At 43.4% G+C, this 144,179-nt stretch overlaps 1 protein-coding gene across 1 annotated transcript; it reads left to right on the top strand.

Annotated features, from left to right (window-relative positions):
* The first annotated feature begins 58,928 nt into the window (after nt 1-58,928).
* On the top strand, nt 58,929-119,961 carry RSPO3 (R-spondin 3). The gene is made up of 5 exons (XM_063331074.1): nt 58,929-59,719; nt 94,067-94,258; nt 95,746-95,892; nt 98,279-98,476; nt 118,930-119,961. Exons 1-5 carry the CDS (start codon nt 59,623-59,625, stop codon nt 119,121-119,123), a joined length of 828 nt encoding a protein of 275 aa, XP_063187144.1. The 5' UTR covers nt 58,929-59,622; the 3' UTR covers nt 119,124-119,961.
* Nucleotides 119,962-144,179: the final 24,218 nt, after the last annotated feature.

The raw sequence follows: 144,179 nt of genomic DNA, 5'->3' as shown, positions 1-144,179 counted from the left end.
GCTCTGTGGCACAGAGGGCTGGCATGGTGCCTGGTGCCAGCAGTGCCTCGATGCTCCTCCCTGCTTTCCCCTGGTGCTATTGCCCAGTTCTCTGGCTAATGTACAGCGCGCGGGCATGGCAGCTGCAGTACTGCATGCATCCATTGGCCCTCATGGAGGGTATTGTGGAGGGGACTGCCTAAAACTGGTCCTCACCACTTATATTCCCAAATACCCATCTTACCAGGATCCTTATGACCTACCATCTGTTTTGGGGAGCCATGAGAAGGGAAAGCTTCAAGAGCAGCTCACAGACAAGACATAGCATAGGTCAGAAAGCCAACTGTATCCGGGGCTGCATCTAAAGAAGCGTGGCCAGCAGGTCCAGGGAGGTGGTTCTGCCCCTCTACTCCGCTCTTGTGAAACCCCACCTGGAGGACTGTGTCCAGCTCTGGAGCCCCCAGCATGAGAAGGACATCGACCTGTTAGAGTGAGTCCGGCGAAGGGCCATGAAGATGATCAGAGGGCTGGAGCCCTCTCCTATGAAGACAGGCTTGGAGAGTTGGGGTTGTTCAGCCTGGAGAAGAGAAGGCTCCGGAGACACCTTATTGCAGCCTTCTATTACTTAAAGGGGGCCTACAGGAAAGATGGGGACAGACTCTTTATCAGGGAGTTTAGCAATAGGATGAGGGGCGATGGTTTTAAACTGAAAGAGGGGAGATTTAGAGTAGATATTAGGGAGAAGTTCTTTACTGTGAGGGTGGTGAGACACTGGAACAGGCTGCCCAGAGAAGTTGTGGTTACCCCATCCCTGGAGGTGTCCAAGGCCAGGTTGGATGAGGCTTTGAGCAGCCTGGTCTAGTGGGAGGTGTCCCTGCCCATGGCAGGGGGGTTGGAACGAGATGATCTTTAAAGTCCCTTCTAAATCTAATCATTCTATGATTCTACGATGATACGACATTCTACGATGTTATGAACACATGAAGTGATAGCATTGCTTCACTATATGACTAGGCTGGGCTGGATGGAGAACTGGTTCCCAAACAGAACTGAGAATGTCAGTTTCAGCTGCTGTGACAAGGAATTTTCCACCCTTGCTGGAGGACTCAGCATACCCGGCACACCCAGGATAACAGAGTCAAACTTAAAGTCACATTTCACATTTGGGAGTTCCCCTCAAACTGCCTGTGAGCCTGTCATAGCTCACAGTCGCTGGATCTCTTCAGGCCCTGCCATAGCCATGTACTAGCTTGCTGACAAACCGATGCTATCAACAGTCTCTACCTACCTTTTCGCTTTTTACCTGAAATAAATCAGTCTCTATTTACACAGCAGTATGCTGTATGTCCAATTGGAAGGTTGTGGGGCTGTTTATCTGCCTCACTGTAGCTTTCCAAAATCCCTGCTGACACCAGTGTTCTCATGTCCATACAGTCACATACAAAAGCTGTATTCCTTCTTCAAGGAAATGCTGCCTATTGCATTGTTCTGCTCTTATACAAACAAAATCACCATCCATCTAAAGACCTTCTGATAATTCTCACAAAATGGACTTAACTGACTGTCCCCTGCCCTCCTGGGCTTTGACACTCTTGCTGCTACCGATTTCCAGTAACTTAATGTGGATTAGTTCACCCCCAGAAAAATTACCAGCATTGCTAAAGATGTTCTCATTAAACACTAATCAATATGAGGCTGTTTCTGCAGTCATTTTCCATTGAACTGTCTTATTGCCCCTATTAGTCTTGTTCGCTCCTTGCCACAAACTGAGGGGTTTGATTAAAGGCTTCATTATCTTTTGACCTGTCATGGAGACAAAACCACACTGGAAACGTCTTCCTTGTCCACCAAGAGTAATCTAGCAGAGGTCGAGCTCCCTCCTGGGTGCCAGGGATGGTGCTGTATGCCCCCAGGGGCTTCATCTCATAGAGAATGCCAGATATCATGCAGCAATATGGAGAGGTTGAGGAGGAGCTGCTTCATGGGAGAGCAGGGTCTGTGACTACAGCCCTTCTCTGCCTCGCGGAGCAATTCACTCCATTTCCGCTGAGGTTTGCTTTTGCCACTTTGCTGAGTACGGGCGCCTTCTCTCACCTTTAGGCATCAGGGTAAAGTGGAGTTTGCTTGGATTACATTTGATGCATATTTTAAATGATGGGTTTTGTAAGTCATTAGAAAATTGGCTTCAGTGAAAAGGAAAAGATCAAAAAACAGTAATTTCACCCTCCGGTCACCTTACTAGAACTATTTTTAGAAGTTAGACAGGCTGTGGTGGGGAGGAGAAGGATGCAGAGAGAAGAGGAGGGGGGGACTCCATCTCCTATCAGAGGACACTGGACTGCCACTTATATCCTGCCCCTGTTCAGGTCATGAAATGCAAAGGGGCCCTTCAGAGCTGAACCCAGTTTGTCCGTGTCCTTCCCGTGTCCCAAGTTGTTGTGACTCACTGAAAACAGGTGGGGAGCGGGCTGCTGCGCAGGGCTAAGCAACCCCCTGGTGCTGCTAACGATCTGCCAACCATGCGGCGGCATCCACCGAGCAGGGGACAGGAGAGGCAAGCAGAATAAGCCCCCATGTGAGAGCTACATGCAGCCACCACTGTTAATCAATGCCTTTCACTGGATAGCGAGATTCTTCTTACCTTGCTCCATCCAGCTTATGAGGCTGGATATCAAATCTTTGCTGGTGGACAAAGGAAGATGGGCTATAAGATTGTTAGGGAGGTTTCTTTGGGATGTCTGCCCAGCAACTGAGTTGTACTGGATATTTCAGCAAATACCACATAGTCATGGTTCAATAAATTCACACAGTGCTATAGACATCTCTGTTAAACATAAAAAGTATTAATTTCACTTTTTTCACTCCAGAAACTGGAGGGCTATGTGTAGACCTGAATGAATGTAGCTTTGGCAATTATAAAATACAAATATAAAAATTATCTGCTTTAAAATGCACCTAGGAACTGAAAGATTTACTTAAATCAAAAAGATGAGGGGAAGAGGTGGGCATTTCTGAAGTCCAAATGTTTTGTTTCAGTGGCCTTAAGACAAGAGAGTTTAATTCATCATTTCGGAATAACAATTTTATTTTGATGCTGGCTGCAATTTTAAGTAAAAGAGACAAGAGTTCAATTGCCTGAAAACAAGGTGGGGTTTTTTTTGGGTTTCCACAGAATCATTTCTTTGAGGTATTTAGGGGCTGGTTGGCTTTGGCCAGTGACCATAACCTTGCTGTGCGTCCTGTGAGTCAAGTTCTGGGGAACTGGAGTTGCCTTCCCCATACCCTGGCTCTGCAGGTGACCTGCACAGCGACTTTTCTTCTGTTTCTCCTCCATTTTCTGCTTGCCTGGCTGGGCTGAGAGCTCCCTAGGGACAGGCACTCTTGTCAGACACCTACTCGTGCAGCTCCTGGCATGCTGGTCTTTCTGTTTACATAGGTGCTGCTGCAGTGGGAGTCCTTTAATAAATGTCTCCCCTCTCACATAAATGTTATTATAAGTGCTGAGCATTGTAGAAAGTCCCACACCTGTCCTCTCCCAAGACTTTGAGAAAGAGAAGGGAACACAAACCAGCTGCAACTGGAAACCACAAAAGGTTTGATCAAAGTTCATCTCTGAGGTAGCCATACCGACCGTGCTATTATAACCAACATTTGAACCTACATTTGTAAACAGAGCTGACATTTGTTCCCAGGGGAGGCTGCTGATATGTCAGGCACACATGAGCTGTATGGGTGTTTCTTCTGATTCTCACACGTTGGTTACAAAAGGCAAGTAACAAATCCAGACGGATACCACCTCCCGGCTTCTGTCATGTAGATGTAGCAGGTGGCTGGCGCAGTTGGGTACGTAACGTTTGGATGTCTTCAGTCCTCCAGAATTAGCCATGAGGCTTCACTAAAAGACTCCCTGAACTGTAACATAAAAATAAAATGTCAAACATATGCTATACAAAAAAGGAAACAAAAGAAAGGCTGTAGTTAAAAATGTAATATGAGCTTACCGAGGCCTGAGCTGCCACGAACATCGCTGTTGTAGGTTTTAATGTGCTTTGAAATAGAAACCATTAGCATCTCATATATAATTATTCTAAATATACAGTAATTTACAATCTTAACCTAGAGTCTATTGCATAAATCATTAATGTATTTTACTACTTTCTGGAGACAGTGGAAGAAGAAATGGGATGCTCCTGCTCTCTGCTACAGTCACTACCACCACCCCCATGAACACCATTCGACAGAAAGGAACATAAATGGGGCAGAAGAATCCAGTCTAAGGAGTTTTCACTCTCTGGGGTTTTTTATTTTCACAGCCTGTGACCCTTCTGCTCCTCCCAGACCACAAGCACTGGCAATGGCACCACTAAGCAAGGTGCAAGCACGTGAGGGGGCCCTTTCTCCTTGAGATCTCTTGCAACAGCCTTTACTATTTCATCAAGCTGGAAAGTCTGCAGGCACAGGGCTGTGTTTCAATGCACACACAGGAGGTTTGATCACTGTGGTTCCCGATGTCGGTTATGACAGAAAAAGAAACTAACAGAACGATCTGTCAAGCAGATCCAAAAATGTCCCAGGTCTGGTCTAAACCCAAAACCTCACAACTAAGGATCAAACTTTAAATCTGGTACAGAACTGTAGACTATGAAAAATGTGGTGTGATTGTTGGGAGGAATGTCTGTGCAACCCTTGGTAGAATTCTCCTGAATCCACAAATCCCACTCAAATCCCACCTAGATGATAAGAACTCCAGAACATGGAGCGTGTCTTTTATTTGACTGCAGGACCCCAGGCAAGCATATGAAAAATCCTGGAAAAAGAATAATCAGCTGTGGGCTCTGCCATACTTATTTGTCGAAGCTTGAAACTAGAACCTTCGTCAAGGAAAGCCAGGCCAGTGTGTAATATTAAATATCCTACATGCTGAAAAGCAGTGAAATGAGGAAATCTCATTGGCTTAGCGAGGGACAGCTCTCACAAGAAAGAGGAGAGATACTGTTCTTCCATGTTTTTCCTGTGCCAGACCTAAACATCCTTCCTTCCCCTTCCTAACAGGGTGGCACAACACAATGAGCTCCCTCTGCAAAAACTCATTGAGTTTTTAGATACAGCTTTTTTCAGAAAGTTTTCCCATTTACTACTCGTAAGGTCCACCACTGCCACCACCCTTCCCCATGACTCATAACCATGCTGCCATCAGGTTGTTATCCACCAAGCCTCCTTCCCTCTCCCCAGCACAATTGTAGACCTCATTTCACAGGGCGCTTTGTCACCTCCTCCAAACACAGCTGCCAATTCGTTTGTTTTCTGTCCTGTCCACCCCCCACACCTGCCCTTCTGGCGCTTTGCCTCTCCTGCTGTGCTCTGAATTTTGATTCCTCCCTTCAGCTGCTGTCTGCAACTCCTACGTCCTCTCCAAAATGATTTCAGAGAACCAGGACTACTTTATGCTGTCCTCTCCCTAGACTATGTCCTGTGGATAACTGTATTCCTCTCTCTGCCTGCCTGTATCCCTTTCCCCACCTCTCATCAGGACAGACACAGTGGGCATCTTCTCTCCTATATGCAAAGTGTCCCTGCGCTTTATCCTCCACACAGCAGAGCTTTGGGCTCTTCCCTGGCTACAGCTTCTTTCCATCTGCCCTTCTTCCAGGTACCCACTTCCTTCCCACCTTCTGGCTTCTCGTTGTCCTCCCTCCTCTCCAGCCCTCCCATTAAAGACCCAAACAGGATCCTAGAGGATCATTTCCTTCTTTATTTTCCTATAGCCCTCCGGCCGTGGTTTAAGTTCCTCACTCACCAAGAGTAGCTGACCTACAAATTCTGCTACGTCTTACCAACCAAGACGCAAGCTTGGGTGCCTTCTGAATAGCGTCTAGCTTGCTACATCGATGATTTCTAAAAGAAATTGCTGTTCAGCTCTAAAATTCAGTGCTGTTTGTTTTGGTAAGTGATAGCTAAAGATTATTTGGTACTAGTCCATTACAACTGACTTTTATTTTGGTTTGTGATGATGCAATGCCTGTAGTCACGTAGTAACACAGAGAGAAACAGCATGGCACACAGTGCATTTAACATTCGCACAGGTAAGTAGGGGGTCAGACAGCAATACATTGCATTAATTGTGCTTGTCTGACAACTCTGAGGCATAAGTCAAAAATATACTCTAACTCTTCCCAGATAAATTATTTCTGTAATTCGTTAAACTGCATGTACATGTAACTCTGGAGAAGCAAGAATTTCTGAATTTAAAGACTTCAAGAGAAGACTGCAGGGCAAACAAGTAAAGTTGTCATGTGTAATGAAGATAAAGGACTTTTACTATAAATTTAATTATGCAATAAAGTGCCAGTGTGGTGTGCAAGGAATTTGCTTAAGGTTCCCAAGGTAGGCTTTCATTCATTTTATCCTGCATTCTTGAGCACTATCAGTCAGACTTCCGAGAGAATAGATTAAAGTACATATATTACCTCCCCTCACTATTTGTCTTTTTAAAATGTAACAGAGATGACGTGTACAAGTTGGTTAATGCAAACTCTTCAGTTTAAGAAAGTAGAAGCTGAGAAGGATTCATGTAAAGGTAATTAATTATTTATTTGGTTTCTGGATAACATTTTCAAATATAACATCTCAGTTTCTTTGAATAAAAGTATCAGTGGTTTATTTCACTTTTTACTCACTTTTCCACAAATACATTGCCCCACCTCTTTGGCACTCTGCTTTAGTTATACAGATCTCTCAGATACTTTATCTGCATGGTGAATAAGATCGTAAAGTCAGTGATAATTCTTTGGTTTCTTGTGTATTCACAGTCAGTTGCTATGAATAGAGGATCTGGGGAATGGCCATGCAGCATTTACAGAAACAAGATCATAACTGAAATGGATGTGATTTTCCCTATTCGTGTCATTTTTAACCACAAAACAATGAATAGGCTTGTGTATATTTTTGGGTACAATGACCCACATTTTACGCTGATATATCCTGGCAGAGCCTCACTGACTTCAGTAGAGCTCAAATTAATTTGAACTCCCAGGAAATTCAGACCACTTTTGGTTAGGAGCATTTGTAAATATTTTCCTGAGAAGGCAAAAGTAATCTCAGCTTTTTCCTTGAACACAGTCCCGTGTGCTGCAGCCCCTTCTGTTGCCTGTCACGTTGGTCATTCCAGGAGGTAATCAGGTGGTCTATGGGCATCCCACATTTTGTTCTGCCTTTGGCCTGCAAGTTGGTGGTGTTCTGCTGTGCAATCTTGTGGCTTGCTGTATACGGATTTGGGCTTGGCTTGTGCTCACTGTGGTATAAAGTCATGTAGGAAGGATTAGAATCGGAGTCCCAAGAAAGAAGATGGTTTAGAGGCCTATGGAGGTTTTCTGATGGAAGGGGAAAAAAACCCTCCCACACAACCATCTCTAAAGAAGGGATTACCTGTTGTCATTTACCACTGAAACAAACCCAAGCATCTCTGAGTTGGTTTTGTGGCTAATGCACAGCTGGTATTGTGAGAAGTACTGTAAGTTGCAGCTGAATCCTCTTCTCAGCGATGCCCAAGTAAGGCCAAAATGACTGTTTGCTGAAGGAGTAACCAGTTTTACACTGCCACAATTGAGGGCAGATTTTACCCAAACAGTTGAATGTCTTTGTCCCAATGAAGAGACTAAACATAGTGAAATCTAAGCAGCAAATGAACACTACTCAGAGGTGCACTAATTTATATCAGCTAAAATGGTCCTTCATATTAGGCCATGGTTCTGGAAAGCATTTGGGCCTGTGCTTATCTTATGCCAGCTGAAGGCAGTAAAGTGGTTAAATACACGCTGAATTTCGAGTTGATGCCCCTGAGACTGTAGTGCAGTGAAGACTTTTGATGAGCTTCTACCTCTGCTGCAGAGCAACAGAAATTAGGTGAATGTGTTGGGTCACTGCTGCAAAGCAACCTCTGGACTGAGCACCAGGGGCCAAAGGGACGGCATGCCGGTGGGAGCCAGCCAAGTCCGCAAGCATGGCTGGATCAGCAGAAGATCCTGGAAGCTGCGGGCAGGGCGGAGTCAGGAACCAGTTCTGGCTCACATCTTTAACTGGGACTGATTTGGTTAGGGTCATGGTATGCTCGGCACGGCATTACTCTGCCCCCTCCGTATGCTCTGTAGTCTCTTTCCAAGACCCCATTTGCTGGAAAACTGGGAAAGTGGTTGCTGCAAAAATGCGGCAAAAGCCATGTCCTTTTTTTTTTTTTATTACAGGACATGGTATTTGGCTATGTAATATGGAAAACTCTACGTCACACAGGATATTTGGCAGCTCTTGCAATGGTGTGTGGGAGTTGGGAGCTGTATTAAACTGAACGTCCAGTCTCCATGGGACCGTGTTTTAACGAACAGCTGGGACAGGGTTCTCCCAAGCCCATATGAAAAGGAATTATTCCTCTACGCTTTCCATTTGGTTGTACGCAGTAAATATCCTTCCCTGGAGGTATACTGCTGAATGGGTTCAGAAAGGAGTTGCATCTAGAACTAGCATCAGAGTAGGATTTTGGCAATGTTACATTCCCTGCAGAGCCTAACTCACAGCATGGGGACCATTCAGCTTTCAGTATCCAGACCCTGAAATACATTGACACAGATTTTTGAACCATGGATATCTGTATAGTTCGGGAGATGTGTCTGTTTATAGAGTCATAGACTGAACTCTTGAATGGCTGTGTATCAACAGCTGAAAAAGACTTTGCAGTCAGTAATATCATGGTTCCCATCTTCCTCCATCACCAAAAGCTCTTAATGGGAGATATGACTGAGGAGTTTTATGTTCCACAGTGGAAGAAAACTCAGGTATTATGGAAACTAGGGATTGGAGTGGTTAGTTTATACAACTTTCAAGAGTCCATAAAAATAGGTAAAGCAATTTTCTATGCTTTACATCTAAAAAATAAATTATAATAAAGGTCTCCATTCTTATTTGTGTGCTTTTCAGGTTCCAGATCTCATATACCTCTCTTTTTTCAGCTGAAAACATACAGTGATTTTTAGATAAATTTAATGGTCTTTTTGCATGTCTGCTTCTTTCCCAAAGTTGGACTTGACCCTTGTGTAGATGAGCACAGCACTATAGTGCTGTGCAGACATGCTTGCTGTGTAAGCAACATATTTACTTGAGACAATGTATATTTTAAGTTTCATAACAGGACTGCTAAGGTCAGAGATAAAGCTTGAGCACCACGCTGTTTGCAAAACATCTCAGGGTGACTAGAAATGTGCTGGAACAGCCATATCATATGCCCTATGGAGCGACAAAGTTTTGCTTCTAGGAAGTGAGTCCTGCTTGGAACAAGAATTTGCACTAACTATTGTGTAGTAAATTGCACATTTTTTCCTCAAACTTTGGTTTTCCCTTGGTACCTCTGATATTTTCACAGGCCTTGACCTGTTTGTGTATCTCATGTAGAGGACTAGTTTTATTACAGATGTTAAAATGGCATCATACTGACAAGGAAGTTTTGACACGTGCTCTGAAATCAGCCTTTGTAACATATCGCCATACCTTCCTTTTTCAGCATGCATGTCATAGCAGTGTATGGCTATACATACCAGGGACGTTCCTGGGGCAACACACCGCTATGCTGTGCGGTACGGTGGCTGTGCTGAAATTCTACCACTTTACTAGAGCATCCTTTCAAAAAACCTTCATTGCCTGACCCAAAGTCTGCTTCAGGGAATGGGAATCTTTTCAGGGTTTTGCATCAGGACACCTTGGTATGATTGTGAATCAAGTATGTTTGGGTGAATGTCCAGTACATGACCTTTGAGAAAAGTCAAGGTACCAAAAAAGAACAGGCATATCTATTAGGCAGTAGGCAGGATCAGTGAACTAGTGGAACTTTAAGGAGCTAGAGTAAAGCATGATTATTTTCACTTGCATGTTTCAAGGTAAGAAACTGGTGCTGTATTTCCATACTAGGTTCAAATATATCTCTTTTCAAAATTCCCTGTCAGAAAATTGGCAAAATTCTGTCTGTATGTATGTGTGTACCCTTAGCAAGTTTGCTGATGACACAAAGCTGAGGGGGGGTGGCTGACACACCAGAAAGCTGTGCCACCATACAGCAAGACCTGGACAAGCTGGAGAGTTGGGCGGAGAGAAACCTTGTGAAATTCAACAAGGGCAAGTGTAGGGTGCTGCACCTGGGGAGGAATAACCCCATGCACCAGTACAGGTTGGGGGCTGACCTGCTGGAGAGCAGCTCGGTGGAAAGAGACCTGGGAGTCCTGGTGGACAACAGGATGACCACGGGCCAGCGATGTGCCCTTGTGGCCAAGAAGGCCAATGGCATCCTGGGGGGCATCAAGAAGAGTGTTGCCAGCAGGTTGAGGGAGGTCATCCTCCCCCTCTACTCTGCCCTGGTGAGCCTGCACCTGGAGTACTGTGTCCAGTTCTGGGCTCCCCGGTTCAAGAAGGGCAGGGAACTGCTGGAGAAGGTGCAGCAAAGGGCTACCAAGATGATTAGGGGACTGGAACACCTCTTTCATGAAGAAAGGCTGAGGGACTTGGCTCTTTTTAGTCTGTAAAAAAGACGACTGAGAGGGGATCTTACCAACACGTATACATTCTTAAAGGGTGGGTGTCAGGAGGATGGGGCCAGGCTCTTTTCAGTGGTGCCCAGCAACAGGACAAGAGGTAATGGGCACAAACTTGAACATGGGAAGTTCCATCTCAACATGAGGAGGAGATTTTACCCTTTACTTTGAGGGTGCAGAGCATGGGAACAGGCTGCCCAGAGAGGTGGTGAAGTCTCCATCTCTGGAGACATTCAAAATCCACCTGGAAGCGTTCCTGTGCAACCTGCTCTAGGTGACCCTGCTCTGACAGGGGGGTTGGACTAGATGATCTCTAGAGGTACGATAAGATGAAATTGTACTTTAGGAACAGAGAGACAGATTCCATGAAATCTCTCTGCAGAAATAGATGTATTTGCTTAGAAATAGACATATTGGCTTAGAAATCCATGGAATAGATCACTTTGGAGCTTTTGTCTTTTTCTTTTTGTCCTACTTGGCTTTGGCACGTACTCCCAGGCACTCTGAGAGTGTCATCGTATTGCTTTTGCACTAAGTTACATCATGAAAAAAAGGGAAGGTAGTGTTGATGAATCCAGAACACATTTTGTGCAGAAAATTCCTCTCTTTCCCCTTCATGGTGAAGCAGCATGTTGAATTTCAAGGGTGTTTGAATGGCTTTAATAGAGCTGGTGTGAAGGCAGAAGTAGAATTTATATATAGTAACTTAGGGCAGGGAGGGAAAGCAGCACGTGTGCACTGGAGGGACAAGGACAGAGCTACTCAGAAACATCGTAAATTAACATAGTGTGATGACAAATGAAAAAAAGGGACCTTGTTAACGAACCAAATTGTTATTACAATGAATGTTTATTTTTAGAGTTACAGGAGGTATGTTTTAGAGGCTATTAGCCAAAAAAAAAAAAAAAAAAAAAAAAAAGAAGTGAGAGGGGGATTTCGTTCTACATCTAACCACATGCTTCTGCCCTGCAATGCAGGGAAACAAGGAGAGCATTGGATTTCACAGATAGCCCCACAGACAGCTATTAAGGCCTAATCCAGTGTCACATTTCTGCCCAGTGCTGGCTAACTACCAGCCCAATTTGCTGGCTTTTCTCTCTCTGTGTTTCTTCGTTGTTTCAAGCCATGCAGAGACTTATCCTAATAATGGGTCAACCCTCAGCCAAATGTGTTCAATTGAAGGCCACCATGGGAGAATGGCAGGATATTGTCTTTCCAACAGCAAGTGAATTTCAGGCAGCTTAAGGCAGTATCCATTTCACTATAATGCTGGTTTATGTTACAGCCCTTTTCAAACTTCTAATTGCCCTGTACTGCTGACATTTATAGACATCCCCGACTTTAAATGAAAACACAACACTGAGGTCAGGAGGAGGTTCTGGGACAGCAGTGATCCCAGGTGAGACCAATGGAGGAAATTACTTCAAAACTTCCAAATGCCAAACATGTTGGAGTGGGGGGAGGAGAAGAGACAAGAATAAAATCCAGAGGTGAGGGAGACCCTGTTCACAGCCCCAAAGGTATGGATGCTTAGTAGCAACTCTTACTTATCCCCACATTCGAGGCCTGGAGCACAGCTAGTCCTCTCTCTCCTCAGTTTCTCCCCCTTAGGTATAAACATTTTAAAATATTTATTCATCTGAATGTGTGACTCTATTTTGGCCCAGTTCATCAGCTGTGCTAAATTGGTGGAGCTCCAGCGAAGTCAGCCGGGAATCTGGTCTCACTGGAATGAGAAAGTGCTCTGCCTATTACAGAGGAGAAAACTACCAGATTTTCTTTCTTCTGTCCAGGCATCTTCATCAGAGGGAAACTGATTTAGCGAGGCCGATGTTAGGAGATGTTGTCACATAGGCTGGCTCTTGCATTCCAACGTGCTGCACAACCTGTCAGCCACATGGTGAGGTGAGTTAAAGGGCCAAAGTGAAGAAACAAGACATGTCTCCCATTCACGCAGGGATCTGTTAGAGTTGTAGACTTTGTCTGCTCACTTCACATTACCACTGTAGTGTAAATGGCTGTTAGTCCAGGGGAAAAATACCTTGCAAGAACAAAAGTGAGGGGATGCTACCATGTTTTTGTGGAGGGTCACTTGTTCCCTTGTATCTACAACTATTCTTACACATTTCCAGGGAGCCAAAGCCTGGCCCTTGCTCCCCGGACACTTGGCACCCCTGGAGCTGAGCTGGGCACAGCAGGGCAGGGTAGCGGAAAGCAGGGACTGTACTGAGGAATGCACTTTCTTCATTCAGCCTGTTCAAAGGGTGCCTAAACCTTCAAGGCATTATATCCCATCCTATGCAAGGGAAACTTGCATCAACCACAAATGATTGAGAAGAAACTTTGCAGAGCCACAGCCCCGGGAGAAAGGCTGCAGCTTCCCGCTGGGGCACAGAAGCAATGCATGATTCCAAGATAACTCACAGATCTGTGGAGCACACGCAAATGGAGAAATCAAGGCAGCTGTAGGAACCCTTTGACTTTCTATCATGAGTGCCTTGGCTCCTCAAGAATTACAAACAGATCATAATTTTGTTCCTACTGAAGGATTTCCTACTGCACCAACAGCTAATTATCTCTTCCTGCTACTGAATGGAGGGAAATTCAGGGCGAAAAGGGATGGGGAAGGGACTGCAGAGACCTTCTTGCTCTGTTCAATGCCACCAAGTAAAGCTAATGCCAGTAAGTGACGGGACCCCTGGAATTTATTCTTTCTCTCTCTTTGATTTGTCAAACGTAAACAGGCAAGGAATAAGACTGCAATCCACAGTTAGATTGGGAGGAGAGTTTGGGATGTGAGAAATTCCTATGCTGTTTGATCTGCTGCTTCGTGTTGTGCTTTATTTCTTACCTTGTGTCACTATTACCTTTTGAAAAACGGGATTATGAACTATGAGACTGTGATGGAGGATATATGATATTGAACTAGAGCTTGGACAATAAACCCAGATTACTGTTCTAGAACCAGACAAAATTAAGATAATTGTATATCAATTTTGTGAAAAAGGTGCTAAATGCCAAAGTAGACAGATGAAAACCACAGAAAGTATGGCTTCTGTTTCAAATACATTGTTGAAAATATGTTTAAAACTTTCAGGTACATAATATTTTTATACTTGAAATACAGTCATTTTTATATATAACTATTTCTGTGATTACAGATTGATATTACTAACAAATATTTATAATGCTTTTATGTAGCAATTAAAAAAAAATCTTCTAAACACTGTCAACTGTGTGCTGATTTTAAATTCCTGTGTTTTATTCTGCCCATAGACACACTTCTACACTTTTCCTGGTGTCTTGCAAATTATCCAGTAGAAACACACCAGCTATTATGCAAGATATTCAATAGCTGCACGGTGATAGGTTAGAGCACTTCGGGCCAGTTATTTAGGTTGTTAATAAAGCTAATGATTCAAGTGCACCTCCAGTGACTTTCAGTGGGAGAAAAGCAACAAAACATTTAAAAATCCTATGGCAAATGTCATAATGGGTTTGATTCAGTTGCTCGTACACAGGTACTGAGTCACTGCAGAGATCTTACAGTATCTGAGGGAGGGTATCTGCCACACAGGACTGGCAGATATAAATAAGGACCTCCAAGAGAATCATACATTTCAACAGCTTGAATATCTTCATGATAAGGGCAGGGGGTGAGGGTGGGGGTGATACTCTCCTATGTTTAAGAGAACTGAGCCCTGGGTGTCTGAAAACGCTTATAGATCTGACCTCTCCTGGTTGTAGAAAGTTTAGATTCAAAATTATCAACCCAAAAGCAATTTCTGATAAATAAATGAGGTTTTCATCATGCAGGAAGAAGTTCATGTACTTTGCTTCCTTGTGGAAAAGAAGCATGGGTGCCACATAGCCAGCCAGTAAAATTCAGAGGAGATCCACTCACTTTAGTGGGGAGTTGTTAATCTACCACAAATGGCCTGGCAAGATTCCTCTTCTTGGGATTTTTGCAATTACATAGAATCATAGAACGGAACATCACTTGACCTGTAACAGGGATAGACAATGAGGAGAAACACAAATTCCTTTGATGCGGTGTTTTGCCCCAGTTTTGAAAATACAGTTCAGGTTTTAAATAACGTCTTATTAATATGGTGAAGTTTGAGACCTAAGTGAAGTTTAGGACCTTATAAAGCACATCTGAACTTACAGTAGCTGTTTCTCCCTATGTTTGGACCTGTTCCTATCTCCAGGCATCAGCAGAAGATACCAAAGTTCCTCCTTATAGAGAGGACAGTGAAGTCTCACAGGACTGATGCGGTACTTTGCAAGCTGGGACGTAGGCATGGAAGTGGCTGCTGAGCAGAGTGCACAGGACGGTCCTCCTTCAATTGCTCTCCACGGTTTTGCTCCTCACTTACAGAATCTTAAAAACCTTGCCTTTCTTTCAGCATCCCACTCTTGTGTCAGGGTTAGTCAAGTGACATTTGTGCTGTGTTAAGCCTTCAGTGGCTTTTCTGCTTATACCTTGGAAGGCCTGGGCCACAGCAATCTCGTTCAGCTTCACTTTCTGCCTGATCCATCCTTGTCCCACACTGTGCAGGAAACTCTAGAGTTGGAGAGAAGGAAAGGAGAGGGAGATCTCTTGCAAATGTATTCATGCAATATCCCATCTTTGGCTTTTTTTCCAGAGTGGTGACAACCTTAGTCTGTGTTATTAATAGATCCAATGACTGCAAATAAACTCACCCGTTATTTTATTTGAGAGCCATATTTCCATTTAAAAATCTCCAACTCAAATTTATTGCTGGAGTATAAATTACAGTTTCTATTTCCTCTCTCTCTGTTCTTAATTTCTGCCAAGGGACAACACTGTCTGAGGAGGAAAAATGTCATTCTCCTAATGGGATATGTCCATTCCCTTAAGCCCTGGTAGGGTTTTATTTGATGCTTTTGTTCCTTTCTGATTTTAGCTGTTCATGAGAAAAAAGGTCTCTTCAAAACAATGCTTAGCATAAAGACATTTATGCATGGGAAACCTATTTCTAATGCAGCTCCTTGTTCTTGCACTATCATTTCTGAGCAGAAACTCTGACCTATGTTTCCACTGTTTTCAGATTTCAGCTTGTTAAAGGGAGTATTCAGTATGCAGCACAACACTCAGCCAACATTTCATTACATTTTGGGATCCAATTACTCATGCTGAGGGTTTTTTTTGTAACTTGGTGTAAGTTTCCTTTTCCTGGGGAGGTTTTATTTTAATTCCCTTCAGTCTGCAATCTCCTACAAGTATTTAGTGATATTTTTTAAATCGTGGCAGAGCTACAAAATAAATAACTTTTTTTTTTCCTTCCCTCTTTTTTTTTTTTTAACAAATCTGGAAAAGAACCAAATCCAGATGAAACGCATCTCCAAGATTTTTGAGTGAAAGCAACATTAAAGGATATCTAATTAGACCTACAGTAATAACATCACCGTCCCCGTTATGGGACATATATATATATAAAGGCTTGTGATCTGCTGAGTTAGGAAGTTAGCAAGCTGGAGGGTCTACCACAATTTCTGAGCACCCAATCAGCTACACCACATATTACACACACCATGGAAATTATAACTTACTCTATAGCTTTTGTGTAATCAATTTGGAATGACCAGATTTGCTCTCAAAACAAGACTTCCAGGATGCAAAACCCACAGATCTGAACAAAACCACAACTCCCTATATGCAAACTATCACATTTTTATACAGTATGGTGAATCTAAAGAATTTAAAACAAGATGCAGAAAATCTGAAATGCCAGCAAACTAGTTGTGCTGTTTGCCTATGACCACAGAAAATGACTCTGGATGTCCTATACAGCCTTTAACTTTTTAAGGAACATTTAATGAGTATATAGGAATTGCCATCTATGAATCCAGGCATACAGCCTCACCAAATCCTAATATAGCGTCTCTTCTGCTTGCTGTTGCTTGGGTCCTGAATGCCAACACGATCTTTAAATGGTAAACTTCCTTACTGTCCGAAATGCTGATCCGTGCTTGTGAATTTTAAGTAATATCTGTTCTTAAGAATTTCAATTACTTCGCTCAACATTGATGTAAATTGTTTGGGGGTTTTGGTTTTTTGGGTTTTTTTTTTTGGTTTTGGGGTGGGTTTTTTTTCAGTTTTCCCCTTCTACTGCATCTATTTGCCATTTTCTGCAACATTGAGTCTTAATGCTTTTATTGATCTTGGCAAAAGCGAGGAAATAGAATAGCATAAATAAGTAAGTCTGGTTAATTTGGAATAGCCCATGGCTGCCATGCATTGAAGGAGGCATTATAGACGAGTTCTGTTCAAACAAAGGTTCAAGTCAGCATCTTAACCTTGTAAAAGCCCCATCTATTTTGCCACATTTCTGTTACCTCGTCACATATGTTGTGGATACAGTGAAGTTAGTGAAGAACACTAGAGGATAAATTTATCCCAGACATTTCAGACTCTGCGTTCAACCTATATTCTGGACTAAATCTTTTTCTAGACAATATGTTTAATACTCTTTCTTTGCTGAGGTTTTAATGAGGAATGTTATCAGTTTTCACATCCAACAAGGTATTTTTACTGCTTAATTCCTCCATAAAACATCTTCTTTCTTTTCCTTTATTTTTGCTTGAGGGATCCAGATTTGAAGCCATCAACCTAAAGCTCAAGACACGTAGACCTAACTCCCAGACTCTTAAATAGATAATTTGCATAGCCTGGGGAAAATCCCTCCATTTTTACAGACATGGTCAGAGACAGGGGGAGAATGGAGAGTGTTGCCCTTCTCTCTTACACCACACAGTCCTCCTGGCATTATGTGAGGTGAACTCATATGGCCTCTCTATTTTAACGATGCAGCCACTGCTGCTGCCTCAGAGGATAGACAGACTTTGCAGCACTTGCGAGTGGGGATTGAAAACTGCAAAGAAGGTGTAAGTTACCAGCGCTGAGCAGGCTCTGGGACAAACTAAGAGAGCTCATAGGGATGGTCATGTCATCCCGGTGAGGGATGTGGCAATAAGCTCTGGTGGACTTGTGGTAACAAATTGACAGGGCAGCCAACTAATATGCTACTCTGGCTAGTTAAGTAAAAGTACCATATCCTGCCCATATCCTTGGTTCTTCCAGCATAAATAGGAATTATGTCATTTTTTCCCTGTAACACACATTAAGGATAGAAACATTGATGCCCGTGGCAGTTCTCTACTACAGGAATAGGGACCATATTAACTTTTGAGGAGGTACATTTCTTCACATCAACTGGCCCCCACATTTTTGAGGCCAAATATTCAGTATTCTAAATTCAACCAGTTCACATCACACTATTAGGACCTGTGAGAAAAGACCCTCATTCACAAGACGTTTTATGCTGCCATAAATATTAGAAGCTTCTTAGGGTCATGAAACTCTAAAGTCATTTGACTACAGATACCTACACAGTAGATATCAGCCCTGTGAGCTGCCTGTTCTTGCCTCCCTCCCTTGGGAGAAAAAAAGTATGTTTACAATGAATATTTTTATGGAATTTTTAATGAAATACTTTAAAATTGCCCAAATCCCTTCAGCAAGGAGGCATAAGAGAGTGTACAGAAACTAGCTGGCAGTGGTCTTTGTTTTATTAGCTGAATCTTACCCACAGAGACAGCTGGAGTGAGGCTCTTGGAGGGCAATGTTTTTAAGAGAGTCATCTACTAAGGCCTGAGAGCAGTGGTAGCCCTGATCTGACTGGAGGGGCTGCACGGCCATGTGGCCACAACTGCCACACATGATACAGGAGCACACATTGCTCTGGCTGATGGGCCAGGGAACCAAAGCTCTCTCCTCTCACCTTTGTGATAAATCCAGGCTTGCAAAGTTATTGCTGCTTAGGATCAGAGAAAGAAAAAATAGGGAGCAACAAGTGTCTGGTTAGAGAAATAGCCAAGTAACCCGAATCAACTTGCACCACAGAGGTGTCTATTTTGACACATAATAGCACAGTATGCATAGAGCTTTTCTGGGCTCCAGGAAAATGTTCTGACTTCTGTTGTGCTCAGGGAAATAGATCTGGATGCCATGACCCCCTCCTGTTATCACTAAAATATTTAAACACCTAACCCCTTATCTCCATCATGCTGTGGATCAAAATGACTGAGTGAATGTTTTGAAACTTTAAGCCATCAGTCTGGAGTTATTCCAAAAAAATATTTGCAGAGAGAGCCAATAAGGAAACAGATATAGCGCATTTTAGGAAAACATGATGGGGTAGAAAGAGACAAGATTTCCTTTTGTGTTTGGTCCATACTGGGACAAATAACGGTTAAGCCCAATTCATCTCTTCTTCTATCCTGCAGCTATTTAGACAAATCAACACTTTTTCTGAGCACTAACAGGAGATTCTGATGGTTCGCTGTTCTCAGACAAAACCGATTGCCCAAGGCTGGGGATCCCATGGTCCTGTCCTTGGGGCAGAGCTGTCAAGAATGAAGAGAATTTGCAGAACACTTTTTTGTTTTGCTGAAAGTGTCTCGAATTCATTACATTTTCAAGAAAACAAATGCACACAATACACAGGGATCCTCCTGCCATCAGGAAAATGTTGATGGGATGTATTCACAGTAAAGAACAAAAGCATAAAGATAAACCAGACCCCAACAAAGAAAAGTATTTAAACATTTTGAAGTACATGTTCAGAGTAAAATATCTCCGTAATCACTTTGTTGAAGTGTATCCAAAATACAAAACCAACCTACTTTTTTTTCTAGAAGTGAAGTTGGACAATGTGGTCCTGGTTTTCTTGCATGTCCTGTTGTGTCACAGACATAGCTCAATACAGTACAAAACCTCTGTCAGATGAGAACAGTTGCATTTAACACACAGTTTCAACCCAGAGAAATTATCAAGCCCTGCAAAGAGTTTTTGCATGCATATACGTCTACAGACTCATTTACATGTATACAGTCTAAATGTGTTTGCATTACTTCCTAAGCTGTTGCAAGGCATAAAAAGACAACACAGTCAAGTAGCCCACCCTAGCACATTCCCCATCAAAGAGAATGTGACTTAATTACAAACTGCAGCGTAGCTTCGCAGAGTTTAAGCAAATGCATTATTTAGTGGTGAATTTCCTGGGAGGGCTGGTGGGGAGCTAAGGAGGCCCTAAAGTTCCTCTTGCACTAGCACAGAGTGGTGTTTCCCAGGCTAGCAGCCACGGCACTCATCAGCTTACTTGCTCCCATCATATCTCACCCAGCACTGTCATGTCTCCTCTATGTCCAGACAACTCCTTTTGCCATGTTATAATGTATGAAGAACACTCTAGTATGATTTTCAGCCTACAAAGGCCAGTACTTTAAGGAGATGGGCCTCATGTAACCCATAAACCCTGGAGTTTTCCTACCATGGGTAGCATCTACTCATTGTGAGCAGGGGGGAAGTCTGAATTGCAGCAGCCACAGCTCAGTTACACCTTATGTAAACTAATCTTCTCTAGGACTATATGTGGAAAGATGTGAAGGCAGTACGTGCCACCTTCCCTACGCCTGGAAACAGCTGCGCTTTCACTCATCCCCCCTAACTTTAGACATCTGCCTCTGGCAGTGGTCCTCTCTCTCTCCACCGACAGGAAAAGAAATTTAGCAAGTCTCTGCCCATAACTTAAGCACCATTACCAAGGATCTGAAAGTAGGTGGGATGATTCCAGGTTTCTGTGACGACCTGCCATAGTCCAACTCCACCTAAATTTGTAGACGCAGCTTCAGTAATGAGCCATTTTAATCGTTAAAACTGTCCTTGCCCTGCCTGAGATTACACACTGCTGCATACCTATTTGTTCACAACAGTCATTGCTGTAAATGAGCCTAGCAGGTAGTCTTGCACGGCACTTCATGATTATGTACCTTGGCCACGTATCCTAAGACTTTTGCCTAGCTTTCACGCTGACACAGTAGCTAATTATAAAAACAAACTGTAAGCCTATCTGTTTGCCCTTGCCTGTTGCCAAGTAATGTTTGGTTTGACATGCGACAATAGTATCGAGATGCTTGAACCAAGGTTGATATATAGTAAGAGAATGATGTTCAGAGGAAACAATTGCAATAAGTAATTTTCCTCATAAGGAAAAGAATCAGAAAACTATACACAGTCTTAATATTTTAAATGCTTTTTCACTTTAGCAATAGTTTGTATGTTAGAGGATAGATTTCACTTACTGTATCAAAATTACAACTATCATTTAATTTTCTTTGATATTTATAACAAACAAAGAACTATGTAGCTCTCTTTATAGACTTACAAAAACCCAATAATTTCTTGAGGGCTAGATGTCCAGCTCTGAAAGATCAGCTGAACCTTTTTTTTATATAAAAGAGAAGGAAAAGAAGAAGAAGATAATATACTTATAAGCTATCCAAGTAAAGTTTGGGATCCATGATTCCAGAGCTGTCTGGTTATTTTGTCTGTGACTTTGATCCAGCCTATGTCTACAGTTATGCATAATTTTATATATTCTGACCTTTGTGCAGCCAATGGAGAAAAAGAGGTAGCTAATGCATAACGAATTGCAGATTCACGTCCTAATCAGTATCACAGTGGAGCACAGATCATCCTTTTCACCTTCGTACATCTTTTCAAGTTGTGATAACTTGATTAAAATTAATATACTTTCTAAGGCACCAGAAAGCAAACAAAAATGAAGCTTTGCTCAGAATATGTATTAATTTTTTGTCTTCAGGTTTTCTGGAGAAAAGCTGAATCCAGCAATACCAAAATTTCTGAAATCTTTTCATAGTTTAACCATTTATTTTTATATGTGTTATGTTCATTTTTATATCCTAAACTCACAGGTTTTTAAATTGAGCCACTTAGAAGCATATGGGAGAGTTGAGCTGGCATTCCTATTAATGCTGTTCCAGTACTGACAAGTTCCTGACATGCAATCTTTTGCTTTTTAAATTCTATTTGGTCATCAAACCCAGGCATAGATTGGAACAGTCTGTTCATACATACGCTTCCTAAATTCCTATTGACATCATAACATCATATTCTTTTGGAAGTCCTAGGAATTGAGAATAATTATGATTTTCCTTGCTCAGTAGTGAAAGGAAATCCCCGTGGCTTCTACTCAAGTCACTGAAACACAGAGGAGAAGAAGCTGTGTCTGCCCAATATTCACATGCCTTTAATGTTAAGTGATACAAGTCGATCTGGTTTGATGTAAGAGTGGTATCAATATCAAGGTGGTGAGTGCCTATTAATTTCTAACAGAGATGCCCCGTGTCTTCAAAAAAAAAATTAGGAAAGCAGACCTCTTCTTCATTCTTTCTAATTCAGAACGGTTCTAGCTATTTATGGCTTGCTCTTTCCACCCAACTTTCTGGAGACATTTTTGTTCCTCATGACCCTTCAGCACTTTCTCTGGATGCCCCAGCGAGTAGAGAAAGATAGGATTGGCTTTTGATTTATCAGCTAAGTCCCTGATGAGAATGGAAATACTTTTCCTGTAGTAGGTGGAGAAGGAGTGCTTGCAATGGCTTGACCTGCCCTGACAGCTCTCTGTGTTTAGTAACTTGTCTGAAACATTTATTTTGGGATGTCAGCCATTTATCTCAATCAGTGTTGAAATTTTTAATAGGAGACTACTGGAAAACAACTTTTTGTTAGCACCATTCTACCTTTACATAACAAGCAACAAAATACTTAACATTCATACGGAAAAAATCTGAAGCAGAATGGATTATATATTTTAATATTTTACTAACTTCATGTATTATTGGGCCTTGTTTAATCACATTTCTAATTTAAATGAACATCTGGCTCCTCACTGCATCCAGAAGAAAAAATACTTTCACCTCCACCCTGTTGTGTGCAAAGACACAAAGGCAGGTTCAAGAGACAGAATAGTCTGTTTCTGGATGGCAGATGCTCTGTAGTGTAATCATTATTCATTGGCTGCAGGGATTTTCAGGCAGGCTGCCAAACAGCCCATGTGCCTCTGCTTATTGCCACATTTCTTAAAGGTAAGCTTTTTAATTGGAAACGGGAGAGATCATGTGTGATTTGCTATGCAGTTCTTGACAAGTAGTTTTTAAAATTAAATGCTATGCTATTTTTTCACATGCAGGAAACTTTGGAGAATGTGATCTGCCTCTCCGACAATCACACATTAAATTATAAAGCTTCATAGAACACAAATGTTAATAAGAAGAGAGGAAAACTGGGAAATTTTTTAAACTGGGCTGCAGTTCGGTCCCTTAGATAAGTGCATGCAAAATGTAATGCATTTATCCACCATAAAGAACAAGCGATATATTCACTAATGCATTCCTTCTCCAATGCAAAGTGCTCTTGCCGTGTATTCTTCACCTCTACCAAGACCTGTACCTTCATCTATCCTTTGTACAGTATACCCCTCCCATATGGCAGTGGATAAAACACTACAGATGATTCTAATTCCAGGATTTGATGGGCCTGACAAACACATAGTTTGCATCTTCTAGACCTTATCTAAGATTTTACAGTTGTTCAGATCCAGGTCTTGATCTGCAGATATAGGATGTAGCCCTATAGAGATAAAACTATAGGATTTTGTCTTAGTGGAACTAGAATATGGTGAAAAGATGAATACATTTCTTCACTGCAAACTTGAAAGGTCCAATTTTCATATTTGAATGTCTAGAACCCATAAATCCATGTCTAGATTTTAGCTTATTTCAGGTTTGTAAGACTTGATTCAGCACCCCCAAATGAAAATATCGTCCAAATATATAGATGTCTTAATAGGTACCTAGTTGGGCTTCCTCTTACTGTAGATGTGTGTCAGCATTGTAAATGTGTACATCTGAGCTCGTCATCTCAGCGCTTCTTTCAGACAGTCAGAAGAAGAGGCTCCTGTAAGGCAGTGCTCATCTCTTCCTGCAGTAGATCTGTTACCACACCTTAACAGTGCTTTTTTTTTTTTTTTTAATTGATAGTGAAGAGAAGCTAGGGAACTAGACCTCATGTACACATCTCCATTGTAGATATTGCACAAACCTTGCAGAGTAACCCACAGGGCTAATGAAACACAACTAAGTTTGAAAACTGGAAGCCAGAGGGACAACCTATGAGGAAAGAATAGAAATGTTAACATATTCATACAGCCTGGTTAAGCTGCGACACAAGCCCTCCTTCATGTTCCTCAGCACCACATATACCAAGAAAGAAAAATAAATTTTCCCAATGTGCTGGGATTGCTCAACTTTATCTGTGCCAGCTGACTGACAGTAAGACTGAGCTTGCCTGTAGACCCCTGGGGCAACCCGATCTCTGAAAGTGGGAGGAAGGATTCCAGAGGGTACCAGTATCCCACCTGCACTGTAATGCAGCCATGAGGCCCTGTAGGAGCCACTGCCACCTCCTGTGCTTGCACTCACTCCTGGAAGCCCCCTGTATCTATCTTGTGTTTCAGCACCTTATGAAGATTTTGTGATGTATCACCAGGGGTCGAGAAGACAGTGCTAAGACATATAGCTAGAAATAGTGAAATAGAAATAGAACAAGCAGAATAAGTATAAGGAAAAAAAAGTTTCCTAAATCTTCCTAACAGCAAACTCTCATTAGGCCTAAAAGAGAAGCAGCTCATTCCTTACAGACACTTTCCTCAGTGTCTTCAAACCTGACCATTGAAGGCATCATGCAGCAGATAGACGTACAGTGCTCCCACAGATTCCCAGACCTGGTTGTGATCGGAAGGTGTGAGGTCCCCTGACACTGCTGAAAATATGCCTGCAGGTAATCTGCTGCTTCAGCTTCTTTAATAACTTTTGATATCTGGCACTTTTCTCCCTCTTCTTTAACCATACTAGTGCACCTGCTCAGCTCCCTTCTCAAGATCTCCTATGAAACTCCATTAGATTACAGCTTTCCACAAAGTTACCAAGATATGAATAAAGATGTCCTGACTCTCATGCTCGCCCCCTCTCTGACTTGTCTTCTCCTTTAGGAAAGCTGCCTGACTGAAGCTGTCGGTTTAAATTATGTAGAGCAAACCTGCTAAGCTTTCAAACAGTATTTTATGAGTAGGTGTTGTCTTCCTCACACTTGGAGAACACCACGTTGGTTTTCCTCTTGCATTTGCATGATGATTATTAAGGCAAGGGTATTTCTTAACGGAGATTTTTTTAGACTATGTAAAAAATTAGGCGTGTAAAGCCTACAAGGATGGAGAATCTCTATTGTAGGGTATGATGCTGAACTGGCACAGGATAGATTAAAGTCATCATGGCCAAAGCTGGGCTTCTGGGGCTGCTGTGGGTTATTCAGTTGGGAGGGTTTTTCATGTATACATTATGGCAGGAAAGTATCCTACAGGTGAAACGGGTGACAGGAGCTCTTTCCCATCCTTCTGAGAGCACAAGGGGGTATTGGAACTGGTGAGGTACGGAAGGGAGAAGAGGGATGAACCTGTCAGTTAGGAACATCAGGAGCTCCAGGCTGCTAGCCTTGCTCCTCAGCTCCCCAGCTAAATAAGGGGTTTGAGATGTTTAGGAAAGAGGGAAAGGAGCATCTCAGAACAAAAGTCTGTGAAATGTTCTCAGATGCCAAAGAAGTCCTTGGGGAAAACAATAAAAATTTTAAAAAAAGGCTTGGGGTCTGGTCTGAATGATTAAGCAGCTTTTTCCGTCTCTAATTTCTATGACTTCATACAGTGTGTTGAAATCCAGACTCCACTGAAAGTGATGATGAAACTCCCACTGAATTCCAGGAGCCAGGCTTTTATCTGTAGTGTCTAAAGAGAACTTTTGCTAATTCTAAAAGTCCCGAGTACTGTTTGAGGAATTTCCAGCTGTCATAAAAGCTATTGTTGTCTTCCTAGTACTGTAAGCACTGTTCCATTTGAAAAGAGATTTGTACAAATATAATTATTTGTGTAAGTGTAAGGCTGCCTTTCTGTTTCTCATTGTCTTTAACAAGAGATGTTTCCACTGATCAGTCTGAGATTTAAAAACTTACAGATGAGTAAATAAACCTTAATGAGATCAAAGATTGGCTCTCCAAGTCTATATGGTCTGTATGCTGCCTATCAGCTTTTTTTTGTGCTGACAATTCCTGCTACTCACAGTTGACAGCCTGAAGTGAAGCTCCCAGTCTCCACTGGTCTACAAAGGGAATTCCTACAAAGGGAAAAAGGGAGATCTTCAGGGAATTTGGAGAAGCCAGTTTGTTCCTCACAGACATCCCCATTGCAACTACTATGAAATGTGGAAATCAGAATACTTTAAATGATCCTTCTCTCTTCATGCTAGACTCTCTTCTCAGCACCACTGCAGCACAGGTGTCCTTCTGGGTTTGTTTTTTTTTTCCCAGCTGAAAAAAGGTCACACCACATCTCCCAGGCTCCTGCAACTCTTTCATTTTTTAGGAACTAGTGAGGGGAATGCAACATATCACTTCCCTCTAGCTGCAGCGGTTTAACTTTTCGTTTTAAGAATGAAATATTCATGAACACGGTAAGAAGGAACGAGTGTGAGTGCATCTCTGCGGTTTAGTGCCTCTCCTTTGACGGTGGAAAGGAGAGTGAGAACCTTCTCAGGAGCAGGAAGGTATTCAATACTGCTCTCACTTCTTGAATGTTGTCAGCCACAGCATGTTCTCTGAAAAGGGTGAGAAGGACTGTTACCTCTTCCAGTAGTCGTGGGGGGGAATGGCTAATGACACTGCTTTGCACAGACCTGATTTGTGAAGGCATTTTCTTACTTTTAGGTGAAGAAGGCAAAAAAATGTCCAGCCTGTGGACCTCAGGATCACCCAGAACATCAGTCACTTGGGTTTTCTGGGCTTTCTGATTTTCTTAGGACACATATCCTTCTCATAGTGTTTCCCTTTTCACAAAGGCAGCAGGCACTGGAGTATTTCCAGTCCATCCTCTGATGCTGGAAATGCTCAAGCTTCCAGTTCTGTAATGACCCAGCTGTTGCATGGACCAGCCTCAGTCCTGCAAGGGAGGGCAGGCCCAAGTTTACTCATCTGTGCCCAGGTTTCCCATTCCTCCCATGCCACCTGGGTAGCTTTAGACAAATGGTCAATCTCAAATCCCAAGAAGCAGCAAATGCCCAAAGCAAATCAGAAAAGTTACGTGTTCTGAGTCATCCTAGTTTGTAATTAAAGGGATTGAAAAATATACGCATAACAAGGGTGACAGGTTGCCACGCCTCAGCCCAGCATTGCATGGTTGTGCTTACTGTTGGCTTTATCCAGGAATCATCATTTGACGGGACTCCTTTCCACATCATCTGTATGGCAGTGTCCGTGTCACTTACAGTCCTTTCTCACTGTGGTGGTTTGGATAATATCTGCATAGTTTCATTCCTACAAAATTCTGGTGGCTCTTGACATTGATTCTTTGCAAGACGCTTTTCCAGGTTCTTTCATTTTTAATTCATTGTCTTCCTTCACTGCCTTGAATGTTCCCATGTGGTTATAATTGCTTTTAGCGAATCCATACACCTTAAAAGAAGCATACAAGTCAGTACGTTGGCACGGCCCACAACAGACAGATTGCAAAGTTGTGTTCAAGTTTGTTGACCTACCTTTCTTCACTGATAAAACTGGACAAGGATGTATGGAAAGAGCAAAGCTAACTTCAGAAAATCCTGGTGACAATTGTTCCATCCTACGAATGCCAATTTAATGTGCTATTTTGTTCATCTGATGTGCAAAATGGTAAAAAAAAATGGATTTGATCAAAACCATGTGCAAAGAAATATGAATAACAGATTATATGAATATCATTAATAATCTTTCTATCAAAGGGTTGGGGGGCTTTTTTCTTTAGTTTTCCATTTTATATAAATTTCCATTATTGCCTGTTTTTTTCAGACATCAAGGCCTTCTAAAAAATCCTTAGATAAGGATTGAATTTAGCAACCATAAAGCAAAGCAGATACCTGTTGAGGGCGAGGTAGAAGAAACACTGCTGTGCAGAAAAGAATCTTATATGGCAACCAGCCTTCCATCCACATTTCCCAAGATAAATAACGGTAAGGCTACAGTTTTTTGACACCTCTAAATTTATTCCTGGGTCCCTCTTCTTCAGGTATATAACATAAGACATATGAATTGATCAAAATGATACGTGCACACCAACCTTCCACATGTTGTGAAATAATTAAACTGAAATGCATTAGATTATCACCATATAAATTAGTAATAAGTTGTTGTCTTGAATGAATTTATATCAATTTGGATGCGCTGCAAGTCTGGCCAAAGAGGCAAAAATTCCCTGCTCTGGGGAAGTTCCTCGGCATCAGCTCTATCCATATTCTAAGAATAAGCAATTAGTTGCCTGTGTTTCAAACAGCAAAGAAAAAAAATCATGGAAGAAAATAGCTCTTCCCCACAAATCCTTACAGACTGAATATTCTAAGAGAGGATCTTTGAGATGCTAACAGTAAAATAGCATGAGACAGAAGAAATATTTTTGACGAGAAAAATCAGTAAGGAAACAACCAAAATGATCCCTTGCATGTAACAGAAGGCAGAAGTGCCAGGGAAGTTTTTTGCCATATAACATACTGATTTCTAGCAAGAAGAAAGAGCTGAAGAATGATAGTTTATGTAAGTAAGTAAAGAAAATAGAGACTAATAAATTAACTTGCGTTAACACAAAGTATAAATAAATCCCATGTTTATATTTGGATGCTGAAAAAAGTACTGACACTTAAATGAAAAAGGAAGAGATTTTCCATTGCTATCAATACTGCAGTACCTTAGCAGATTGCCTAGAAAATCATTCAAACGGGACAGCAAAGCCTGCCTGTGCTTACTGGAATCATATTTGCTGGAGAGAACTGGAGTCACACTACTAAACAGAATTAAAACTGCTATGGCGGGTTTAGTAGCCAAACAGCAGAGAATATGTTGGAAATGTATAGTGTATTTGTCAGCTAGACTGTGGCTTTCTGAATACTTCCAAACTATAGACATGGAAAAAAGCTTCCAGGAAATAAGATCTCACTATACTTCCCAAAAAACCCAGACAAAATATGGAAAGATATTTATGAAAGGCTTAGATTCCCCTCTTTTATATATTAGTGTTTGGACTCCAGACCCATGAGAAGCCCCAAAGAATGTATAGCTTACAAGCTAATATGCCATCTTCGTATGCAATGAATTATGATATGGATAAGTTTTGCAAATCTCTGTACAAGAAAGTGTGCTGTGATGGAATCAAGGTTGTCTGGGAGAGCACTTGGCTTCTTTTCCTGTGAGATTGTCCCTTCCCTGCGATATCCTGCCTTGTTCACTACAAACTTGTCAAAGTCCGTAGCAAAGGAGCCAGGAACCCCAATAGATAAAAACTGTATTCTTACCATATGATTCTGTTTCTCTCTCAGCATATGTATTAGGGCGAGTTCAATCTCTTGATCTGGTTTAGCAAAAAGAGGAGGCAAGGAAAGAGGAAAAATGAAAGAGTCAAATAATAAAATGAAGTGAAGTGAATTCAATTGAAATGAAATGAAATTAAATGAAATGAAATTAAATTAAATTAAATTAAAGGGAAAGTGAAAAATTGTAGCTTTAGGTAGATTTCCCAGTGTCTTCTTTAACAAGCATCTTATGGCAGAAAGCAGCAACATGTCTGTAAGAATTTTGATTTTTTCTTTCCTTGTTAAGCAATTTTTTTTATTTTTTTTAATTGGGATAACTTCACAGTAGCTTGATTTATAGTGTGCACCCACAAGCGGCTTTCCCTGGCCTACCTGAAAGAGTCAAGAGAATGAGAAAGTGTAATGAGGTAATGAGTGTGGGGAAAGGAAGTAGAGAGTATGCGAACACTGACTTTGCTGTCAAAGTTGTTGTTCATGTACCTATCCTGAGGATATACAATATTCTAACTATACATTTCAGAGATCCTTACAAATTTTATAAAGAAGCTGTTGTTTGTGTTGGTATTTTCAGTTCCTTTCTCTTGGAGATTTCCAGAGCTACAAGTAAATCCACACGCAACCTTCTGGAAAAGTTGGAATCACCTATTCTAAATTATCCCCATTCTTCCCTTAATAAATAAAGCTGAGAGAAAAGCCTCATATTTCTGCTTTATAAGAAATGTAGAAGTTCTCTTATTAGCTTTAATTTAGAATTGCAACAAATTTTTTTTTCAATTTCTTATGAAATTAAATTTCTAAAAAATATAATACTTATTTTGTCAGTATGGCAAAATATGGTATTGGAAGTGCAAGAAGTTTTGAAATCTTTACTAAAACTTGGGTTTAGGCAACACATGACAAAGCTCAGTGGCATCTGCAATTTATGTAAACCTAATAAATCAGTTGTGCCATGCACGACAAATAGATACTTCGTCAGCTTCAGTAAGACTTCCTATAAGAGTGGGAGCTACTTCACTGATTAAAGGAAAGATAAATACTGAATTCTGCTTTTAGATATATTAACACAAATCTGGAATGTTTCCAGTTAAAGTCAATCAAATTACTTTAGCTTCCCAAAGAAGTTGCACTGTGATGCAATTGATATCATCACTCAGTTTTCACTCATGTGGAACATAAGAATACTGTCTACAATCTGCAGGTCTCTTCTAAAAAATCTATTCATAAAAATCTATACGCAAGTGGAAAGATTTTTGAGGCTTGCATTTAATCATTTTGCTCTCTGAATTGTGAAGTTTTCCTGCACTGTATCATGACCATGCTTTGCATACCAAGAGATATTAGTAATGGTCGTTGAAGTATCCTGTCATTTAAAAAAAAACAAAACAAAACAAAATTACAAAACCATCATGACATTTGACAGGATTACCATATGCAAGAAGAGAATTACACAAATGCAAGAAGCTGAAAGGGTGATCACTTTCTTTATTTCTTCATATTAACTTCATCAGATATTAATCTTCCTACGGTGTTTCTAACACAGGGAATTATGTGGGGGAGACTGTCAAAAGTGTTTTCTGCCTGCTATTAATTGGCTTCTGTTGGTGCCCATGAATTTAGACATTCACTTTAATAGCAGACTTTGTCCAACATGAAGCATATTTGAAAATTGCTTCTGCAAGTTACTAGTGACCGGGAAAAATGTTTTCCTCAGGCTGAGCTCTTCTTTGGTTAAGTATTGTCTCAAAATAGATCCCACAGTGGGACGAATGTGTTTGTTGCTTAGATATGGTCTGCCAGATTTTCATGTGGAATATTTCAAACCGAGGAGAGAGAATGACCTGTACCGTGCAAGTTCTTCATGGGCGTTTAACACCCACAGTTTGAAACTCTAGCTCTGTTTATTTTCTCAAATAAAAACCAAGCGCTTGTTTCTGGGTCCTAGGTTTGGACCAGACCTCCCTGCCAGTGAGGCCTGGCAGGAATGACTGAATAAGCAACCGCTTTGGGTCATGCTAATGTAACCCGGGGTTACTGGCTGGAGAGAGAGTGGCCAGAACTTGCAGTTTCTCCTGGGCTGGCTGACAACTGAAGCCTGTTGTTGCTAGCCCTTCCCCTGACCTTCGGCTTGGCTTTTGGCTACTGACTTTGTTTTGGTCCCTGAATCCAGATCTTCATCCTAAACACTGTCTTGGACCATGTATGTCCTATTGCTTAAACAAAGGTCACGTGATGGGTTTTTCAAGTGTGGTGTGGAGAATAAATCTTAAGAGTCTTATGTCTTCACAGAGTGTTTCAGAATATGCCACCCCGGTGAATTTATTTCAGGTGCTCCCTGGCATCTGGGTTAGCTGAGTGTGGATGTGAGCAGCTACAGCAGAAAGCCATCCTCTCATTACTGCATCCAGATGTGCACACCTCTCGTATGAGGTGCTAGGACTCATAAGGACGTATCCTGTGACTCACAGTGCTGTATGAAGTGGCACTACTCTGAATTGTTTTCATTATGTGTTAGGAGAGACCCTGTTCCTTTCCAGATGCCTACGCTGAAGCGCTCACAGCCCACCAGCTCAGCAACATTTCCTTCCGATTTGTTATGCTCCATATTTCTGTGCAGCATTTTTGTTCTAACAGATGGCAAGATGTTCTAGCTGTTGACATTAATCCAGCTTTGATTTTGTAGCCCTCGAGCAGATTTCATGGCGTGAGGTGTACAGTCGAGCAACCTGGCATCTGAGGAAGGCAGCTTGGCTTTGTTAAGAAGATCACACAGATTACAAGTGGATACAGCAGGTTTTAATAACTACACCATTTCCTCGTGCTGATTGTCAATATTGGAACAGAGTGCCAGGACGATACAACCATTCTTTCTGGGGTAGCCTTTAAGAGGTTGCATGAGGGACATGCTCCAACCCAGGTAAGGAGGCACAAATCAAAAAGACCCCATCAAACCAGAAAAGGGTTGTCATTAACATCATTAACTGTCCTTTAAATTGCCAAAGGTTTGTGGTTTAATGCTGACAATTGCAGGGTTTATAAGGAAAGGTGAGCTATTGCTGCGGTAATGGTACTATTAAAGATGTCTAAAATTCCTGACATTTTCAACGAAATCAAATATTGGGGCTTCTACCTAGTTTTTTAAGCTGGACATTGTGAGGAAGAGAGACATTGTTGGCTACAGTGCTAATGTATTTAGAGGGTGAGGTGGTGCTGGAAGAGCTGAACTTAGCTATAGAGTAGGACTTTGGTAGGAGTATACCTGCCTGTGCTTATGGACCTCTTTTGAGCTTTGGTGACAGAGTGCATTGAAGACTGAGGAAATTTGTGTGTTACATAAAAGTGCTGGGAGTTCATTTTCCAACACACTGCCTTGAAATTTCCGCTACAAAGGAAATTGCCCTGCACCGCTGTGCAGGCAGGGACTGAAATTTGTGCTAATAGGAACTGGATAATAAGTGAGGTTGCAGGACCCCTGTTCATGGCAAGCTGTTGTGGGATCTGTACACTTTGCAAGTGCTTGGGGCTGAAAATTATCTCAGAGCAGCCAGTAGACTGAAGTTACACGCTGGGCTTCCCACCCAAATTTCTCTGAAAACTCAAGGTAGGTAAAAATCCTACCAATTTAATCAGCAATTTAATCACGGGTTACTTTTACTACTGAGGCAAACTGTTATGTGAGGTTTGGGTGCAGATAGGATTATTCGATTCGAATGTCCAAAATATGTTTGCTGCAGGCTGGGTTTGCTGCTAAGTAGATAAACCTATGGCCCAATATACCTATGCTTGTGCATCCTGCATTTTCATCCACAAGAATTGCTGGATTTGCAATTTGATTGCATTTGATACTGTAAACCACTTTTTACATATTTGAAAATGGGTTTCCTCTGCTTAGAGGATGTTCTGAGTCACACCTGCTAGGGACCAAAAGTGAAATAAAGAAAACGCAGGTCCTGCCCTCAGCTAAAGCTTTATGTGAAAAATCCCACTTTAGCTCAGGGAGTATTTTACACTCCAGTAAGCGATTTGTCAATGCTAGGCAAAAGCTGGACCAGTAAATGGCCCCACAGTAAGAGTAAAGACAGCGCTGCCTGGGTTGCTGTGTGGCTGGCTTTTCTCTGTTGTGCTCTCCAGTATGGTCTTCCTTCTTGTCCTTACAGAGGTCAAAAGAATCCCAGTTTGGGATGTCTTGACTGAAAGCTGCTTACTTCCCTCTGGTCTCAAATCTTCTAGTGACTGTTTCCCCTCTTTTTGTCTTTCTGTTCCTAGATGAGTTTTAGTAGCTCTCATTTTTGAGCAGGACAACGGGCTTTCTTCTTGGGGAAGCGGTAAGCAATCAGTCCAGCTCATCATGGTGTAGGTGAGATCTTAGTTATCTACCAGACAAAACCACTGGTCCAGCTTGTGGACACCAAGAGTGTCAGGTGCAACAGATTTGCAGGGATGTACTGGGGCAACTCCAAGTGCAAGACGGTGCAGACAGACTATTAGGAACAGTTCTGAGAAAGTTGGATGAAGTTCAAGTCACTGGAATGACTAATGCGTTTCAGATTTGGCCAAGAAGCGGCATTAAGCCTTCATTTGCAACAGAAGGGCACCTACCATTAAACTACATGTTGTCTCCGACACATCACTTTTTACCAAGTTCACTGTTGCAGCAATTTAATCACTGGTTACTTTTACTACCGAGGCAAACTGTTATGTGAAGTTTGTGTGCAGATAGGATTATTCGATTCAAATGTCCAAAATATGTTTGCTGCAGGCTGGGTTTGCTGCTAAGTAGATAAACCACATCTGAAGCACTAATGCTCTCATAAACTGGCTTGTGCTTTCTGATCATTTCTTTTAAACGCAGCTTCTACTCAGAATCAAAAAACATTAGCACTTTTCAGAGAAACCAGATCCCTCAGCTTTGACACATGATTTAGCACCCTGATCATTACACAACACATGGTTTCAAAGTGTCTGTTGCAATTTTAAACATGTGTGATGCTACTTGAACTACACTGTCTTTTTCACAAACTGCCCTGGGGAGTTTATTGAACATATTTTCAATCAGGTTTCCTGGCACTTTAAGTGTAGTTTTCTCAAATAGCAGGGACTGTTGAAGCACTACGTGAAACAAAATAATACAGTGTGGACTAAGCAGGTGCAACTTTCATGGCCTGTACTGAGAGGTGTTGTGAATTTAACAGTGTTTTGAGTTATTCCAAGTTAGTTTTGATCTGTCTTATCCCATTTTGGCATTTGGAGAGAGTCTAAAAACAAGTATAACACAAATACCACGACTGCTGGAAAGCAACGAGAAGTTGCTTCCTGACACTTTAATTTCCTCTTTTGGTATCCTGAGCCATTTATGGGAGGCAAGCTCCCAGCAGAGGCAGATCGAGCACTTCCGAGGTAGCACTTGCTTATACCAATATGGAGTTTTTCATGGTCAAAGGAGTGGGTGAGAGAGTTTAGTTTGCAGTGGGATGCCCTCTTTGATCCAGCTCACCACAGGCCCACATAAGTGCTAGTGACAGCACTAGGGAGGGATGTGGGAGTGAAAGACTGAGCCCACAGGACAGCATGAGACCACCGCTTTCAGCAGCAGATTAGATTTATACCAGATTCAAATGATCCTGGAGGTGTGGCATGAGTAATACCCATTGCTCGCAGCCACTGAAAAAACAAATCAGCCCAGGCTATGCTTATTGCTGAATCAACTCCTTTCTTACAGCTTCAGAAGCACAAAGCTGTGCTGGCTGCCAGCAACAGGAAAGAGCAAAATGTGGATCAGAAGCTCCAGCCTGCGAGAGGACGAGGCAACTGAAGCTCTCCGCTCTCCTCCGAGCATCACTGACTGCGGCGCACCGGGAAGGGGAGGCTGGCGGGAGCAGAGCCACTTTGTTGACGGGCAAGTGCTGGCAAGGCTTTCTCCTTGACAGCAGCTTTCTGTGCTGGCTGTCCCGACTGCTCGTACTTCCCAGTGACAGGTTTTTGTGGATCCACAGCACTGGGCAACAGCTTCCACGCTGCAAGCAGCCGAGGCGACAGCCTCGCATCCCTGCTGCAGCCAGGGCGGCTGAGTGGGCGAAAGGGATGCCGGCACTATGCCTCGTGCCTACCCCACAGCACCGCCTGGCTGGGGCTATCTGAAAGCCAGCTGGGTACTTCACAGCGGTGACTGGGGCTTTTCCAGCAACAGCTCTGTTCTGTGAAGCACCTTGACCATGTCAGCCTCGCTCGCTTCAGCCAGACAAAGGAAATGATGGAGCTTCTGTAAAAAACCCTTTTCCTCGGCGCACGTTTAGTTCCCACCAACTTCAGTACCACAGCCTGTGCTAAATAAAGAATTTAGTCCTACCTATGTTAATTTGGGCAGGTACTATTTCCAGGGCCATTCCAAAGTAAATGGCGCACCTGCCAAAATATCAACGCCCTTCACCTTGTGATTGCTCCCTAGTGTGCCCCTGTTTCAGGAGGAGCAGGTTAATAAGGAAAGCCCCCGCTGCATTACCTTAACCAGCTGAAAGGGGGATATGGTGCCCTGGGGGCTGGCTCCAGTCATCCAAGTTTTCCTGCAGACACTAATGCTAATTGGCCATGAAACCGAAAGATATACCTATTCTGAAATGTAGCTTAGTGAGGTCAGCAAATCGCCGTGGGCTGCTTCAAACCCCCTGTTTCAGATCTATAGACTGATGAAGAAATACCTCTCCCCCCGAAGAACAAAATCAAATCTCACCTCGTCGGTGAAAGGATGAAATGGGATCTTTGTCAGTAGTATTTTACTAGGCTGAGAGTTCTGTGTGGTGGGGGCTCAGCTGGAATACACACACTTGTTTTTTTGGAGACTAAAAAGATCCGGTTTAAAATCACACAATAATCAAAAGTTGCAGAAAGCTGCACAATTAATTAAATCCAGAATTCTCAAATGTAGAAAAGAGAGTTGTTAGGTTGCATACACAAGTATAACATGAAGGTCTAATCTCAACTGATTTTACCTTTTCTTGGCAAGACACCAGGGATCTGCCACTGTGAAACTTTGACAAAAATCGTATTTTGAGTCATGACGGTAAAGGTTATTGATCAAGATCAGCTCCGACATTTTTGAAACATGGTTGCCTGACCCTTGGAAACCCTTCTTGTCACTCTAAAACTTATTATCCTGCTCACACTGTTTTATTCTCTTCCGCTATTTGTCAATAAGGCACATATCACTGTCACCAGTACGCATGCAAGTTGACCTGGCACTTTGTTTCTCACGTGGCAGAGCTGTTCCGTTGTAGGCAGCCATGGTGGTATAAGATGCCATGGGGTTCATAAGATAGCAATCAAATCAATGAAATCATCATCTGGTTAAAGCAGAAAGCAAAACACATGTGAAATAAATTTTAAGCCAGCAGAAAGAGAATCCAGTGCTGTCATCACCCCAGTGCTCTATCACCTGTACAGAAACAGTGCACGTGTGCTGGGTGTTCTTGCCACCCACCTCCTAAAATCGTGTGTGTGCTGACCGGTCCTATCATTCTATCATAAAGCAGAATTTCTGCATGCTACAGCAACTGTGGCAAGAGTGCAAACCATCCTCGTCCAACACGCTTTCAGAGAATGCGCAGAGAAAACAATCAAAGGCTTTGGAAGGTTTTGGATGGGATTTCTGAGCAAGCAAGAAGCCTTCGTTCATGGAGGAAGTGTTCTTTGATATAAATAGCTTTATATCTCTGGAGTCTTCTTCCTACCTTCATAACCACTTCTCTGCTGTTGACGACTGTTACTGTTCTATGGGGAATCCAACATCTGGGTTTTAATTATGGGAGAACTACCACAAAATACAGAAGCAGCTATTTTTGGTGTCAGGTTTTTTTCACAAGGGGTGTCACAGGATGATTGTGAGGTGGAATTTCCCCAGCTAACATAAAAGCCCTGACTGAGGCAGAGGAACAACGGATCGAGCTGCACTGAGACACTGACCACTGTGCCTGCGTGGAACTGGAGCCAGCTCCTGCTCCTCCACTCCCACCCTAGCTCCTGCTGTGCCCAGCCATGGGTCCACAAAGATAACACCACATCTGAGCCCTCCCAGCTGACCCAGATGCAAATGTTTGATATGGATATAAGGTGGACGTGCAACCCTTCTTCCAACACATGAACTAGAGCACATTATTTAAAATTTGTTAATTTGATGCTTCGAAGGTGGCAATCACAGGACAGACAATGCCTGAGCCACATAAACCTAACTGATGGAAAGATAAGTCAGTGCAATCAACTCAACAAATTGGTACTAGCAAAATGAGTTTATTCACTAGCAAAGTAGATCAGTACTTTGCATCATGTTTTTGTGGTACTTCTTGATCTGGTAGGAAGAGCCCTTAGGGTGGAGTTGCTATATTGGTGAACCCCAGCCTCAAGCAAACTACTGCAGTGCCCAAGCCATAATAAACCCTCTGGACCGCAGTATGCCAGAAGTGCAGAGCACAGACATTTGTTTTGCCCCTGCATGGAATCAGAATAAGCTTGTCAGGGTTTATTAGGCTGGACAACATTGGAAAGTGGCTGAATGGCCTTGGAAGTAGCACAGCTGACTTACATATTGCAAAGCCTGACTTGATAAATCCTGCTAAATTGGAATTAGTGATGCGTGGTTCTGTTCTGGGGTTTCTGCGCCCATGGCATGGCTAATTAATAGCCTAGAGGGACCATACATAGATAAAGACTGGCGAGGTCAGAAGTACCCACTTCAAACACCTGCTACCTTTACCGTCTCATCCATCAGTTTCTTGATATTTCCTCTGCCTTTCCCAGTCTCCCACATTTCTAGCGCAGGCATGTGCAGCATGCAGTGCAGTGCCTTTGGCATACTGGAGAAAGAGGCTGAGCGGGAAAAGACAGCCGGGCAGCACATGCTTCCTCTCCAGCCACAGGTGTCCCCTGAGAAAAAGGAAAGGATTGCTTTGGTACATGCTGTGTTGGCCCTGTCTGCGCTCTTCTGGGAGGCGAGGTCAAACCTGCAGGCCAGTTTCTGCCTGCAAGCCTCTAGCTGAGCATCCCCCTACGTGTTAGAGCAGCGCTGAAAAGCAGAAGCTTACTAAATAAAGATTTGGGTTGTGTCTAATGAAAGCGAATACAGGAAGAGAAAGGAAACAAATCCCTCTGCATCCTACAGCAACCACTGTTTAAAGTCCCCCATTGATTTTGCACTGGCAGCAATGAGGAGGGCTCTTTCCTCTACGGTTCTGCCCTGGAAAGGCAACTTCCAGCCAGACTTTATGTCCTTACATTACTTCAGAGCACACTCCCATTGCTACATGGCACCGTGCAGCACCGTGCAAAGGGATGAGCGGTGATGCCAGAAACGAGATAACCAGCACACTGCAGCACTGCATGGAGCAGCTTCGCCGAGCACGGCTCATTTTCCTGGGTCCCGTGCCATACCGATGTGGTGACGCTGCTTCTGTTCCTGGAGCAACCTCATCCAGTGCCAGCCCAGACATCTGGCACCGAATCTCATCGCATAGGCTTGTGTTAACTGTGAAGTTTATGAATGGTAATTACCAGTCCACATTTCTAATTCACTTTACTACTTATGTGTCCGCTAAAAACTAGGAAGGCTTAACCATAGGCCCCCACGGAAGGGCTGTAGTTGGACTTATGCCTCTGAACCTGGAATTTGATGCACACCATAAAGGGTCATGTCTGTTAATATCTCTTACATTTCTTCTTCGCCCCTTCTTCCTTCTCCCAGCGTATGCTGGCCAGATCTTCTCATATAGGCACAGAACAACCTGCAAGAAGCACCGATGTCATTTGTTCATGGAGTTTGCAAGGCTGACTGTTTGGTCTGCTTCTAGACACAACAGCACCAGCCACCAATATGGTCACTGAAAACCTGTAGCAGCCTGGTATACCTCAGCAGCTCCTATTTCTTATCTCTGGGGTTTTAATAGCACACATTCATTTTGCCAAGGCAGTTTATTTTCTCCACGACACTCACTGAAAATGTGTCTCTGCCCAGTGAGATGCTCAGCGCTGTTACGCCACAAAACGTGTCCCTGGGGGGGTTTGGCAGCAGTAAAGGCTTGAAAGTTGAAGGAACATCACCTGTGCGAGAGCCTCACTGGTTCACTGCCTCTCTGAGGAACCCAGTGACTGCACAACGAGCCCAGATGCAGCAGCAGTCTCGAGGTGGACTCTACCACCAAAGCTTTCTTTTCCCTGTTGATGGTGACATGACTCATGTGTCCTTGAACCTGAAGGCAAACAAACTGTGAAAACCTCTGAGAAATTCGGAAGCGGTGGCAGTGTTTTGCGGCATTGAATGCCAGCGCAGCAAACTCATCTCTGCAAAATGTTCCAACTTTGCAATATTTCAGCTACACGTTACTAGAAAGCATCTAATATTAAGCCATACATCACCAGGGGCAGAGGCTTCTCATTCTTTTGCTGCAAAGGCAAAAGTAGGTAACTTGCATGTGATTTATAGGGAAAACTCTAACTAGATGAGTGCAACACATACCGTGTGCCAGCGGCAGTAAATCCAAGCCCTCTGTGCTCTCGAGGGAATGGCTCATGCAGTAGCTTGAAAAATATGTGCAATGCCTTTGAAAATCCTGCGGTTGAGTGTTGGTAGAAAATTTCTCACCACCATCCTATGTGGCTACCTGCCTGTGCTGAGAGACTACTCCAACAGCAGCAGCTGCAAAAATTGCCTCATATAAGGCCTTATATCAGACTCCCCCAATCACTTTTGCATGTAGTCAGAAGGTTAAAACTTTTATCTATGCTTATAAAGTCTGCCTTACCAAAAAAAAAGAAAAGAAAAGAAAGAAAAAGAGAGAGACATGATTGTATCTAGCCTTGAAAAGAAGAAAACTTTAATTGCAGGACTGCAATGTTTAAAAGTGTTACTACAGGACTTTGGAAAAGTCCCGTTCAAATGGCTAAGAGGAGAGTAAAACAAGCTCTGAGGCTGGTAAAGGACTAGCCTGAAACCAGTACCAGCAAAAGAAATTTTTCTCCATCGGGGTCCTGAGAATGAACTGATGAGTAGGCAAAGTGGCTGGAGCAGGAAGCGAAAAGTACTCAGGAAGAGGAGGAATTCATCTGGCTGTCATCAATTGTAAGTTGTTTTCCTTTTTTATTTATGGAAATGGGTTAAAAATATTAGTTTTTTTTAAACCCTACTCTACCCTGAGTAAGAAAAGGAGCTCAGCCCTTGCCATCTAGATAATGCCTACAAAGAGTGGAGGGAAATGGGAGGTGAACGACATGCCCAAGGTCAAGCTGTGGGGTAGCAGAAGAGCTGAGGGGAAAGCAGATCCCCAAGGCGCAGCGCTGAACACCCTGATGCAGGACGTGTCTCCGTCACCTCCAGCAGCCGGGCTGCAGCGGGGCAGGTCATCCTCGGGACAGAGAGGCTGCAGGGCAGCTGCCTCCCACCCTCCCCAAAGGACAGGTCTGGCCCTGCTGGGTTCAGGGGCTGCTGCCTCCGCTTCTGCTCCGGCAGCGAGGGTTTATTTCTCCCTCTGCTCAGAACAGGCTGCTCCAGGTACAGTCTCCTGGGAAGATAAAATAGATGCCAACCTTTAAAGTAATGGCATTTGCCCCCGCCTGGAGCAATATAACCACCACTGCAGAGGGGAAGGAAAAATTAAACCACCCTCAGAAATCTGGGAGATGTCAGGTGTTACCCTCTTTAATAGGAGTAATAAAAATAATGACTTCTATTAATATTAGGTATCTGATTTCCAGTGTTGAACAAGAAAAGTGCAATACCTGCCATTTTAAATTACTCTGTCATGTTTTCATTCCTTCCTCTCCCCCTGGGATTTCAAAAATCTTGATGAAATGTGTATGCACTCTTCAAATATTTCCTGAGGCCAGTGGGGTCCATATGTTCTTAAGACCAAGTTTTTCACTCTATGGGTCATTCCTGATGATATTTAGGCTTTCTGATTGCTATATATTGGCAGCACAGAGCTAGAAGATGATGGGCATTTGCCCTCGCAAATATAATGCAGTATTTTCTATAGTTTAAGGGCAGGGCAAAAATAATATAGCATTTTAAAAAGATTAAGCAGAACACTTCAGTGTTTGCATTTTGATTACAGCCATGGCTCCTAAATTAGAGTGTCATTGTCAAGGTAAGAATGATATTTTATTTAAACTGCTGCTGAACATATGGTGTTATTTATGCCTCAGACATCCACAGCAGAAAGAATTTTCTAAGTCTAATTTATGCTGTTAGCGAGTAGCCAGCAAAAAGATGAGACCTCACTGTTTTTACTAGCTAACAGAGTGCTGTTTTAGATTAAAATAGTTAAGGCATGTATTTTTTTGAAGGGAAAAAAAAATTCTACACGGATTTGTACGGAAACCATGACTAATGTAAGTGTAGATCTGTATCCTTCCTCTGCTGTCAGATCTTGCCCGTGACACCGTCTCTGGTTGTCCTCAGCTACCCATTGTACATCATATCCCGTGACCTTCCCCCCTATCAGCAGTTTTTGATGAAAGTATTATTTGAACAGGTTGGGGCGGGTTATGCGTGTCAGGGGATGGACATGCCTGTATTCATCTCTGCACGTGCTGAGAATCACTTGCTCCTTTGCTTATGTGGACGATGAAACTGAAGTCGAATTTCAGATCAGCTTTAGTCCTAAGTAGTGGCAAATGGTGTAGGAGGTTTTGTGAGCCAGCACACTCTAAGAAATTTTATTTTTTTTTTAGAAAAAAACAGGAAATGAGAGAGTACTTTAGAAAATGGCTTATTTTTATAAACAATTTAAATATGTTTCAGTTTTGAGTCCTCTCTCCCTTCCTCACCTCCCCAGTACCAAGGGAAGACTTGAGCCTGCATATTTCACCTTAATGCAATTCTTAACTCAGCTTTAGAGTTGGCCTTTAGAGCTACAAAAGCTCACTTTATTCAAAACTTGATCCAGTTAATCACTTCCACCAGAAAATAGATTTATTCTGTTTAAATGTTAGCATTTGCTCATATTAGAGAGCTAGACAGGGGTCTGCAATACGACAGACTACGCTGAAGAAAAGCTTAATGCAAAGTTGTCATTAATCATTCAAAGGGAGCTGCTAAGGGTGTGAAAAGGTAGGAAGAGACACGAGAATTTTGCTTTTCGGGCAGAACTTCTAAGGATTATCGCAGGTACATTTTTTTGTACTTTAATTATGTTGAAAAATTACATATATTATATATTTATTTTTTTTTTTAAATTAATTTATGATGTCCACCATACCATTCGTTTGCATTATGCAATGGTGACCCTCTGTAGCAGGTACAGGCACTGTGCTGAGGGGTCTCCACAAAATGTCCTGCCGGCACATCCCAGGGGACTGGAGAAGAGGGACAGGCAGGAGAGGCAGCGAGACAGAGCTCCCTGAGCTGGCCCTGCCATGGAAGGCATCCATGAAACCGCACCTCCTGTGGGACACACAGCAGGTCAAGGGCTGGACTTGGTGCTGCCCTCATGATCCCAGACCCCCACATATGTCCCTAACTTCTAGGGCAATGACTTCTAGCTCTTTTCCACCTGGAGGCTCACTGGTGGCCATCCCCCTGCCCGTGCACAGCCCCACCATGGGCGCAGGGAAGCCCCAGCCTTGCAGCAGGGCACTGCCGCCTCCTTCCTTGGCCAGCACACAGAAAGGTCAGTGGGGACCAGCCAAAACGACCAGCGGGACAGGGCAGCTCAAGGTTTCTAAAGTGTGTTTTGTCAAGACAGCCTGTTCATAAAAAACAGGCACAGCGTTTCTGCCTGTTGTTTAAAAGAAAGCGCAGATGTTATTGCCACTTCTTTCAGCTAATCTTTGCAAAGTGCTTAAGTTTCATTTTCAAAGACATTAAGCACATGTTTATATCCAATTCAGCACCGTTATTAAGAATTTTCAACAGGATACGAGCAAAGTCAATAAATCTGGAAAGCAGCCGTCTGACAAGTCCTATGACTTGCAGTCAGGACATCCAGTAATGCCACAAACAGGGGCTGTGACGCTTTCAAAGGCGGTGCACGGTAACCCCAGACTGCGTCAGGAGGTAGTGTTATTACTCCAACACCCACGTGGGCCAGCCTGCTGTCTCTTGCTCACAGCATCCAGAGATAAGGACTTTATTTCTCAAATTACACTGTTGAATGAAGTGACTTTGGGCTAAATTCTCCCATCCATTTCTTAGCAGGCTTCCAGCTCCATCAGAGGTGGTTTTGCTCAGGTACCAGAACCAAGAATAGAGGGACCAGGCAACCCATCAGCTCTGAGAATGAATCCAGACCCCACCTTTCTGCTGCTTTTTTACATTCCTTTTTTTTTTTCCTCCCTGTTTATTTCCCTATCCTCTTAATTCTTCTTCAAAGCCTTCTAAAAAAGTTTTTTTATTTCTTTAGAAATCTTTTGTTCAAAATTCTAACGCACAGGATATGCTTTTTAAGTAATTTATCCTCAAATGCTCTGTGTGAGACACAGCTGTGTGCCTGTGCACAAAGCAGATGAACGCCTGCAGACCCGGCCAGAGGGAGTCTCTCAAACTGGTATTTCACACACCATGGTCCGTGTGAAATTACCAAAGTGCATCAGAATCTGCAGTTTTATTTATGCCAAGGCCACTATCTTTTAAAATACTTGATTATTTTAAACAGTAGTATGGGATTGTATTTTTTGCTCTCATTTAGACTGATGTAAACCCCAAATAACTTCACCAAACGAGACGTTGGTGTAAATCTGGAATAGGTCAGATCTGGCTCTGACAAACCTCCTTGGCTGTAGAGGTGAATAATGGTTTAATTCTGTCATGCGATGACGGTTCCTGTATTTGTTTCCTTTGCTTTGATGGGAGGGGATGAATCTGGGGCTTTGTTCTGACAGCCAAGACCTGATAGTGCTAAAGCCATTTGCAAACAGCCCCTGACTTCCAGCCTACAAATCCGGAGCTATTCCCATCCTAAACATCTCCCCGGCAGATTCTGCCAATCATGACAAATTGTGTGAAATTTGTGGTGAATTTGTGATGTGGAGAAAAGTCCGCTAGGGACTAATTTGACACCATCAGATGCAATTTTCCTTTATTACCCTAAGGCAAGATTTAAACTAGTTTCCAGGGGTGAGAGGTTACTCCATTAACCCAGGGCGCTCGCCCCAGCAGGCTGCCACCTAGACAGTCTGGAGCATCGGTAAGTGGATGCATTTCTCCTGTTTCCTCAGTCTTTTCTGGGGTTTTCGTTTTAGGGTGGCACTTTTATTCTTAGCCTACAGATGGACACCTCTTTTCATCGTGGGAGCCTTTTCTGCAGGCTTTTTTTTTCCAGGAGAAAACTAAGATTTAGGGTCTCCCATTCCAACAGATCCAGTTAACCCTGTGTGGTCTGGAGAGGGGAATGGGGAGTGAGGAGGACAGGGATGCAAGGCCCCGGGTGAAGCTCAGAGACAGGGAGGCAGACGTGGGTGGGGGTGTACGGAGACATGGAACAGAGAGTCCGATCAGGTCCTGTGGGGCACTGCCAGCCATCCCAAACCAGAGCCGCCGCTCCACACACCTACCCCATGAGCACATGGGCACCCAGCAGGAGACCAGAGCTTTTGCACCAGGCCAGGCTTCAGCTGAACACCTGCCTTTGTGTGACCTTGTGCCTGAGGCACCACATCCCCTGGTGTCCTGGATCATCGCCAGGCTCTCCAAGCAGGCTCCCCGCAGCAGCCCGCCAGGCCCAGCAGGGCTCCCTAGCTTGGGCTTCATCCTCAACCAAACCAGTTACTTTACTTCTGGATCCCAGCAGACGCTGGAAACAGTACAGCCATATTCTCTTTAAATCACCGCTGAGTTATAAATCTTCAGCTTGGTGTTTGCTTGTGTGCCTGTTTATCCATGGCACAGCTACCCTGCTATCCACATAAACTGCACACCACCAACAAATAGCTGTGCGGATGTCAATGCTGACCAACACCAGGTGAGACTGCAGAATCATGTCTAATACCCACTCATTCAGGACCCAGTTCCCCCAAAGTCTACCATAAAAAGTCAATACCACAAGTAAGAATGGCATTTGCAAAAGAGCTCAGATTGCGTATGCTTTTTTTTTCTCCCCCCTTCTGTTTCTTCAGGGTTTTTTCCTTCTTCCTTCAACTTCAAAAAAGTTGAGTTTAGTTTATGTGAGATTTTGCAAAGGACAGAAGGAGAGCTCCTCAGTGTTTTCAGTGATGAATCAGAAAAGCAAGGACAAAAAATGAGAACTTTCCTCTTTAAGCCTGGGCATGAAACAGGCTCTTCTTAGGATGCTGTGTGTCAGTGGTTTAGCTGAACCAGGGACTTCTGCTGCAGCAGAGGCATAACCACCCTGACTCTACAAATATTGCAGTGTTTGTCTTTGGCAATAATTTGGAAAAGGCACTGCAGAGGCAGGAACAAGAATCCTCAGGAGGGCAGATGCAACATTCTCCATGGTTTTAATAGCTGGCATAAATCCCGAATGGTGAGGTAGTTCCGCCTCTCTTAAAATGCCTTTTTAATTGTCAGGAAGAGCTGTTATGTGAATTAAGATGAGCTAGTTTTAAGAAATTGAATCAAAATATTTATGTAGGGGCTTGGATGGGTTTGACTTCACCTCTTTAACTCAACTAGGTGACGGCAAAATGTTGGGGGTTGATGATTAGTGCAAAATAATCTGTATGAAGGCTGGTTATAAATTTGAAGTTAATTAGCTATCCCTAAATGGTTTTATATATACATGGACATTCTTGTCCTGAGGCAGACAACAAGAAAGACCCTGCAGGCTGGATCACCCGAGAGTAGAAATCTGGGCCACAGTACTTCTGATGACAGCACTGCATTTCTATCATTAACTAGCACCTCATGGGCCTAATGCTACTCACTGTCCTTCGAGAACTGCCCAACATCCCTGGTTTTTGCCACGTACCCTCTGCCTTTTTACCCCTCTGAGGCCCTGTGGGAGGCAGTCCCCATTGCCATGTAAGAGTGTTTGCAACACTCTTCTCCAGGAGGGACAACACAGGCTTGGAGGCATCTGCTTTCAAGATCAACAGTTGCTTTGGGAGAAAAAGGAAAAAAAAAAAACCAAACAGGAAAAGCCATTTAAACTGAATTACTGGCACTACTATTTTCACCTCTCCACAACCTAGCCATGACTTACAGAGCATCCTGAGTTAAGAGTTCATAATTCCAGCTGAACTTAATGGGAGTATTTACACAAGAATTGTGTTGCAATAGCTAATAGGCTTGGTTGTGGGCAAGTCTGTTTTGCTGTGTCTGTACTGATTTTAATCCAAAGAACGTTCCCTCTGCTGCAGTTCCACCAATAGGTAAGAATAATCATAACACTGCTGTGACCGATCACTGCGAATTCAACAAACATATTGTCTAATCGAGGCTCAAGGCAGACTGCCGTGTTTGCAGTCCATGCTGGTGGCTGCTGCTGGCTTGTCCACACCAGGTCTCCCATCATTAGTACCACAACAGAAGTTCTGCTGGTGGGCAACTGGTAAGGAAAATGCAATTTTCATCAGGTCCTCTCTGTCTCCACTTTCTTCATGGACACGATAGCAGTAATGATATTTCTCAAGGTCACTGTGAAGAGTGATAAATAAATGCTTATGAAGTGCTTTGAAGATGAAAAATGTGAAGCATTCTAATGAGTTATAAAAGCATAGGTGAGGCAAAGGTAGCAGCCAACCATCTAATTTAAATAAAGTATCCTTTTATAACGTTCTAGTGATGCTGGTTTTTGAATGTGACAGGGGGCAGTCGATGTCTGTACATAAACAATGACACCAGGAGATGCACTTCCTCTTCATGAACTTTGGAAAACCTGATCCATCTCATTTAATAATGAAAAGAAAAATAAGGAAAGGAGAGAAAGAAAGAGAGAGACAGAGAAGGAAAATATGTTCTTTGAGCCAATGTGAGGTGTAGGGCAATGTTTCATATTAACCCTGGCTTCCTCTTCATCCAGCTGATTTCTTTGAAAAACACAGCTATAGTTCATCCACTGGTCCTACGGCGTGTGCTGTTCCTCAGGGACGCTCAATGTTATGGTTAGAAAGAGCTAAAGGAAAAATAATGCTGAGGAATTTAACTAGATTTTTCTATCTAGCACTTTGTAAGAAAAGGGGATACATTGAAGCTAACATTTCTAATGGAAATAGAGGGTTTTTATTAATACTATCACAGAAGTTTGGACAATTTCCAGCCAGGACCAGGGAGAAACCATTGGATTGCACTCGGTTGAGTTTGGTTGGATTGGGTTAGGTAGGGTAGGGTAGATTAGGGCAGCTTTGGAGGACATGGAGAGATGGAAATCAAACCCCTGTCCCTCCTGGCTCCAAACAGGAATACCAAGATGGCTCTTCCCTGACGTAACCAGTGATTTCTGATCAATTACTTCCTTTTTCCCAAATCAGATAGGACTTTTCCAGCAGGGAGACTGCACAGAGGAGGAGAGATTCTCCAGCCTGCAGTGACAGGGATGCTCAGCTGCCGTACAGAGATCTGGTCACCCATCCCTGGTGCCAGTCAGTGAGAGCAACCCGAGCAACGTGCTGCTCTGGAGCTCAAAAGCTGGGAAAAGCATTGACAGCAAGCTGCAGATGATGGGCTGGAAAAGCCTGTGTCCACATGAGGAACACTGTTGGGTAAGATGTCACATTCAATTTCTTGCCGCAGGGTCCATAGCAAATATAACGGCAAAGAGGGACACAAGCACAGTTTTCCCACAGAATAGTCAAGCACCCTCATCACCCTAGGAGGCACAGGCATAACAGGGGAAGGGAGCAGTGCTCTCCAGGGGTTTCCAGGGGGGTCAAAATTCCTCGGGCCTGTGTGAAACAAAGCCAACAAGAATAATTTTGGAAATCAGAATTATCAATGAGCTAGGATTTAATTTTCCATACTCTAACAGTTGCCTGACCTTCCCTCTGTGCGTCCCTTTGTCTATAGACAACAGTGCAGAAGGGAAGCTATTTCATCTAACTAACTTCAGGCATTTACATATTTTAGGACACAATTCAACTCAGCTTTTAGACATCTATCGCAAGACAAATATATCAGTTAGAAAATACCTGTGTCTTTCCACTGACTACAAAAGCAGTCTGGATAACAAGTTCATACGCAGATACATGGTCAGATCAATTCTAACCCCATGACTATTCCCCCCACATCCTCCCCATCGCCCCCATGAAAGAATACAGATCCCCTCACAGCACAAGGCTGAGCGCAAGCAGGGCTCTGCTTGCAGAATCACACCAGGATGTGTTCATTGATGAGTGAAACCAGGTTGAAATTCAACTGCTAGCTCTGGCCTCCCACTCATTATCTCCACTGGGTGTTTAGACCTCAGGGAATTTGTGGAGTTTCTGGGTTTCCAGATACCAGATAGTCTTTTCTGTGAGGCAGTGAGTGTAATCCTTTCAACGATTGTGGAGGAATCTCTAGAAGGGAACATCACGAGCATTGCTCTCTCTCTCTCTCTCCTCTGAGGGAAGAAATTGAATTCATGGTTTTCTGACAAATGCTTGTTTTCTGCTGTTGTCAGAAAGCCAGGAGACATTTAGCAGCTGTAACAGTGGAAGCTAAATAAAGGCAGAAAATTTCCAGTCTGCTGCTACACTGGATACGTACACAATGTGAGGTTAAAGAGAGGTAGCTCTGCTCCAGGAGAGACTGTTACCCAGAATAATTTTTGAAGCCCTCCCTCCCCTCCCACCTCAATACAGGTTTAATCCTTAAAAACGTAGCCCGGTGACCACTGTAAAGCAAGGATAGCTGCATATTCAAACCACGAATCAATGTTAAAAGTGAACTCACTTTTTAAAATAAAATATGTCCACAGCCTTCATCCAAGATAGCAGTGTGTAATTGATGGGATATTACGTCTAACTCAGAGTTATGTCTCTAATATGAAGTTATCATGTAACAGACTTAGTGTGTCACTCCACACTGAAGTCATACAAAGCACCGTAGAAAATGATCTTCAGTCCAAGCAATACCTCCATTTCTTTGGGATGTGAAACTCTTTCACTTTCTTTTCTGCTTTTTTCTTCCTAGGGCTCTGTTTCCTTCAAAGCTAAAACTGGTATTTGCTGGTTTCAAGAGCTATTTATTGCTGTGACAGTGACACATCACTCCAAGTAATGCCTCTTAAGTACTATTAGCACATATCTGATCTGAAAATGTACAAACACATTCAAACAAAAATGCTGTATTAATAGACAGGCCTAAAATAAATAAACAGGAAGCAAACAGAACATTTTAAAAGAAGGAACCACAGCTGAAGTACTTTAAAGATAAATAAACTTTTAGATTTGACTCCCTCTAGAGTATTTTTAAGGAAAAGCTTGATACAGGAGATTTCTTTTTTGTTGCAGAAACTCTCACGCAGCAGTCCCACCGAAATGTACTTCTGCCCAAATGCAATAATCCCTTTGTGCCCAGCAGCCTCCCCTCAGCAGAGCTCTCTGGCTGGGGCTGGTCACAGCCAGGCCCCAGCAGGGCTCACTGAGACCCGAAAACAAAGGAAGATCTTCTTTTTTAATGAGAGATGAAAGAGCCGTAACAGCGCATGCCTACATTTTCCAGAAAGGGGGCTAAATCCTCCCTGTCTTCGTCAACTAAAGGCAGCAGAAGGGCGTCCATTTGGGCTGGGGTGAGGAGTCAGAACATAGCTGATCCATGTCTGTAGGGGCTGTTGTAGCACAGTTCTGTGCTGTAGTACCCTTCTCTTTGACCCCTGGGGATTCAAACAAGCCCAAGTCAGTGCTGCAACATCTGCAGATCCCGAATGTCTTATTTTTTCTGGAAGGAGGATCAGTCACCTATTTCAAAACAAGCAGTGCCTATACAGTTAGCGAGGTCTTCACAACCCTTTCAGTTAAACCCCCTCAGTCCCGTTGTGCACAACACAACAAGAAACATCAATGTGCCACCGTGCTCTGTATCCACTCATGCGCCCACGGCCGCTCACTCTGGGGGAACCGCAAAGGACTGAACAGAAGAAAAGGCAGCACAGAAAAAGCAACCGAATTCTCAAGAAAGAGCCCAGTGGAAACAAGACACAGAGTCTTCCAAAGCAATTTTTATCTACGTTTCTAATGAAAAACAAACAAAACATCAAATACTTTCCGTAAATTTCACGTGTAATAATGAAGGGGGAATAAAGGACATGCATACTTTTTCTCCTCTCTTTTACCAGGCAGTAAGATGGAAAGATATCTGGAGAGGGGGGAAAAAAAAAAAAAAAAAAAGTAAATATACCGTAGCTGCCTGGACCTGAAAATACAGAAATTGGATTTCTTACTAACTAGCTCCATTACTTCCCAGCATGTGATGGATTCTCAGTTACTAGTTTTCTAAAGCCACAAAAGAAAGGGGAAAAAAAAAAAAGGCACCACCAAAAAACTAACATCTTTTTAGCTGCAGAAATGTGTAGATAAATTCAATCTGACTACAACTCATGTACCGTGCTGCAGTCCCTCCAGGAATAAATTTGGATCACTATGCCATAGACTCCGAGGGGTCAACATGACATATTGCATCATATCCCCCTACACGAAAAAGAATTCACTAACAAACATCACTTCCAAAAGTGCTCCTTTATTCCCCTTTCACATTATAGTTTCTTATGAAATATTTTAGTGGATGACTTTGGTGCTTTGCCACATTTCTCTCAATCTATTTATAAATGTTTGGTTGGAAAGAAAGCAAACATCACAGGACAAACACTTTATAAACCTTTGCTATTTTCATATAATACTCAAACTGGAATTGGTTTTGCTTAAAAAAAATAATAATCCTGGAGTGCTGTGCAGAATGACATGAAATCTCCCATGCTTGTTAAAAAGCAAAAAGAAAAAAAAAAAAACTGAATCAAAAAGTATAAACAAAATTATTTATATCTCTTCTGAGAACACAAAAATTATGCCTTTTATGAGAAAAAAAAAAAAAAAAGGCCTGCCAGGTAGACTCCATCCTGCATAGCGTATAGCTGGTAACAGCCTTCAGGGCAATCGCTGCTGTTTGATTATAAGCCGAATTGATTAAGGTGCCGCTAGAAAAGCGGCAGCTACCATGAGCGTGTGATTTCCCCCCACCCCCACCCCCACCCCACTACGGGATTAAACAAATGTTTCACACTTTAAGGCTCTGGCTGCGTCGGGAAAGGCCCAACTGGTTTCCCACAGGCGGGAAGGAGCCGGGTACCGTGCGCGCTGCCGCAGCCCGGGCTGCTGCGGCACCCTCCCCACCCCGCGCACCCAGCGACTTGCCGCTTGTTTATTTAAGTGACACTGTTGTTTGAAATGATGGGGGCTTCTTATCCTCTTGAGTCATGCATTCTCTGTCTGGGATCCTCTGTTTAGGCACTTTTAGCACCTCATTAATTACTAGCTGCAACAAAGTCATGCTGTTTTGCAACTCTATTGCCTTTGTTAAGAAATCTCAATCCTGTCTTAGAATGTGAAAGGGGACTGTTATCTCCCATACACCCTGCTTGACTCCATATTACAAAATTAGCTTTCTAGTTCCTGAAATACATATACATGCGCTCTTTATAGCCATACCCCATGGTTAAACAGCTTGGCCTCCGTTAAATAGCCTGCCGGTAGCAATTGGAGAAGCTGCTGTTGCGGATTAAAAAAACACTCTTAGCTCCACACGTTATAAATAAATATTTTATCCAGGAAGATACACTTTCTTAACAATGATCATTAAGTCCTGCTACAAAATGCTACTTTAGATGCCTTTTTGTGACTCCATGGGTACTAAACCCCTCTCAAACAGTTAACTATTACAGATAAGTAACTAACAGATTAAGCAGTTGGAGATTTTATTTCACCTTTAGTTGGCAGTTTGGTGGGGCAGTGTCATGTAAGGAACCGTGAAACTTCCCTGCAGTGTCTTGAATGTTACTGCTGTATGTAATTCAGTAGGCACATTAAAGCAGGTTGGTACGAGAAGTTTGATCCAAACAGGGACTTTGATGGCTGTGTAGGAAGCTGTGATTTAAGAACCATCTTCAGCAGCATCTTAGCCTGGAAGCACCGAATTTAATTTCACGGTGTCCTTCCTTGCTTGGGGTGAATTCTCCTCGGAGTTCAGTCCCTGCAGAGATCCAGAGCCAGCCCAGGCGGGACTCCTGGGTGAGCAGCTTGTGGGCCAAAGCTGAGCGTATCAGAGCTAAATTCACTGAGGAGCTAGACCCAGCCCACCAGCGGGACCAGACCCCTCTCAGAAACAGTCTGCCATAGCTTCTTTATAAAACAGTGGCAGGAAAAAAGAAATGGTAATGATAATGCCTTTGCTTAGTGGTTAGCTAAGGTTCAGCTAGTGGTTCCGCTAGGAGATACTAGTTTCTGCTCATAAATTTCCGTTTAATGTGAAATGTGCAAGCAATCTTCAAAAAAGAGACAGAAATTAAGACTTCCCTTCTTGTGCCTTAAAATCAGTTCCTTCTTATAGTTTGACACCAAGAATCTGGTCTCCTTTGCTACGTGGTGGCACGGCTGCAGCAAGCAGCCTGCAGAGTGAGCCCAGATGAAGAATCCCCCACCCTGGAGCCTTGGGTGTGATTACATTCTAAATCACACTCATACGGAAGGCGCTCATGGAGTGTAGTTCCCCCTCTGGCCAAGTTTTATTGCCATTGGGCTTTTATACTAAAGGGGACTAAAAGAGAAAGCTGACTCAATTCTTCGAAAGAAAGGATCTGAATGTGTCCCCTGATGGAGGAGGCTGGCTGGCTCAGTCATGGCGGATATTCAGTTAGGTATAAAACCTCAGCTGGGGTGGCTCTTTCCTTATTGCCAGCTCCTGATGGCTCTCAGTTCAGGATGAATGTTTGTTCTCATAGCAGTCTGGAGGGGGGCACCTATTCCCACAGTTTATTTGGGGAGTGTAGGCACCTAACTGTTGAGCACTGTATGTCACTTGCAAAGTCCTATGCCTAAAATAAAAGAACTGTTACTCCCAGGTTGAAGATGCCACCATTTATTTCACTAAATCTTGGCTTTCAAGTTGTAGCTGTCTGATGCCTGGTTTACAGCTTGTTCAGTGTAGTAAATGTTGATACTAGCTTCCACATCACTAAATCATTGCTGTTCCACTACCAATTATCAGCCCCGTATGACAAAGATCTAATTTCTGAATTGAAACACAGAGTGGTTCTTTCCAGTCATGAATAGTGGTCAGAAATATGCTGGAAGGTACACGGAAATGGTAAGGCTCTGACTGAGGAAGATGTCTCTTTGGACAGGTGCAAGGACTTATTTCGGTTCTGGTGGTGTCAATGCAACATATGAATCTGCTTCATGATCTCCAGGCACAGGGACTAACATCAGCTTGTGCTTAGAAGTTCTTCTCAACTGAAGATCTTGTCTCCAGAGTTAAGCACCAGAGTTAAGCATAGAACATCCTTCTTCAGGACTACCATTTTGCAGTCTTTCAGAACCTTCAATTTACACCTCGAAGTAAGCAACAAGAGCATTTGAGTACAGATTTGATTGCTCAGCATTATCTGCTTAATACAATCATATGTTACTGAAATACCTCATAGAATAAGTATCATTGACACATTTGCCAATGTTTAGTGAAGAACCATCACCAGAAACATTTTAAATCACGTAACAGTTGTCTTCACCTGATAAAATTCTAATTAAGTGCCACAAAGCATGGCCAGTGGAACAACTTTTCCTCCAAAACAACCCTGATGGCTTGTTTTGGAGGGGGAGTGCTGCTGTTTCACTGTATTTGTTAATGTGGGACCCAATACCCACTTTGTGGAGCTCAGCCAGATTCATGCTGCTCTTCCCTGCTAGCAGAGCACGCTCTGTGCCTCATGTTGTGACAGTGGCTGCCCAGTCCCTCATCAGAGCACAGCGACTACCAGCCCTGTAGTCCTTCTTACAGCTTCAGGTCACCCAGGCTGAACTCCTTCAGGACTTCCTGGCAATGGGATGGGGTTGTTGAGGACAGCTGGAACTGTAACACGTGAACTCCATCCACGCTGTGCACCACTGTCCTTCATGCCCGCCTGTTCCTCTATATGCACACTAGAAAACATGCCCATCCATCACCTGTGCTGAGGTGTGAGCATGCACATGAAGAAACAGGTTTCTTCTCTACTCCCTGCCTTTCCAAAGGACCCTACATCCGTAATTTCACCTTCAGTAGTGAGATTGCTTCACTGACCCCTTTGAGACACACTATATCCAGGAACTGAATCTGCTGGAAAGGAACTTTTTCTTTTTTTTGGTCAGGATTTAATTTTTTCAGCCCCATATTTGCCTATTTCAGTGTGCAACTTCCAACGCTTGGACCAGCACAACCCAGGAAGTGGGAATGAGCAAGTCGCTTGGGCATGTGTGGGATCCACTTAGGCTGACATTACCACCAAAGAAATTCGCAGGAAACACTGCCAAAGTGAGAAAACAGCTCCTAACTTAAGTGTTGTGAATCGCCTTCCCAAGTACTCCAATCATAGAGAAGCCAATGCCTGGACAAATGGATGTGTCAGAGTCCTGTGAAACCTTTGTTGCTGGTTACTCACATCCTCCACCTTTATCCAGTTCTACCTTACGAGCTGTCACTGCAGGAGAAGTGTACTTGGGCACACTGATGCATGAATTTAAACCAGTGCAGTTATTCTGGTACTGCCTCCTGGGTGGTTAAAGTTAGTCTAAACCAAAAGCTTTGGGTTTTTTTCAACTTAGCACACATTGCAAAATCACTTACGTTAATCACTTCTGTTCTAGGTTTGAGTATTTACACCCAAAATATATAGATACTGCCATGGCAATGCGGAGATTTTTTTTTCTTGTAGATACAGTTGCTCCAGGCACAGATTCGGCAAACACAGAACAAAAAGTTGGTCTGCATCCCGAAGGTTTTACAATCTGATCGCAAGTCCAAGAGACGAACAACTGATAGATGACTACAGGGAAACAATGACTTAGCGAGGTTTGATCATCCTTGTATTAACTGCTAAAACTTCCTCGCTGCCAAAAAATTCTTGGTTTCATTTTGAGGCCTTCCTGTTGGACTTTCTTAACTGAACTGCATCTGGAAGGCTTGTACTGCAGAATTTGCCCATGTGTTTTTCACACAAATATGCTCTTTTTTTTTTTTTTTTTTCCCCCTACGTACAATAAAACAACAATTCAGCTCTCTTCCGGTGTGATCCAGATCCAAACCTCTCTCGGACTGATGAAGGGTCAAGCTGACAGCAGCAGGCTTTGAACCTGGCCCAGGCTGAGGCATAGTCCAGACCGACATGCTAATTTAGGGCCTGATCCTACAGACTTTGATTACACTGGGATTTTATTACAATGACAGAATTGCACAAGTCGGAGATGGGAAAAATCAATTAGGTCATCTAGTCCATTTGTTGCCAGTGCAGGATTGTTCCCTCCTTGCACATACTGTTAATGTTCTGCCATTACATCTTTTAAACATCTGAAGCGTAAAGACATTATTAAAGATATCAGGACTCAATCTTTGAGAAACAGTTTATTTTTTAAAAAGTACACGTGTTCTCATAGGTTCAACTTATTGTGAGTAAAGCATTTCTCATCGCACGCTTCTTTTGGTTTATTTAGACTATGCAATTATAATCTTGAGTGTGTGATATTAACAGCTTTTGAGAATGCTCATGGTGTTACAGATAATTAACCTCCTAAACTGAACGTGACTAAAGCACAAACGGGTTATGGTAGGAAACACAGAGAAATGTTACAACTGCCAGATTTGGAAATATGGAAAAGAGTAGCAGTACAGACATATATATATGTGCACGTGTTTGGGGGAATTTCTTATCTATTTGTGCCTCTCTGCATGCCTTGCCCACTCTGTGCCTGCTTCTTAGTTTGTACAGAAAATAAAAAAATCTGGAGCAAAGATTGTCTTCATTTGGGGTCCTGTGCAGTGCCAAGAATATTATTGGTGTTTAACAAATAGTAGATGTGTCGGATTGTGCAACCTTTACTCAGGATGCCTGCTCCAGTGCTCTAACCCTTCTCCCTTCGGCGGACGTTACTGACCCAGGTCTGTGGGGACGCTACGGTGGATACCTCCTCGGTGGTGAAGCCTGACCTATGCCATCTACATCCTGAGCAGCACCTGAAAAATAAGGATATTGCATTGGACACAGTATGCTTCAGTTTCAAGTTATGTATCAGATGTGATCCAAGGCCTTCATTTCTTTACTGTGTTTCCCGAGTTGAAAAGGCAAATTAGTGACCCTTTTGTTCACTTACACAAACTATTTCCAGTCTAGAGAAGAACGACAAAGGGTTAGCGTTCAGCTGTCCTGTTCACATGGCTAGTTTTTATGACTAGAGTGCCATTTTAAGCAAGCATAATATCAGCTATTAATTTAATATTATTATTTTATTTTAGATATAATCTGAGCATCTTGAGCCCACCTCCTTTCCCCCCCAAATTGTTAGCTGTTCTGAAAACTGAAATTAACATTTTCTAGCTATGTAAAGTTGCATAGAGAAACCGCTGGGCAGGAATCGCAGTAGTGAAACCACCACATACTATTCCTCTTAAATTATTTAAAAAAAAAATATAAAAAACTACCACCTAGTTGATTTTACAGTCTCCTGCTGCTGGTTTTAATGTGTTTCAGTAAAACGGAGGGCTTGGACATCTTTGACTTTCTGGCAACAATACGGACCATCAGCCATCCTCCCTCTCCCCACCCTCTTTAATAAACCCCAAAACAGAGAGGCGCACAAAACTGCCCCGGGAGCTGTTTCTGATTGACCCGTTTCAGTTGCAAGGGAATCCTACATCCAGCTCCCTCCGCCGTGTGCGCTGCTGCTGGCTCCTCACCTCCCCGGGCCTGGTGAAAGGTTTTTTGCCAGCCGGGTGCCCCCGATGCCGGCAGCCCACCAGCCGCTGGCCCACGCGCAGCTGTGCGGCCCCGCGCAGCCAGCCCGGCCGCTGGCTCTGCCTCCCCCGGGCTGATGTCAGCCTGAACTTTGCCACCGATATCTCATCGGGATGAGCGACATAAACAGGGAATTGCACGCCAGAGTTTTGGGCTGGAACGGGCTCCTTCCACACATTTCAGCAATATAAATCTTCTCCTTTTATCGCGGAACGGCAGTAACTGTTTATGGGTTTGGTTTGTTATTGTTGTTGGGTGTTTTGTTCCCCCCGTAACACTGCTGGTTTGGGGGGGTAACCTGGCTCTCCGGCGTCCTCTCGCCTTGCCTCTTTTCAGATCCCATCTCCAGTCAAGGCGTAGCTTTTGTTTTCTTCCCCAGTCTCTGCCTCTGCCCCTCTTCCACAGCAAATAAGCGACCTCTCCTCCCCGCCGCTGGTCACTCATGCATACCCTGCCCTTCTGCTTGGCCCTCGGCTGGCACACACTCCATAGGTCGGTTTTGCCGAGGCTCTTGGGCGACCCGTGCAGTCCCCGGGACCATCTCCCAACACATCTGCCCCACGCATCCCCGCTGTAGCAGGGACACATGGAAGGGAAGGGGCTGGAGAGGCAGCGAGCGGAGTTTCTCAGCCTTGCTTTGTCAGGGCAAGGAGAGGGAGTGCACTCCCCGTTTGTTTAATGTTTTCCTTATGTTTCTCGCGGAGCGTTTATTTTTTGACATGCTTTCTCTGCCCACTGGTGCTAACGCTGCTCAAGTGAACTGGCTGGCTGGCTGCAGGTTGGCTCACACACGTGTCCCGTCCTTTCTCCCCAGCCTTGTTTATTTATGCCACTCGCCTGCCTTGCTCAGAAATTTCCACACGCGCACTAGCACACGAGAAGTCTCAATCTCCCAACAAAACAAAACACTGAGGCGAACGCGCTTTCTTCATGTCAGCGTAGCCCCTCGGCTTGTCTGCGGAATGACTTTTATTTTATGCCTCTCTGGCAATCCCACCCCATCCGGCTCAAGTATCCTGGATTAGAAAGACTTTCCCCAGAGTCCTTTTCAAAGGGAGCCTCCCACAGACCTTTAAATCCCCCACATTTTATGGTACAGATATTTAACAGCTCTGAGAGGGGCAGCGGGGGGAGAGCCTGAGGAAAACAGTTACAAATAGAGTGGCTGCTCCTCACACCGCTGAGGTTCCTGATGTGATCAGCGCCGTTTTATCCGTCTTTCTCTCCCATCCCAGCGATAGCCACCGAGATAAGAAGTGAAGCAAGAAAGGGTTCAGTGAAGTCGCCGGTTTTGCCCTGAACCAGCCTCACCTCCCCCTTTCTGGCCCTCCCCTTCCCCCCAAAAATAAGAAACCCTTGCCGGAGAAAGGAAACGCGATACCCTTCTGTCAAACGGGCGGCCGTGCCTCGCCGGGGTGCAGCTGAGCTGCGCCTTTGCTGCCGGGGCTCTGGTGAGGGTCCCGGCGGCGGCGGGGAGGCGGCTGCGGGCACCCCCGGGTCCCGGCGGCGGCTCGGCTGGGCCCCGACCCGCGGCTCTCCTCCCGGCTGCCAGCCGGCCCTGGGGACGGCCCCCGGCCCCGACGGGACACGCGGCTTTCCTCTGCCCCGTCCCGCCGCAGAAGCCACCCGGGAAAATCCCTGTCCCACGGGGAAAAGGCAACAAGGGAGAAAACCCCGAGGAGAAGGAGATGCTGTAGACTCCCCCACCCCCCTCCCGTCTCCCCATCTCCACTTTGAGCAGGGATGTGGGGGGGCAGATTCAGGCAAAAGGGGGTGCTGTGCTGAGTCCCCCTCGGCGGGGAAGGGGCCGAGCACACCGCCCCGGGCCACCGGCAAGTGGGGGTGCTCCTTCTTACGGAGGGAGCCGGGGCGCGGGGGGCAGCGGCAGCTCCGCGGGGACCCCGGGAAGGCCGGCGGCGGAGGGGAGGCGAGGGGAGACCTCCGGGCGGGGGCTCCCAGCGAGGTTACGGAGCCCCACCGCCCTCCCCGGCCCCGGCCCCGGCCCCGGCCCCGGCCCCGGCCCGCCCCGCCCCGCCGCGGGGGGCAGCGCAGCCGCGGGGCCGGCGCGGAGCGGCGCCCCCCGCCCGGCCCCGCCGCTGGAGGATGCTCGGGCGCTGATGCCCCGAGGGGGCTCGTCCGGGCTCGGGGAGCCTCCCCCCGCCGTGCCGGGGCGCCGGGGCTCGCCTCCTCCCGCCCCGCCCCGCCCCGGGGCCTCTCCCCCGGGGCCCCGCTCCGGAGCAGCTCCCGCATGAAGCCCGGGGGCTCCTGTTCGGCGGGCGGGAGAGCCGGGGGGTGGGGGGGGGGGGGCCCGGCCCACCTGCGCCCGGCGGCTGGCGGTGCCCGCGGCGCAGAGCGCGGCTGAGCCGGAGCAGCGGCGGCAGCGGGGCTGGGTCCTCCTCCTGCCCCCCCGCCGCTCCCGCCCTCGCACACTCCTCTCCCACCGCCATCCATCCTTCGGCACCTCGCCCGCCCGGCGCACACACGGGCGCGCACAGCCGCACGCACCCCCGGCACCCCCACAACATGCTGCCGGCCACCGGCCCGGCATGGACCCCGGCGGCGGCTGCTCGGCTCCCCTCCGCTGCTAACTCCCCTCTGAGGTTTGCGGCAGGTAGCGGGGTGGACGGTTGGAAAGTGCAATAAGAAAAGCGGAAAAAAAAAAAAAAGAAGAAGAAAAAAAAAAAAAAAGAGGAAAAAAAAAGGCAGAAGCCATCAACCCAGCCAAGCCCAGCTTTGGATCTCAGTGCAGGTATTTCTGCTGCTGTGTTCATCCCTTGCCGCCTACCACCCCGGTATATTTTATTTTTTTTTAAAGGAAAGAAAAAAAGAACGAAAAGGAGAAGTCGAACTTTCAAAGGGTTACTATGCAATTGCGACTGATTTCTTGGTTTTTTATCACTTTGAACTTTATGGAATACATTGGCAGCCACCACGCCTCCAGGGTACGGCGACAGGGAAGAAGTAAGTGCGAAGAGATTTATACTTTGATAACTTCTGCTTCCTCTCGTTGTGCTGTTCACCTGTCCTGGGGGTTCTTGTGCCCCCGGTGCCTTTGCGAGTGCGCTAGGAAGCAAGTTCCGCGCCCGCGGCGCGGCCGAGCGGATCTGCAGGCAGTTTCATTGAGTTGAAGGGTTGAAGGCGGTTTTTAATCTCTTTCTGCTTTTCTCTCTCACCTCACCGGGACGAGCAGAGCCGGCTCCGGGAAGACCTGCCTCTGCTCCTTTATGTTTTAATGTCTGGTAAAGGGGAACGTCCTTTCTCAGCTCTAGCCATTTCCTAAAGGCAAAGCACGATGACCCGACAGGTAACTTTTTGCCGTGATGCCCTGAGCGCCTTTCTTCACCCCGGTCACCATTTAGCGACCTGGGGGAGGACGGTGAGAGAAGCCCCCACCCCAAGAACCAGCAGCACAGATTACCGCTATGGGTTAAGCCTGGCGCCCGGAGATGCGGAGTGGGGGGCTGGCGTGTCGCGGCGCTGCCCGGTCCGCTGACTTCCAGCTTTCACTCGCCACCAGTCACCTCGGTGGCACCGTCTGGGAAGCCGCTGGGTCATCCATCGGTACCTTTCCGGGGCTGTGGACCCTGTTATTTTATGGTTTTTTTTTTTTAAATCTCATGGGATGAAGGGAGTTGGTCCCTTCTGATTTAGCCAGCCCCTGACCTGGGTCCGGGGCGGTGGCTGGAGGGAGCCGGGAGGCCCGGGGCATCCTCGCAGGCCGGGGAGCGAGGGTCGGTACCCGGGGGTGCTGGCACCAGCTCCCTGGGCGCTGCCGCCCGGAGGAGGCGATGTAGGAGACCAGAGGCGAGGAGACCCCCCCCCCGGCATCGAGGCAGGGAGGAAAAGGAGGCAGAAGAGATCGCCCCCTCGGGAAGTCGCTGTCCAGGTGGCGGGGCGCTGCGACGGGCGGCCGGGCTCCGGCGTGGGGCTCCGGCGTGGCCGGGCAGCACCGGGCAGCTCCGAGGACCCGGGTCGGTGGTGACCCCCCCGGCAGGGCTGCCGGGCTGAGCCCCTCCGGGGCGCCGCAAGGAGCCGCCGAGGGCGGCGGGATGCGGCAGCGGGGGGCACCGGGACATGCCGCCGGTCCCGCTTCGCCACTCCGCCGGCACCGGACCCGTCGCCGTTTCTGGGGAGGCATTTTCTGCGCACCTACCGCGGAGGGGCTGCTCATGCCTGTCCTCTTTCCCTGACAGCTGCAGATACCGAGGAAATACCGTAAAACACGTCAGCCCGCATTTAATCAGCCAGAAGTAACGGAGTTACTTCCTCAGGGAGGGGACGGAGGGGTTACTATTATTTTAATTTATTTTTTTTTGCTCAGAGCTCGCTTCTTTCCCCTGCTTGGCATGGCTAGTCCTTGAAAGCCTCCTTTGTATGGTTTGCCTCCTGCACATAAGGTTTGATTCACCTAAAGTGCCCCTAAAGCGGAGCCGAGGAGAGAGACCGGGGCTCCAGCCTTCCCATCCCCACGGCCGCGGAGCGAGGGAGCACTAAGGGCTAAGTAAAACATGTCAGGGCATCCGATTTATTATCCTTGGCAAGGGAGGGCTCCGCAGCCTCCATCACTTCCCACCCACTCCTTTAACCCCTGGCAGCCGCGGGCCCACAAGCTGCGGCTCACACCCCCGCCCCCCAATCCTTCCCCCGTGGGGGCTCCCCGACGGCCGCAGTGGAGGGGTTCAGCCCCGTGTCGGGGACACGGGAGGGGTAGAGGGGGCAGGACACCCATCCCCAGTGGGGCGAGGGTCGGGGAGCGGGTCCCCCTCCTCCGCCCGTCCTTGCTCCGGCACCTGGTGCGCTCCACGCCGGGCCAGAGCCGGGACGGCGGCGACCTCTGCTGTCCTCTGCCGCGGCGGGCAGCCCACGGCGGCAGGTGCTCGCCACGGCTCGCCACGGCGGCTGCCCCCCTCCCGAGGGAGGGAAAGCGGGTCTCCCTCCTGCCCCCGGGCCGGTCTCGGTGCTGGGTGGGCGCAGGGCAGCGGCGGTTTCCCAGCATGGGGGCCGCTGCCTGCGCGTCTGGCGTGGTCCTCACACCAGCACCGTCCCACCTCGGGCTGGCTTCGTCAGGCAACCCCGTGCAGCGGCCTGGTTTTTGGGAAACGGGAGGTGGATGCGTTGGCTGCAAATGGTGAGCTGGTTGGTACAACGTGGAGAAGGTACCGAGTACTTGCTCAAAGTTTTCTGGTTAAAAGTTAAGTTAAATTCACAGCGGAGCAAGTAGCTGAAAAATCACAGCTTGAAAGAGTCGGAGTGGAAATCTGGCTTGTTATTTTGGCAGCGAAGACAAATAACTGTCAGAACACCTCACCTGGACACCGTGTACATCGTCCACTGGCTGAGGTCTTCAAATCAGGCCGGTTGTACAACATGCTTTGGTATAACTAGTGCTATTTGGTTTGAAGCAAAAAATAGAGCATGAGTGTTTAGGAAAGTTATTATGAAAGAGGTTACAGTCACCACTTGCACCAATCATTTTGGCTTTAAAAATCTGTGAACCGCTATTAGTGAATACTGTAACTTGAAAAAAATGATAGTGTGCAGATAAAGACGACACCTGTCAGATTCATCTATGACATGGAAGACTTTCTCTGGATTTCTGTTTCTTTTGCCCAGATAGTCTACTTTAAGTGTAAGTCCTACACTCATTGCTAGGGAAGTGTTTTCAAATTTCCATTTAACCTAAGCATTTTTAAATTCACTACAAACCACTTGCCATCAAGCAGTCAGTGAGCCCGTATTACTTCATTTGGTTTAATGTCCAAGCCCCGCATTCTATGTGGTATATTGTGGACTCCCACATTTTTAGATAAAGGAATAATGAATCCTGGACTGACTAATTGAGAATATGCTGGGCCAGACCCTTAGCTGGTATAAATAGAAGTTTCTTTGTTAACTTACCCCATCATAAGGACCTGGTCCTGAAGCATTACTTATTTCGTATCTACTGTCAAAGTAATCTTTACTAGGAGAAAAGTCTGGTTTGCAGTCCTTTCACTCCTCAAACTCCTACTGAAGTTGCTAGTTTGAACATCCTGAATTTCTGTCCTGTGATCCGTAGTAAATGCGTAGTTGGCTGTACAGGGGCAAAACTCCTCTGGAGTCCACTACGGAGTGCAGAGGATTGGGTCCATAATAAGATGTAGCAGGCAAGATCAATAAAAGTTCAAAAGCAAGCATATTCAAAAGCAAAGAGATTTATTTTTATTCTGATAAGAGCAATTAAGATTAACAAATCAAGTTGCTTGTTCGGGTCCTACAAGAGAGATTAAAATGCAGCCTAGTATAGACTAGCACACCGACAACTTAGAAGTTCTACGTATCTGCCAGTGCTTACAGTTTGCTTAGAAAAAAAGCAGGATTAAGCCAATAGCTCCAAAATATTTCGGTTCTGCAGGCCACCGCCAACACTCAAAATTTAGTACTGACAGTTGTGCACCTTTCTCATTGACCTTTTAATGGACGGAAATGAAGTATTATTTGCTATGGGTCTGTGAATGACCGGCAGACTATCTGCCGTGACCCTGTGAACTACCAGTGAGCCACGGACTAAATTTGGAAATCGCTAAAATAAGCAAAGTGATAGAAAATTCTGCGTTTGTACCATGACTCCTACCTACATCTGGGAATAAAACCATGACTTAGTGGAACTGCAGTTTGGATGTAGAGCTACCATGATGTATATTATTGGTAGCCCACCGGTATCTGATGTTGGCAATTGCTTTTGCAGTAACGGCACGTTCGCGGTACCCGGCGTTTGTTCCTTCGGTCGCTCCTCCATCGGTTCCTCTGTTGACGTGGGACTGCAGGTCTTCCAGCATCTGCTTCTGGTCAGGGTCACGAGTGGAGGGCTCCACCCTGCAAACACTCTGCCTCTCTGGCTTGGTTTGCATGCAGCTACTTACGAATTCAAAATTAAGCAGATGTGTAACAGCCTGGTCGAAAACATAGCTATATATAAAATAAAACAAAACAGGAGAGAACCGACAAAACACAAAGTGGCAAAATTATTCAGGTTTTTAATACCCTTGTGGAGGGTGTCATTTACATGGAGGTAAAATATCAACAAAAATCAAGGAATTATTACATTATTAGTTAAAATAACACTGCATTTTGGAAAAAAAAATTAATAGTTCACCATCAATATATATATTACTGATATCTACATGTATATTCAGGGTTGGCATGGCATAGATGCTAATGCTACATATTCTGTATAAAATAGAGGTGATGTTACCAATTTTTTTAAAAGGAATCAATTTAATATCTGAGTGCAATGATTTAAAGCAGAAGTTAGCCAAGCAAGCAGCCATCAACTAAACTGAATCAATACTTGGGTGGGATTAAATTATATAGTGTTAGTTCTCTTTCAAAGTATTTGTATGCTGCTGATTTTGTGTGTGTGTGTGTGTGATGTTTTTATATTAGTATTGTCAGAGTAAACATTTTGATGGTGACAAGTGCATCTTTTTTGCAATGAAAATATATTTCTCATTTTTGGATGAGATCACGTTTATTTCAAAATAGACTAAAAATTCCTATTGCAGTCATTAGAAACAAAAGCAGAGGGAGAACTCTTTCATGGTATTTTCATAAACTGTTAAGGTATTTCACAGTAGCGGTATCTTAAACAATTAAATATTAGAAAATTGCTACCCATTGCTGAAAGCGTTAAAAGTATTCTAGGGACAGACTGCTTGCGTTGCTTTTTTTTTTTTTTTCTATAACTCTATGTGTGTGTAGGTCTGTGCTTGAAGTATACCAGCTGCATGCAGAGCGATACGTGTTACTGTCCCAAGAGACTAAAGGATGTTACGGGCCAGTTCCCATTTCATACATGCCATCTGAAAGGGTGAAAATTTCAAATTTTGTTTCTTTCGGCTCCTGAAGACATTTCTCATACTATTCAGAATTTATGTTAAACTGCAAATACATAGATCACCACAGGGTCTCAAAGCCATTGATGCAGGATGGTATGTCAGCAAATATATAAGAAGTCCTATTTCTCTTTGCAGGCAGAATAAAATATTGCTATTATTAATGAGATGGTTTTAGAGCTTGAACCTCCCTCCTTTGCTTGCGGTGGAGAAAGTCCCATGGACTTCACTGGAGCTGGAGAGGGCTCTTTTTCTGCAGGACCTCAGGAAACATTTTGAGTTTGGAAGAATTCCTATGCTAGAGTACTTGCAAAATTGCATGATCCATATACGCACGATACCTATATAGGAAAAAACAATGCTCTGTACCTTTCAAAACTGTGATATATAGCCTGCTTGGGAGGCAACATCTTTTTTAAACATATGAAAAGAGCAGCTACTTTAGTACTTTCACCTATTGAGCCAACCGAAGTCAAAAAAGTTAACCCTGAGATTAATTTCTTCTTTTTAGCTTTGTTATTAGCGTATCAAGTCTTAGCAAATCCCCGGTCTGTTCCTTCTTCTTGCTGTGAATTTTTCACTAAAGTTAATGGAAGTTATGCCTACTAAAATCTGATTTAGGACTTAAAAAATCAGAATTACTCATTATCTCTTGCTTCACATGCTCATTTTGCTTTCTGGTTAATAAAGCTAGTGTGCTGGCTTGACCACCGCTGTTTATCACTAACATTACTAAGCAGTCTAACACTTCACATTCAGTCATTTATAGACAGTGACTACTAGGAAAACTCATCCGTTAAAACTATGGAGGTTCTTAAGAAGATTTTTCCCCAAAGGTAGATTGTCCCTTTTGCTCTTGAAATTAAATGAAAAGTTGCGAAAGGCTGGTGGAGGAGATATAAAAGCTAATAAAAAATAATATTTTTGTCTCATTTCTAATTTTGGAGACCGAACTACTCAAAATGACTTTGCCAATTTTTTACCAAAATAATGCAGAACAAAGCAAACTTATCAGATGACAAAAGGCAGCTGAAACCATGTAGGTTTTTATACAAAAGTCTGTCTGCCTGCTATTACCACAAACAATGCCGCAGATAAAAATATTCAGAGAATATTTATTCATGCAAAACACGTTATGGCTCTCAAAAAAAAAAAAAGAGAAGAGCTACGACTTTTTTTATAAATAATTGAATAACGGAGCTTCTGGCGATGGCAGAGCAATTACTCATTAGACGCTTTGTCATAATAAGATCCAGCAGATTTTATTAATGATTATTTTAACCCTATTTTTGTTGTTAGCGGTGAGTACTGCGATGAGCAACGCTACTTAAAAAGAAGGAATGATTGTACTACGGTTACACGATAGCTGACTAACAAACATTTTTCTGCATTTCGATTTCTAGACCATGAGCTATAGACCATGTATTTTAAAATGTTAGTATTATTTACTTGTGTGATGAAAAATAGCACCCATGGAAGCAACGGAGACACAAAACTTATATCCCTCCAGTGCTGCTAGGGAAGAACTCGGCTATGGCGACCGGAACTGAACTGGGAGCGGGGGCACCGGGCTCCCACCTGCTCCGAGCAGCACCCTGGCCTTGCCACAGTAATTCAGCTCCACACAACAGAGTGATTAGGAGGAAGAACGTAAAGAAATGCATATAGTGATACTTTTAAACGACAGCAAAACCCCGAACCACAGGTCTGCCCCTAGTTCTGGTAGCGTGCTGCTATAAACATTATCCTTTCAAGCTTCTTATTGTGTGTCAGTTTTATGTCCTGACACGCTTCACGTTTAAACTTGAAAGGTCCTAGATGGGATTTCAGACGTTTGATATTACCTGCGGGGTAAAGCAGATTTTGGGGCACTGTAAAATAAAACAGGAGCTCATTGATGGGTGTTGGAATAGCAACGATGTGTGATTCCTGCGGCTTCCTGCAAAGCGCAAGGGCAGACACAGCGAGGCTCAGATCCAAGAACAGGACTTAGGTGCCTAAGGTGTGTCTGGGGCAGGACTTAAACACCTGAGTCCCTCACCTTCAAAGCCCTGCTTAATTGCCACCTCACCCTTGACGCACGGGCATTTCTCAGATGTTTTGTCATTTCTAACGTGAGACTTCACCTTAATGACATTGAGCGCCCATCTGGCACGGGAGGCTCAGGTCCCTTCTGCAGAGACTTTGAGATTTTCTCCGAGAAACCCTGTGTAAAAAAGACAATAAATAAATCGTAACAAATAATAAAAATAACAGTACAAAATTCTTCCACAGGGAGCACAGGACTCTGCAGGCGATTGCTCACTGACACTGGAACATAGGCACGCACGCGCCTGATCCCGTACACGGGCCCCTTCGAGCCCCTTCCTCTTCTGTGCTACCTAAAATGGGTGCATGCAAATGACCTGAGATTACAAGCAAATCCAGGTGATAAAAAGTCAGTTTATTAGAGCAGATCACCACAGGCTAGAGTCATGCTGGGTAGAAGACTTAGATTTTCAACTCCTGGCTGAATATTTTAGCTGCTAAGGTTTTGGATACATTAAGGGCAGCAAGGCTGTTGCTCCCTTCTTGGTGTGTTTCTAAAGAAAAGAATGAAGTCTCCTTTCTTTTGTTAAAGAATATATTGGCTCGCAGGGCTGTGAAGCAGTGCCAGGGCACCTAAAACCCCTGGACCGCCAGGGTTTGAGACAGTTTCTGACCCCAGCATTTCCTCATGACTAGGCTGAGAATCCCTTGCTCAGGGTGCTGTTTTTTTGTCAGGCCCTTTTGGAGGCACCCAACGCTTCCCACTTACTGAAAGGCAACTTAAGTGCCTCACTCAAGGCTGCCAACTGTACTTTGATGGAGGCGTCGATGGAGGGCATCGCTACACAAAGCAGGGTTGTTCAGAAGAGCATAAATCCTTTATGAAGCACCAGCACACCCACCCCACGTCTCTCCAACCAACTCACCCGGCGCGCAGCTTCTCTGGTGGTAGTGTTTTGCTGGGAAGTTACAGCAGAGGTAGGGCTTGAGCCTTTTTTCCTCATTTTCCCTACAAAGTGAGCTTCTGTTTCAAGGGGAAGGGAGAGGAGAAGGCTCTCATGTGAATCAGAAACGTAGGAGCAGCCAGCTGGTGGAACAAGATTTCCGTTGCATTTCTCGACTAACTTTTACAAACGTCCACATGAACCAGAGCTACTAAAACCTGACACTTTAATATGTTTACAAAGTTTATGTATGTTATCAGCACATATAATACTCCCAACAGGATTTATTACAGGTTTCTTTAGCAACAACATTTTTTATTCATAACAGCTCAACTGGTCAGAGAGAGGAAAACAGCCAGTTTCTTCAGAGCGCGCCTCCCACGCACACTTGTCCTGCATTATTGCATTGCTTATTCATGAAGATTACAAACACCAGCGTCGGCAAGTGTTTCATAACCTTGTTTCCCTTTCCTAGAATGTTCATAATTAATTTCACTTTTTTCTATGCCACTGAATAAGGAGTTGCTGGTTTTATTTTACTTTATGTTACACTGCCTAGTGAAGAATTATGCCTCCAAAAGAAAGGAACCCAAGGATATTTATTTAACATGGGAGTCAGAAGACGTTAAGTGCATGTATTTACGAAATACATGGAGATGGATGAAGATTCCAGAAAGTTTTAGTATAATACAGAACTGAAAACAATCAACTAAGATGAGACCTCCTTGTGCTGAGCGTGATGGCCACGGATGTCATAAAATCTAATAGACAAGATCCTGAAGGCAGGAAAGGTAAACAAATTACACGACTTGGTATTTTGCAGAAAAACAGCTTCTGTTTTGCAGTCCAAAATGAAGTCACACGTTCGTCTTTTGTGTTTATATTTTATAAAAAGTTGAGCAATTAACGAGTTTCAGAGTTGAGGGTTTATTCAAAGCAAAAGTAGAATTCTGTACTAGAGTAGAATTTATAACTTATGCTATGTCCTGGACAAGCATTTTTAAGCCCAAGGCCCTGGCTTTAGAAATGAAACAACTTAAATGTGGTATTTAAGCTACCCATTAAGGGGAAGCTTCAGTGGTGTAAGAATTTTTCGTTAGGATTCAGTTGTGAATGAATGTCAGCAAGAGGACATCCATATGGCTGCTTAGGCCATATATTATTTCCTAAGAAAAGACCAAAGCTATTTTGAGAAACAAGTAAATATAAAACCAAGTTCCCCTGGACAGACTGTGGACAAAAATATTTCCCTTTCTCTGTTAGCATCATTTATTTCTGCTGACAACCTATAAAATTAGCATGATTTGAGGATGCTTATTCTCTTCCATGACTGGCTACGGTGTTCTTCCATCTGAGTAATTCACTGAGATGCTAATCACATTTTAAACCCCCATCTTTCAAATTTATGTCTTAGAACAAGTAATCTGTTACATTACTAACTTTGTGTTCAGTATATTTCAGGAAATAATGTAAGAAGTGGTGACATATATTATGGTTTTGTGGTCTCTTAGAGGTCAAAGTGGACTCGGTCACCCCATGGACATGACGATTGTGGAGGAGGTTTCAAATAGTCTTTCTTTTACCATTTTTCTATGTACTGTGGCTGGATACTTCGATGAACACAAGTCTTCCCAAGCTTTATGGAGGTTAGAAGCACTGGGTGGGGAGCGAATGGAGTGGGGGGGTCTTATTCCTATTTGCCAGGATCTGGCTGGCCACAAAGGAAACTAAACTGTACGCTTTCAAGAAGAGGACAGGTTATTCACCTCTTTCTGAGGTGAGTTTATTCAGAAGAGGTTATTCACCTCTTTCTGAAATCACATCTTTTCCCAGCTACCCAGTGAGCAAAGTTCATTTCTTCCTCAGCATAAATCACACCTGTGTCCAGACAAAATAGATTGATCAAAAAGAGTAGTCTTCTCTTGCATTTCCATGCTTCATTGATTATGTAAAAAAAGAGCATTCTAATGATAGCTACCACAAAAAGACCACCAAGCATTATGAAATACAGTCTTTTCTGAAGCCTTGCATAATTTGTTGAAAAATAAGTTATTCATCTATGGAACTTGCTGGTTGAGCCTTCCACCCTGGTTCCCTAATTGACTGTGGTTACTGCTGTGTGCACCAAAAAGGGCCTGTGTTTTCCAACTGGAAGTCTGCATGGACCTTGGACACATCTTGTCCAAAAAAGATCAGCCACAGAAATTACAGTACTGCATATAAGAGAGCTTATTCAGAAGAATAATCTTCCATTGCATACTCCCTCACTCCTACATAAGCCTTCTCTGGCTTACATACTTCATCCCCTGGAACCCCCTAAGCCTACAGCTGTAGTCCTAGAGCTGGAAAAACTCATTTACTCAAGCCCATGATGTGCTAAAAAGACCTTTTTGACCATCAGCATATATAATACTAGGCAAAGGTGTCAGAAAACAGTAAACCTACCAAAAGTGCAGGGTCACAATATTGATAAAATATCGACAAAATTCATAATTTTGATGGGAAATTTAAAAACATTTGATAAACCATAAACAAAAATTATTAAATTTAAAATATGAATGATAAATAAAAATAATGGAAATGCTCATACATTTAGTCGTCTCTGCCTTCTCCCCTACACATTCATATCTGGACCTGTATATACACGTTCAGATACATACATACAATTTCACACAGACACAAGCAAGAATTAAAGGTTCTTAAAGTATTTTCACTTTGAGATTGTCTTAAAATACAGGTTAAAGGACACCAATAACCGCAGACAGAGGAAATTTTATTTCAAGCCACACAAAGCCCTTTGTTTTGTTTGAAAACTCCATCTCTTCTCCCACTTCTTATGGTCTGTTTGGTCACGGAAAACGAAATCATTAGTTTTATACAGGTTAAATCAAACACTAAATTAAAAAAAAAAAAAGGCATGGGAAGCTTGGTAGGGGATCCTCTTTCTGTTGAGCCTGGCATGCCTAGAAAGTTATATGGACCCTTCCCTTTTTGGGTGTATACAGGTGAAACCTTTATGGCTTTCCATATGATGTGTATCACAAAGCTGGAAATTTTCTTCAGCCAATAAGGAGGAAAATAACGTTCCTTCAGCTGGGCTCTGGGCAGGGGAAGTTGGTGGTGCTAGAGAAGAAGCATCTTTCCTTGCCCCCGTGGCAATCCAGCAGCACTACTGCTGATGTTCTCCAGCGGTAGTTCGTGTGTACGGGTGTATGTGTGTGCCTGCATCTGTGAGTCTGCTGAGGGAACAGCAAGAAAAGTTAATATTCCTTCCTTTTATCAGAGAACAGAAATGTCACAATCGTAAGGCACATGCCCGACTAACACAAGGTTTTCAATTAGAGCCTCTGCATTGTTTTTAATGGGAGTTGTTTTAGGCAGAATAAACATCTCATAAAGGTTAAGGGATTGATTCTGCTTCTAGTTAGAACTCGTGTCAGGAAGCAAATAACTCACAGAGTTCTGCCAGCAGAAAATTTGCATGTGCTCAGAATCCAGCCTAAATGTTTATACAGGCTATTAAAAAAACATGATAGTTGGTGGGTGATTTTTGTTCTCACTCACCAAGAAAAGGAGCAGCAATGCAATCTGCGCTTCTCTTCCCGAGGTGCCGGTAAAGGTCGCGAGGGTATTCCACTGTCTCTTCCAAGAGAACAGCTGCAATTTGCCACTTAAAAGTGTGGGAGGGATACTTTTACTGCTTTCCCCATGCTGTCCTTATTCACCCTGCCCAGCACTCATGAGCTTTCTCCAACTTTGCCATATGCTCAGTTACAGTTGTCAAGCTTCCCTCTTCCCTCTCTTCCTACAGGTATTGAATTTGGGAACTAGTTCTCAAAGTACTGACTGACTCTGAAGTAATTCGCAGAGTGAGAAAATACAGCAAACCAGACTAGCCAAATGAGTGAGCAGACGGATAGACCTGAAATGCTGCATTTTCTGAAGTGGCAAGTGGTAGAGGAACTCTAGATCAGCACCATTAGGCCGCCTGATTTAATACAGGCATGGTCCACGTCCTCCTCACTATGCATAACATGCCTGGATCCAACTGGAAACCAGAACTAGCAGGTGGATGTAGTGAACCAGAGCAGACACACCAGAATTCACATGCAACAGTGTTATGTAAGGTATATGATAAAGTGCTCTTTGTCAAACGGTTTTTTAAAATTTTTTTTTTCTCATTGTCCTATCAATTCCTGTTCTTCCTTAGTGTCACCCCAAAGGAACACTCCCTTAGTGTTCCCTCTCCCTCGCTCCCCTATTCGTACCTATTAGCAAGTTTCCTCCTCAGCAGACTTTTCCCTTTTGATGCCAAGCCACACGCGACTCACACTTCTGAGCCCAGGTTTCTGAGGAGAAATGGTGGAAAGAGAACGGATGCCCTTGAGCTGTGGTGTGATGACTTGATGATAGCAGTGGGTTTCCTGGTGAGAGAAAAGAAGCAGTGAACAGCTTCTTTGATTTACAAAGACAGATTGTATAAACAAGCTATGAATCTTTGCATATACAAAAAGATGTGAATCCTTGGAGCCGTTGTCAGACATGGCCTGGTAGAAGTAAGGAAGGAGCTGGAAAAGTTTGCATACTGTAACAGAGTACGTAGCCCTGTGGTCTATCAAATACAAAAATATGAAGGTCGGAGCCTGGAAAGTGGCGAACTGTTCTGAATGTGTCAGTTGACATCAAACATGGCTATGGCTGTTTGACCAAGCACAGATACCAAAATATTCACCCAGCTAGTCTACTGCTTTCCAAGCAGCAGTGCAGGGCCCTTCTGGGACTAGCAGAAGAAGTTCACTTTTTGCAAAAATATTGGGGGGAGGTGAATGTCCCGTCCATAATGCTTTGCATTTCCCCACAACTTTGTCAGGGGGTGCCATGATGGACGGCAGGGCAACTGGCCTCAATTTGGTACAACTTACAAGATCCTTCTCCTCAGCTGCAGAGCAACGCGGTGTTGCAGAAGGGATGGGCAGCGGAGTTCATCAGCCGAACTGCAACGTGCAGCACTGCTTGCTGCTCTCTATAAGCAATTCCCAGCTTTCGTAATGCCTGATGGTCCTAACTTTCCCTACGCCAAGCCCTTTCTCTGACACATTTAATTCCTCAAAGCTCTGCACATCTCTATTCTCTCTTGTGACAGCAGTTGAATAATGTCTACAAATGGAAATATCTACTCCTCCTCTTGGCTTGCTTTGGAGCCATAACCCCCTCCCCCAGTATATTCAGTCTAAGTGGATTTACAGAGTTAGTCTGACAGTTTCTGAAATAGAAAACCTCTGGTTAACAGCAGAGCCCAAGCACTGCTCTCTCTATAGGCAGGCCGGTGGTTCTCGTGTCTCTTTAAGATGGACCCCCTCTGACGACGTTGGGACAGAGGAGATACCACACCCTGTCCAGTCGTCGGCCTCTTGCTGAGACAGCTATCACGACTGCCAGCTCTTCTTGAAGGTTTTACAATGCATACAGTTTCAAACAAACATCAGATGAAAGCAATTTTGAGTCTAAACCAAGCACGGCCAGGTTTGCACGGGTGATTTATTGGTGAAAGTCATCAGGTCCTATTACCTATTTCTTGAGCCATCCAGTTCTTTGGCTTCCGGCCATTCCTAGGGCCTGATTCTGTTCCTATTGAAGTTAATGGGAGGTTTTGTCACTGATTTCAATAGGAGGCCTTTAACTTTCCAACTTTCTGTCTATAGAGGCTTGAAGTGCTTCCAGGTTTCCATCATAGTCTGCGGTTCCCCTCTTTAAGTCAAGTGGACATTAACGGATTGCCTGGGCCCACACCTTTGGATTTAGGAAAGCTCTAGATCTGATTCAGCTCTCACTCACACACCAGCTTTATACCTCAGTGGAGTCCCTCCTGATTTATACTGGCAGGAGAGCGAGGTCCAACGTTACTTATGCCTGGGTCACTGCCAGCAGAACGCGAAGAGAATTCAAGTCACTTGTTATCCCCTTCCCTGCACCTCTCAATCACAGCATATGCATACGTATATGTATGCGGATATATTAGAATCATCTGGACTCTTTTAAGTTATTCACCATCGAAACTGACTTCAAATTCAAGTTTTAAAGTTGAAATAACAAAGAAGGAAAAAAGAGCCAGAAGGGAGCCAGCTGCAAGGGTACTCACAATTTTCATCAGTCTATGGGACACTCCTAATAACATATTTTACTACTTTGTAGTGAACTTTCTTTGCTTCTGCCATAAATATATTCCCTATGCTGTAAATGAATAGCTTGCAAGCTCAGTAAAGTTAATATAGAAGAATAAATCTTAACTACCTAATGTCAGGTCAGAAATATAAATCTTATCTAATATGCCAGGTCAGAAGGAAAGAATACTTTTAGCTGAAAATAGCAAATACTTTCCAGTGCAGAGTAGGAACTTATTTTTCTCTTTAAAAAAATATGCTGCCCCTAATAAGATGAGTTGAACAGTCTCCTTTTAGAATCTCCAAAAGAAAAATAAACACATAGAGCAGAGTTAATTTATAAAATGCTCCAAAGTTTATCTTGGCAGAACAGTTTTAGGCAGTGAGATTTCTCTCCCTCTCGCACATGCATTCATAGACACACTCACACACACACACGCACGCGCGCACACACACACATCTCAAAATCAGGACAGGCCCTTACAATAGCCAATACTACAAAAAACTTCTACATCTGGGTAAATTCGGAGATCCTTATTCAGGCAAAGCTCTCATTTTCAAATCAATGGGAATTTTTCCAGAGCAAGACAACAATCCTTCAAGCCTTTCTGTGTAAGTGCAGACCTGCTGTGTCCCAGTGAGAGACAGCAAGCCACACAAGTGCCTCCTGTCCCAGGTCCCCCTCCCACGTGCTGGCACTTCTGCCAGCTGTGAAGCAGCGATTCAGTTGCCGTCCCCTCCTCTGCCCTGTCCGGGGGCTCCATTTGTTGGGCACAGGTGGCTAGCCTGGTGGGTGATCTGTCAGCCAGCTGCTGCTGGCACCAGGTTCCTCCCAGGAGCCACAGGCTCCCACTGCTGTCCATCCTCTTGTTCCTCCTCCACACCTCCTTCACACACATCTTGCACATCAGAGCCAGGCAACTTCAGAGGCTGTGGAGGTGAAGCCCACCAAAGGCTTTCTTTCAGCCTCATGGTCTTAGCTTTTCATTTTCTTTTTTTTTCTCTATTGTCCGTATGCCTGCAATCAGCCTGTGCCAGGGAGCCACAGAAACAGAGGAATACTGGAGGCTCCAGATCTAACAGCCAAGAGTCCGCCCAAGTGTAGGGCACAATGCAGCCAACAGCAAACAGCACTGTGCGCTACGCTGACACCCCCAAACAGCTGGGATCTCCTCCACCTCTTGGTGGAGCACCCACTGGCCTTTCAGACACTTTATTCACTTCAGGGTCTGCAAAGCAAACAGTCACTTCCCTCAAGATTAGCAAGAACAGAGGCAGTTTTACGTGGCTGAGGCACAACTCGAGGCTAGTGCGCACACAATTGTCTGGACCATCCTTGCTCAGTGCCACCAAATTACAGAATGCAGACCCTGACTTACTAAAACCCCACATAAGAATGCAACGACGAGTGGGTTCCTTTTCACTTCTCTTCTCTTTCCTTTTTGGCTGCTGGGAGGTTGCCAGTAATTTCCAGCATTTGGTCTGACAACTGTTCTACTGTAAATATTTAGAAGAATCCATTAGAGATTAAACAAAGTGTAAGTAACTGCTCCTAAGTGATAGCTCTTATTAATGTTTGCAGCAATAGGCGATTTACAAACGCGCGTGAAAGTCCTACCTCTAGGCTGCTTGTAGGAAAGGGCAAGATAGAAGGCAGCAGCCAGAACACAGTGTAATCTGAGCATCAGTGTGTTATCATTATAAATAATCAGTGCAGAGACAGCATTCTGTAGTGTGTGCACCATGCTTGCAAATCTTCTAGACAGCAACGGGTAGAGTGTGCTATCCTGACCAATGTATTTTAAATGATTTCTATCAGGCTGAATACTCAGAGCCCCAGTCTGGACTTTGCCTTTCTCTGCTCTGCCCCAAAAATACATACATTTAAAAATACACAAAACCGCCAAGCCCCCTCCCACCCCAAAATATATGAAGAATTGTCATGTTTACAAAAAACTGAGATGAATGAAGATGTATAAAGGCATCTACACTCTAGCCAATTTCTTTGCTGAAAAAATACACGATATTCTAGGAACACAGTGAACAGCAGTTATACGTCTATGCATGTGCATATCATAGCAGAATTTTCTCTCCCAACAAAGGCTGGTGATTCTGATTTTTTCCCCGTTTAAATTGCATTACGTATTGTCAGTTCGTGGTGAGTAGAGTGTGCTGGTTCCAATACAGAAGAGGTTAAAAATGGATCACAAGGCTTGGCTGTGGAGTCCACCTTGCACCAGTTAGGTCCTGCAAGCAGAGAGGCCTGTGGCTTATCCAGGCCATCATGATGCTTTGCTAGGGTGGTATGTCTGATATTCAGAAATAATGCATGTAAGGCATAATTTTTTTTTAAGCTAGCAGCCCCTTTCTACTTTCCTGTCCCCTACCTTAAACAAAATGTCTACATAGTCTCTAGGAGTTATCTGAGTTGTTCATCCTTTCATTTTAGTTCCATAGCTGCATCTGACTTTTCAAATTTAGAGTCACCATTTTCTGTATGCGAGTTTATATCTTTTTCTGAGGAAATAAATAAAAAGCAAGCTGGGTAACTGGGAGAGTTGTGTGTGAGTTGCTGAGCAGGAACATGCCGACTTGTCGGGTATTCCCATCACTGACTGTGGCTTATGGAGTTGCTGGATTCAGTGTCACAGCAGGGAAGAAGGATGAAACTTGTTAAGGTAAAGTTTGGTGCTGCAGGTTCCCCAGAGAAAGAAAAAGGGAAGATACAATCCTTGTGATCACCTGAAGCAGACCTCAGCAAATTAAACAGAAAGCGTGGTGGTAAGAGAAGTTACTAACAACCTCCTCGCTAGTTCAGATGCTCAGCTGGTGTCAAGTGTGAAGAGGAAGATAACATCTGCTCCTGCTTCCCCTCTGCAATGTCAACTAGTACCCAGCACAAATGAAGTAAAGGTGCTGTTATCACCTGTTCCCAAGTACGAGATGGACTCGAAACACCGGCAGCGATGTGCCGGCCTCCAGTGGGTGCAGTACATTTTTTGAGGCGCTGCTGAAGCAGGGCCACCTCTGACATTTGGCTGAAGTTAGTAGCTGTCTGCCAGAGAATGACTGCTACAGGCTGGGTCTGGCCTTGCACCACACATCGTTCATGTCCGAAAGCAGGAGACAGAAAGCCATGAAGTCTTCTTTAGGCCTTGGTCTTTCTGAACTTGTTTATAGGCTTCCAGGTGACAACGCTCTTCCACCTCCAGAGCCAGTAGCCAGCAGGGGGAGAGAATGAGGGAACTGTCCTGAGCTTCTTGACAGTGGCAAGGATAAAGAATGTCAGGTAGGATGTAAGGCGATTTATATTCTTCTGTACCTCCATGTGTGCATGTATCGGAGCTTTGGGAAGTCAGCTAGAAGAGATGCTCATGCTCTAGAAAAGCTACAAAGGGGCAGGCTAGGTGGTCTCTTCAAGGAAGAGGAACATTAGCAACGAGTGTTTCTAAGCTAGTGGGTTTGGATAGCTGAGAGCAACTGGAGATGTTCTGCACAAAACTCCCCTATGTGACACCATTCATCTTAATATAAAAACAATAAGAAGAAGCATCAAGAATGCACCTTTCATAACCTGTACAAATATCAGTCCTTTTTTCATATTAATCCTCTTGACAGGTTTGCAAGAGGGCATTGTCATAATTTTTCAAAAAGTGAAAAGGAGGTGGCAAATCTTGCTGAAGTCCAGCTGGTCAGACCTCTTATGTACCTCAAGGAACAAATCTTCCACTGCATAATTTGGCAGGACTCTGTTGATTTTTACAGGACAGTGACATTTGACCCAAATAAATAATTTGAACATCTCCCTTGACTGCAGGCATCGAAAGCATAAACACCAACAACTGAGCTAGTCATTGGACATTACATGGCAATTCCCAGGCCATCTCACCCTCAGGCAGAGGTTTAAGATAGTTGCGATGGACTGAGCCGCAGAAGTGTCTGTTTGCCTCCAAAGACTGCAAAGTCTGATGTGCCCAAGCCCAGAGGATCTCCCCCTCTCTGTCCATAGAAGAGTTAAACCCAACAAGACCCATGCTGATGCTTGAGAAGCCTGGACAGCTGGGTCAATCATGGATGTCCAAATCTTCAGTGCCTACAACCAGGGGAGATTAATCCCAGCATGGGTCCCTAAGTGCAGGCACCTTAATTTTTAAAATTAGATAAAAATCTTTCAGAGGTGCTAAAATACAGATAAAAGGGAACTGAACCTCCAGAGCTCTTAATACATACTCTGGGGTCATGCTTGAATGTTGAAGGGCAGAAGATATTTTAATTATACCTCATTTCAGGGGGGTTGTTGGGATATAGTTTCTCCTCAAGTTTGTGATGCTGTGGGCCATTCCCATTTCTCTTACCATGTAATGATCACAATGAAAACAATTGTTTCTCCAAATTTGCTATTCCATTGCCACGTGGTTGGTTACAGTATAAGCCCATGCAATTTGAGTGTGCAACTGCTGATTGAGAATAGAAGAACTTTACAGCCACTTAGCCCAGATGTGAATGCATACCTCGGCATCAGCGGGAGGGGGGATCTAGTCCAGAGCAGCGCAATAGGGATGAAAGAAAAGTGTAAAAAGAGAAGCTATAATAATAAAGGTAATTTTTCTTCTTTTGCTCACAGCCATGCTGGCTGAGGGAATGTGCTGTTTAAGGTAATGTTGTCTCCAAGTTCAGTATAAGACAGTACCTTAAACGCTCCTCCCAGATGCTAGTTTGAAGAAACAAAGTGGAATGTATGCTGTAGTGCAGAAAAGACAGAAACAGTAAATAACTTGGCTTGTTATTCCTTCTGCTTTTTGAAAGAGGAGAAGCATTCCATCATTTCACTCCATTTTTACATGAAACAACATTCCATCTTTCCATCCTCTTTAAAATACTAATTTATTAGTGCTTTCTTAATTTCCTCTGATACAAAGAATAAACAAACTGAGGAAGAGAACATATTGCTGAATAATTTAGATACATGTTCAGGTTGCAAAAAATGAAAAGGTACTTTTAATTTTCTTTTGTTTTGCCAGTAATTTCATATGAATGTTAAACTGCGTTAGACAAGTGACTAAGACACAGCAAGAGAGAATTATGTGAAATCAAAAGGATACTTTCTTGAGATTCTCCCCTTCTCTATCCTGCACAAATATATCGTGGTAAAATCAACAAGTCTCCTACCATCTGTTTGCTTACACTGATGCCTCATCCAGCAGATATGCTACATTGAAACCTTATGAGACATAAAAATCCAATTTTGTTCATAAGGCAACAATGTGGAGTTTGTTTTAAGGAAACTGAAGTTTATTTTATTTCTGAAAACTCCTGTGAAGCGAGTAGTTCTCAAATCACAAAGAAAATATTGGATGATCGGCCTATATAAAAAATACGGCATTTCTATTTGCTTTTTTGCACAATTATTACATTCTCTTTTTTTAAGTCATCAGAATCAGATTGATGAGCAAAATACAACTCACTGCGAGTAAGAAAACGATGATATTGCTGATGCTATCTTAAGGCGAAATGCTAACAAACGGCTGGCTCGCCAGCACGTGCAGCCCCTAGCCAGGGGCGCAGCGGCAAGGGATGTCTGAAGGTACCGAACAAACACTGTAGGACCCACTCAATGGTTCCTCTCTCAGGCACAATAATTTATGGTTAAACTACAGCATGCTCTTGGAAAGATGTCTGACCTCTGATTTGAAGCATACATGTGACTGAGTTTATACTGCCTCCCTGAGACGGTTGCAATGATTTAACTACCAAGGCTTTCTGAAATTTGTCTTGGATAATGCAGTTGAGACTCACTCGTCCATTGATCTGTTTTACTTTTAATTCCAGTAGCATCAGATATTTTAGGGGCAACACTTAATTACAGACTGACATTTTTTCCGCCTGGAGAAAAAGGTGGTGGTGTATAGCGTGCCTCAGGCAAGGCTGGTTTTGGAGAAAACACTCCACAAAGCTAGAAGGAGTTTTTACTATGCTTTTTTATCTCTAAGAACAGGCATGACTGAGGCTTTAACGTATCTGATCTCAGCCCTGTTCTATGCCAGTGTAATTCTTGTGGTGTTAAACTTTCACGGAGCTGTTTTTTGCTTATAAAACCATAACAGAAGAATTGGAGCAGGGTCCACCACAGTGCTGTTCCTATCTTGTGACCAAGCAACTGTTTTCCTGATGGAAAGGAAGACCATGAAAACATCCCAGTGACACTTTCCCTCATGGCCGTGTCCCACCTACCACCAGCAGCTCCCAGGCAATATGTAGCATCAAGACACTTAAAAGCTTAGAGATCTTCAGAGGAAGAAAACAGCAGTGAGGCAATGCGCTGACCCTTCTGGATCCCTAGTACTGAACTATTGCTTCAGCAAGGGCATTGGGATGGCTACGCCTCCTCCTTGCAATACAAAGTGGAATCAGGCCGATAGCAATCATGCTGGGTTTGCTGGTAAGGGCCAAAATTTCAGCTCCAGAGGTTCCCCAAATGTCTCAGTTCAGACTGGTTCTAGCAGATATCAAACAGGAGGTGCATTCCGTTCCTTCTCCAAACATGTGTTGTTAAAGAGCTGCCGCAGTCACCTAAGAGAAAGGTAAAATGACCCCTAAAGGCTTTACTTACATCATGGAGCTGCCTCTTACCTCATTGCTATAAAGTGCTTTGAGGACCACTGGGTGAAAGGTCCTACAGAACTGCATATATATTTGGAGTCTTACTGTTATTGCTGCTGTTGCTATTTGATTATATGATGTTCTTGGGGGTTTTTAAGGATGGTTGAAATCACAATACAGTTTGCAAAAATTGTATATATTCTCTTTTTCACATGTCTGTGGAAAGCTCTGTAATCATTTTCCCTCATGATTTGGCCTGCTTTTCACTTGGCTTCCCTTTGAACACCTCTTTCTAATTTTCTGTGAGAACACCTTTGTTGCACTGGCTTTTTTCCATATGGAGTGTTACATATGATGTTGGTATGGAAAGTATTACATAGTAAACAGCAGATTTAAGCTGAAAAAGATACTTTAGAGATTAATGAACAGGCTTTGAATATGTCCTTTTATAGGACACCAATTTGATTCTTCCTGAAATCAAAGCAATGTTTTCCTTCTTGTCAGGGTATAGTTTAGTAGCCCCTTATAAAATTATTCAATAATCTCAAAGTTGAAAATCTTTATATTAAAAAAGCAATGAAATTGTCATCTGTGTTGGATCTCCTGCTGAGACACAAAGAAACAGGGCTGCTAACTCCAAGCACTGTAGAACTCTTACTCCCCGATATAATGGCAGTGATTTAAAATGCATGAACATTAATTTTAAAAAGTTAATAAATTAAAGTAGTACTTTTTGAATTCACATAGCTATGCTTTTCTCTGCAGAATTAGGGAAGAGAATTTATTTTTTTTAAATCTTTTAAAAAAGGAGAAAAGAATAATGGTTTTGTTCTCTGGAACACCATGAAAACATAGTCATTATGTTTAAAATATTTGATATTTCATTTTCTCCACTACAAAATTACCTAAAAATATTGAAAAGTTAAAAAATGAAAAATAGTTTAAACTTTGAATTAGTTAATGGCTGAGAAGTTCAAGGCATTATTTTTTCAAAGTTAGTATGTTAAGAGTTAGGCTTTTGCCTACTTCAGGAAGATATGTGTCTGCTCCAAGCACAAGAGCCTCTATTCAAGAATGTGTCCTTAATTTTAATCAGGTATTTAAGTCTAATTGAAGTCAAGGGGTCTGTAACACATGTGTGAAGGTAACCATATGCTGATGTGCTTTTTCAAATGGGGAGGAATTTAAGCATGGTTTTGCACAGTAATTGTTCGGGGGTTTTTTTTGCAATTGGGTCTGGGTATGCAGAAAGTAGCATAAAAGGGATCAACGAACACTAAAGCTTGTTAACTTGGTGCTCAGTGTAGAGGAGAAAAAGGCTCTTTTATTTCCCTGAAATTTCTGACCGTTTTTGTTATTTTTCTTCTCCCTGGTGCTCTTTGCTCACCAACCACAGCCCTCGTTTGCTGTGGACAATTCCCAAAGGGAACATTCCTCGCTGGAGTAACTTACCCAGCTCTTTTCTTTAATTTACAGCGAGTACAGCACCCCTTGCAGAATGCATAGCAGACCCTTTGGCTGCGAGCCAGCACTAATAGCATGTTTTCCAATAATCTAATCTCTTCAGTCACAGAGCAGAAATCAGAAAGTTAAAAGAACTGGCTTCTCAACTTGTCTCACTCTGCCTTTGAAATCTGTGCATGGAAAGGTTGTGCGAGTGACTACAACAAATTGTTACCACACTTGCACCCATGGCTTGGCAGTTGTGTTCACAACAATCTGATGTATATGAGAGAATCCCGTATAAAGCAAGGTTTAATGTAGCGCCAGGAACAGAATCGCACATGAAGGCTTACATGTGCAAAGAAGCCAGGAATTTCAGCCAAAGCTGAGGACATATTGTAAACATCCATGAATTAAACACCTCAACACTCCTAAGAGATAGGTATCATTTCTCCTTTGCAGATGAAGAAATTGAAGCCCAAAGATGACAAGGCCAAAACTTTCAAGTTTGGCTCTTTAGTGAAGCAGCAATCCTTTGGTTGGACTCCTAAACAAATAGCTGCATTTTCAGTCCTCTGGCCATCTGCATCTTCCACAGGCACTCTGAAAATCAGGTTATATAGGTAGGAATGAAGCAGGAGATTAGTTGTCTCACTGGAGGCCCTGGGTTTGGAAATGCGACTGCTAATACTTTTGACTTTCCAACGCTAGAAGGGGACCATAAGCTGGCAACTTCACCAACCTTCAAATCCAAGAACCCCTAGCTTTCTCCAAAAGCACATAACTCAGCGGTGCTGTTAGGGGGGTTTCAAATATAGGAAAAGATAAAGTACCTAGATGTGGAAAGTTCACCAATTTTCTTCCATGCTGTTTGTTTCTTTTCTATGCGTACTGGATTGTGTATATGTTTGCTTTGGGGGTGGGGAACCCATACCATCACAATCATTTTTCCTCATTTCTAACATTATGCAGACTTACTGTGGTCTACAGATTACAGGTTGATAACTGGGTCCATCACTCCACCCCAGGACAGAATCCCCTATACGTCCAATTTTGCTTGCTGTCATCGGGGGCATGTACTTGTGGGGAACTGCCACCTCTCTGTGAAAGCAAATTGCTTGACTTGCTTCATGCAACTCCGTGAGGTCAAGCAGTTAGCTAAGAAGGATGTTTTCATACTAGGGCACAGTTCAACCTTTCCTTTCACTTATTCCATTTTGGCATCTGTTTGTGTCATTTTTTATCACATTTTTTGCTGCAGCAGCCCAGCATTTGGAGTGGTGTTGTTGCGGTCATCTCATATCCGAGCCCTGTCTCATGGCAGCCCAACCAAGTGGTGCCGCAAGCCACTAGCCACCAGTCGAGCTGCCAAATATTCATCGTATTGGATGCTTTAAAAATAACTGCTGTGATTTCATGTTTTTCTAATATCTAGGGGATGTTTGGTTTTCACCGAAGCCTAACTAATTGTTGGTATAACTTATATTAGACAGTTCTATTTGCAGTAACAGATTCTATTTCTATCATTTATTCTGCATCAGCTTAACTTAATTATTTTACAGCGTGACAAAACAGAACTGAACAGTCCTCTCTTCCTCATTACTGTAGCTATTAGAAAAATGTTCTTCAACGGAGCACTGTTGCAAAGTGCCAAGGGTATTTTGCAAGCTGGCTAAGGCATCCAACACCTGAAAAAGCAGCTCGCTCAGGCCACGAAACAGCAAACGGATCATTTTGTTGTGCAGCAGGTTGCATAGGAAGAGGTGCCTCACAAATTTGTACTTGCACGTGCAGCGGAAGGTTAAACATGTGCCCTCAGGATGCTGCTGTGATCCAGCCTAAATTACGTGGCTCCTACCATTGCCATTGGTGAAATACTTTGGCAAAAGTTTATTTTTAAGACCACCTGTTCAAATGTGCATAAAAAGTATCAGATATCATTTTGGATGTGCATCAGCAATATTAAAGAACATATCAGACAAACAAAAACCAGTCATCCCTAAAAGTTATAATTCTTAAATTAACCATTAATCTTTCCAAATGTTTTTTCTTTAGTTTAGGTTAAACTGGTTTTAAAGACACATAAAGCTTTTTTTTTCCATATTTTTTTTGCTATTGTAGAAAAACATTAAAGTGGCTTCAAAATCTTAGTTCTTACCATACAATGTTTAATAACACTCATAACACTACTCTAAATTTCCTGGATATTTCATTCTTGATTTCATATATAATTAGATAACTTTGTTTGTTTGTTTTACTTTACCTAGTATTGTCAATAGGTGGCCTCAGTTTATTTATTTTTTTACTTTAGAATTTCCTTTTAAATTGAAATTCTATATCTTACCATTCCTTATCACCTTTACGTTGTTACTATTATAATTTCAAAATAACGGCACTCAGAGAATCATTGACAGAACAAAATTCCATTAGAACGCATCAGTGTTTAAAAATAGAAATATTTTGTAAAAAAGATTCGACATAATTTTGTCAAAATCTTTTTCAAATAACTGAAACCAAGTATTCTTTTGTAGAAAATTTTGTAATTTTTTTTGTAGAATATTTCATAACTTTTTGCATTTTACAGCCATTTTGCATGAATCCCAATTTGAAAATCCTTGTGAAATAGCATTGCCACCATCCCCTATAGTGTGATCCTTACAGGCAGGCATCGGAGCGGAGCAAAACATTCATAGAGACCTTTAAGCAATTAAACTGATTTCCCAGTTGCTGCACATCCTCTCCAGGGCATCCTCAAGAGGCTGGAGCAGCCTGACAGCTTTCAGCCTTAGGTTGCAAGGGAGGTGGTGGCCATGGGGCTCCTCTTAGTGGGAAGAACACTGGTGAAGGTGGGTACGGGGGACCTGGTTTCACCCTGCGTTGACCCAGCAGCTGTGGGGGGTGTCTTCTACGCTGGAGGTGGCAGCAAGGGGACAACAGGGCATCCTCTGCCTGAACCTTTGTACCACTAAGGCACCCAATAGGACTGGTGCAAGCAAACTAATTTAGGAGGGAAAGCTGTGGTTGATTGGCTTACTGACCGCTGAGGTCATAATGGTGCTGCCGGCCATTTCCCTGCGTGGCTGACCAGAGCTCACCGGGTCTGCGCAACAACTGGCCACAACAGCCACTAACCCCGCGCAGTCTGCTGTTTCTGTTTTCAAATACAGCCTGTGCATAAACTTTCCATTAATCTGCCTATCTGGAAAGTTTGATGGGTCAGCGTTTCCTTGGTTTTCGGATAAAGAACATATTTTTACAGATGTTACGTTAAAATACCCAACACAACAACAACCAGTTTTAATTAATTTTAATTCATTTTCTCTTGCAATCAACTGAGCTGATTGGCGCGCAAATCCTCAGGGAAGTGGTGGTACACCACCACATAAAAAATGAACTGTATCCCTGCTTAAGCACAAAATGGACGACAGCCTTGATTTCATCACCAGCACCCCAATAATTCAGCTCCAAAACTTCCTAGCATGGCTTTAGCTGGACCGTAAACTGCCTGCTGTGTATCACTGCAGTGATGTTAGACGTATTACGGTTTGGGGGAAGTGAATGATGCTTGGTGTGAGCGCTGAATTTCTTTCATGTGGGTCAGCGTGTGAGGCAGCGAAGCCGGTTGGGAGGGGAAGGCTCAGACTTCAAAGGGAGGGCAGCGCAGAAGGGGTGATGAAACAAGCCCTAACTACGTGCCATTCATAGTTACTTCACAAGAAGAGCCAGGCACGTGGAGCTGTTGAACTCAGTCCGTTTCTCCAGCATCAGATGCCTACTTAAATCTCGCCAGCCCTATTACTCTAATCCCAATGAAAACAGGCTATCCAATCACACTGCCCTCTAAAAATCGGATAGCTGTACTCCGAACCATGGGCTACTCTAATGCCGATTAACAAATTAGTGAAACCCTCACTCCCACCTTTTCGCAGGAGTTTTGCCATTGACTTCGGTGGGCCAGGACTTCGGTCAGCAAGTCCGAGCACACCGGTGGCAAAGTTTCTTGTCTGTTTTCCATCAGAGTTGAATTTGATTTCATATCATACTGTTCATGCTTTGCACTCAAAAACCTTTGACTTCTTTTTTTTAGACTGGCATGGGTCCCAATGGCATGAGGAAAAGTGAAAATAGTTGGGTCAGCCTTTGCTGGGTGTTGCTAGCATATGCATCGCTACACCGCGCTACAGCAGAGAAGCAATCACCAGAGCTAGCAATTTAATCATTAATTTAAACTTGGAATTTTGGACAGTATTTTATGTCACTGACAGATGTATGGTCCGGCCAGGCTGGAGAATTTACCCTTTTTTCCTTTGCGAAAATTTCACATCAGGGTTTCCCCTTGTCACATATTGTAGAAAACAATTTTTAGAGACCTTCCAGCAGTGGGATACTCCTTAGTATCTATACTCTGGGTTCAAGTCTTGATGCGAGACTTGAATTTAAAGAGACAGGTTCTGCTTCGGTCTTTGCGGGCATCAGTCCAGAACAGTTCCACAGCAAACAACATACTTCTGGGTTTTTAGTTAGCTTCAGTGTGGTATGAATTTAATAGTTACACAGAAAAAATTATTTCATTCAGTACAAACTTTTGATCAGTTCCACTTAGGAAAATACACAAAATTGACAGGATATTAAGTAATTGACTAAAGGCACATCTGACCAACGCCAAGGCAGTGGGCTGGCTTGCTGTCTGGCTTATTAATTTTTTAACGCTGTAAACATGGTAGTAGAAAATCATAGCTTCGACATGGGATTACAGGCTTTTGCTGTCTAAACCCTTCTCCCTACTCCCCAGCATGGAAAGTAAAATCTGTTACATCCTGCTGTTCTTTCTGTGGTTTCTGAAACAAAACTTTGAGAGAAAAACTCTAGTCTCAAAAGACCCTGTGGGAAACAAGAAACTTGCAAATGCTACTGTAGTTGTGTAATGTTGACAGTATGAGCTGAGTGATCCTTATACAGCTTGGAAGTACACGAGCATCTGTGTAATACGCAACAATAAAAGTCTCCAGTATGTTAAAGGAACAAAACAGAGAAACAAACGGGGGACAGGCTCTGCTGACACCAGAACAACCCGAGCACCAATGAGCTCTTTTAGAAACACATAAACGGTAGATGGGACACTAGCATCAAGCAGAAAATCAAGCAGAAAGACTGCATATTTCAAAGAATCAGCATGTGCAATATACAGCTGTGCTTTTTTACTTGATAGAAGTATGCGTCTCTTGTAGGGAAGAGGCCGGGGAGTCATGGTAGTCACAGTGACGTTGACAACTTTGTTTTTAGAGTTCTGCGTGCATACGAACAGTGTAAAATAAACCAGGGAGCTTCATGACAGCATCTTGCAGGATTAGAGTATTAAAATACTGTCTAAATATACATGCATCAAATATAATCTCTTTCCAAAACTCACACCTCCTTTTTTCATCTCAGCACAGATGCTTTATTTGCAAGTAGCTGAGTCTGACAAGCGTCATGACACTTTGGTTATACAACTACTAGCTTACACAACTGTTAGGTTACTATTCTTTATAGACCCCATACTTTCCTTTCTATAACAGGTCTTCTTATCTAGACAATAAGGAGGAGATAACGTAATTCAGTTTTCCATTTTTAGGGAAGATTCATAATGTATAGCCTTGAAGGCTGGGTATTTGTAAACAGCTGACTCTAAAAGTAAGATCTGTAGTTGCTTATAGGATTTAGAAGTTGATGTGAGACGGTATTGTGCGACTGTGAGACGGTATTGCGTGACCTGGTCCTACCTTTACCATCACTACCAGGGTGCTTAAGGCAACTTCCCTCAGCGATCTTCTTTGGTTCCTATACTGGTTAAACTTCCTGGATCCCTGAATTTTGGTGGTGTTCCGTAGTACATGGGAAAAAAAAGTCAATTTCCCTTCTCTCTCCGTGAAAAGAATTTTTCAGTTTATTTACAAAACTCTCTGGAATGAGAAGGAGCCATTTGTGGTTGCTGTGGCTGATTTCTGTTGTGCTGAAGATGCTAGGAGACTGCATAAAACTCTGCACCCCTGGTGAGATTTTTCAGCCTGTTGATGCTCTTTCTAACCAAATTCAGGGGAAATGTGTTCTGGCAGCCAGTATACTTAATTTTCAGGATCACTTTGCCAGACATGTGTTTAATAATGATGAGGCATTCCCCAGTGAGATCTTGGCCATTGGGCTGTGGGCCTCCTTTCTCGTAGACACCACTACAGAATGGTTACGGATACTCCCTCAGACTGTGGGACAGTCCCATGCTCATGTTTCTGTTGCTCTTTAGAACTGTTGACATTTGGTGAACAAAATAGGTTGGTTTCTTTTCCCTCAGATGGGAAGTGCCTCTTGAGGAGGAAAATATTCTGTCAAGCCAGGCAGATGTTTGAGGAAATTTTTTTTCAGTCGTTATGGGATCTTTTTCCTTCAAAACACAGGACACTTGAGGATCTTCTTTTTTATGTGTTTTGTACCGTAGAAGGCAGCGATGCTCTGAAATAAAATTTAAGTCAGGCAAATCTCTGGAGGAGCTACCATCATCTTAGAAAGAAATTTTAAAGTATTTGTGAAGCACAAATCACAAAGAGAAACAGAAGATATTAAGCCTTTAACAGTTGACGTTTAGACTGATATTTCCTTTTTGCAACTTTTGCAACTGCCTCTCCTTTCAGGCCACCTCAGAGTCCTGTAGGTACAGGGGAGGCTGGATGGAGAGTCCCCGTTCCTCAGCTATCACCACTGGTTCGGTTGCATCCCAGAAAACTTATGGCAAATCCAATATAGCAATTGCCCTGTATGGGTCTCTTTTCCCTGTAGACCCCAGCTGCTGCCCCATCATGATGTGTCAAGTCCCTTGCCTCCCTGTGGGTGATTTAAGGCCACGCGATCAAGGGGAGCTTAGCCTGCAAGACTGAGCTCAGGTTTCATCTTGGCCCAGGCTGGCAATCTGTTTAGCAGAGATAACACAAACTTGTCAAACCCCTGTGTATTTGCTCTCCCAGTGCTGTCCCACCACTCCTGGGCTTTCTCCTCGCTCCACACTGCATGTTGCCTACAAGTTGGTTCAGAGTTTTTGCCCCACCATTGTCTGTTCTGCTTCTAACACATTTCCACACAGAGAAATTCTGTCCAAGAAAGAGTCTGAGGAAATACGCTGTGGTTTGCAAACTGAATTCCTTAATGACTTTCTCATTAGAAGAGCTCGCTGCCAAATGCTGTTTGCGTTTGCCTAAAGGACGGTCCGCATGATTAAGAGTAGCTCTGCTTTGCATGAAGTATTGTTTTCAGGCCACTGCCACAGGCAGCTGCTTCGCACCAGGAGAGAGAGAGAGAGAGAAACAAACACCAGTGAATGCACGGAGCGATCAAGCAACACAAGAACCCATGGGCTATCCCATCCCAAATTCCCACCACCACATGGGCTAATGCCCGCATGTGTGCCATGCGGTGGGTAAAGCCGAGGCAGGGCCTGGGTCTCTTGGCGAGGGTCAGCCCAGCCGGGGAGGCTGAATTCCAGCACAGCTCTGCTGTGAAAATATTTCCTGTGAGAATGCGCAAGCCCAAGAAACCAGGAGTAGCAGCAGCAGCTCTCTAGCAGGGATGGATTTCATTTGTCTAGCACATCCATTTCAAGAGCGAGCCTCTAAATGGACTTCATCTTGTGGCTGAAGGTTGGTGATGAGACAGTGCACCTCAGCTGCAGCAAGTGGGCAAAGAATCTTCCACCCTGAGCTTTTCCCCTGGCTGTCAGAACATACATCCACCTGGATTCCTCCCTCATTTTCTTATTTTCTTTTTTTGATCCCATAAATTTTAATCTATATATAAAGTAAAACTGATAGAAAAATTTCATTGCAAAGGTTTTAGAATTTATTTGATGCATGCCGTCAAAATCTCCTATCATCTTGTCATTGAAAGTTCAGCCTCAAATTCAGCTCCTTGTCCCTAACTTTCTATTTTTAACACAGAGGCCACAACTCATTGTTTCCAAAGCAGGGCTTTGGAAAATATTCTGAGAAAGGAAAATCCCCAGTGATTGCATTTGCTAATGAGGCTTAAAACGAATATCTGGACAAACAGTTTGTACAAAAAAAGGCTTCCAAGCCAAAAAGGGCTTAAAGCCAGGCAGGGGAAGAGAATAGTTCAAGATTAACTTAGTGTCTTCTCTGATATCCAGTATTTACGCTCTATAAAAAGAAAAATGGAGGGATGGATTCCGGACCTAAAGCCAGTCATGAGCCTTCACATACACACTCTGTACCTGACGAGTCAGAAGGCCTGGCTGTCGCTTGTGTGATGGGGAAGAACTTGTCTGTGGGACTCTGTGCTTCCACCCTTCGCTTTGCCCATTGCTGTGCTGTGTTTTCCATCCTTGAGAGTCTAGGATTTCACTGTGCTCAAAGTACGTTTGAATACAAGAGGGCAGACTGCTTGATGGCTGGTAGGGTCATGTCTGATGGCAGACATTGCTCCTAACAGCCCATGCACAGGATACTTCATCCTCATGGAAGTCAGTTCTGAGGGCTGTGGAGAATTTTTTATATTTCATTCTATTTGTCTGTATAATGGAGCAGGTAGCACCAAAGACGAAGCGGTTACAAGCGAGAGCATTTCTTGTACCTATTTGCAATGCTAAAGCCTAGACCTCCTAGTTCTGTAGCCAGTGCCTAACCCACGAGGCCACAGCGCCTGCCCCTCTGCCAAGAGTCCGGACCTCTCTCTGCTCCACTTACCACATCTAAAACTTGTGGCTAACAGGAGTGGTCTACACTCTCCTAGTGCTTTTTCACCTGTAGACTTCAAAGTATTTCTTGAAGCGGAAATACATTACTTTGCCCATTTCTACTGTTGACCTAAGTATAGAAATTTGAAGCAATGCTTATACCAGGTGCGCTGTGGCTGGATTTCCCAGATGGGGTTTATGTTCCCAGCTTGTTGCAGCACATCACTTATATTTTGAGGTCACGGTGTCTGAAAAAAGGGTAAAACTTCTGGTTGCTTCCTCATGGTTATGGCGTGCAGTCGCTGAAGTGCTTGACATCTGCAGGCACTAACACCTTGCTGCAATGAGAGGGGAGTAGTAAGGGCCAGTTCTGTACCCAGCAGTGATGAGTTCCCTCCCTGTGGCAGGAAGGAGTTTTGGAGCCTGAGTTTGCCCTGTTTCCTTCTGGGATCCCTTCGAACCCACTTGGACTCTGCAGGAGGGGAGGGACCAGCCGCTACATACAGGGATCAGGCATGCGCCTGGATCTGAACCAGAGAGGGAGGAGGCTGAGAGGTAACGAGAATGAGATCTTCAGCTGGAGCTTGGAGACGCCTTATTTCAAACATGCTATCTCATTCTCTAGACACAAATATTTTTCCTCCACCATTTATTTTCTCCCAGGTTCAATGACAAAGCCCAGTGCTCTGCTTTCAAACAGTACCAGTTCCTGGAGCATTTGGCTGTCCTTGCTTTGCTTCTTGCCTGAGCCAGAATAAGGCTCTACCCAGCATTCAGAGCAAACGCAATGAGAAACACTTTCATTACATAGATACAGGGCTCCAAGAAATGCCAGGCACAATAGGAGACAATCAAAGTAGGATCTCTTTAATAGCTTTTAAGAGAAAAAATTTCTGTCTTCATTTAAAATGTCAGTTCTACCTTTTCAACAAGAATTTTGCTCTACGCATTTCTAAGAACGGGAGCTTTTTTTGCTTCTCACATTGAGTTACAACATAGCATGAACTCCTTTAAATGGAGTTTGATCTACATATTTTAACTTATTTCATGCTACATAATACTAACAATACGATTCTCCATTTGGAACTACAGGCTTTCTTCTTTTGCTGTGTTGTTTGCATGAGATGTATCTGGGATGCATGAAAGGAGGCAGAAATTGTGAAAGTGGCTAGGAGTACACTTTATTTTATACTTAATACTTTTGGAGTTAAAGGGGAGATGGAAATTGGCCATGTAATGGATCTTAACTATAGAGAATTATCATCTTTCGGTAATAAAGTATTACCTGTCTCAAGGGCTCACACACACAGCTTGACCTCAGAGCACGTAATGTTTTCTCTGTCAAGAGAATCTATTCATAATGACGTGTCACAGGTGCTCACACATAATATGTTTCCCGTCAAAAGTGATCATCCATATTTTATATAGCAGCTTTGATGACAAATATTTTGTACTTCAGCTGCTTTTTCTTCCTTCTGTCAGATTTAATGAAGGAAAGTCACGGATAGTTTTTAAATAATGTCAGCTCCTTAGATCATGTTACTGTGTCTGCCTTTGAAAGTAGTTTTATACAAAAGCCGCAAGACAGGGGAGAGAGAGACAAGGACACTTTCATTTACTTAGCTTTAAAAAGAAAGCCAATTTTTCAGGCTCTTAATTTCAAAATAAATATATCCTCTGTATCTTTGGAGTCTTCTCAGAAAAAAATATGCTCTACTTCTTGAGCGCTCAGCATTTTGAGAGTCTAGCGAAAGCAAGTCTGGTAACTGAATTGGAGTTGCAGCTTCTCACTATGCAGAATGCTGTTTATTCTCATAGTAGCAGTGTGTTCAGGTGGTAAAACACCTTCCTCCAGGTTGCTCTACAACGTGAGTTCCTTGGGGGGCACAGAGAATTGGGTTCTTATATTCTCATTGAAATTATTTTTTCTGCAGCAGGGCCAAAGTTTGCTCTTCTCCTATGTGTTCATCCCTACGGAGTGAAATAACCCTCATTCCTCATTCTATTAATGAAAGAGGAAAAGTGAACTTGAACTCCCTTTGAGGTTTCTCAGATTGCGGGACTGGTCATTGAAACCTCAGAGCATAGAGGAGTGCTTTTCCCATTCATGGGCTGTGTCTTTTCTGCCAAAACTGTGAGTGAACAAAGTACAGAGGTATTCCTGAACGTTCCTGCTGCCAGGCAAACTCCCCTGAGCTAGCAGAGAGTGGTGGCTTCCAACCTGTAAGCCATGGATTTGTGGTCCAAGGGATCCACAGAAGGGAGCTGACAAAAGCAAGTTCATCGCTTATGCAAGCTATTTATCGGTGTCTGCAGATAAAAATAAAATCAAAACACTAATATAGGCAATCAAAGTATGGCACGTGCATATTTATAAAGTTATCACTGGCCTGAGGATAAGGCAGAACAGGAAGACATTATTTATAAATAGGATGTACAACTGCAAATGAGGACTGGATTTCTCTAACATATGAAATATAACCAGATGTGTCAGGTTGAGAGATGAAAGCTTACACTTAGAAAAATGCCTGGGTTTTTCATACAAGATGAGACCAAAAAAAAAGAGGGGACAGGGTCTGGAGCTGTTTGATGATTACTTATTTTTCAGATCCAACTGCTATTTAAGAATGCAACCAAGAAGGAATTAAAAGTAGGTAACAACTTCTAAAGTACAGGAAGATGCAAAACATTATTCTCTACGACTGAGAAATAATACACTGATTCATGTCTGCTCCTGAGAAGTCTGCAATAGCATCCTGTTTTGTGCTATCCCACACCCCTAAAGAAGAACTGAATAATCTTAAGCAGTGAGCGCAAAAAGTCTTCCTTTCCTTGTCTGAAGAATTAGAACAATTCAATTTAAAGGCAAATATAATCCTACCTGTGCTCCTTGCTGGGACTGGAGCAGGGTAAATGCCACAGTTAAGTCTGAACATCAGGTTGTAATTGTTAGAGATTAAAAACATGCCAGAGAGAACGTTCCAGGGAAAGAAGGAGGGTGAGAAGGATGGCTCTCCTGTGTCTTTTTATTAAGGCAAATTAGCATCAGATCTTACAAGGGCATATTCCTGCACAGCAGAACTCAATCAAAAGGCATTTAGTCAATGAAGGAAATGATACACTAAGTTGATTTTTAATCATCCAGCTAGGAAAAGCAAAGATAAGTGAATATGTATTTATCTGCTGAGACAAGTGCATACAAGGCAGAAAAACCACTGAAAATAACTAAAAGAAAAATAACTGTTCTCTAGGATGCTGCTGTTCCATAAAATCTATTTCAAATATAATTTGCTGTTAGCTATTTCTGCAAGATGTGAGCACATCAGCTGAGCTTCTCATTTTTATGCAGATGAAATAATCGCTGAAATGAAATGTCAGGTCATAAGAGACACAAGAAAAAATGAAGCAATCTTTAAGAGCTGTCGGAGAGGTGGATGGTCCACCCTTCCAAGTACGGAGGAACCGTTATTTCATGGTCTTGTCTAATATCTTGTTCTCTCACTGTTTTTTTTTTCTCTTTTTTTTGATGCTTGTCTTCTCAGTGCATTCTAACGTGAGCCAGGGTTGCCAAGGAGGGTGTGCTACATGTTCTGACTACAACGGATGCCTGTCATGTAAACCCAGGCTCTTTTTTGTTCTGGAGAGGATTGGCATGAAACAGATCGGAGTATGTCTTTCCTCGTGTCCAAGCGGATACTACGGGACACGGTATCCCGACATTAATAAGTGTGCAAGTAAGTGCTGGGGAAAGGGGAAGCGCATGGATTTGTTCTCTTTTGAGTGCTGTGTCCCCTTAGGAGTCAAGTCAGCAGAGAAGCAAACAGACAGGCCGTGTCTTTATTTGTTTGGTTCTTTTATGGTAATGCAGTAAATATTAACCCCAGCAAGAAGTTCAGGTGAAAGATCACAAAATGGCCTAAAGCTCAGGGATCCCGGCTCTGCATGAGTCACCTGCCTAGGACCCAGGTGATGCTCTCCTCCTCGACACCCCCATGCGAAAGGGCAGCGCCGGTGGGCACCAGGCACTGCCCTCTGGCAACAAGAGGCAGCGGCAGCAGCTCCGAAGAGCGGGGACCGAGGGATGCTGAATCTCGGTGGCTGGAGCCGTTTAACCCACTGCCCTTACCCGCCCGAGCCCTGCGACAAGGACAGAAGATGGCAGGTGGCATTCTTTGGAGACGCGATTTACCCTGGTCTCTCTTTATAGCTTGTCTCACACTCAGTGTAGTCCTCTAAATGCCTGTAGCACCTGGCCAGGTTTCAGCCTGATTTGGGAGAAGTTACTGATTCATGCCACCTTCGGGCTGAGGGACAGAGAACCCAACTCTATTCTTTACTGCTCAGGCAACATTTTGACCCCACTATGTATTTTGAACCATAAATGAGCTGGAAAAGATCGCAATGGCCTCCCCACTTCTCTTTTTGTTGTTGAATTCACTGTTTTTGATCCCGCAGGTGACATAAAAACGTAAGAGTGACAGCCAAGCAACTCTCCCAGTTTTAGCCTGGTAATAAAAGTTATTTAATGAACGGACCCCAGAGTAAAGACTTACAGAGTAACTTGACACTGTAAAGTATTTGCTCACTTTTTAGCAGTGTGTGGCATTGCATATCAGACATGAGCTGTGCCATACACAAGTTTTTATGTATTTCTTTTAAAAATATCTGAGAACTGGGAAACATACCACTAATGGCAATTTTTGTAGTCATGTAGAGAATACATAAAATACACCAGGACATCTGATTCAACATCAGGGAGTAATTTAAAAAAGAAAAAGATGTTGATGTAAAACAGCCTTAGGCAGATTCTAAATTCTGGCATATTTTTATTTCTCCTGGATGAATGGAGATAGATAATGTGGAACTGCCCCAGCGTTTGTGCCCTGTGGGGTTAATTAGTACCTGTGCTGTGCCAGTGTAGGGCAGAAGCAGCATATTGTTATTCTGATGGGCTGTGCTCTGTCTTCTCTTTGCATAGGTCTGCAAGAAGACAAGCAGTGTGAGGCCATTCAGCAGCAGGCCACCCTTATTAAACCCTCACTCATGTCAAGGTCACTTATGGCTGGCCTCACTGTGTGTGCAGGCCACGAAGAAGATCTAAATAGAACTTGCTTCCTTTGAAGATTGTTTAACATTGCTAGAATTGCGTGATTCTGGTATATGTGAGAGGGCGTTTCATGGCAAAGAGCAACAACATTGTTGTTTACTGTTTGCATTTCAGAATGTAAAGCCGACTGTGATACCTGCTTCACCAGAAACTTCTGCACAAAGTGTAAAAGTGGGTTTTACTTATACAGCGGAAAGTGCCTTGAAAAGTGCCCTGATGGGCTGGAAGCCAACAATCACACGATGGAGTGCACTAGCATCGGTAAGTCCCTGCCTGGTTTTCTCACAAGGGATGGGGGATGTAAGGAGGACATGAGTTGCAAGATCAGTTGCACCACCAGGGAAGTGCAACTTAAAATGGAAACGTTCTGCATCACCAGATGTGTTCCCTAGCACAAAAACGCTCAAGGTATTTCCCAAGTCTGCTGCTTCACAAGAGGCACAAGCTTGGTTGTGGCCCACAAACACAGCCTTGATGCTAAGGGCGATCCTGCCTCAGGAAATACGGCCTGTTTGGTCTGCCCTGAGGCAGAATGACATCCATCTCTTACTTGCTCTGTTACGGTGTTATGCAGCACTGCTAACATCAAAGGTTCAAAAATCCTGAGCCAGACCCCACATGTAGTTGAAAGATTAAAATACTAACTGCTTTGCTTTAGCTCCCTCGTACTACCTGAGCCTTCAAAGCATGCGTGCGTCAACATTTTGAAGCTTACCTTCACTAAAGGTGAAGGCTAGAAACTAAAACATTCATGAAAAAAAACCTCCTAAACCCCCCAAACCGCAAAATGGTATATGTGCATAATCACCTGACTCCAGAAACCAAGGATTAAAATAAAACACCAAATAGTGTGGCACTGTCACTGAAGGAATGAGATTGGCGACACTGGTCCTGTGACTCACTGGCTGTGGAGAAGAGACCTGCTGTTGTATCTCTCCAGCCTCTGACTCACAAGCTCCGATTATTCATGCTGGGGCAATTTTGGAGGTCACCACACCTAACCGTCTGCTCCATCCCTCTGCCACCCCTCCGGCTGACAGCAGAACAAGTGATATATTTGCCTCTGGGCTGCTGCAGTTGACATCCCCTGCCATGGGCATGCCGAAGCTGCAGCAAGGTTCAGCTTATTTTAGTACGCCGGCTGTGAATTGTGGTGGCTGAGGGCTGCGAACTGCGGTGGAAGCAGTAACCTCTTCAGCCACCAGCAACCAGGGAGCACTTAGGCGCAGTCTGGCCGTGATGGAAATCTCCTCCCCCACAGTATCATGCACATAGCTCTCCCTGGCATCGCCTGTTTTGGAGGGGAAGTAATGCAGGAATAAAAATAATGTACAGTACTTTGGCATTTTCCTTCTCAAATATATATTAGTTCAGGTGGTAGTGACGGTTTTTACGGTTTTATTTTCAAGCAAAGACTTTCATCTTTGAAAGAAATTCAAGGGATCGTTTTTGTTTCTTGATGGCTGTTTCCAAGTGCTGTAGACTTAGCTGCTTTAACAATGAGTCAGTCTCAACTAGGAAAAGCCATTTAAAGCTACGGAGGAAAAACAGAACCTTTTTGTGCACGTGAAGGCCAATTATTTTAACAGGAGAGCTCCAGTGTAATATGAAAAACAAAATGACCCACATGACAATTCACTGGAGGAAGGCTCAGAGATTGCCTGAGGTCAGTTATATTTTCAGGTTTTGAAAAATTTGGAAATAAATTCTAGAGCTGGAAAAATGTTGACTTACAAACTCCTCCTTATAGAGCGGCTGTAAGTCTGTCTTTCTTCAGCGGTGCTTTATGGTCTTAGACCCGCACATGAATATAAAGTAAATATAAATGTTTACTATCTTTTTTCAAGAGAAGGATACTGAGGAGATGGCACAAAAGAAGGATAGTTATTAAAAGCACATTGTTAAGCTTCCAAGATTCCTCCCATTTTTGTCTACACTGTTTGGACAAGTGTCCAGCTGCACACCTTTTGAGTTGCCAATAGTACAGGATGCACATTTGGATCACTGTAGTTTATAAACTGTAACCCGCCCTTTTCTGAAAAGTTTGCACTCCCCTGACCCAAATTCTCCTCTGCTTTGCCTACTTAGAGCTTGTATATGCTACAGATGATGGTTCTTTCACTATTTAAGCTGAATACCAAGCAGCAGATCTCCAAAGATATTTGATTCTTAATGTAATGCATTTGATATCAGTTGGTCCTTTATAACTCTATTGATTTCTAAATTCAATACCTTTGAGACCAGCTGCAGCAGCTTGACCCCATGACTTCACTCTCCTTTCGCATAGACACGACCAAAGTTTGATTCCACTGAAGCTACACGGTTTTATACCTCCACAAAACCAGAGCAACCTCAGAACAAGCCCCAGTAACTGATTTCATTGAGATCAATTGTGGTGTTGTTGCCCCGTTTCAGGAATGGAATTACAAAACAGCGAATACAAAATAGTAACTGACAATTATTTGACATTATTTTGTGCAGTATATCCTCAGCAGCCCAATTTCTGTCAATTCACTGCTGTAAATCCTGATTAGTTCCACTAATTTTTGCCACCTTTTGGCTGATGCAGAATAAAATTAATGTACCATATGCATTGTGTATACAAAAAGATATTGGCCAGGCTCAGCTTGTCCTATGTTTATTGCAGTGCACTGTGAAGCTAGTGAGTGGAGTCCGTGGAGCCCTTGCACAAAGAAAGGAAAAACATGTGGTTTCAAAAGAGGAAATGAAGTAAGGGTCAGAGAGATCGTACAGCATCCGTCAGCAAGGGGCAATCCTTGCCCAGCTACAAGCGAGAGCAGAAAATGTATTGTACAAAGAAAGAGATGTCAGAAGGAAGGAAAAGGTACCACGTTATCATCATCATAATATGAGATTGGTATTGTGCTTGTTTAATAACTCACGTCTGAAATCCCAGGCCTTGATTGCAGGCTTCACCAAAGCTCCCATTGATGTGGTGGTCTTTGGGCTGGAGAGAACTGTGCCCTTGCCTGGAGTAAATAAAGTCCTAACGCTGCTCAAAAAATGTGCTTTGTGTGATCTAGAGAGGACAGGGTGGGCTGGATGGGAAGGCACATTGTCTCTCGGTTCTGCTGAAAGAGCTGCCAAGATGAGGAGTTGCATGTGGAGCTCAGAACAAAAAGCTCCGTCGTAAACATGTCATGGTGGGAGTTGTTTGTTGGGTATCAGGCAGCCAAGTTTCACCCTTCAACCATGGGATTCCTCCAAACCAACTCCTATTTCATGCTTCCCTACAGGTAAGACCATAATTCTTGCGACTGCAGCGCTGTGGCCTCTCTCCCACCCTGAACTCCTTCTACTAGCTCTGTCTGAACATCGTGGCCTGATCCTGCCATCTGCATCTGGCTTATGGAGTCCCAGCATGGGAGAAAGACCACAACACTGCAGGGCAGCCAAGGGAAACTCCACTTGGTTTCACCCAATAAGCAAGAGTGCCAGCAGAGCTGCCCCTCCATGCAAGCCAGCTTGTTGGGCTTATTCCCCATCATGGCACCTAGTGAATGGTATCCCACATGTTAAGAACGGGAGATGCTTAAGAAGGCTATGAAATAATAATTTATTCAAATTCCACTCAGTAGAGATTGTTGTTCTACTGTTCCCTTTTCTCCCCTTCTTGCAGCAGGGAAGTTACTTGCTCTGTCCCGGGTGCAGTTACTCTGGTTGGCACAGGAGTGTTGATGGAATATTTCCTTTTCCCCATCCCTCCCATTTTCCCCATCCTTTCCTTTTCCCCATCCCTCTCATTTTCCCCATCCTTCCCATTTCCCCATCGCTTCGATTTCCCCCTTTCCTCCCAGCTCAAAGGTTTCACCCCTTTTGAGGATGAGTGGAGCAGGTGGAGCAGCAGCCCTCTGTGTGACCATCTGTGAGCCAGCATGAGCTGCTGATACCAAGTAGTAACTTACTGTTTCATTGTTAAATGATCTCTAGGGTTTAAATGATCTCTAGTAATCTCTGCAGATTACTTACAGAAACGTTAAAGGGGTTCGGAGCTTGTAATGCTCTGGAAGTTTGGCGTGTTCTCTAGGGATATACCTCATGAGAAGGAAAATACCTCATGAGAAGGGAAATAACATTGAAGGAGGATCTTATGAACCAGATAGCTACAGGTGCCTCCTCCCCCTCAGCCAAGAACTGGGCAGAGTTACTGATTTAGGGAACGTATAGGGTAGATGTCACCTCCTCCTCCTTGTGTCAGGCAGCGCCTTGAAGAGGTAGAGAGGTGTATCTGCCTCAGGGGAGCAGCCAAGGCAAGCTATTTACAAATTCCCTTATGCTTGGAATCTACATCCAAAATGCCCGTGCTTGCTTCTGCTCCTGCTCCTGCCCAGTGGCACAACTTGAAACACAGACTCTTATTAGCCCACTGTAACTGGGGGAAATATCCTCTTTTTTTCTACCAAAGCTAATTTTGCCAGAGTGAAAAACGTAGGACTGAACCATAATTTTGGAACTGTGATGCTGTTTTTTTTTGAGGTGATAATGACGTTGTGTTATGGCAATTTGGCAGTCTCTTCAGATTGGACAAGCCATTTCTCTTTGACGAATGCCTGCTGTTCCCGTGTAGTAAGTACTTTAGAAGAAGTACTCACGTATTTTACTGTCAGTTCTTATTCTATGGGATCTGAGCCAAACCATACTTGAAAAATACTGCGCACCACAAGAATTCATTCACAATCATGAATCTTTTTTTCCTTTTTTTTCTTGCAGTGTGCATAAAGATGGGGTTTTTTCTTCCTTTTGAGCAAGTCACCGACTATATTCTACCACTTAGTAGACAATTCCTTCGAAATCAATGCAGACAGATGGAACCCATGTTCCAACTCTACCCATGCCCTTGGGATTTGTATGTCTATGTCCGAGAGCCATTTTTTTTAATGTTCTGAAATCCTCCATTATATACTCCTCAGTATCCACAAAAGCTTGTCCCATTCACTTTCATACAACTTCACAGGGAGATGAATTTACATTTTTTTAAAAAAAGATTATTCTTAATAAAACTGAGAGAATTCACACATAAAACATTAGGTTAAAATAGCTTTAAGGGGTGGATTATGGTGACAAGCCAGGAAACAGAATTAAGATAGCAGTTTTCCTTCTGTTCCTACTGGAATGGGGAAATGAAGCTTTCCAACTTAAACTCCAGGCAACTTATCTTCCCTACTGCTAGTGTCCCTTATTACATAGAGAAAAACTTCTATTCCTTTTTGAACAACAGAATAATTGCATGAGAAAGCAAGCCAGCCTCTGTTCTTATGGCTAGCTGCGTCCAGTCAGTGAGAGCAAAAGGGGGTAACAACAAAAACACTTTGGGAAAAGGCAGGGAAAGTAAATACGTTTGTATTTACTGTTGAGAAATATCAAAAATGCCCTTTTGTATTGTGTGGCTCCCCATTGTCGCTCAGGCATTGCTTTGGAGTTCAGCTTTCATGGCATCGGCTTTTGAAGTCTAGCAGCAGACCCAGCAGTCTGCTAACCTTTCCTCCGCGGCCATGAAGAGAGAGTTAGCTCGGCCATTTCCATGTTGAATAGATGTCTGTGGCCGAGGGAGTTAGGGCAAAGACCACATGATGACGGGGTATGCTCGTCACAGATGCCTCAATGACTTTGCTCGAGAAGTTGAGGTCAGAGGCAGGATGTTAGTCAGTTAAGTCGCTGCTATCACACAGAACCAAGGACATGTTCCTGGAATGGCTACATAAAACAAGATAAAGCAGACAAAAAGGGTTTTTTTTTTTTTTGTTTCTGTCTGCTGCGGTGTCATTAAAGCTGGTGAGAACTATTACAACTCATTTTTTTCCCTCACTGGCTACAAAATTAAGTTTTACTGGGAGAAGGTGCTAGCATTTACAGAATGAATAAAAACAAATGGAAATAATGAGGATACAAATAGCCTAACTAGCCTAAAAGGTTCTTTTTACTCATTTTAGCACTGAATTAGTGGATCCCAGTGTATTTGATGCGGTAATTCCCATGCGTTTCACATACAGGGTCCTTTTATACCTCAGTCCCATCCAAACCTCACTGGATTTTATTTCATAATTCTCCTCTTTTAATCCCATGATGGTGAGTTCTTTTTAGTCTGCACGACTATATGATTTCAAGTTCCAGTTTCTTCTGCCTTTCTTTCTCTCACACTTTTTTTTTGTTCCCTCAGTGCAATGCACTGTTACTTTTACTTTCCCACACTTAGCATCTTCTTGACTCCCACCTGTCACTGATAGACATATGTTGAGAATCAAGTTTCCTGTCCATTAATGCCAAATGGGGCAAATAGATGTATCGGAAAAGCATAACTTGCAGGGCTCTTCAAACACTGCAAATTATCCATCAATATTATTCCTTTGCCTTAACAAATGTGCTCTAGCCAAGCACATGTCCCTTTGAACTGCTGTCAGCAAATGTGTGAGATTGACTTTTGTTGGCCAAATATCAGAATTGCATATGAACGTATCTCTGGGGAAAGAATTGCACATTTTCATGCATGAGCAATTCTGCCAAAAAGAGAACATTCACCGTATGACTTTCTGTTGAGTCCCAGTTAAACCCCCCAGTGAGCAGACCGTTTTAAGTGCTTTCAGAGAACATGTTCTGATCAGTTTGAAGAGACTAAAAACACTCACCAACAGACTAAGTGTGAAGTCATGAGCAAGGAAAACATCTTAGAAAGCTGGGTATTATGCAAGCCAACAGATAGGCTACATTGGTTACACAGTTCTATTGTTGTAAACAAATAAATAATACATTTCAATGGTTGCTTCTTCATATCTTGATTTATTTGCATGCTGGTGGCATTTAGATGTTCAAAGGAGACAACCAATGTTAACTGCGTCCAGTTCTGTGCAAACATAGACCAAAGTTCCTAACAGGCATTCCTGTTCCTAACAGGCAAAAGTTGAAGCATTAGACATGAAGACATGGTGAGATGAATGTAGAACGGCATATTTCTTTTTCACCGTGGAGTGTAGGAATTGTCACCTTGTAGAATCTGAAAGCAGGATACTGTCATGAAAGGAAGAGGGGCAATTTTAGTTAAAATTCACAAGACTGCAACCCCCTGGAGGCAAGGTAGCTTGGCAGCTAATGGTTGGTGCTGTAAGGGGAATACAGATATTATGCTGTGAATACACCTGCTTATTCAAAGGTGAATTGCCCTTTAGAGAATAAGCTATGAATAGTCTCTCCCTATACACTCCACACACCAAAGATAAAGGTCTCTTCCCAGGGCAAAGGAGGCCCACACCAGCCCAATAATTCCTCAGTGTACTATTTTTAAACCAAAAAAAAAAAAAAAAAAAAGGAATTGGGGGAAATTCTGGATATTATTTTTGGTACTGAGTATTTTTACTTAATCACATTTAAGTCCAAATTGGGAAAATAAGATATTCCAACCCCAGCTCATCCCAAAAGTCGCATCCTCTCCCTCATGTATAGCTCAGTGGCATTTAAAACAACGGTGCTGGAGCACGTGAGCCGGGGAGACATCACAGCCCACAGTTCGCTCGCGTAACTGTGAGAGATGGGGTGTCCTGTGTGAAGGTCACTAGTGTGGTTATGGTTAATGACCTTACTCCACGGCAGGTCACAGGACTTCTGAAGCCTCAAAATGAACACAAAGCTAATTACTGCATCCCTGTGTTTACATACTGCATACGCCAACGGGTCATAACTCTGGCCTTTGCGAGCCTCTGTTACTATAATTGAGGAATCTGTCTTGTGAAGAGTTGGGTTGTTTATTTTCTGTTTGTTGCTGCCAAGGGGACCTCTCATTTCCTTTCCTTGAAGGGGTTTTGACTCTTTAACTTTAACACATTTCCAGCCTCCGAGAGTTAAGGCTGTTGGGACCGGGAATCCGCTTGTTGCAACATGAAGTGAAATGGCGTCCTGGGGATGCCTTGAGCAAGGACAGCACAGGGCTGCCCACTGCCGCCGGCCGGCACACAGGGGGGTCATCTAGAAAAGAGATCTGCGTGAGAAGGGTAAAGAGGGGAAAAATAGGACCAGCAGGAGTCGAAGCGATTTGTGAATCCAAAATAGCAGAGGATGTACTGTCGCTACAATGCAAGGGTTGAAAAGGTTGGGAAAAGCCATTTTTAAGCTTTAATCATGGCTTTCTCAAAATTTAAACACAGGCAGTTTTGAAAGTCTTATTAGGTTACTACCTGCAAACGGAGACCTTAAAATATGAACTAATTCATAGTAATACTGCATTTTCGTGCAAGTATGTTTATTTTGTTTGTGTTAGTGTGAACATTAAATTCTCATCATACCTCCCAGTTCTGAGAGACGCGTTATCAACCATGCAAGCAGGTAATACATAAACGCCGTGTGCCTCTGCACGCATGGTACTATACACTTATGCACACCCTGTGTACGTGTGTGCCATGCCAAGGCTGTATTCTCTCAATAATATGCATCTCGATGACCAGTCAGGCTGGAAATGGCTGTGGCTATACACCAACCTGTCAGGCCCTCAGGTATCAAAATTGGGTTTAGCCTCACAGGGCACTGGGCTGACGCTGTCTCTGTGCTCCTCGGGAGATGTTCTCCTCTCCTGCTGCCAGCTCCTCTCTTGCCACCTGCCATCTCCCCCCTGTCCCGAGGGGCCTGGGAGCAGAGGGAAGGTCACTCAGCAGCCCTGAGGTCCTCTGCAGCATGCTAGAAAAAATGTGCCGGACACACTGCTGATAAACAGCATCCACCTCAAAGTAACAGGACTGGTATCAAATCTGAGAAAGAAGAGTGTGGTCAATTGCTCCCGTAAGGAAAGTGAATCAGAAAAAAACTGATTGCATTCTTCCATTAAATTGTGAACAATGTGAGAGCTGTTATCCTCGGATCGCTAAACCAAATAAGGGATAGAAACCAGCTCTTTTTTTTTCTCTTTCTGATCTTCCCTTCTGGTGCCTCCTTGTGCTCCAGAATTGGCTGGCTGACTATCTTTTAGATGCCTGAGCTGTGTAGGAAAAACAGGAGGGAATACAAACTTCTCACGAACTCCTCTTCCTCTCCCTTCCAAAGTGCCCAGCAGGTATTCATTCAGCGCCAAGTTTCCAGCACCTGCCTAAAATCTTCCCTCTTGATTAAAAATGTTTGGGATTGAGAAGAGCAGCTCCAGCTTTAGAAGGTGAAATCCACAGCTATGTCTATACTGCTACAGAAAAGCAGGCAAAGGTCCACTCCTTGGCCACAAGGCCAAGGGCCACCTTCTGGCTTGTATCCAAACTAGCTGAGGCTATTCCCTTTGTAGCGGATTTGACTGGGGAAGAGGGATGGCTGTTGCAGGTCAAACAGGGTCCTACAACAAACTACCAGTTATGCTGTGCAGACACACAGGAGTCTGCCTGGTCTCCAACCTTCTTCCCTGGTACAGATGTACTTGACGTATCTATGGCACCTTCACCTTCAGTGAATTCACAATGTTGAGTTTCAGGGAGAGGCAAATAGGAAACTGTGGAACTGTGGCTTCTCTCTCTTCTCAGCTCAGGGCAGAAACCACATGCGAAAGAGCTGAGTATTGTCCTCTCTTACCCCACATCACTTCCTTGCCCTGCCTGCACATCCTCACTTGCCTGTCTTTCTCTCCACCCTGGTCTTTCTATCGCTTTTCACAGCTGATGCTTCCAAAGTCCTTGCCCTAACTTCTAGTGTTTTAAGGAGCTCTTTCTGAGGGAGGGACATTTTTGTCACAGCTGGAAATGGAAATGAACCTCTTCCAGGCTGCGTGCCATGGCAAGATATCTTGACAACTTCTTTTTCTTGACTCTCCAGAAGACCACAGCAAGCTGTTTCCTCACCTTTGGGCAATATTACCATAAAGTAAAGGCGAAGGGAAGTGGCTGCTGACAGCAGGGCTCACCCAGCCCTCGCCACCTGGAGATCTAAACCCCTCACTGTTTTGGCCTGTGTGTCCTGGAAAGAAGAACAAACTCAAGAGAGAAGTTTGCTAGTACATCTATCAAATTTAGTCCAAGAATGCAAAACATTTGGGGTATGTGAGCTACAGAGTAAATCAGGCAGTGGATGTTTCAAGTCTAATGGTGACACACGCAGCTCTGTTTAATGAGCTAAATCCTGGGCTGTGGAACACTTCCATGTATAGCAATGCTGTTATAACACTGCCAGTCATGGACAGCAATGGCACTCATTCACTATTGCATTATAGCCACCCTTCTTTTAAAGGGCCGGATCCAAGACCGACTGAAATCCCATTGACTTCAGAGTACTTTGGATCTAGCCGCGAAGAAGGGATTTTCAGCATTCCTTTGTAACAAAGTGAAAACAAAGGAGCACTTTTTGGCTGCTGTTTCTCCTCATCTTACTGGATATTTGTCTGTTCTTCCCCACCCAGGCAGCTCTGTTTGCTTTTCCCCACCCAGGTCTCTGCATCTCCAGTCTCGTCGTCTCTTCTCAGCTCACTCTCCCTGCCAGCTCTGACACCTGATGTAGCCTTTGGTCTGCTTAGGCTGCCACCTCCCATCTCTCTTCCAACCTCAGAGCTTTGAAAAAGAAAAAGCTGGCTGCCATAACTTTCCTTTACAAAGGTCCAAAGGAGCTTCGGAGCGTTCCCAATGAGATGGCAACATCCAGTGTTATTATCAAAGATTGTAAAGACCAGGAGAGAGGTTGTGGGAATCTCCATCATGGAAGATTTTTAAGGAGGTTAGACAAACATCCATTGCAGCCAGTCTAAGTATAGTAGTCCAGCTTCATAGCCTAGTAAGGGACTAGGTAACACTTTGATGCTTTGCCAGTTGCCTTCTGTAAGACTTTCGCAGAGAGGCAGCCTACTGCACATTTACAGAGCACAAATCCAAGTATCTCTATCTATTGACATCAATATAGGGCCTCCTGCTGTCTTTTTCAAGCTCAGACTTTTATTTGGGCTTGACCCAAGGAACTGAAACCAACTTCCCTTTCATTTTTTCAAGTTTAGTCATTTGCATTGCTGATATATCCGTTCATCTTCCTCTTTGCATTCATCAGCTTTGAATCATTGTTATAGGAAGTGTGTAGGGCTGGATTTTCTCACAGAAATTTTCAGTGAACTTGTTACACTAATTAACCAGAGATATAAGCTAGCACCTCTCTGCCAATGAAGCTATGTATATTTTAAGAGCAGTTGAAGATTTGTCCCATGAGGGCCATATTGCTGTATGCTTAGGCCTGAAAAGAAATGAGCTAATTTTAAGGACTGATGCAAACAAATATTATTTTTCAGTAATTTTTGTTGACGCAATTTTGCAGCGGCAAGAAATTAAAGGGGAGAAAAAACCCCCCCACATTTATCATTTAAGGATGTGATGGACACGCAAAACTGAGAAAAAGCATTTCCTACATTTTCTAGTTTTAGTTCCTTGAAATCCAAAATGGTATCAAAAGAATTAACCAGGGGTCCTTGAGTGAAATATACACAGGTGATATTAAAGCTGGAATTTAACGATTAACTGTGGGTTTTTTTCTATCAGTTTTTGTTTTACAAGCAAAGTGACCCAGTAATGAAATTTCTCAATTCTAATCTAATCCTCCTCAATATCTGTGGCAAACAGTAGCCCCAGTATAAAGATTTACAGCTACAGTTATGTCTCTGCTTTGTTCTTAAGCATGTATTTACTTCTGCCCATTTGCTTTCTGAAATTCTCTCTCTCATTTGTCATCTGAAGAACTCCATTTAAAAGGAAAACAGGCTTCAGACATGAAACACAGCTACATTCCTGAAACATGAGATGAACAACCTTTAATTCACGCAACCTTTCATTTACAGTAATGTTTAATGGATGGGCCAGTTTCATTATGGACAATGCCTCTCCCTGTCATTAGCCTGCAGAAAGGTCTAAAACTCTTAAGCATTTAAGGGTACGCTGTTTCAGGCTCTGTGCTCTCTCCTTCCCTCCCTCCCCCCCTCCCCATCACCCATTCTGACTGCCCTTGTTCTAAGTGCGTAATCTAAACGCTGTACTCTGCAAATTGCACTTATTGTTGGCTTGGAGCTTCGGAGGACCCTTCTGAACACTTTTTATACAAACCCTAACAAGGTCAGAGTTGGAAAAATCTCAGCTGGTGGACTTGGATCTCATGAGCTAGTGACCATTTATAATTAATATTAATGAATGGCAGACGACAGATGTTTATTGCTTAAGTAGAAATGTGCATTGCTAAACCAGAAGGATTTAGTTTAAATCCAGAGGAACTGACTTTATTTCTTGTACGGATGTGGGTGGTGGGAGGGAATGCCAGTGGGTGATCCAGTCCCTGCTACCTTTAAGCACAACCAAGGAAACGATACTCCGTAAAAAAGGATCCTGAGCTCTCTATTTCATTGAAGCATGATGTTTGGTCCTTCAAAACATTAATTGAAGTAAGGAGGACTCTCAGTCCACTTCAGTGGCTCTGATTTGCAGCAGTAGGGGTTTTTATCCATAGATCCCAAAGCGCTTACCCAAATTAAGGAACTCTTATCTCCATTTTACAGTTTTGGAACTTGGGGAAGTCATATGAAGACCATATTATAAAGAAAAAGAGGTTCGTCACTGAGATGAAGGATCACATTCCCAGCCACAGTATATTTTATGTTGCTGGATTTTTTTCCGCAGTGGTCTTAAATCAAAATAAAGCTGTGATGGATAAATCTCTTAAGTTTAAATGTGACACAGTGGAAGACGCAACACGGAGATGCAAGAGTCTCTGTGAATCCCTCTGAATGCTACAGGCTTGAGGTTGATGGAACCTCTGTTTTCTAACTAAAAGCAAGTCATTCTTTCAGAGCACATAAACTAACTTCCTGGACATAGAGACAGCTTGGGTAACATTTTCAAAAGTACTTTTTTAAAGTAACTTCTTAGAGTTTCTGGTTGAGGTTGGCATAAGGGTCTGTTTGCTCTGGATTCTTTGGACAAAGCATCCTGCTCCTTTTGGTATCTTACCACAGTATGTGTGTGCCAACTGTTTGCTGTTTTCTTGCCCCTGAGGTTTCTACGCTTCTGTATGACAGTCTATGAAGTGTTTCTGAGCATGTCATACCAGACCTTTGCAAAATATTATTGGTTTTAGTGGCTACAGGGTTGGTCTCAGATGTTACAGAAGAGTGCCTAGGGAGTTGCTAGCTAACGCAGGTGGCGCTCAAGTCTGTAGAAATAGTGAGTAGTTTCTCCTTTTGACTAATATAAAAGTTCCTGGACCAAGCAGGACTTAGTTTTAAAGAGAAGCATGAACATATTATTTGACTGGTGTACAGTGGGCTTCTTCATCTGGAGGCAGGAGGCAGCTGGAAAAAGAGACCACTGGTCCCCATAGTCACAGTTTTCAGAGGCTAGAGAAGGTCCTGAGGTCCTGACTTCTTGCAATACATCGTAGTACAGAAAATATCACTCACTGAACTTTTGCTTCAGGTTCCCTAGAACCTTTTTGCAGCCCTACAATTCGGGTCCTGTACCCATCCCTGCCGTATGGACTGTGCACACCCCACAGGCACACCTGGAAGTGTAAAGCCTAGGATTGTTACCAATTTACCAGCGCCACTGTCGCACTCTTAAGACACCAGCCAAGCACCAAGCAGAAAAACAAAACTTGTCTACATGCCATTGTATACTGCTGGTGGGAACTGTGCTAGAGAGGACGCAGGGCAGATCTCCTGGTGGGGTGGCTAAGGGGCTACAGGCTTTCCTTAGCACTTAGTGGTTCCCTGTGTCATGAGAGGCTGCTTTCTCATCTTGGTGGGGGCTGCATCTCCTCTAATCTTTGGGCCATGCGACCTCCTTCGTATCCAATCTAAATGGCGTGGTGGTCAGTTTGTAAAGTATACTAATTGAAGCGGACTCCAGTGATGCACTGTCACACGGCTTACTCATTCTTCACATTCCACTTCAAGCTACTCATAAAGCCGGCTGCTCACTTCAGTGTGCAAAGCTGTGTTACTACAAACAGCTCTAAACGCACAGTTCATTCCCAGAGGGATTTAAAAAGAATAAACTTATCACATTCTTGGAAAAAAAAAAAAAAAAAAAGACAGCAAGACAGCCTGGATAAAAATTACATGGACAATTTCTATCTGTGATTCATTTTAAATTGAAGACTTACGGGCAATATTAAAATACTTGCATTCAAGATTTTTTCATGCGTGTCCTCCATGACCCCTACTTAGAAATCTTTTTTAAAAATATTTTATAGGGCTGAATTTTGCAAAGGAATGGAAAATACCAGATTATCAAAGTCATCACATTTCCCAGAAACTCGCTGATTTCAATGAAGTCACAGTGGAAAGCAGGCAGGTTTTGAAACAAAACCTCTGTGTTATCCTGCCGGCTTGTCCATTGGGTTGGCCTTTGGCAACCCACCTGGCAGGCTGACAAGGACTCGAGAGCCTGAAAACCTGAGATCCCTTTGACAGCATCTTGGTCACCCCAGCTCCCCAAGCTTCCTAGGGCTAAGCTCTGAATCACTTTGGCATAAAAACTTCCTGGGCCTTTTACAGACACAGCCCAAGACTCTTGGTGATCCCGATTCCCTTTTCCACTGGCTGCGCTCTACCTGGTGAACTGCCAGGTGTCCTCTCAGTAGGTGAGAAAAACTCTTTGGAAACTACGGAGATGGCCAAAATGAAATGTCATGTCACCCTTTTTGAAAGGGGACCTTTGGAGTCCCTGATCTGTATGAAATTTAGAAACCTGACCTGTCATTTTAATCAGTGTGAAACTGTATTTGGAAATGCTAGCACTACCTAGAGAGGGATCAATGCTTTGACCAGCTGAAATAGTACACACACGTTGGAGACACGAAACAGAAAGAAACAGTCATTTTTCAACACCTTGTTTTGAAAAGTATCCTTAAAAGAAAATTGTCCCTTCATTTACACCAGAGACCAACCTTGGTGACCTCCGTGTGTTTGAGCAAGTACAACAGAGGGCAGAATCGGGCCTCCAGCAAATTTAAGTAATAGCACCCTGGCTCTAGGCTGATGGTTTTGCTGAGTGGATCCGTCAGGAGCTGCCATCCCCCTGCGTGTTAGCTACTGCCGACCGGCTGTTCCATCCGTCAGGCTGGCCTGGGTTACCTGTGGGACACACATGGGCTCCCATCTACCTGTCAGCACAGGTGTCACCCCAGGTGGGAACGCAAACAAACCGCGCTTAGAGCGGAGGGGACAAGTGAACCGTGCAGAGCAGGGCCAGAGGGGCATCCTGTTGACTCCTCATCTTCCTTTACCTTCCTGGCACACTAGGAAACTTAAGGAGATGTAAGGAGGGGGCTCCAGGGGGAGCATATAGCTGCACCTATACCAGCAAATGAAATGGTGGAAGATGCCCAGGTTTCCTGGTCCCGGTGTCCGGTACCGGGGCAGGAACTGCTGGCCTGGTCCGAACTTTAAGCGTCGGCACTCGCAAATCCCCTCCAGGATCCGTACTCAGTCATTGGTATAGCCCAGCTCTGAGCCGTGGTCGCTTAGGGAAAAAGGAATTCTTATGGATGCATCCAAACATTGGGGTCATATCAGTATCTTCTGCATTGGCAGGTTACTTTAATGCAATCAGTTTAAGTAAAGCCAAGCAAAACGTCTTTTCTCATTTATCCCTCCCTTCAGAGCACTCCAAGTGCAAATTTGAGTACTAAAGAAAAAAGTTTCTTTGGGGGTTTTCTCCTTTTTACTATTGTACTAGAAAGAGTTCAAATGTCTGCTGAGGCACTAGCATCTGTCTCTTATCATGTATAACTTTTCTTGATTATTTCTAGAGAGGCAGACTAAACATGCAGCTCTGACATAATGCAGCATCACATTTTTATTTCTGGTTTGCTCAAAAGCCTGCACCAGCTGAACTGAGTCTCTAAAAAAGACTATATTTATGACCTCAATCTGGGCTAATGGGAGGGCTTGGATTATTGGTGCCTAAAAGGAAAACAAGCTATTACAGATTTGTGCCAATATCCTGACGCTCTAACAACAGGGTAAGGGGTTTCGTTACCAATCACTGCTATCGCCAATCTTTGTATTGGCATCTGAGTCTGTTAGTCTTAAAAGAGGCTTATAAGGTGGATTTGGACACTCATCTACCTTTTTTGCTACTTCTAGGAGAACTGTAAAAAATAAATCCCATTCAGAAGCCACCATTAATAATCTCAGAGCAAGCTCGGCAAGAAAATGCCACTTTCCAAAATACCAGCATGGTGTATGTCACTTCCCATCCTAAGCAACGCGGACTGGTTTTTCTGCTCTGCTAAATAGCCATTACTTTCCTGTCTTTGGAAGCTGTGTTCAAAGTTTATAAGCTACGGGTTCTTAAAAGATGAAAACTTATGTAATTATAAAATTGCCATTGTTAGCACAACACCAGTCCTGATTAAAACAGGGCTGCTAACAAATTCCCTTAGTCCCAACAGACAAGTGCAAAGGAAATAAATCCCCACAGGCTCAGGTTTGAAGACACAGCAGTAAATGTCTCCACAAACAGCAAACAGAACTCATTACAGAAATGCTCCTCCTCTGGCCGCTTCTTTGACTGGAGGATATTCTTGTATTTTCAGACACTGGCAATGTCTTTTCTGTGGCACAAGAAAGGCAGATCCAACCCATTTCCATTGCAAAGAGGTCATCACAAAACAGTTAAACCAGGGGCTTTCCATAAGCCTTGCTTACGAGCTCAGGAGTGTAGCAGTGTCTTTTCCCAAGCAACCCACAGAAGAAATGATCCTTTCCTGCTTCCCATACACCTAATGGGATACAACTTGCTCTTTATCTGCTACAGCAGCCAAGCCTGACATCGCCTGTCTTGGCATAGCTGATCTGCTCAGCCTCCTCTCTTTCCTCTCTGTCTGCTTTATGCAAACAGCTGTTGCACAGGCCTGAGTATTCCTGTGTTTAGACACAACGTTCTTGTTCCCTGTAACGTGTCTGTCTCAGCATTGTCTTCTTCTTGCAAGGACAGGCTATCACACACAACATAAATAAGAACATTTTTCAAGTGAATACAATCTAGCAGTCCAGATCCTATTTTCAGAGGCAAATGACACTCAAGGATCCTAAATCTCATAGAAAGACTTCTGCAGGTGTCAGGCTCCAACATTGCCTAGAGTCTACATCTAAAGAACTATTTCCATTTTCAAGAGGAGATAGGGCATGTAAGTACAAGTTAGTCACTAAGTCCCCTAATGCTGGTGGGCAACCATAAGTGTCAATATCATTTGAGGTATGTTGGGTTATCTAAGATCACCACATAGGACTGTGGATATGACACATACCTTAAGACCAAATCCATCTGGACTGGTATGTAAAAGCCAGTTAGACTTTCCTCATACATCTCAACAGCAGGAGAACCTATGTCTGGCCAAATTAATTGCTCTTTGCATGCCTTTGGGCCTTAGCTCCTTTAAAATTTTTACCCATATTCACTTCAGCAGTTGGTGCATCTTCAAGAGTAAGTAAGGCCAGGAAATGCACTGAGCTGTGCAGCATCTAGGTAGTACTAAAGTTGTTGACCCTCACCACTCTGGTCACCTGAAAATCTAGTGATTATAAAATAGGGCCACTATAACTAGGAAAACAATGATTGCTGCTAAGAAAGTTATGCTGTTTGAATGTCCAAAAGACATATCAGATGAATCAGCCTCTAGTGACTTGTGAATGAAAGGAGAATGCCCTTTGCATCACTGGGCAGTTGGGGATTTGGAGGCTTATTATTTTGGCAAGTAGCGTGAGTACATGCTACAGCCTGTGTTCCAGAACAAAATGTGTCACTTTTCTTGAAAATAAGAGTGATCGACTCATTTGCATAGTATGGCATGACTGTGTTGTAGACGGAGCTGTAGTAAGTGGGTTTAGAGCCTGGAGCATGCTCCTCTTACTGGTATCTTCACTCAGCACGTCATGCTGTTGTTCAGGTTGTGTCATGAGGAAAGGCTGGCAGACTTTTAGTCTGAGAGGGCTAAAAAAAGTCTCTGAGAAGGGCGCAGATAGGTGGGAAGGAGGGCGACACCAAGTGGTGGCACTTAGCCCCCAGGTTTTGTCCCCCTACGAGGTGGGGTACAGAGGAGGCATTGGGGCACTGGTACTGGAGCTCCGGTAGGCAGGAAAGTGCTGAGAGGTCAGCCAAGGCTGGGAGGGGTGTGAAAGAACACTGTGGCACGTTACAGCTGTGGCTTGTGGTCTTTTATTATAGCTCTTCAGCTTATTACAGTGTAGTGGGGAGGATTTTGTGGTCCGTGGTGACATGCACAGTAGAAGCGCCAGGACCCATCCAGATAGGGGCCTATTACGTCGGTGCCTGCAACCCCAACAGGCGCAGTGCAGTGACTCCTTTTGCCCCTTCTGCTCTCCCAGGGTAAATTTCTTCACAGGATTGATCTCTCCAAAAGAAATACACTCATTCCAAATGCCTGACGCCAGCTTCTGATCCCTCTGGGGTTTCCATGAGACCTACCCCGTGACAACCCCCCAGCAAAGCGAAGCAGTTTGCACAATCAGATTTTATGCCTTCCTATGGTGGTTTGGGGTTTCAGTGCCCGCGGAAGGGAGAAGGGAACAAATATGCTGCTCTGAGTTCCCTGTAGTAATTACAGCTGAATATAATAGGGTGGGACTAAGTGACAATGCCTAAAGTAGGTGAAATCTGGAACCTGCAGTAGTTAATCCACATCAGCTGTGATTTTTTCAGTAAGTAACTCTCTCTCGCATGGTGGTCTTAAGTACCAAGTTCTCCCAAGTCGTGACCAACCCTTCCTCCCTTTCATCCATAAAATACGGTTATAGGTCCGGTGGAAACACCACATCTGATGCGATAATGCAAAGACATCTCTGAAATACTCTGGCTTGCATACTTAAAGATGTGTTCAGCCGTGGATTGCATAAATACAGACGCTGTGATTTCTTTGACCAGGGGCTATAAATTAGATGAACAAGAACTCAGCACCTTTAAGCTGATTGGACATGTAATTATATTGTTGTCTGAATTAATTTCATGCCTCCATTTAATTTGAACTACTGCACTTCTCAAAATTATAGCATGTCTGTACATTTTCTTCAATATACAAAGTTGCTATTATTAGAAGTAGTAAAGTATTCCCTGCCTACAAGCAAATTCACTGGACAGTGCCTACAGACTAACTCTTCCACTACAGCTGGCTGTACGAAGTTTTGTTTCTGGAATAAAAGCTATTTTAATGCCAAATATATACTTCACAGAACTATTAGAATCTCATGAATCCACATCTTCATGAGCAAAACATTCTCTTGGAAAATGTTTTAATATCTCCTGTCTAAGGAGAATTCAATTCTTTTCTTTTCTTTTCTTTTCTTTTCTTTTCTTTTCTTTTCTTTTCTTTTCTTTTCTTTTCTTTTCTTTTCTTTTCTTTTCTTTTCTTTTCTTTTCTTTTTCTTTTCTTTTTCTTTTCTTTTCTTTTCTTTTCTTTTCTTTTCTTTTCTTTTCTTTTCTTTTCTTTTCTTTTCTTTTCTTTTCTTTTCTTTTCTTTTCTTTTCTTTCCTTTCCTTTTCTTTCCTTTTCTTTTCCTTCCTTTTCTTTTCCCTTTTCTTTTCCTTTTCTTTTCCCTTTTCTTTTCCTTTCTTTTCTTTCTTCTTCTTTCTCTACTTTTCCTTTCCTTTTCCTCGTTTTTCCTTTTCCTTTTTCTTTTCCTTTTTCTTTCTTTTTTCTTTTTCTTTTTTCTTTTTCTTTTCTTCTTTTTCTTTTTCTTTTCTTCTTTTTCTTTTTCTTTTTCTTTTTCTTTTTCTTTTTCTTTTTCTTTTTCTTTTTCTTTTTCTTTTTCTTTTTCTTTTTCTTTTTCTTTTTCTTTTTCTTTTTCTTTTTTTCCTTTTCCTTTTCCTCTTTTTCTCTTTTCTCTTCTGGAACTTTTTATCGAAGCCACAAGAAGACATAACCGCCACCAGCGCTGCCTAAACCCCGCCCCGCGCGCCCCCGCCGCCTCCCGCGCACGCAGGGGCCTGGCGCGGCACCGCGGCGCCCCCTCGCGGCCACCCCCGGCACCGCCCCCGGCTCCCGCTTCCCTGGGGAGACCCTCCTTTAAATACAGTAAAGCCACGTGAAAAGGCACATATACATATAAATAAACACACATATATGTATATGTATAAAAGGTGACATGTTCAAACACCAAAAGGTTTTCTAACAACAACATTCTTCACAAAGGAAACTGAAGTTTCAGGAGAATACTATCTTCTAAGTGATATTATTGCATTGTTTGCGGCTTTGATGAGCCTCAGTTTTAATGCTGTCCTTGCCTTTTCTTCTCCAAATGCGAAGTAGCTCAGAGACTAACTTGTAAACGTAACGGCCCATGTCATTTTTGCATTTTTTGTTTGACAGATAGCCAAATGCCCAAATTTCTAATGAATTTCCACAACTTCTGGCGTCCAGTTCAATGCGCTGCTAAGAAGTGGGCTCCAGCAAGCAGTGGGAAGAAGGAAAAATATTCAGGAAGAAGTCTCAGGGAAGAAGAGAGCAGGGATATGAGCAGGGAGAGAGATGCATGCAAGGACACAGCTCCAGCTGCACCCCAGTGCCAGCAGATAACCGCTGGTACAATCTTCCCTTGGCTCTAAATTGAACCAAGGACTGACTGGAATTAACATTATACTGTCATATAAAAACTCTCATTTTTTAAAATAGCGGTGAAAGGAGCAAAACAACCAGGAGAGGTGACCCTTCTATGCGTTGTTGCATTAGCAGAACAGCACAGGTCCAGAGGGCAGACCTTTTCACAAATGGCAACAGCACGGGGGTGATGCCATTAAAGCATGTACAAAATTGCACAGCGGACTCCAAAATAGTCTTCCTCAGAGCAGAAGAGAATTAGGACTGAATTTTAAGCATTTTCCAGAGAGCAGTTTTGCTTTTCCTTTTATAATGACACCAGTCTGATTAAGACAGAACCAGTGAAGCCGTGCCTAGATAACTCTGCAGCTAGAGAGAGGCAGTGTATTCTGAGACACATACATATAAATACAGACGTGCTCATCCATGACCGAACGGGAAACCATTACATGTCATTCCAATATACTTAAAGGATAGTGGCTAGGAAGTCACAGCTGAAGGATTTTGGCTGATCATCAAGTGAACAATGTCAAACAATGAATGCCTGGACAGTTTCCATTCAAACAACATTTCATCTCGGGCCAACTGTATTTACAAACCGCTGGAACGAAAGCCCGTGCTGTCATTTATCCATTAGTAAGAGGCAGCGTTACAGCTGGGTGAGATGCAGGCTCGCTTCTGCATGGAGCTCGCCCCGGGGTGGCAGCTCCCGCTGAGCCTCCCGTGCCCCTTCTGCAGGTCTCCCTTGCTCACCTCTGCGCATCTTAGATGGCATTGCCAAATTCAGAGAGGGATTCTGCAGGTATGTGGGCATATATTGGGGTAACCTCTGACCGGTTACCTAAAATTCGAGGTGCCATTTTACATTTAAAGCTTTACTGCATGTTTCAGACACAACAGATGAGGAAGGCAGGTGTTTTTCCCTACTTGACTTAACATGCGTATCTAAACCTTCTCTTGCTCTCTGATCTCAGGCAGCGATGGTAAGGAAAGGAGAAGCTGTAAAATAAGCCCATAGAGCTACACAAGAAGAGGATACAGCACATCCTGACAGCTTCGTCTTACTCCGTGCTTTCTGCTTTCTCTCCACCTCCTCTGAATTTCTCTTCTTTTATCTGACCTTCTCCTCCTTGGATGGTCATTCGTTCTCAGAACAAAGCCACTGTCCCTGCACCTACTCCCCCACTGTGTCCTACTCCCAGAGAGCCCACTGAGGCACCAAAAAGCTCACAGCTCTGGTTTTGACTCTGGAATGGGCACAATTCCCTGCACTCAGCACCCTCAACATGAGCTATTGCCAGGTTTCTGTAACTCCCACAACTTTGGTGTAGGAAAGCCTGGATTATCTCTGTTGACATTTAAAAGCAAGAAGTATTTTTGCCGTAACAGAGAGGGATAGATTATTTTCAGTAATATCGTTACCAGGATATCATAAAATAGTTTGGCCAGATGCTTTCCAATACTTGTCCAGAAATTTCTCCATGTAAGGAGGCATACAGGTCAGTATGACATTGTCTCAGTAAAGTCTCAAGCAAGGTTGCTTTTGAAGACGTCATTGGGATTCATCTAACCACAGGTGAATGTTAGCTGCATAGCTCTGTAGATGAACCAGTTCCACACAGAAACAGTCTTGTGTGTATGTACAAGTTTGATTCAATGTCATACCTGCATTGGTTTGTAAAGTAAATAGAAGGAATAGAGTCATAGAATCACAGAATGGTTTGGGTTAGAAGGGACCTTTGAAGATCATCTAGTCCAACGCCTCCCTGCCATGGGACAGGTTTCACTAGACCAGGTTGCTCAAAGCCCCATCCAACTTGGCCTTGGACACTTCCAATGATGAGGCATCCACAACTTCTCTGGACAACCTGTTCCAGTATCTAACCACACTCAGCATAAAGAATTTCTTCCTTAGGTCCAAGCACAAACGCACTACACAATATTATCTCCACAGCCAATACACAAAGTTTTAATGTTCCTAAGGGGATGGGAAGCTTTATTGGAGAGGTCTGTAGCAGTGACGAAATCCTCAACATCTTACCTTTCTAAGTATTTAAAGCAATAAATTACTTGAATACCTAATTTTGTAACGATGGTCTAAAGCTTGACTTGAGACTTGGAACACCACTTTTTGGTCTGAAGAGGGTCACATGCCTGTGCCGGAGCTGACACTTTGTCATGGAGTTCATGTTGTAATACGAAGAATCCCCGTGGATGGGGATGTGGTGGGCATTAAGGGAGGGGAGAGGGGTTTTTAAAAGACATAGATGCTGAGCATTGGCAGTGATGGGGAGGAACATGATGGCTACTTTCCTCGCACCATATGCCCTGGGTCCCAGCCCAAGATAAATTTAGACCAGTCAATAGTTAATGCTACCTGGCTTCAGCCATGGGTGTCCCCAAACCAGTTGTGTTTTGGTGGAGTCCATGGAGCTGTGCCCCTGGCTGTGGGAGACGGGCTATGAGCATCTATCTATGAGATATTTATACCAGCTCTAAAGCACCGGGAATCCCCAGGGAGTTCTCGGCGCTTTGCTCGGAGTCAGACTGACAGGAGGTGCTAGTCCGGTGGCCAAATTTAGTAGTTTGATGAAGAGTTGGACATTTCTAAACACTAGTACTAGTGTCCAGCTTCTATTGGGAGGTGCTAATCCAGGGCTGGTTTTATAGGCTATGGCAAAGCGAGGGAGTCAGAAATTGCAACAGCGTGAGCAAGTCTTCTAACGTGCCATCATTTTTATTTCAGGGAAAAAAAATAGGGAGGAGAAAAGAAAAAAATCCAACAAAGATGAAAGCAAGGAGACAAGACAGGAAAGCAAAGGGCGAGCAGCCCGAAGACAAAACCGAGAACAGAGGGAAAACAATAACAAAACGCAGCCGAAGAAAAGAAAAGCCCCAAATAAAGAAGAAAACCTGGCACCTGTCGACACTGCACACTAACAGCCCTCCATGATTGTTTAAGTCTTATGATGCTGCTATCTCTACCAGACCGCCCTGACAGGTGCTCCAACTGTTCAGGCCGCAAATGGACAATGCTACCAGTTATTATTAAACTTTAAACAACATTCCAAATACTTACTATATTCTCCAAGCAACCATAGTTTATTAAAGAGATTGACATGAGCCAAGGAAAAAAAAATCTAAAAATGGGATACTTTAAAACTGTTATATTATATGCTTCCATGCATCTGTAAAAGGCAATTAAGAAATTTTGTATATATTAATAATAGGGTATAAAATATAGCAATATAATAATGAATGACATTCAGATGAACAATGTTCTTTTTCTTTGTAAAATATTTTTCAAGTTATTGTTTAAGTATGAGGCAAGAGATATGTCTAAATCAAAGACGCAAATCGTATCCCTTCATATATTGTACATAAATATTAAGAGAAGGAGGAAAACGTTTCTGAAGAGCCAGTAGGAACCCAAGGTTTTACAACCTCTGGTGGAGCAGGGTGGGATTGCCCTGTGGTTCCCCAGTCCGTGGGGGAGGAACCCCATGGGAAAGCCGGCGGGGCTTCACGAGCCAAGGGAAAAGAAGGAGAAGCATCTGCAGCTTTGAAGACTGAACCCCTGAGGCAGAAGGCGACGGAGCTGAGTTTGAAGAGTGCTCTTATCCGTGGGACAACACAATGTTTTCTGGTCTAAAGAGTGGTACCGTGTGTGCTGTTTTATGCTTTTTATACCTATGTGTAACTTAAGTCTACATTTCAAATCTTCTGGTGAATGACAAATCGTATTTGTAGGAGACAATGTTGAGTTAATAAAAACCAGAAAAATAGATCATGCAAGTATGTGTTTTTCACAGTGGTGGTGTCTTCTTTTGTACTGGGGGAGGGAACCATTTCATAGCTTCACAGACAGAACAGGACACAGTCCATGATGCCATCTAGTGAAAGAGGATCCACGATGATAAATCTATTGAAGGATAGAAATTACAAACTTCTGCTCAATTTTACTTAAATTCTTGTTCTAGTTCTCTCTGATGCAGCAGACGTGAAAATCTCCACTGCTTAGAGGCCAAACCAACCCCCTTGGTACCATTCTGGCTATATTAGTGGCTAGAGTGACCCAGGAGTGAAGCACAGGCTATGCTATACACCGACTCCCTGCTCAGAAATGGATGTACCCTTTACAGGAATACGTTGAGGACCCAACATGCTTCACGGCAGGTGTTTTGTTGCCATGCTTTCCCCAAGGGCAGCTGTCATAGGGGTAACAGCCTGCCCAGGGTGGTGCGTGGACTAGAAAACGTGTCAGGTAAGCCTTCACAGACAGTTCCCGTCCCTATTCACTATTTCTGTTTCTCACAGTGAGAAAGAGTAAGGCAAAAAGACTTTGCCTTACACTGAAGTTTGTCTCTCAGGTTGAGGAAGCCTGAGTGACAGGCTTCAGTGACTTTTTGACGAATATCCTAATTATCCAGACAGCGAAGCAGGATAGTTTCCTACATTTTGCTTTGCAAGAGCTTTGTCTCTTAATGATACATGTATAGATGCAGTAGTATAATAACATGGGGTTTTAAGACTCTTACAGCTTGCCTCCAACTTTCATGAGAATTAGTCAAAACTTTCTGCAACCAGTCCCTGATTATATGAATATATTATATCTTTGCTGGTGAGAAGACCTAAATGCTACCGGCTGAATTTTACAGAGATGAGCATTGTATGCACGTAACACTCATCACATACAGTGAAGTCCGAGTGGGTGAGAGAGAAAAGCAGGGTGTGCTGACTGCCTGTGAGGGGCACCTAACAGTGGGAAACTGGGGTGGGGGTGCCTATCTGTGGGCTCCCAGCTCCATCATATAACCTCTCCTCCAGAGTGAGCAGGTATGAGGCTCCCACTACTGATTCTGGCAGCAGCAGTCGTCTTCCTCCACCAACACCTTCCCACCTTATTAGCAGTAGCAGCTGAGGAGAATCTGGTCTCAGAGAAGTGGAAGGTGCAGGACCTGAGCTGATGCTGAAGGGAGGCAGAGAGACGAAAGGAGCAATCCTGCTGCTGCCAGACTCAGAGGCTGGTACCAAAAGATGAGGTGCAAGCAGCAGCTCTGGGCTGAGAGGGGTTAGCATCACCACAGAAAGCGGCACCGGGTGCTTCAAGACCCTCTCCTGCAGCTGCTGTCACCCTTCTGTCAGGGGTGCTGGTGGGCAGACAGGGATGTTCAGCTGCTCAGGAAGATCTACTGCTCAATTTACTGCTTCCAGGGATGGGTTGTTGGCCAGACGAAGTATCCCTCGCTGGATTCGGCAAACTAGACCATGAGCTGGCCCACACGGATAACTGAACCCAAGGAAACTTTGTCTGCAACTCTTAAAACTAAACAGTAGGACTGTGTCTTTTGCCTGCCTTAACTAAATATGGGAGTTAAATGGCAAGGGGTTTTCAGATGGAAGAATGGCTCTTGATAAAAGCACAAGGAAAAACTGTAAAAACGAACAAGAGTGATGAGAGGGGAATTGAAAAGAGGGAAAAGCAAAACAAGGAGCTAAACCCGCAACGTCCCTGATCTCAGTTATTCTCCACTACAGCACTTGGAGGAGTAAAAGGAATACCACTTATCTGGCAAAGACAGACAGAAGACCAGAAAGGCAGTATCAAGTAGTAGTTCAAGAGCTACAGATTAAAGTTAAAAAAAAAGAGGGTGAAAGGAAGAGAATTTAGGATACAAGTGCGAGATTTGTTATGCACTGCCACATAAACCTTTATTACAAACTCCAGCGTGCCTCTCCCTGCTTACTCAAGTGTCAGTGACAAGAGATGGTTTGTCTTACCAAGAGCAGGACTTGGAATACTATCACCTTTCAGCAAGATATAAAAATGTAAAAGGAATTTGGCCCATGGCAGTAATAATTCATAGCAATAATACCTGAAAAACCATGATACAACTTTTCCTGGAAATGATCAAGGAAGATGCTGTCATGTTGTTCCCTGCCACACAGGATAATGTTTGATAATATTGCCTGTAGCCATGGTGAAGCAGTAAAAACTACATCCAACTCATCTGGGCAACTAACATTTTCTCCAGCCCTGGCACTGAATGTAGACTGCTGTGATGGTAGGTGAACTACTCCACTGGGAACTCCCAAGAAACTGAAGAATAATAAGGACCTTTGTAGGTCGAATATATATTGCAATGACACCTTTTGCCCACCCAGTAATAAGTACATAAAATCAGGAGTCAATGATCTTACATGCTAATTCAGAAAGTGCTAATGGGGACTCATATGACCTTACTGGAGAAGATCTGATTAAGTTCTGCAAGTAGCTGTGACTAAATTTGTGTGAAACTTCTTTCCTGACAATTGCTTCCTAGTTACAAAATACCTCAAAAGCTTAAGAGTCATTTTTAAGTAATTTCCAGAGGATTATGAACAGAGTAGGATTACAAACAACTTTTCTTAAAATGGGACCTAAATTGAGTGGGTGTCAATTGTCAGCCAAATTCATAGTGTGTTATTTATTAAAGAACAGGTCTGGAATAAAATACTAAATAGCAGTTATGGTCAGTAGATAAACACAAATGAGGTGCTATTTCTGACAATTAAGCTGCTCAGGAAATTATAAACAGTAACAAAGAGGCAGAAAAATGCCAAAAAAAAGCGTGACTGTTATGGCCCAGGCTTCAGATCTGTCTGACCAAGCTGCAGCTTGTTCCCTCACCTGGCCCCTTCACATGTTAGTGAAGACCTGAATAAGGGTATCCAGTGTGCAGGTATCATAAACAGTTTAAGATCTGAACGCTGAACCCTTCCTGGAAATTGTCCCAGCAGCTTTATTCTGAGCCACCAGAGCAGAATCATAGAATCATAGAATTACAGAATGGTTCAGGTTGGCAGGGACCTTAAAGATCATCTAGTTCCAACCCCCTGCCATGGGCAGGGACATCCCCCACTAGACCAAGCTGCTCAAAGCCCCATCCAGCCTGGCCTTGAACGCTTACAGGTATGGGGCATCCACAACTTCCCTGGGCAACCTGTTCCAGTGCCTCACCACCCACAGTTGTCAGGCTGATCAATGCACTAAATAAATGACAGGGTTTTGCTCTACCCAGTAGGTGAAGTGGCTGCAGAAGGACCCATCAGCAGAATGGGACCATCACCAGTCATCCCCCACAATGGAGATCTTGTGTCATACCCTCTACCAACTGCCTCTGGATGCTTGTGGTTGACATGCTGATGGGAAAGCAGCACATGGATATTGTTATTAATTCAGAAGTATTCCTCTATAGCCCTCATGAGTCACTGTCATTTATTTTTTGTTTCTGTGGTTTTAGGCTCTGAAACTTATTGAAGGCTTAACTTTATGATGCCGCATGAATGTACCATGACTCTTCCACTTAATTGCTATGCATTGTTATTTTCAGAAGCTGCAGTTTCAGGCTTTCTTAAGCCCAGCAGCGAGGGCTTGGGTGCTACCGTCACGCTGTCAGGCTCAGATCTGCTACTTCATTGCTGTTACTTAGCCCAAAGCTTTCCGGGTAAAGACCTTGCAGTCTTATGCAGCAAGCGTACTCTGCAGCTACACGTCCTCAAATAATTTTCCCATATATCCTCTTGTTAAACGGGGAATAGATTTTTTCCTACTGTTTTGTAATTAGTATAATTTAAAGAGAAGTTAAGTCAGCATGTTTGTTCACCATTATAATAACCCGTCTGTCCCTTACATCTTCCTCTCCTACCTCAGCTGTGACATTTCTAGTGGATTTAGGCCTGCTCTTTCAGATCCAGAATGCTAGTTGCATTTGCCTTTGAGAAACAAGAGTATCCATTCATTGGTTTAGCACAGAAATTTCTGTTTTTTCATGGGTAGATGAAATTTTTGTTGATATTGTTCTCTAGAGCATTTCAGAGTACTAATAATAATGTCCATACCAATCCCTCATACACAAGACAGTCATTCAATTTCTTAAAAATCAACTCTCTGCACTCCTGCAGAAGGCTGGCTGGAAGTCCATCTTGCTTGAGGGACATTTGTTAAAAATCTTTTTTAGATATAAAGCTGTCTGAGAATGATTATGCATGTGTCAGCAAGAAAATGGACCTTTAAGGATCTTTGAAATTGGCTGTTTGGTGCTGCTTTTTAGAATTTTCTAAACATTTCCTAGGAGTAGTCTTAAGACATATTTCATCATCTTGTGGCTCTGTTTCCATCTCAACCTTACGTCGTCCAATCTGGGCTGTTCATGGGAAGATTAATAACAGGTACAGTACTCTCCACCTTCCTCTCTCAGTGGACGTGCACGTCTGCACTTGTGCATACATCTAAAGTAGTCTGCCCTGCTTAGCTCATGTAGACACTGCAGATGGATTTGAGTTTGGATCATTAACCATTGTCCTTTCTGACTGGCTTTTCTTCAGTTAAGTGCACGTATATTCTGAATTTTCTGTCTCCAAATGAACTTTTGAAGCTCTGGTCATTGTGGCCCCACATAGAAGGAAAGAACAGTCTCACATTCACCTCTATTCTTTCATCTTCCTCCCTGTCCTCTCCACTTTCTGCCTAAGTGTCCTTTGCTCCCCCTTGCTTCTTTCTGCATTACCGCTGTTCCTCTCCTCCTTCTGATCCACCTTGAGTATCCTTACTGACAAATCCAACTGCCACCTGAGTGGCAAACTGCTTGACTTCCGACTGACTGCTTGACAAATTTGACTTCCGAGTCTCCTCTTTTTCCTTCCCTTCCCACCTCTCCCTTGCTTATCTTACTTCAGTTGTTCCTTCTTACGAAGGCTATGAAGTAAAGCGAAAACAAGCTGTCTTACCACCAGACTTGCTTGCAGTCACGGCCCCCCAGCCTGGAGAATGAGGGTAGGGTAAGCGGCCTCTCTTCAATAAAATTGCCAGCACAACTTTTTCTGTCATCGGTACTGTGGAGGCAGGAGAAATTCTGAAGGTACCACAAAAATAGGACGCAATATAACAGGGACTGGAGGGAAAAGAGTTGTCAGCTGGTCCGCCACCTTTAAAAGGATGTTGTGAACAAAATTAAACTAGCAACAGCAACCTCTTATTCTTGTGTAAAGGGAATTAAGGACTAGGACAAATGATCCCAGAACGAAACCAATAGGTTTTGATTTATCTAGTTCTTGATGTGCCTGTAGAATGAAACTAGAGATGAGACAAATTAATGCAGAGATGGGAACAGAGGGATGTCTGGCTGCAGATAAGCAAGAAGCTGAAAAACATACTGTCACTATTATTTAATCTATGCATTAAATAACCTCTACTCAGTCTACTCCAGTGCACCTATGGCTAAAAAGGTTCATAAAGTTCTACAGATGTCAGTATAGCCATTATTATCCAGGGGGAGCCAGTACAGCAACCAATACCTGGCACTACTGGAACAGGTATTTTCCCAGAGCATGAGATTAAGGAACTGCTTTTGTGATTTTGGGTTGTTTTTGTGTGACTGAAAAACAGGAGGGCAGTTCCCCTTTCTCCTTTATGCTATAGCAGAAAATACCTGGTTTCAAAAATGGTTTGATCCTCACTATAGCATCAATGCACTGGATAAATACACATCAGTCCATAAAATAGGCTTCTATTAAAAAGGAAAATGTGCTTAAAAATTCTTAGTCAAATCAACATAACCTGTTCAAGGGTATGTTCCTTTTTTTATAAGAAATGACATATTGTTTTATTCTGCTGTCGAAGTTGAACAATGGTAGAAACTTCGAAAAACACCTTGCAGCAAAAGCATAATTCAACATGATAAAGGAAGTTATTTTTCACGGTGATGCTTTGTTCATAAAAGAAACCTCCAGTGAGCAAATGACAACAAAATCTGCCATATAGCTACTCTAGTAATTCTGTTTTCTGGAAACAGGATTTACAGTTTCAGACAGCAAGAGGGGACTAAAAATGGGTAAATTATCTCCACATGACACTGACAGATATCAGTGTACCCCTGCTAGTTATTGGAAAAGTAATGTCTGAGATAATAAATAAACCCAAGTTCATTCTTTCACCGCCTTTTCTCCCCACTGTTAGTAGAGCATCTTGTTTTGCAAGGCAGAGGCCGAACAGCTGGGCAAGGAGCTGTCACTCACTCTGTTTTTAAGCCAGGAGATTTCTTGAACTGTGGCTGAAGTGGTGGCATCACTTTTGGTGAGGATGCCTCCACGTCAGGTGCATCACGCTGTCACACTGTTCACTAACAGTATTTGAGATTTTACTCAAATACTCCCTTCCATTAAAGAGTGGCTTTGACTATTCCCGGAGTGTGATGAGCTTCTATTTTTTCCAGATCCTAGTTACTTCTTTCTAAAACACATTTCTACCCACCAGCCCCTGCCTTCTGTTCAGTAGATGGGCCATATGTAGGGTAACTAACCCAGTTCTGCTGACAGCAATATCATGTGATTTGGATGTCCCATGTGTATATGGATGCACACTGGGGTCAGGGATGGAAGGACTGGTGGAGACTGGCTTTTGGATCAAATCCCTCCAAAATAGGGAGGACATTAGATGAATGACCATTATAAACACCATGAAAGCCTGCATTCACACATCTTAGTCTTTTGTAGTCATCCCTGAAATGAATCCCAAGAGCACAGCCTGATCTCTTGGTTTGGTCCGTTTCTACATGTTTGCAATACATCATGTTATTTCTGTGTCATTCTCCTCACTACGGATGCTCAGCTCACTTCCTAATGGGATTTGCAATAAATGAATGTTCTTCCTGAATTGTTTACATTACTGTTAATGAATAGCGAGTGCCGAACCACTCCTGGTTCTCCATCCTGACAAATCCTCTTTGGAGTATCTTTTGGTGATAGCTCTCCAGATCACGTGAAGTACAAGTACATATTCTACTCTTTATGAGAACTTTTATTTTACTGGTATTCTCTGAGCTCCAGTAGCTCATCAAATGATGCAATTAGCATCTCTCATCTGTGATTTCATTTCACATCCTGTTTCCTCTGACCTTACATTTGCTGTGCCTAATGCATTACTGAATCCTAGACATACTGTGCTTGCTGCTTAGAGGGAAGGAGAAAAGAGAACTAAGTATTCTCATGGTAGTAGCAATCTTGCTCAAGAGATCAATCTCTTGTTTTGGTTTGTTTTGCTTTTTGTACAAGGGAGAAATGTCAACATAAGACAATTTCTTAAGCACATGCACCCTGAGACTTACATTTTCAAAATTAATCCCAGGGGAAAGAAAAGAACGACAATTAAAAGTGAATATTTGAAAGTCAGCTGGGCACCTTAAGCTGAGATTCTGGTACACCATTAGGGGGCCATCTCAATATAAGATCTTAAGAATGAAGCTTTTAGAAAGACTTAGAAGTTTTATTCAGCCGAGACACACTTGCTCGGGGATAAGTAAAAATTCTTTGCAATTTTCTCATGGGTCCCGCAGAATCCTAGGAGCAATTTCATACATTAGGAAATGCAGGTCCACTGCACTTTAGAGACTGTCAGTGGGTGGTTAAAAAGCACAATGTCCACATTGTACCTAAGCTGTAATTAAAGAGGTATCAACTATTTTTCAATATAGAAAGCTTTGTCTTCTGACTAGAAGAATAAATAAGTCATCGGTCAGGAATGCTGGATAGTCATAATTTCAGGCCTATAAATCAAACTTAGTGTGTTTTGTAACCAGCTTTTACTGAAATGTTACTTCATAAAAAACCACACTAGCAGCACCATGCATTGTATTATTTATTACTATGAGTGGGAGCTGCAGAAGCATCCTCATCATCCTTCAGCTATCTCCCCCTGGGGGAGAGCAATAACTGCCATGTTTTGAAAAACAGCTGACAGTATCATGAGGAATTTCAATATTAATTTGAAAAGTGGACATTTTTGGCTTGCTATAAGGCAAAAGTCAATGCAAAGCATCTTGATGAAGTGGCTTATTTAGAGGATACATTGACACCACTGCGTATTTTCTTAAACATCTTTTAACTTGTGGTTTGGTTTTTTTTAATACAGTGACACAGATCTGTAGTCATGGTGTCTTTGCATATCATTTTTTTGTGTGTAAGCAATAACAGTGACTTATAATTCCATATAGAGCTGCCGGCACAAACACGTGCTCCCTTGCACGAGCTCTGCTGAAGTGGGTCTGAAGCTCATGCAGTCTCTTTGCTCAGCGAAGCAGAAGAAGGAGTCTCTCAGAAGGCTGCAGCCAAAGGCGGAGAAGGTTCCCACGAGCTTCTGCGAAGCAGCAAGATGAAATTCAAAGGGGAGAATGCAGAGCACTCCATGAAGGCAGGAATGTACAAATTCACAGACTAATAAGAAAAGGCCCCTTAGGCGGCAGTGGTAATTCAGAGCTGAATGCAAACAGTGTCATGATATCACAAAGAAAGCAAATATCACACTGGGACACACACGCAGGCATATGGCCTGTAATATATACGAAGCAATTCTTCTGTTCGACTCAGCACTGCTAGAAGTCTCAGCTGAAGTGCAGTGTCCCCTTAAGGTACCAGAGCTCAAAAAAGAGCTGGTCTAACTAGAAATAGTTCAGGCAAAAGCATGGAGAATGGTCAAAGCTCCAGAAAAACGTTCCCACATCTAACTGTACCTATGAAGCACATAATAGACATAGAGCAACACTGCCAAGGATGAGAGGGATATGGGCACGAACGGGAATCGTTTGTAGGGCAGCTGAAGGAAACAGGACTAAAGAAATCTTTATATGTATAAAATCCCCCTTTCTGGATATAATAAACAACAACAATTGCTGAAGGCAGGGAGCAAAAATAAAAATGCAGCACATGGCAAACACACTGAGAAATCTAGGTAGGTAAAACTAAAATATCCCTTCCATCCCATTTGTAGCCAGTTCATAATTTTACCCTTTCTCAGGATACGCAGTGCTTGCATTCCTAGCTCCCCTATTCATACATTTAGACAAGAATCACAGCTTTCCGATTCTTTTCCAAACAAAATTTACCGTCTACCCTCCCTGTTTCCCCACGACTGAAATGAACGCCAAAGCCTCCAAATTCAGAAGACAAATACACAACATAAACTTTATAATCTCCTTTCTTAGAGGAAAAAACCTTATGCTGTCATGATGGCTGGCTGGCAGCTACCTGTCCCAGCAACTTTTCAGTTTGCTGGTCAGTTTCACCCTGGTTTGGAAGAAAAAAAAATCCAACAAAATTAAGTTTGTAGAAGGTAGGCATTCAACAGCCAGATCCTGGGCTGCCAGGCAGCAGGTACAGACTTGTAGACCTGTCTGTGAGGGTGCCGTGGGGAGCACGGAGCAGAGGCAGGGTCACTAGGGAGAGGGGGAAGGGAAGGGCTGAGGCCCAAAGACACAAATCCAAAGGAAAACTGGCCTCCTTATTTTTGCTGCTCGTTGAGTGACCTGCTTTACTTTCTAAACCGGATCAGTGGTACCTGTTAGCAGCCAGGACATCACAACTGAAGGATGTTGCTTGGAAGAGCAGAGCCCCCTCTAACATGACACCCGAGCCTCCCCCCATCTTCAACAACAGGAAAATGATATCTGGAAGACCCCGTTAATGGCCAAGGCAGCTGAACTGCACATACCTTGTACCACAACCCTGTCTAGCTCAGGGAAAGCTTCTCCACCATGGATTTGTGGCCAGAAGGCAGCCGAGTGCTGCAGGTCGCTCCAGCCAGCCTGAGTGCGAGGGAAGAGACAAGAGACGGAGCACACTCATGCCACCGTTCCACTGGCTCCCCTGGGCACCCACCTCTGTGTGCAACCCCCCCGGTGTCACTCGGCGGAGAAGCCGGTGGGGTACAGCAATGCGGAGCCACCCCAGCAGTCCCCCTTTAGGTAGGCAGATGAGATGTTGAGAGCTGTTGATTCTGACATCTTAGGATATACACATATACATTATATCTAAAATTAATGAAAATGAAGTACTGTCCCGGATTTCTTGAAAGCCTTGGAGCTAGATTAGAAATCCAGCTCCTTCCTTCCCTGTCACATATGGCACTTCCCAATATCGAGATAGTTTCCCCTCTCCTGGCAGGGTATCCTGAATGCAAGGTCCCTACAGGGATCCTCAGAAGCAAAGAGCTGCCCAACACAGTCAGAGTTGAAAAGCAAATGTTGGGACTGAATCCCCAGCTGGGTCCATCAATAGCTACATCAACCCGAGCAGGTGTGTCATTTCATGCATATGTTGTGATCTGGAAGTCAAAGAAACACATGCAAAGGGACAGGGAGAGACCTCTACTCCAAATACCAAGATCCAGGACAGTGACATTTCAGTGGACGAGCAGACTGCTGGGTTCACAGCTGAGTGTCCCCGTTTGTAGCGGAGATGGGAACACAGCAGCGTTCCTACCGTGTGACTGTCCCAGTTTAGGCCGTGCACGCTAAAGCAATTAGGATCACATGGCTAGGAAGTAAAGGAACGTCTACTTAAAAAAACCCACCCTGTTTCAAGATCTCTTGGACACGTGGGTGGCCTCAGCACTCGAGCAGAGTTACATGTGTTCACCAGCCAAACACGGGTGTGCAGGGCAGAAAGCGGTGTGGCTGGAGAACTGATCTAGGCACAAGTTAAGGAGCAGTTTTGAGGGAGGCAGTGGTTAAAACAGCCACTTCAAAGGCACCACAGGAGGCAAAAAGAGAGCCTAGTTACTGGTTTCAAGGCTGTGCTGTTCACAACTCGCTGCAAAGGCAATGTTGGCAACGGACAGTGTTAATCTGAGGCAGTGGAGCTGAGGGATGGACGTGTTTATGCACTTGAGCAGTCACCGACTTTTCACAGCACTCTTGAAAAGATTACAACTTCTCTAGCACAACAAGCTTCCTCGTGATACACCCAGTGCCAAAAGACATTTCCTTACATCATAACTGAAGGATATGAAGCGCAGGAGAGAGCCAGTGTCCCAGATCAATACTTATCAGCTCTTTGGCTGGAGGAAGTATTGAGGAAGAATGAAACAACATGAATAACAGATGGAATAGAAAATTTGGCGATGATAATATGCCAGTAAAACATAGTTTACCTGGAACTTCTTTACTACTAGCTCCAGATCATGTTTTTCCCTCCAAGTTTCTATTACAAAACCAAAAAATAACCCCTAGTGATCTTGGTTTTGTTTTGCTCCTACCCATGTACGGTATTCCAGACTCTTTTCTCAATCAGTTTCAGCCTTAAACCTGGATATAGGATATGAGTGAGTCATGTTAACATTGTTCTCTGTATTTTCTAACTTACTGCAGTTTTCTGTTTCTAAATTTGAAGTTTTTGCACCATCAACCATTTTAGCTCATGTAGCAAATTCCTTAGCTACAGCGTTCTCACTCATTTATTTTCTATAGAAGCTTAGGCGATACTGAAAACCTACCAAGGGACTTCTTAGTAACTTTTACTATTTGTCACCATGTTCAGATGATCTGAACAATGTCTTCTTTTTAAATTCAATGACACGTTAATAACACATGAAACATAAGATTTATGAAGATCTTGGTTTTAACATCTGACAAATGCATACATACACGCACACCTGCATATTCTCAATTGTTATTTAAAGGGCCTGCTTGTGGTAGAAACCTTGAAAGATCAACTTTGGCTTTTTTTACTCTATTTTCTATTATTCTGTTTAGACACAATGACCAAGACTCCCAGCCGCACCCAAAGGAAAGTGAAATGTCACCCTGAAGAAGGGCATGAGAAGTGATTTTAGCCTGTTTTTATTAGCTCAAAAAAACCCATGACCATTGTTTACCAGTCGAAGGGCTCCTGTACAGTTTTCTGGTTTCCAGTAACTAACAGAGCCTAAATGACCTCTCAGGGTATTTGAAGTACATCCCAACTAGACTTCGTCTTTCCTGGCAATGTCCTGCTTGGCAGGTGGGTAATGAGAGAAGCATTACACGGACCATGGGGTGATGTCTCCATAACTGACAGAGTCAGGAGAAGCAATCCTCATGTGGGAAAAATTTGAACCACTGATTCAGGGGTTGCTAATTGGGGATCTGAGACTCAGAAGGGCCTAACACTATCATTTTCTTCATTCTTGTGTTGTGGACTCATAATAATAGCTTAATTATGGTTTTAATTTTTGAAATACAGATTATTGTTCTTCAACGCACAGGCCAGACAGATAATGATTTCTTTGTCGCAAGTCTGGCAGAAGACAATGCTTCTTGTTTATAACAGCAACTGGATAATTTATTTGCATGCAGGAGGTATTTTGTTCCACTGGATACCCTTTACCCTTTACTTCTCCATTGTACAGAAATAACACAGTATATTACAATTACAAATATATTACGATAAGCCTTCAACTATTGGGTAAACCAATTTAATCAAATAAGAGCATGGCTCATACATAGCTGCAATTACCTGTAAAGTTATGGGTACTGGCAGTTAACAATACTGTCTTTCACTGCATCATGAGAAACAGCATCTCCTAATTTAAATATGCTCAACTGTCAGCAAGACTTCCATTGTTAAAGAATATTATGGTAATTATTCTATTATGGTATTATTCCACCTTACTACCCACAGATGCACAGCGGAAAGATGAAAACTTTGGTGTCCCTTGTATACATTGTACAGTCCCCTCACTGCCACCATGCAGCAGAAATTTTTATGTACAACTCATTATATATGAAAAAGATCACGAGCGTATGCTCATGTGATGCAATTCTTCAGCATCTGCCATCACGGCAGAAAAGCCTTGGCAGCCTTGGCCAGTGCAGCAGCTACCAGCCCTGTTAGCAACAGCATCTCTTTTGCTCACAGCTGCCCTGAAGACCTTTGGCTTCTACCAGCACACACGTATTTTGTCATGGGCAAGTGTAATTCCCAGCAAGAAAGGACAGTCTGAGGAGCAGGAGTTGGTGTCTTGCTGGGGCACAACCCTGTTGGCTGAGTCACCCTCTGTGCATGACCTCTCTGTTTCAGCTCTGAGGGAAAGGATGAGGTTCAGTCTATGATTAGCATACCTAATTTTCACCGTCTCCATGAAGGTTAGGTGTCTGAAGTCCTGTTATTGTCAATGGAGAATTGGTGAATCCAGCCAGTGGAGTCTGGAAGGTGATTCAGTTGTCCAAAGGCAGTACCCAGGGCCATTTTACATTCCTTACCATAAGCCATCTGTCTTCCAAACAGCACTTCAAAAAGGCCATGGGTCTCCTGTAAGGCCTGTGTCATATCTCCAATGACACATGGTTCTCCCCTGCCCTCTGAAATGGCATTAGATGTCACAGCAACTGTGCCCCACCTTTGGCATCTAGAGTAAACTGAATTAATTTAGAAACTCTTCCGACTGTATTGCCCAGGAGCTCAGTGCAGCTGCCTGAACACCACGTGGAGCGCCATCCAAGGTGCCTTGGGACATCCTGCCTGGAGTCCAACTACCACTGCAGAGGAAAATGCATATCCCAAAGACTTTGTGTCAGATGTACAAGCCCCAGGTGGGTGTCTCAGAAACTACAGCATCTCAAGTGGCACAAGACACCTGTACATGGGCACCTGAATCCTAACTACATCTCCATAGACTTAAATGGGTAGCATATCTATAGAAACCTACATATAGAGGCTGAAGTATGTATTAAACTCATGTTGAATCTCATCCAGTGTGACGTAGCTTTAACCTACTTCCTTCTGGTTTAAAAGTTTATACAAAGACAGTTATGGGCACTCAACTAAGAGCATCAGCTCTTAAGCTGTCATAACTGGACTATGTGTCTAGCCTAAACCAAGTTAACAATTTTAAATTAGTGTAAAATATGAGATCTCCCTTCTCTACCCTCCTCAGTCTACTATCACCCCAGGCGCCTCTCCAATAAGAGCGTTCATATTTTCCAGGGAGATCTTGACTGCTAATGCATCTTAGCTGGATGACCAGTTAAAGAATGTTCCTTTATAAATTCTTGCTCTGTGTGAAGCTGCAGGCTCTCTCACCCTTATTTTAGCTACAAGAGCTTTCTATCCCATTGCTGGTCATAATCTTAACGAAAAAATCAATGCCCCAGAATCTGGTCTCCTAAAGAAGATTCAGCAGCTCTTCAGCTAATTGAAGAGGAATGATGATAGATACCATGCACCTCACTGAAGAAAGAGGCCTGATGTTATCAGGTAGAACTACAGAATGAGTAATCATACCACTGCTAAACTTTTCAGCAAAAATATCCAGCTTCCACACTTACCCAACAATCCCAAACTGTCCATGACATCTGTCCAGATACCCTGAGTCCCAAACACTCATCTGCAGAGCTGGCAAAGCTTTCTGCTCCTCCTGCAGAGTTCTGTAATTTATCCCTCCTGATGCCATTTTACAACAAACTAGAAACTGAAGTGGGAGTAATGAGGTATAATAAGCTAGATAATGCAAAGAATTGCTCCATCAACACAATTAGTCGACATCACATCAAGCTGAACCAAAACTACCAGTGCTAATTTACTTGAACGTACACAAAATATCTGCTTCGCTGGGTTGAGCATCACAGAAATTTTGCCACAGAACACCAAACATGAAACATCCACAACTGTATACGTGAGGACGTATACAACTGCACGCATTCCTTAAAAACCCACAGATACTTTCCATGCTATGGAAATGCAAATGAAAGTGCAGGTGCATTCATCATCTTCTCTCAAACCAAGCACACTATGCCTCCTATAAAACATACTGCTTAATCTTTGCAATCTATAGCCTTGCGGATTCTGTAATATGAATCAGAAGTAAGTTAATGCATTCATCCATATCTGCTCACCTCTTCTAGCCCTACTGCTCACTCTTTAAGACATTGCAGTCTGATTCCACTTTGTTTCAGTATCCAATTGTGTTGGAGTATTGGATGAAATCATACAAATGTATCTGCAGCAGGTGTAAACCAGTGTCACTTCACTGGAACTCAAGGAATTATACGTTCTTACAGCAGCAATGAAGTAAGTCCATGATCTGTGGAATAACATAGTTGCAGCATCTTGCTCAAAATGAATAATGGAGACAGCTTTAAGCCCCCAGGTAAATAGATGCCATAAATTCAGCCCTTGAATAAATCCAGGAATATGGGATGGATGCAACCTAGTCATCTTGCTGTTCACATGCTCTGTAGTTTAAAGGCTAGACATTACTCATTGCTGATGTGAGTAGCTGAAAGTCTGCTAAACTCCACGGAATGGCACTGAGCTACGCTGGCTGTGAGCATGTCCCTGTGGCATTGCCCAATACACAGCTAAAGTCAGTGGTGCCGAATGGTGACACAAAATGGAGACATGCAAAATGAGATTATTCAGAGCTCATTTCAAAGTTAATGGCAATTGTGTAGCCATTTCCTTTACCTGAATTGAAAGAAGCCTATCACAGCTCCCTTGGAGAGAGGACAACAGCAGTGGAAGAAGGGATTATTGTATGTTTGAATGAATTAACTGAAATTGGTGAAACTAATTCTGGAGTAAAGTGCTATCCAGCAAGAACAAGGGCCACGACTAAGCCCAAAGTAAAATTTTACTCAAACCCAGAAAGGGTGGTGAACTGAGACTCCTCATCTTTTTCTAATATGAACCCCTCATGGGTTCATATCAGCACTGCTGGAAGTCAAGAAGCAAGAACACCTGATTTCACTGCTCTTTCCCCAGCTTTCAATGCTCCACATAATTAGAACACCTCTAAAAATGCAGCTCATGTGAGGACTTTGAAAAAAATAACAAAATGCATAATCTGTTTACCTTAGCCCTTCAAAAGAATACACTTTCTTTCACATTAATGGTGCAATAATACATCAGAAGCTTTTCAGGATTATTAAAAAGGACCTAAAACCACAAACAAACTCGAAGTTAACATTACAGATGCACCAAGAGACCTAATTCACACAACAATAAGCTCTGGTATAGCACTCTTTATCTCACTTAAATTCCATCGAGAACAATAATTATGAACTGACGCACACAAAGGCTAAGGCTCGGGTGTAGCAATCCCCTGGGCAGCGTCGCCACAAGCTGAACAAATGAATTTCATCTTGAGATCCTATCAGCCCTACGAAGGAGAAAAAAATGCAGTAGAGAAAATTCAAGTAGATATAAACTCAAGCATACATAATAGACAATTGACAATAAATGGTAAGTAACCAGTTTAGAAACAACTGCTCTCCTCAGAGGGTCCTCTGATGACACTTAGGAACCTGGAGAGGATTATGGTGCCAGCAGAATACTACCACTTCGCACTCTCCATCTTCAAAGGATTGTAACTAACGAGCCCTCACAGGGCCCCTGTGAGACAGGTAAGTATTATAACCCATCTCACAGGTAGATAAATTGACTACTGATTTGGTAAGGCTTATGCCAGAGCAGAGATTAGAAAGCTGTACTTCCTGAACTCGGGATCCCAAAGGTACAGTAATCCTTCTGCGAACTTTCCTTTCCTGCCTTCTGCTTTCTTTTGCCTGCCCTCTTCCTCTGGGTCCAGAGAGGGAATATAGTGTCGCTGCAGCTAATTTTTGTCATTCAGTGAAATCCGCAGAACTGACGTGCACTCCATCAGAACAATTAGGACTACTAGAGCAGACACGATGAGCAGGAAACGGCCAAAGTTAAGGCATTAAGCATACAGAAGGAAAGGGTATTGCACTCCAGGCCACAGAAAATGCATCCCTTCCCTGGAGATTACGAGTCATTTATCTTCTACTGGAGTACCTCTTCCTGATAAATGGTTCTAGCAGGGCAGCCTGCTCATGCCATTTCTAAACGAGTTTGTCAGCGAACTCAACCAGGATGTAGATTTGTCCCTCTCTTCCCCTTGGGGAAGATCTACACAGGGGTTAATTGCACTCTCATGTTTTTAAACCTTTTCTTGTTCCCTTCTGTAGGATAAGGCACAAAACCCCCTCAAATGTGCCCAGGGCCAATCCAAGTGGATTGCAAGGCAGCAGGCAGTTAAACACACAGATATTCACGTGGGCAGTCTATCCTGCTGGATCTAATGAAACTACGCACAAAATGTAAGGTTGTATGTAAGTAAGTGCTGGCTCGGGGGCTATGCGGGTAATCAGAATCATTAACTTTTGACTTTATTCTTTTTAACGTTCAAATGGTTATTTTGCAAGCTATGCTGAACATCCCTTTATCATTGCTTATGGATGCTATTTCCCTTCACTGAATTTGTTAATTAAACTCTAAGACATAACAGGCAGTGCAGCATTATTGATTAATGCATGCCTCAAATCCTCAGTGAACTCCTGTCAGCTCAGAGTTCATGCCACTAAGAAATGCACTTTTCCATGCTATGCTGTCATACTGTCTGAGAACGCTTTATAAAACAGACGCAAAAGATACTGTGTCGCTTCCATCTGCAACACCACCTTTGCATTCATTGTCCCACTCTGTGTGGCTCTTACAGGTGACAGTCATTAAAATTGCAATTATAATAATTATTTAAGCATTGATTTAAATTGATTTTTGTCTTAGATTTTGTCAGAACAACTCTGTCTTCTTTTTCTTCTTTAAGGAGAAAAGCCTGGTGAAACCACGGAAAGAAACTCCTTCTCACAGACATTTATTTAGTCTACTTTATTGGCATTTAAAAATTCAAATAACATTAAGAAGCATTTCTCCACGGCAATACTACTTCAACTGCGTAGCTGAAAAGTGCATTACAAGTCTGACCTAATCCTGCACTCTCTGTAACATCAGCCATTATAGGCATCTCGCTGGGAGACGTGAGCGTACAGAGAAAGAAACGAAACTTCAAATGGGAACATTTACCCCAGTTATTTTCTTTACATCATGATGTTATTGCTCACTGAAGAAAGAAAGAGATGCTGCCATGCTACACGGTTACCTGTTGTAGCCAAGGTGAACGCTTCTTTTGGGTGGCATAGCTACTTACTCTCACTTTTCTCTATCATGAGCAGGCAATGCACACTTGCAGCCCAGAAAGCCAACTGCATCCTGGGCTGCATCAAAAGCAGTGTGGCCAGCAGGTCCAGGGAGGTGATTCTACCCCTCTACTCTGCTCTCATGAGACCCCACCTGGAGAACTGTGCCCAGCTCTGGAGTCCTCACCACAAGAAGGACATGGACATGTTGGAACAGGTCCAGCAGAGGGCCATGAAGATGATCAGAGGGCTGGAGCACCTGTGCTATGGGGACAGGCTGAGAGAATTGGGGTTGCTCAGCCTGGAGAAGAGAAGGCTCCGGGGAGACCTTACAGCAGCCTTCCAGTACCTAAAGGGGGCCTACAGGAAGGATGGGGAGGGACTCTTTATCAGGGGGTGTAATGATAGGAAAAGGGGTGATGGTTTCAAACTGAAAGAGTGTAGATTTAGATTGGATATTAGGAAGAAATTCTTTAGGGTGAGGGTGGTGAGGCACTGGAACAGGTTGCCCAGAGAAGTTGTGGATGCCCCATCCCTGGAAGTGTTCAAGGCCAGGCTGGATGGGGCTTTGAGCAGCCTGGTCTAGTGGGAGGTGTCCCTGCCCATGGCAGGGCGGTTGGAACTAGATGATCTTTAAGGTCCCTTCCAACCCAAATCATTCTATGATTCTATGATCATAGCTCTATACATCTTCAGAAAACATTTTCTCTTGCTGGTCTTAAGCGCTACAAAAATTGATCTGTTCCCTGTGTCCAGAAACCGAAATTTGCTTTAGGGGGGACTCCCGTTCTGACGAGGATATTGTAACAGGATGGTGCTGCATCTGCGACTCTCTTCTCCTCGTTTGCCGCCTTGGTGCAACGCTGGGGGACTTCACGCCACACAGCACGTCCCCCATTCCTCACCCCCTTCCCTCCCGAGATCCGTTTTGTCCCACTCTTTCTCTCTGCCACTGGGGCAGAAAGGACATACCACCCAAGAGCACTGCCCTGCCAAACCTCGGGGAGAAGACTGGGGGGAGAGCAAAGGCACAGCGGGGCTGGCTGTGCAGAAGGGAGCCCCACACGCCGAGTCCTTCTCCACGGCATTTCATGTGGCTGTGGAAACTGGTGACACTGTGAGAAGCTGTTGTGAAAGCTTCAGATGATAATGAAAGGGTCTCTCACCCAGAAAGCCACAAAGTCTAAGCACAGGAGAGATCAAGGGAATGCAAAAAGCACAAACCACCAAAGAGCAAAGTAGCCTCCGAAAACTGGGTGCTTTTTTTTTCTTTTTAATTGCTAAAAAGCACCAAGAAATTGTTGGCTCCTCTACGGAACAGGAGAAATAAAGATTTAACTACAGAATTATGCCCATAAATCCTGTTAATGTTACCCTTTACACACAAGTAAAGCCTAGAGGACAGAGTCATCCAGAGATGTTTAATTTTCAATTGAAAACTTTCAAACTAAAATGTCATTGTCATAATTGAAAAGCAGAAATAGGTCCCTTTAAGCTGTTGAACTGTTCAACCAAATGGAACAGCATAAAATGCGCTTGGTTGTTCTATAAAATTATAACAAAATCATCTCACTTGTTAATTAAAATACCGGGGTGCTTGTTAGTTGTTATCTTACTTGTTAGAAGACTTCTCTGCCCTGAGGCTGCAGCGTTTCCAGGCCCTAACAAGAGCTCAGGCAAGGAAGGTTTCTTCAGTCACATCAGCCTTTTAATGGATTCTGCAAGAGAATTTTTCTCAGATGTTAAAATTCACATTGATCTTCTTACAACATCTATGAAAAAATATTTTAATGGAGTTTTTTTAGCTATCCTTTGCTCATTTGTTCTATTATTTTATTTCTTTCTTTATTTTCCTATTCTACCTATTTTTAATCCTTTTTTTTCCTGTTTTGATTGTGCTGTTGTAGCATTCAAAAAAATTACCTGCAAAGGTAATAATGTGCCCTCTAGTGTAAAAGTAGCTGCTTGCACGGCAACTATACGATACTTCATCTAAGCATAACTAAAATGGCAAGCCTGTATTTCCATTTGTTCTGTCTCGGTAAGGACTTTCAGGCCTCTCAAGAGCTCACCAGCAGGTAGCTCAGAGGGTCCGACACACGCAGTTTGAAGACTTTGCCAACTTTCCAAGAAAGTGTGGGTGTTTTCAAGCGTTTGGAGACAGAGTTCCTCTTTTTAAATATAACCCTGAGCTAGAGGCCTAACTAGTGTGCCGTTTCCTAGAAGACGTCAGCACAGAACCAAACCACTCGGCAAGTTTTGCCACTGACTGCAATAGGACCCGGGTTTTGGTATAAGAAGAAGCAGTTTTAGTTGTCAGGAACAGCTTTGCACGCATGTCCTCTCTAAGCCAGGAGTCTGGTCAGTGCAACAGCTAGATCGGGAGAAACAGCAGCACCTACGCGCTATCAAAAACTTTTTTGAAGCGCTCAGCTTCCCTACAGCTACCATATACCATCTAGTGATACAAAAGGAAACTGCAATTTCTAATTCATTATTCTTTAAATGAAAGATGAAGATGGCACCAACATGTTTTTAATATTTTGCTTTCCTTCCACTAAAGTAAAATGTAGTCCTGAGTGTGCCATCTCCTCTCTGCAATTAACAGATTTTCCATCTATCAAGAATCTTGTGACTCTGGCCAGTTTTCAAGATTTAATCTCTTGTAGATGTATGATTATACAAGATGTATGATTATACAAGAACCTCAGCTTCAATAAAGTTAAAATAAAGTCTACCTTATAGCTACAGAACTGCATTTTATCTGTAGTTATAAGTTATCCTAAGTCCTACAGATGTAAAACTCCGGGAAAAATTCAAAAGAAACCCAAACTCTAACCTTGTAATTTTTGTAAACTTCATGATTTTGAAGGTCCAAAATAATGATTTTATTTTTTTTAAAATACGAGGTTAATATTCCCTGTTGATGGGGAGGAAGTCAAAGAGAAAGATCTTAATGATCTTGACACTAAGGCACAAGATTCGCGAATGGGAAAAGTAGGCTTTAATCCTGGAAACTCTCTGCCTGGAAAACTAAAGGATTTAAACACGCTGTATTGTAAGGCAGTAACTTTTTTTGCAGTGTGTTTTTTTCTGCTCGTCTGCATCGCCATATGGATGATTTCAGTTCAACAGCAACATACACTGTGATATGATTCTGACAGCTGGGATAATGGAAAAAGTCAATGTTTACTTATTGGTGGAAGAAAATTTTACCTTGCCTGCCAACTGGGGCAATAAAATAAATTTGTTTTGTATGCTGTGTGGAATTTTTTACTGCCACTAAATGAAAGCAAAACAATCAGGATCTCTCCCTGGGAGTTCACAGACAGAATGGGTACAGATCCAGCGAAAGTCACAGATTGAGAGAACTAAGAAAGAGAACTCGCCTTCAGCTCCCCTTCTCCCACTTCCCTTCCTCAGCATGGTTCGACTTTTCTGTTTTTAGAGCAAAATGAGATTGTTCTTATGACTAACCAACACAATCCTTCCAAAACTGTTAAGTAACAGCTTATTTGGCAGAGGTCGCTACGTATCCAGATTATGTAAGCAAAATACAGAAATTATATGAGGTACAGTAGCTGGACTTTCAGACGCCAATTCAGGCTTTAATACTTTGTTCTGAATCTACAATTAGTGACTAGAAATCAGTTCAGCTACAGCACAGCGGGACCATAAGTGCAGACTGCTAAGACAGACAACGAACCTCGACAGTTTCCAGCTAGTCAAAATGAAAAGCCACTTGCAAACCCAAGACCAGGCTTTGGACTCCCGTCGATCAACTTGCCTTTTGTACATCACCAGAACAACTGCAATAGCATTTCAAGGGATGTCATTTTGTCTCAGTGACACCGTCTTGGGCACTGCTCTCACACTCTTTGCCAGGACTGCCAGGGCCAGAGACTGATGGAGGCAGCCTGATGTTGGTTGCCCACTGCCAGAGAAGTCCCTGGCTAGCCCAACTGGCTGTCAGGCTGCTCTGTGCTGTTAGCATGCTCAAACTCAAAACACTTGAAGCACAAGGGACAAGCTTGTGTCACGGACTGTAAAAACTATAAGCATCATTTTAAAAAAAAGAAATAATTCTGGAAAAATTGTGAATCTTAGTCTTCAATGACGGTAAAAAAATTATCACTAATGAAAATCACAGAATCATAGAAGAGTTTGGGTTGGAAGGGATCTTTAAAGGTCACTTACTCCAACCTCCCCTGCAATGAGCGGGGACATCTGGTAGTGTAAGATGTGAATCCTGCATTCTACAGCAGCTTAGAGAAAAGGAACACAGTGAGTGATAAGCAACAGGCGTTCATGGAAGAAATGTGCCACTGGAACACAATCGGGATTTGTGTTTAATATATTTATTTACACTTTGTAAATCAACTTGTATCCCCTCCTCTGGCTGCCAGCACAGAAGAGACAAGGGTACACGTACACTCGAGGGACGCATTGCTGACTCTACACCTTCTCTGTTCAGTACAGAGAGTTTGCTGAAGGTGCAGGAGTGTGGAAAGCAGGAGCATGATACCACTTGTCATCCACCCCTTTACTGCTAGCGTAACCTGCAGCCATTCTGAGGGTCTCCACACTAAGTCCCCAAACTGCTATGACATAAACTGACTCAAAAGCACAGCAGAAGGGAACTGGTTTTCTCCCCACTTTCCTTAACTGCGCCAAGATTGAGCTCTTGGTGAATATAAGACATTGGCATATCTGCAAAGGTTTATATAGTATCACATACACTTGAAGAAGCAGAAAAAGTGTTTTATAAATAGAATCACTGAAATATGGATTAATAGTTCTCCATTGTCAAAGCATCAGCAAAATATTAATGGTGGGACTGTAGACACTTAACAGGGAAAGCAGTGTCTTTTAAGGATTAGTCTGGTGATTCTTTACTTTTCAATCCACTATATTCATTAATAATTTAGTGGCAAGCATCAGACATACATTACAGATTGATGACATTGTAGACAACAGTAAAAACAAACAAGGAAAAACATGGGAGAGAACAGAACTGTGAAATAAGCAGAGGTAGAAAAGTTATAAATGAGGTGGTTTCAATTATAACAGAAAGGTATAAACTAGTAAGTGTCAAGGAAGCCATTGCTGGAATAGATGGATTCATGCCAAAAATAGAAACAAACAAAAAAGAGATATGTAAATAATACACATTCTGACTGAAATAAGAGCTGGTAATAAGGATTGATAATAGTGTAGGTAACATTTTAGAAGGTATAATCTTACTAGAATTTAAGCAGATAATTTCTGATCCCCTTATTCCAATCTATTCAACTAGATACCTTTTGCTCCTTATTTCTTTAGTCCAGTAAGGTGCAATCCATTTAATCCCTTGGTTACTAGCTTTGGCACTGTCCGATATTCCCTTTAACTGCCGTGTTTGCTCCGTAACTCATGGAGTGTAGAATAAAATCTTGCCTTCTCTAGTGCATTTTCTCAGTCGACCTGCAGCTACAGTGAACAATCACAAACCTCTCCAAACACAGCCATGGACTTCTTTTTTTACAAAGAACAGTTTTCCAATGTGCTGCTTCTATTACGAAGCTGCACACACTGAGAGTAGCTTTGCATGAACTCTTTAGATCTCTTAAGGGCCCAGGCCTGCTTTCTTTTTTTAGGTCAGATTCTAACCAAAACCGACAGGAATTTGGCCTCAATAGCTTCAACAGGATCAAGGTTTGGTTCAGTAAAGGATTAAGCCTATTGTTGCTGAACACACACTGACAGTAAGGGACCTTTCCTTTTCTCTAATCTCTATTCTTTGACTCAGCCTCACACAAATCTCTTTAAATAGCCGTAGAGGTTGCCATGTAAATGTTTGTCCTTGGATGCCATCATGTCACATTTGTTAAAACCAGTACTAATTACGGGTAGGCTCTTCTAGATTTTTTTAGAAAAAGTCAGTGGTTTAACCAAATGCATTTGTTTTAGTATTCCTGTTCACATTTAGATTTTAGTATTCATAGATTTTTGATCTTTAATGTTCTCTGATGCTCGTGATTTCTGGGTGTTAAAATACCAAGAAGAGCAGACAACAGGACCTCTAGGTCTATCAAGCCCTTGACTAGACAATTTGCACGTTTAGTCATGTTGAAACATTTTGTTTTCCATTGATGTGCAATGAGTACCCAGACACAGAGCCCCTCTTCCCCCATCTAAATGATTACCATTCCATCTTAAATGACGCATGGAT

Source organism: Chroicocephalus ridibundus, chromosome 3, assembly GCF_963924245.1.
Source record: "Chroicocephalus ridibundus chromosome 3, bChrRid1.1, whole genome shotgun sequence".
NCBI classification, from domain to species: domain Eukaryota; kingdom Metazoa; phylum Chordata; class Aves; order Charadriiformes; family Laridae; genus Chroicocephalus; species Chroicocephalus ridibundus.
This window is presented reverse-complemented; position numbering and strand designations above follow the sequence as displayed.

Bases quoted from the DNA above. Each gene is read 5' to 3' on its own strand.
- RSPO3 (XM_063331074.1), top strand. From the start codon at position 59,623: ATGCAATTGCGACTGATTTCTTGGTTTTTTATCACTTTGAACTTTATG. The intron at 95,893-98,278 runs GTAAGTCCCTGC...TGTTTATTGCAG, and splicing joins GATGGAGTGCACTAGCATCG to TGCACTGTGAAGCTAGTGAG. The intron at 98,477-118,929 runs GTACCACGTTAT...TTTTTATTTCAG, and splicing joins ATGTCAGAAGGAAGGAAAAG to GGAAAAAAAATAGGGAGGAG.